Here is a 144,179-nt window from a genome sequence, read left to right as displayed (position 1 = left end):
ATAAAAGGAATATAGTAAAGTCTGGAAGGAGTATTAAAGAACACAGGTATGTTTCTTGCTTTGTGTGCAAGGGGCTTATGATTTGAAACAGCCTAAAGGTAATCTTTATCCACCACTGGCCAGATGCATTTTCTTTGGATGTGGTGTGGGTTTCAATGCTATTTCAATGAATGTGAGTTTCAATGGCAGAAAAGTTTTAATGCCAAGTCTGTTTTCATTGTGAGACAGTATTGCTTTGTTTATCAGATGTCTATTAGTGCTTGTGCATTGTGCTATAAAATGAAAAAATAAAATCCAAATAATCATTGTAAAAGTAAATCAGTATGCACACATTACTGTTTATGGTAAATGGGGTGAAATAGCCAGGTAATGGGACATTGGAATGTCTGCAGGGGGACTCTGGTGCCATATTTTGGTTGTCTTTCCTTCAGTTTGCGTTTGAAAGTTGTTATCCCACAATTCCACTGGAGTGGGTGAGGTTACATAATTATGTATGCAGATTTTATGTTAATCAGCATACAGATTTGTACCTATTTTTCATGGGCCTTGTCCAGATTTTTGATGTTTCCAGGTTGAGAGGTATGGGGGACAAATAGGAACAGATCATAAATATTGCCTGTAGAAACCTAGAAAGTTGATAGAGGAACAGGGTTTGTATTAAAATAGCAAACATGTATGGAAGGATTAGAAGTCTGAAACTCAAATATATGCCATTACGTAGTGACTTCAATCCTGATATGTCCCATACAGACTTAGACAGTTGATAGAATGACAGGTAGTACATTATGAAATACGACTTACAAGTAGTATTGATACATGTAATTAAAGTGCTTTTATTATTTTTTTTTCCATTCTAAGTTAAGTTTAAGTGTAGGATGTGGGTCTGCATGTTACGGCCCTCTGGTCAGCATTCCTTAAATATCTCATAGGAGCTAAATAAAAATATATAGCTAAAATCCTTACTGATGTGATAGCATAGTAGTTATAGTACCGGCTTTGTATGTAGGTGTTCATGGTTCTCGTACCAAAACATGCACTTTATTTTTTATGGAAAAGCATTGTTAAAATTCATTTGTTTTATGTTAAATTATGTAGTAATTGATATTTGTTACTCAGGGTAGTGTAGCTGGTCTAAAATGGAAATGTGTGTGCATATAACATGGATGTCACGTAAAGTAAATCATATACACTTAATAATATGTCGGTAATGATGAATTAATCTACAATCCTGATATTTTTTTAAAATGAAAACTGACCAATTCTAAGAAGTGCATAGCTATGCTTAGATGGTTTAAGCATTGCTTAGACATACATTCAAAGCAGAAGTTAGCTCAGCTAAGTGTATTTGCACACAGTTAAGCAGTGCTCAGCATTTACCCCTTTAAGCACTGTTTAACTCATCTTACCGGATCTGCGCACCGCTTAGCTGAGCTTAGCATTTTCAAAATGGTCCGATGACAGCAAAGGGCAGGAATATGGTTTTATTTAAACTTCACAGGTGGGAATACAGCTATAACCTGTTGTAGTCTGATCTCTGCAGGAACCATGTCTGGTGTTGGAGCTGGAGTGTGCTTTCGGGCGCAGCACTGGGGCATTCAGGAGTCCAGGGTCATGGTTAGGCTCCTTGTAGAAAACCATGATGACAGACTGCTGTAGGGTCAGTACAAGAACTGTCAGTACAAAGCAGAGGCCTAAACTGTCTGGTACGTGACCTCACCATGTCACAGGAATCCCCTGAACTGGTGACCAGGTATGGTATTACCATGCTGACCTAAAGCAGAGGAAGGGGGAGCTCTAGGTCCAGTGGATCCAAGATGCTCGGGCACAAAATGTTCCAGTAGTTAGTAAGTATCTCATACATAGCTGTACCAAATCCTAGCCTAAGTATGTGATAGATAGGTATGCATAATGTTTGTTTTCTCCCCTACATCTGCATTGGAGAGGGCAAGAAATGCCGAGGCCCATGCCGACAGACTGACAAGCTGCACCGACAGGCTGGTGAGTACAGATCTACCTTATAGTATATAGTGAAATAAATAAGAAGGAATAAATAATTTACTGCCAGTAGGTGTAGTGTGTTCTGTGTCTAATAATTAAATAAATGTTTGCCAGACTAATATTGATCTACAGGATGTGCAGTATGCACTGTGTCATATAAGTTACAATAAAGACCTAAACCACCAACTGTTGTGTTTACTCTGGTATGTTGTTGTACAGATAGAATGTGTACAGGTTCTTCACAGCAAATATGGCTTTCACAGCATGAATTTACTGAGGTTGTTCTGAGAACCATCTATTATGCAAAACAGTAGATTGTGGAGCTGTAAAATAAGATATGAATGAAATATGAAATATGTTATGCACTAAGATATGAACCCTGAATAGTAATGTGTAATGCATTATAGTGTGCCCCCTGCACCATTGCCTTGTGTTAATCTTTGCTTTCCAGATTGTATTATTTCAAAGTATTAATACACAGTACACTGTCTGTCATGCATGAATCTTAGGAATACAAGGTCAGACTATCTAACCCACAGAATAATATTCAGAAATCAGTCAAACAAAAGACAGCAGTTCCCCAGTAGCTCAGTGTGATGAGAAATAGCATTGTTGTTCATTTTAGCATACCCAGACACAGTTCAAATCCACGGAGTGGTACTGACATTTGTGCATATATGCACTCAAGAAATCTTGAATATTTGTAGAAACAATCAGATAGTGGTAACAGATATTTTCTCCACAGGTCTTACAGGTAAAGAAACATTTGTAGTAGCAGTAGGAAGGGTATGCTAATTCACCATGTACAACTGTTCCACTGTCCAACCCCATGCTTGCAAATGGCAACAGGATAGGTACATACACCATGCACTCTTCCCGATACATGCCTCTCAAGTGTCATGCTGTTTCAGCTAGTGGTCACTGTTGCCAGTCACCTTGGACACAGACAGGAACCCAGGTGAAGTATACCAGTAGCAAACACACACATCTTCAGTGCAGGGTACCCCTTCTTTGTCAGATATGTAACCCTGACATGTACAAGCTCCCCTAGTAATGTAGCCATAGTTGTCCCAGTCTGCCCCATACCATTACAGGTTGACAATTTGACAGGTATCTATCTGCTAGAGAAGCTATGGACCATAGGTGGATGTAAAGTGAGGGCAGACCTGTAGAGTAGCAAACAAAATAGTCCCAAAATAAGGGCACTAGCAGATAACAATTGAAAACCACGGCCACTGCACAATGAAAGCTGAAAACTCCAGCACTGTCCAAGATAAAATGATCCAGAGGCAGGACAACAAAATAATCCACAGCCACAAGAGTTTATTACAGACTTAGCGCTTTCACCTTACAAGGCATCATCAGAGTCAAAAAGCTGTTACAACTACCCTCATTTAAATACTAAAGTCTGTGAACAATTGAAACCATTAAACAATTAATTAATTAATTAATTAATTAATTAATTAAACAATTAAACCATCAAACATTTAAAACATTTAAACATACACACATCCATCCTAAGAACCTTTGCACAAGAATTAAATAACACTATCAATGAAATTCATATAATAGATTCAAAACATATCCTACTAAAATGTATCAGTGAATACATTTGTTTGTCAAACTCATCATATTCTATATATACATTTACAAATATATGTGATAATTCTAATATTACATTACCAACTTGTTAAATCCAAAATTGTAACCAAAAGTTTGTTTTTGTATGTTATGTTATGAATACCTATACTTATTTATTAAATTTTCAATTGATAATTACAACAATAAATACTCATATTAAAAAAAGAAAGAAAAAAAATAACTCATTTTAAAAGTACTGAATACAAATACCAATGCAAATATTATATGTAAAAAAATGTAATGGAATAATGTTCATGTTTTCATGTTTGTAGTGCAATTAAATGTATATAGATCCACTCCTACAAAACCTGGGATCTATGCACCAAGAGGGGTTTAATGGAAATGTAATCATTAAGTCCAGGGTGAGACATGGCATTTAACCTAAGCTGCCATTCCATCTCCTTTAACGCTACCTTGTTCTTAATGTCACCACCACTATCCAAAAACACCCTATCAATAACAAAAAACATAAATTTCTTGAAATTGTTGCATTTAGTACTATGGAGGTACAAAGCATTATGGGAATCCTTGTTTTTGATGGATCTGATGTGTTCAGAAATCCTATCTCTTAGTCTGCGGGTAGTCATCCCGACATAAAATGCCTCACAGGATGAACAATTGGCCACGTATACTAAATTTCTAGAGTTACAATTACAAATTCCTGGACAGGACAAGGTGTATTTATATCCTGAAACAACTACATATGGGCCATCCGCTATATACCTGCAGCATCTACAACCTCCACATTTACTCATCCTCGACCTACAATATTGTTTGTTCCTTTCAAGCATATCTTTTAAATTCTTGCCCCTACTGTAAACTATCACAGGCTCATTACCCACCACCTTCTTCAAATCAATATTCAAACAATGGTCCCACACATTTCTCAATACTGCACATAATTCCTTGGATTTGTCATTGTACTTCATGATAAAACATGGACCCTTAACATTATTGTTATTGTTGTTATTGTTATTCCCACATGTCAAATCCACAAAATTTGAGGTCCCCATCTCAACTACACCATCACCCCTCAAGATGGGAGCATAAATACTACGTCTTTTTTTATAAATTTCTTTCTTCACACTTCGCAGTAAACTAATCGGATAACCTCGCTCCAATAGCATTCCAATTAATTTGTAGATTTCTAGTCTAAAGGTCACATTGTCACTCACTAACCTAGAGATACGTACCATCTGCCCTTTTATTACCCCCTTCCGTTGATGAAAGGGGTGGCAACTGGTAAAATGCAATAACGAATTTGAGTAGTTATCCTTCCTGTAAATTGTACTTGACAATTCATTACCTATCCTTGAAATGTTAATGTCTAAATAATTGATACTCTCTGCTCCCCAAGAGAAAGTAAACTTGAAATAGCCAGTGGTGCCATTTAGGTACTCAACAAATTCCTTGGCAAGTGCTTCACCCCCTTTCCATATGATCAAAAGATCATCCAAAAATCTGTTGTACAATATTATATTGTTCCTATATTCTGATGAAAACACATAAGCCCTTTCCCAAGCCAATAACACCAAATTGGCGTATACCGGGGCGCATTTAGCCCCCATTGCCACGCCTGAACATTGTTTATAAATTTCTCCTTCAAATTTGATGAAGTTGTTATTCAAAACACATTCCATCAAATCACAATATAAATTTACTCTAGATTTATCAATGGCATTGCTAAAATTAAGGCTTGCAGCAAACATGTCCAAGCCTTCATTATGAGGTATTACCGAAAAAAGATTAATAACATCTATTGTCAAAAAACTATAATCATCCGTTATATTCTTGATGTCTCTCAATCTCTCTAAGCAATGCCAGGAATCTCTTAGAATACGGGACACTTCAGTTTGAACTATCTTAGTCCCATAGTCAACAAATGCCGCAAGAGGCTCGGTCTTTGAACCCCTTGCGGCAACAATTGGTCTGAATTGCAAATTCTGAATACCCTTGTGTACCTTGGGTATCCCGAAAATACACGGCAACACAGGATTTTTAACCAACAAGTAATCATATTCCATTTCACTAATCATAGCCTGGAAAAGTGCATCGTGCAAAAACATGTCAATTTTGGTGTATGCACGGTTTACTTCATTAATGGATGCCAAAGAATACGTGCTTTGATCACCCAAAACTCTAGACATGCAACTAAAATAGTCAATCTTGTTCATAAGTACCATCCCACCCCCCTTGTCCGGCTTCATGCACCTCACATTGTTCGAATTAATAAATTCATTGAGCAATAATCTTTCACCCCTGGATACATTATCCATAACTGTACTGGGTGATGCGCAAATTCTCCTAAACTCGAACTCTAACAATTTTTCAAAGAACACAAATTCCGGACAAGTGGGTGGGTTAAATGTACTTTTTCTTTTTAACAAAGAACCTGGGGTGTTGTTTACACCCTTATCAAAATTCTGATTATCATAAAAATACTTCTGCAGGTTCAACCTCCTCACAAACAATTTCAAACTAGATAAAATATGTGCTATGTCTAGCTTAAAACTAGGAACAAAGCTCAAACCCTTCGTAAATAATTCGAAGTGTGTGCCCCCTATCTCAACTTCAGTATAGTTATAAATGGTAAAACCTTTTTGCTTTGTTACAATACACTTTAAACTTTCATCAACAACAGCGCCTATATTGTCATGCGGCAACATTACATCAGCTCTCAAAATATTGTTGCCAACAACATTCCCAGTATCATAGGCACCGTTGTTCATTTCTTCATTCATTAATAATACATTGCTGGTTAAAGACAATTCATGACCTACATTAATGAGGCTCACACCATCCACACCATCTGTAGTATCACTGTTACAATTGTTTCTAGATTCAACCATCTCATTAAAACATACATGCAAAGGCCCATCAGGAATTTTAACCAAAAAATCATCATTAGAACAAATTAAAACACCGTTGCCTTGCAATTTATCCCTTCCCCCCACCAGGGATCCTTGCTGACAATTCAATTCACTAACACAAACATCTAATAAATTGTCATCGACAGTATTAAATCCTTGCACATTAAAAACAGGTGAAGACGTGTAAGAACAATCATTCATACCAACAGTAGAAACAGTAGAAACATCACTCAGTTCACCTAATAATAACCCCCCCTCCCCTCCCCCTGTAATGCTCCCCCCGAGGATAATAAGTAGTCCTTGTTCCTTGGTTCAACAGTCTCTTGGACCTCCGGGGACCTTGATAACCATCCAAAAAAACTTCATCATCTTCACCAGGAACTTGGTCATCACACTCGTCACAATTTTCTCCATTGACTATGTTGTGTGACATACTGCCTTTACCAAAATCAACATTAAAAGTCTGCTTGGGCCACTTTTTTCCGGGGGGATAAACACTATTAGTAGCATAATCAGTAGTGTCTCTAATTAATTTTTTGTTTTTAACCAATTTACTTTGCTGCACATAGCTGTCTAAATCCCTGATAACTTTTTCAAAACTTGCTTTATGCTGGAAAAAAAGCAAGTCAGTGGTAATACTCATGTGCAGTTTAGTGATGTCATCCCTTAAGGAGCACATCTTAGTATTGTTGTTATCAATAATGATGTCAAGAAGCTCCATACCTGTTCGATCAAAGAGTTTAGTCAATTCTTCAAAAGCCTTGGATTCACCATCTATTCCCATAGGTAGCTTCCACACTCTCAGTCCCTTAGGTACTTGCTTCCGTTCCTTGGACTGGGCCAAAAACCAATTGTCCAATTGCATAGCCCTGTATTTGGTACATAACTTGTTAAACCTAAATATCTGCTCCTTTAGCGAGGGTTTGTCAGCCCCCACTCTCTCCGAATCAAATTTATTTTCACCGAAAGAAGGAGTCTGAAACCATGACTCCACTCGAAAAACACTTTCTGATCTCGCCGGAGGCATCGGGGGTGCAACCAAACCTGCTCCCTTCCCATTTGGTTGACGCAAAACGCCCGACGCTGTTTTTGAAACTGCTCCACTGTATGAAGTAGACGCATTGGATACATTATGCACTTGCCCAGGCACTATAGAACTCACCGGTGGCGAGTGCAATGTAAACAATTCAACCTGCATGTCCGAGAGACTCCCCTCATCAGCGTCTACGTTAACGTCATCATTTTGAACTTCATTACTGTTGGCATAAACTTTGATAAGTTTGTCCACTACACCTGCCAACTCCTTGAGTATAGCTTCCATCTCCACCAGAATTCACCAACTTCCGAAGGCACAGCCAACACAAAATGAGAAGCAAACAAAATAGTCCCAAAATAAGGGCACTAGCAGATAACAATTGAAAACCACGGCCACTGCACAACGAAAGCTGAAAACTCCAGCACTGTCCAAGATAAAATGATCCAGAGTCAGGACAACAAAATAATCCACAGCCACAAGAGTTTATTACAGACTTAGCGCTTTCACCTTACAAGGCATCATCAGAGTCAAAAAGCTGTTACAACTACCCTCATTTAAATACTAAAGTCTGTGAACAATTGAAACCATTAAACAATTAATTAATTAATTAATTAATTAAACAATTAAACCATCAAACATTTAAAACATTTAAACATACACACATCCATCCTTAGAACCTTTGCACAAGAATTAAATAACACTATCAATGAAATTCATATAATAGATTCAAAACATATCCTACTAAAATGTATCAGTGAATACATTTGTTTGTCAAACTCATCATATTCTATATATACATTTACAAATATATGTGATAATTCTAATATTACATTACCAACTTGTTAAATCCAAAATTGTAACCAAACGTTTATTTTTGTATGTTATGTTATGAATACCTATACTTATTTATTAAATTTTCAATTGATAATTACAACAATAAATACTCATATTAAAAAAAGAAAGAAAAAAAATAACTCATTTTAAAAGTACTGAATACAAATACCAATGCAAATATTATATGTAAAAAAAAGTAATGGAATAATGTTCATGTTTTCATGTTTGTAGTGCAATTAAATGTATATAGATCCACTCCTACAAAACCTGGGATCTATGCACCAAGAGGGGTTTAATGGAAATGTAATCATTAAGTCCAGGGTGAGACATGGCATTTAACCTAAGCTGCCATTCCATCTCCTTTAATGCTACCTTGTTCTTAATGTCACCACCACTATCCAAAAACACCCTATCAATAACAAAAAACATAAATTTCTTGAAATTGCTGCATTTAGTACTATGGAGGTACAAAGCATTATGGGAATCCTTGTTTTTGATGGATCTGAGGTGTTCAGGAATCCTATCTCTTAGTCTGCGGGTAGTCATCCCGACATAAAATGCCTCACAGGATGAACAATTGGCCACGTATACTAAATTTCTAGAGTTACAATTACAAATTCCTGGACAGGACAAGGTGTATTTATATCCTGAAACAACTACATATGGGCCATCCGCTATATACCTGCAGCATCTACAACCTCCACATTTACTCATCCTCGACCTACAATATTGTTTGTTCCTTTCAAGCATATCTTTTAAATTCTTGCCCCTACTGTAAACTATCACAGGCTCATTACCCACCACCTTTACCTGTAGAGTATTGAGCAGTACTGTTGGAAAAAATAGAAGTCTATATAGTTGTTATGGATGTTTTCTCTCCCCCCCACCCCTCATCTGCATCACTAATTATTATTCATATACTACAGATATGTTTTTCTCAAAACTTAATGTTGGGACTTCTTTCTGTTCTATTATTGTTCATATATTTAATTGGTTGCATATTGACATACCTTACCGAAAGAAGAAGAAGAAGAATTGACATACCTTGTCCAAATACCATTGTTGGTGGCCTGTTGCCATCAATGTAACTAGCATGCTGTTACAACGCTTACTGTTGTTCCATTTATGTATGTGTTCTGTTTGCTATGCAACTGCTTCAAATCTGTTGGTTTTCGTTAATTGGAACACTCACACAAGCTGTTATAACTAATTTTAAAATGTTTTGTTCATGACTAACCAATATATCTTGGATAACATCAACACCATAGCACATTTGGGAAGGCAGATCCCAGCAGATCTGCCTATACCACCTCATCTTGCCATGGCACTAGGCCTGAGCATGTCTGGGACCCAAACTGGAACTTCCTCATCTGCTGGTCCTGCACCAACTTCGGGTGGAACTGCCTAAGGGGATGGGGCCCACCCACCCCCCTGGCCATGGGCGTGGACAGTAGCCTGTCACCCATGCAAGTTCTGGGGTATGGTGCACAGTGTCATCCACTCTGAGTTGGATGGACGGCTGTGCCAGATGGAGGGCCACCTGGCACACTTGGATGGGAGGGTACCCCTGTTTTCCATCCCTCAGCACAGCTACCTTCAGGGCTGTGAAGGTGCAGTGGTGACTGCCCATGGGTAGAGACCTCAGTCCCACTGTATCTATTTGGGGGCTCATGGGCCTCTGATTCCCAACCACCCTCCCCGCCCCAAGGTGTTTACCTCCCCATGTGTCATATACTGTCCCTGTCTGCTGTCTTGTGTGTCTTGTCTGTCAACCTATCCTACCCAAGCTACCTCCACAAACATACCTACAACCCTACCCCAACATCCCACCCTCACCTTAATTAAAAAGGGCATCCATTTTGACCCACAAAAAAAATTCATTGCCCCATACATAGCTCTACATTTTGCCTCCATGTCCAGTGACATAAATAAGTCAACACTCAAATTACTTTACAAATGTTATTTGCCAACACCCCTCCCTGTGGGCTGTGAGGCTGTAAACTCCACATTTTCCACATCAGTCACAGCTGTTGCTGCAGTAGAAATGTTGAGGTATGGTCCTTTCCTACACCCATCCTGCACATCCCTAGCTGGTTTTCCTAATGTTTTACCCCTGCTTGCCCCCATTTCACCACTTTCATATCACCTTTTTTCTTTTCTTTATTTAAAATTAGCGTGGGTGTAAGCAGGAATAAGTGCTGATAACCGAAGCTAAGAGAACTTAATGGTCTGTTGGCATCGCTTAGCTTTGCGCAAAACCACACAAACCTGTTTACAACTGCTTAAAAGTGTTTTAATCACTCTGTCTCCATCAGCTCTTGTTCTATCCAGCAACAAAATAATTAGCGCTACCAAGTCTCGAACCCAGGATGCTGTGTACTACAATTACAGCAACGTACCACTACCCCGGCTGAGGTGGGAAGACTTGTAATGATTTTACAAACATATCATGCATTATGATCATTTAACATTAATGAAAAATAAGTCATTACTACCAAGACTTGACCCCAGGACCCTTGCACTACAATCACAGCAACATACCTTTACACCATCTGAGCTGTGGGAATTTGTAATGCTTTTACAAACATATCATGCACTACAGTCATTTAACATAAAGGAAAAATATACATCCTTAGTAGTCTTTTATATATATATATATATATATATATATATATATATATATATATATATATATATATATATATATATATATATGCTCAACCTCTTACTGCAAATTATCTGAAAAATGCCTAACAAAGTGGAGGGATAAAGAGCAAACAATAGTGACATATGTGAAATATGGCTGTTATAAGTGTAGAAGTCTGCTAGAGTAGTATGGTTTGTTTTAACATATGTTTTCTGATAGATTTTAGGTCTGAAACACAAATGATTACCATAATTTACTGATGTCAATGCTCACATCATCCCACTGATTGGTCAGAAACCCACAACTGTTATGGGGAACAGGCCTAACACATGAAGCACTCATCTGGACAGTGTATAGAAATCTGGACAGTGGAGAGGTATGACTCCAGTCATGTAACAGAAGGGAAAAAAACATTGAGAGCTGCCAACTATTTCAACTAGCCCCTTCTGAACTACAGTCAGACAAACATGACACTACCCGAAATCAGCTCTGGGGAATTACTTGTGCATTTGCAAATATATCATACACTACAGGGATGTAACTGTGGGGAAAAGCAGACGTTGGTGAAAAATTGTCCACCCACAGCCATTTGCACCACAGTCACAGCAACATACCAGTACCCCAACTGAACTCTAGTGTATAACTACTATTTGAACAAACATATCCCGATTGCCAATTGCACACTACATGGACATATACTGCCCCAAGTCACAGTCTACTGGGAATCCTGAGGTGTTACAGGGCATTTTTCAGTCTGCCCCTACAAACATATACACCCGATAGACCACCAGCAAATGTAGCAGCATGCACAGTCAGATAGAAAAGGATCTATGACACTCACATCTGCCACTCTCCCTACTCAGCCCAACAAACATTTATACACTACACTGCTACACATTCTTGACAGTCTGTTAACAATAGCCAGACATACATAACACTCAACTGTACAGATTTCTACAGACTGTCCAGGGTGTGGGACCATATTTATGGCCACTGCCGCATACCACTTCCGGGAGTCTGCTAAGTCACTGGGATGATATCAGGAGTGAAGTCACCAAATAATGATATAACATACCTCTGAACCTCTTACTGCAAGACATCTGGACAAAGCCTGATATACTTGGGGGACAGGGGGCTGAAAAGAGGGACATACCTCACATAATGGTGTTACAAACTGAAACAGTTGCTGATGTTACAGGGTTTGTTATAACATAACATCCCTGAAGGATATGATGTCTGAAACACAAATGGATGTCAACATTTACTGACTTCAGTCCTCACATTATCCTACTGATTTCTCAAAAACAAAGATTGAGGAACAGACCAAATATAAGAGACAAACCTGTGAGCAATCTGCAGACATCTGGACAATTGAGAGGTATGTCAGAGACGTATCACTGTCAGACATCAAGTCACGCAGAAAATGCATGTCCAAGCAAACCCTGTTAATCTAGCAATCTTCTATGTGTATAACAGCAATACTTACTTACAATCTGTAGCTAATTCTGGAATATTGTCCCTCATTTTGTTGGGATGTCTCCATATTTCTTGTTCTGAGAGGTATTTCCACCTACCTTCTGCGAAGCTGTAGCCCCCACACCTCCATAATGTCCTCCTCACAGGCAAGGAAAAGGGCCAAGGCCCACATGAAGGACTTAATGATAGCACTGTGTTGCTATGGCATTGGCTAATTTATTTATTACTTATTTATTTTACATTTGTTGACCGGGAATGTCTGACTGAGTTAAAGCCCTTTTTCAGCAGAGGCCCGGGGAGAAAAGCTCCGGTACATACAAATATACACTAAGTACTTAATACACATTTTATACAAGTAGAATACAGCAAAAGCTTATACCAAATAACAATAGGTTGTACATATATTAGGTAAGCAGAAAGGAATATAAAGTACAAAAATCAGGTGTGTGATTTTTTTTTTTTTTTTTTTTTATCAAATCTGACCAGAAGTTATATGAATATTACAGAGATTGGAAAAAGTTGAGAATAGAAAGTTTTCAAGGAACTTTCAATGGAAAGACAACACAGCTGCTCTGGATGCAAGTAGCAAGTGGGAGACACCAAATGGTGCACAGGCCATCACCTGCTCATGAGCATTACCTACAAAAGGCAAGCTGCTTCCTATGCAAAACAAGTCTGAACCCATCTACACAAAGACAAACTGTGACTTCGCAAACCTAAACATTTGCATTATTCTGAGGAAACTCTTCAGCACTATAACAGGTATGTCAATCAATTAAGCATGTAATGGAATGCAGAAGGAGGGATGCAATAATGTGAAAAAGGAAGTTCAACACTAGGTAACAACAAGACTTGCTGGACTCACATGTTGCTGTCCAGCACCTATGGCCATTCCTGCTGGCCCTGTCTGCAGTGACATAGATCACAGTTCTGGCCCCTGAGTCACCCCAGCAAAGGCCAGCTCATGTGTGGCTACTACTGGAGTGTCTATTGTCCAATACTGACTGTGACACTGTTAGGCCAGCTATCTGGGGTGTTGTAAATATTCATATGTCACCTGTGAATGCTACTATGGTACTTATGCTTGTTTTATAAATGTAAAAGACTTATATAGGGCATGTGCATAGGAAACAACTGGCACAGAAGTGTGTGTTGAACTATATGTTATATACAGAGCTCATACCTTTCAGCTGTCCAGAGCTACAATTTTGGAATACAATTTTTATTCAGTGGACTTGAGTTTTGGAGCTGCCTGTTTTAAACTAAGGATTGGCTTTTTGTAGTAACTGTCCAGAGCTTTGCAGACTGATATGTTTGTCTCATGTTTGTAGTCAGTGCCTCATACAGTTGTGTATTGTCTGGCAAATCATTGGCAACCTAGTAAAGACTGAAGTCTTAACATAATAGCATACATTTGAATGTCAGATGTCATATCCTGCGGAGTATTCCTGTGAATGCAAAACCGTCTTTCCTAGAAACTAAGTGTGTTACAGCTAGATTTATAAAGTGTTACTATTTTCCAGCCTTTGCCCACCATTGATGTGTGCCTTTGTGTGGATGTCTTGCTCTAGCAGGAGCTAGGAGTCTTAGTATGAAACTCATGTCATTGCAATGTTACCTTGTCCTGGAGGATGCTGACATTTGTGCAGTCACTGACACCTGGTTTGCAGCTGTGGTGAACACACTAACCTTGCCAGGGTTACTCATCCCACCATACATTTAGACCCCAAATGGAGGGGTGCAAATCCATAGGAGATGGAGTTTTAAACATTATCATATATGTACACACCTCCAGACAGTCCAAACAGTGTGGCACATGGAAGACATCCCAAGTGCAGTTAACTGTTGATGAAACACCTATTCAGATCATAGCTAGCTACAGACCTCCAACCATGACTATGGACACCCACTACACCTATCTGGACTTGCTTGAATCTGCCAAGATTCAACTATCTACCTTGCTCCTGGTTGACCTTAACTACCAAACCATAGCATGCATGACCTATTCTACCTGAACATGAATGCACAGAGATTCCTTGGCTTTGTCAATGGCAATGCATTGGATCAGCTGGTCAACACTCCTACAACAGGTGGAAATATCCTGTACCTGGTCCTACCCAGCATGGGTAGCCATTGTAGTACTCCTACAGTGTCATCCTCCTTGGTAAGATCTGACCACATAGCCATCAGTTATGAGGACACCTACTCCCCTACCCCCCCCTGTCAGAGTCAAACAAAAAACACTTTCCAGAAATGACTATATATCTCCTCAGAGCAGGTATAAATAGCTTACAGCCACCCTCCTGTTAGTTGGAACTAACAATAATGTCCAAACCTACACCACAATACTATGTGAGCACCTACATAGCTGTATGGACTCAGCAATACCTGACAGGACAACATTATCTCTCTTAATGTAGAGTAAACCTCTGTGGTGGACAGCAGCAATACACAAATACCATAATAGGTGGAAATAATTGCTGTACAGGGCCAAGAAGGAGCAGGTGCCTAACTGGAAGCAATGTCACCTTGGTCTGAACAAGCAGATAAGGTCACAGGTGAATTACCCTAAGGCTAACATTTGAGTGCAAATTGGACACATCCACCAAGGCCAATCACAAGGCCTTCCACACATATGTCTGCAATCCCAAAGGCATCACCCACATCTGCTCTGTAGTGGTGGTCAATAACACCACATACACATATGGCATAGGCATAGACAACCTGCTTCAGACAGGTTAAGTGAAAACATCAGCCCCCCGTCCCCCATCGACACACATGGAAATGCACAGCACCTGCCCCCCCCCCCATCATCAGGAAGCAGGTCCATAATGCCATATCAAAGGCAACACACAGAAGTCTTCATAGGCCTAATACCATCACTGGCTGCATCCTACATGAACTTAGGCATGAGCTCCATTACACACTGTAGTCAACCCAAAGCCTGAGCACCAGTGTCATCCCATCTGCACAGAGGAAAGCCACTGTCATCACTATACACAAAGACAGATCAATCCACTGACCCAGCCAATCATTTTCACATCAGCCTAACTAGCCTGATCTGCAGGGGCATGGAAGGCAATATCAAGGACCTTATAAACAGGGACATCAGCAACTTCAAAATGCTTGAGCCCACAAAGTGTGGTATTGTCAAAGGGAGATCAGGCCTGTTAAACCTGGTCAACTTCTCTGAAGTTGTCAACAAACACAAGGATGAGGGGAAGATGGTGCACACTGCCTACCTTCACCTAGCCTAAATCTCTCACAATAATCCCCAGGCAGCCTGATACATAAGCCTATACAGCTAGGCATCAACCTGTATGTTACCAGATGGGTAGCTAACTGGCTCAATGATAGTACCCACTCAGTCAAAGTAGTGGAAGCCACCTCTAGTAGTAGACTCTTACAGAGTAGTGTACCCCAAGGATCAATCTGGGGGTCTCTGCTGTTTAAGATATACGTTTCTGAGGTACAAGACAAAACCAGTGGTCTGTGGCTGACCAGGTTTACAGATGATTGCAAGCTGGCCTCTGCTTTACATTCCCCTACTGATGTGAGCATTCTCCAAGAGGTCCTTACCCAAACTAATGACTGGTGAGAGAAATATTGCCTCAGACTGAATGCCAGGAAATACATCATTATCCAGTTGTGGTTGATGTCATCCACACTAATTATGACAGTAATAACAATGTACTGAGCATGCAATCAGATGTGAGGCGACTTGTGCACCAAGGTTGGTAGCAACCTGACAGTTTCCCACCATGTGGGCACCATTGTATGGAATGCTGTCTACATGACCCACCTCACAAATATGGGTATGTCATCCAGGAACCAGGATGCCACAACATCCCTGTACTCCACCCTTATCAGAATAATTGCTGAGTACACTGGCTCCTTTAGCATGTACGTTGCCAAGCAAATGCAGCAGTTGCAGAGACCACAGAGGATCCTGACCAAGCAAATCCAGGGTCTGCAACACCTATCCTATACAGATAGGCTGAAAGCCCTGTTCCTGTACTCAGACTCATATAGACTGATCATAGGTGACCTGTGTCTGGCATACAAGGCCATTTCCAAATCAGCCTTGATGGCATTTCTGCATATCCATAAGACAAACCCCACTCATGCAACATGCATGCAAGGCCCTCACCTTGTCTTTGACATGTATAGTATTTGTTGGTGGAATAGTGTAGTGTAGTGTCCCACACAATGTGCTCCCTCCCCATGTCTAGCAGAGTACATGTATAGCCCTCTTGAAGAAGAAGCTGGATGACTGCATGGGAAATAGAAAAGACACCCCTGGGATCCTGCGTGTGTCCCAGCTCAACAGGGGGAAACAGCTGCTGGCTTTGAAGGGACATGGGAGAAAGTCTGGGCTAGGCTTATGAGGGCATCTAGGCCAATAGCCTGGTATCATTTTATGAACCTATGCACTTAGTACTTTACAAGTTTCCTGTATGCATTGCAGACTGTCCTGCAATGTTGTCTGAAATGAATCCATGTGAGTCTAAACTGTGTAGGTACTGCAGTGATAGAGTATTCTTTTGTTCCTTCATTAGTTATTATCACATATTGTTAAACCTTGTCATTGTGTCTGGTCTGTATAGCAGTAAGTCAACTCTTACAGTACTTGCATATGCACTTGGTGACACTGTATATCTCACTCCAATAGCCTTGGTATTGGTCACACTTACTATTCTGCTATAGGACCATCACACAGTAGGATTTGTCACCCTTTCTTGAGGGCCTTACAGTAGCTGTTAAAGAGATGGATTGTGGCAGTCAGAACTACTGTAAGGTCTGGCCTGAAGGGCCCATAGGTGGCAAAGCTGTGCCAAACATTACCAGGAGTGTGAGTGTGTGTGTGTGTGTGTGTGTGTGTGTGTGTGTGTGTGTGTGTGTGTGTGTGTGTGTGTGTGTGTGTGTGTGTGTGTGTGTGTGTGTGTGTGTGTGTGTGTGTGTGTGTGTGTGTGTGTGTGTGTATGTGTGTGTCAGCAAACAATACTACAGGATATTAATTTACATATGTTGCCTTCCCCTTGCAGGTGAACATGGGAGTTGGTGTCTCTCCCCCTCACAACCTGATGTCAGTGTCTTAGCAGACTCTCATGATGATGGTGGTCATAGTGAGGCACAGGTGGGGTTGTCAGGGCCTGAATCTGTGCCATTGGTTGGCATCCCACTTTCACCCATAATGTCTCCACACACAGTCAGTATGCCCACACATACCAATTCCCCAGCAGCCACAGATAATGGACAGTTAGAGGGTGGTGGCATGGAATAGACTAGTGTGTGTTGACTATGGCAAGTGTGAGTGTAGACACTAGCCATAGCCAGGGAGCAGGTGAGGTCACACACAGGCAGATGGACCGGGCAGCTCGATGGAGGACTGCTGCCCATCAAGCCCTGTTGCAAGTTTCACACCAGGTGCCACCAGATGCATGTTATGGCCCGTCATGGAGGCACAGGTGCATAGTGATATCAACACCAGACAGTTGCTCAGGGTCATGAATGCGGCACTTTCTGCCATGTGTGAAGGCCTCTACGGCATTTGTGATGCCATACATCATTTTGCTGATGTTGTGGATAAACGGCAGGGTGAGACATTGACACTGTTCAACTGTGCAATGTCTGTGCTTGAGCATATGGTGGGAGTAGGGCATCATCCAGGCGGATGTAGGTCAGCAACATGATCAGCTGAGATCCCACATGGCCATGCACATTCACAGTCCCGTAGTGACAGTACCACCAGCACTACCAAAGGGAAGGTGCTGTCCACACCACACCGGAGCAGACCATAGGCACATGGTTCTGGCAAGTTCCATCAGGGATGTGGATCCATCAGACAGCAGTCACCATTGTGGAGTAGTACTGCATTTGTATTTGGGCCTGGTGGTGCCACTGAGACTCCTGGCAGAACCAGTTCCCACAACCCTGCCAGGAGATGGTGAACTGTATATCCTGCCATGTACAGTCCACGGCTGTCCAACATAGCCTTGTATCAGGCCTCCACATGGCTTGATTATGAGCAAACACTCACAAATCTCTATCACAGGCTGGTCACCACCAGACATGCACCGCTCCTCTGCATGGCCCAGTTGAACACGACCCCTACACACACACACACACACACACACACACACACACACACACACACACACACACACACACACACACACACACACGATGTCAACCATATGGCCCAGCCTAGGAATCCAGCCATCCCACACCACACCCTGTGCATGTGATGATACTCATGCCACAACCCTGTTAGCCATAGCATTGATGCAGGGATGTGCTCATATGGGTAAGATGCACAGTGAGAATATAGTACAGTGTAGTAATGTAATGCTGTGTAAGGTGCTGTCTGCTGCCAATACTTATAGGTACACATTGAGGTGTAAGTACCTTGTTAGCTATGATGCATTATTGCTGCTAGTACTGCTGACTGACTGTAGTGTCACGTACTGTATTTTGTTTGTGTTCCAGGTGTCTGTGTGTCTGGAGGCTGTGGGGCTGTTGACAGTAGCAATGATGAGTATGATGGAGTGGAAATGCAGTGACCTTTTCATAGCCAAAGTACAGCTGTATATGTACATGTTTGCCAGGTGTGTTTACATGCAACAGTGTGTGAGGGGCAATTGTGGCAGACAGTGTGATCTTGTATACACACCCTTAACACAGCCAGCCAGCCTTCATGCATGTCACCTGGGTGTTCTGTAGGACTGCGAGCTCACACATACAGAGGGGGTTACTTGAGTACTGGACCTAGATCCCTTACAAGCTTAACCATTACTCTAACTGCAACAGATTCACCTATCAGCACCTGATGCCCCTGCCATTTCTGTCCCAGCCACTCAATCATCATGCAGTTGATGAGGGTATGCCTGGTACTGTGTATACCAGATTTGGGGTATGTATTCCTGACACTGGTCAGCCTGTGTTAGTCTAACCTGACAATCACCAGCATATGTGTTTGTGAACTCATATGCCTGTCTGGCCTCTCATGTTGGCAGTGCACACAGAGTCATAGTCCTGTACATGGGACAGCTGTCAAAGGGGTGAGCACAGCCCCTACCTGCACTGTCTTAGGAATGATAGCGCTAGATACATAACACAAATAGCACAGAGGTAATGTAGTGTTGCAGTGTCTGCCACTACTATTCAAGTGGATGACAATTGCAGGGGCTGTCAGGATTGCCAATGGTGAGTTCAGAGACCCTTAACATGGTAGAGCCATCTGACACACACACACGCACACACACACACACACACACACACACACACACACACACACACACACACACACACACACACACACACACACTGATGCATGGGGCATGCATTGAAACACACATGCACATGGAGTTGACACTTCTCAGAGTAAAAGATCTACCCATCTATTTATGTACAATATACAGTGATACAACCATTTCATGCACCATCATGGCTTGGTATTAGAAACTGTGTAACTGTGCTTGTATGGTGGATGACATCTGTATGGGATGAAACTAGGTTGGCAATGGGGGAGTTCACAGGGTGGAAAAGGCACACAGAATGATATAGCCATCACATACAAACAGTAAAGACAGTGACAGGGGCTGTGCATACAGAAACACATACACAGTTGCCAATAGACATATTAGTAACCCTACGTATCCATGTGTATGTACTATAGTGCTACGTACACATGACATGCTCCATATAGATTATATTCCTGGGACATAAACAACCTCATACAAGTAATCTTACGAATGCCATCATGGATGGTGGGATAACTCACCAGAAATAGTGACTGGTCTCATCTACTGCTCCTACAAACCTGCACAAGTGATAGAGTGACAGACTTTGTTTGTATCAGCATAATGTGTTAGTCAGGTATGATGTCTGATGCCAGCATGTGTGTCACTACGGTAACTGTGACATATCAGGCACTGATATCACAGGAATGCTCATTGCTAGGGGACACAGACCATGTATAGGTTGCAAACATGTGGATATTCCATGTTCATCTATACAGATGACTAGCATGGGCTGTATAGTGTTACATTGTGCACATGAGGCAGATGTCATTAACAGGCTCTTTAAAGTAATGTCATGGGCAGGGGGGGTCAACAGGCCTTAAAATGGTATAACCTACATACACAACAGCCACAGGGGATATGCTTCACACACACTACTATAGTTATCAGTATTGAGATTAGAACCCCTACTGTCTAATTATTTGTAATATAGTATTACCCAGTTATTGCACATGCCACAGAGCTTAGAAGGCTGACAAGTGTATACAGGGACATCTAAGGTGAATGACATCAGCAAGCCTTGTAAAGTAGTGACAATGGGAAATGTACTGGGTGGTACACGCCTCAAAATGGTATAACCCACACCCCCAGAGGATATGATTCTCACCCAAACAAACACACATGGAGGATTTGATTCACATACACACACATGCACACACAGACACACACACACACACACACACACACACACACACACACACACACACACACACACACACACACACACAGAGTTTCACAGTTGCCAGTACTGAATTTAGAACCTGTAGCTATCTAGTTATGTGTACTACAGTGTTATGCAGTTATCACACTCACCACAGAGCTTATAAGCTTTAACAGTGTCCCAAGGTATGTCTATGGTGAATTACAGCAAGAGCCCTTATAAAGTATGGCAATGGGAAATGTACTGGGTGGAAAGGGCACCAAAATACATTACCCTACAAGCATACACACTTGCAAACACCTTCACACACACACATTTACAAGAACTGAGAGTGGAATCCCTGACTATCTAGTTATTTGTACTATACTGTTACTTAGTTATTACATGCACCACAGAGCTTATAGGGCTGAGGGCTGTTCAAAGGTACTTCTAAGGGCAATGACATCAGCAGGACTGCTAAAGTAGGGCACTGGGAAGTGTTGAGAGTGGGAAAGTCCTCAAAATACTTCATCCTACAAACATACACCCTTACAAACACTTGTACACACACTTATATGCACACATTTTTGCCAGAACTGAAAATCAACCCCCTGCCTATCTTGTTATTTGTACTATACCATAATGTAGTTATTGCACATGCCACTGAGCTTATAAGGCTGACAGCTCTCCAAAGGTACTTTTGAGGGGGATGACTTCAGCAGGACTGCAAAAATAGGGCACTAGGGGGTGTAGTGGTTGGGAATGGCGTAAAACTGTTTCATCTGCACACACATTTACATTTGCTAGGACTGGGATTAGAAGCCCTCCTTATCTAGTTATTTGTACTATAGTTTTATGCAGTTATCGTATGTGCTACAGAGCTTATAGGGTGGGAAGTGTTGTTGGTGGGAAAGTCCTCAAAATACTTCATCCTACAAACATACACACAAACACTTGTGCACACAGTTATACCCCCACACACACATTTGCCAGAACTGAAAATAGAACCCCTGCCTATCTAGTTATTTGTACTATAATGTCACACAGTTATTGCATGCACTACAGAGCTTATAGGGCTGACAATTGTCCAAAGGTACTTCAAAGGTGAATGACATCAGCAGGACTGCTAATGTAGGGCACTGAGAAGTGTTGTGGGTGGGAAAGTCCTCTAAATCCTTCATCCTACAAACACTTACAAACACTTGTACACACACATTGGTCGGAACAGAGAATAGAACCACTGCCTATCTAGTCATTTGTACTATACTGTTACAAAGTTATTGCAAGCATCACCGAACTTATATGGCTGGGGCTGTCCAAAGGTACTTCTAAGGGGAATGACAGCAGGACTGCTAAAGTGGGGCACTGGGAAGTGTACTGGGTGGGAATGGCCTAAAACTGTTTCACCTACAAACAAATGCACACACATTTGCTAGGACTGAGATTAGAACCCCTACCTATCTAGTTATTTGTACTATAGTGTTACACAGTTATCACATGCACTACAGAGCTTATAGGGCTGGCAAGTATCTAATGGTACTTCTAAGGAAGTGTACTGATTGGGAACGGCCTCTTAATACTTAAACCTACAGATGCACACACACACACACACACACACACACACACACACACACACACACACACACACACACACACACCCACACACACACACTCACACACACACACACACACACACACACACACACACACACACACACACACACACACACACACACACACACACACACACACACACACACACACACACAGGGAGGTGATGTGATATTATAACCCCCACCTCAGTACTATTAAACAATGGAGCTCACCTTCATGCTGGCACGTGTGAATGGTTACGACCAGTATGCCACTGTCTGCAACAGGACATCACTCTATGCCATTCAAGGTATCCCTGTATATGACTCACTTTGTGTGTGTGTGTGTGTGTGTGTGTGTGTGTGTGTGTGTGTGTGTCTGTCTCCCTGTGTCTCTGTCTCTCTATCACTGTCTATCTCTCTCTTCCCCACATCTATGTGTATGTATGCTTGACATATTGTTATATGTTGCCCATATATATGTCTGTGTATCACACGCAACAGATGGAGATATATCACATATGGGCCACCTACAGCTAGCTGAGGCTAATCCTGTCTAATGGGTGTGTGTAGAGACAGTTAAGGTGTACATAGCTGTTTGTATGCAAAGACATATATGCACAATACAGTTATATAGTCCGATGTGGGTTCTGACATGGGCTGTGATTCTCTAAGTGTAGGAGCATGCCCAGTATGACCTTCTATAGTAAGAGTGGGACTCCATTACAGAGATAGTTGTACTCTGGTCCAGGGTTTTGTGTGCTACAGCCATACCTCTCAAAAGTAAACAGGATGTTGCTAGAGGCACAGGGTTTGTTTTAGCACACATTTTCTGACATATCTGAAGTCTGACATTGTAATGTATTGTGTCATTACCTAGTGACAGACGTCCTCAGATCATCACTGTGCTTTACCAGAGGAATACAAGATGTTTGATGCACAGACCAATATTATGAGCCCAACTATAGACATTCTTGCCCAAAAAGGCCAGTTGAGAGGTGTGGCTACAGTCGGTTGACTGATGAAGCTGTATAAACATTCCAGCAACTTGGTGATATACTGGCTGGGGATCTCCTGCGTGTATGGTATTCTCCTTACCTGAAAAGTCATATCCTGGTGTGCGCATACCTCTCAACTGTATAATTTTTCGCAGATTTTCCAGGTGTTTGTCTAGAAGTTTCATCCAGTCTACACAAACTTGTGTTTTTATGGCAAGTTAGTAGCAAATAATTAAAAACTTACATTACAAAATAATGACAGACATTAGTGTTTCAGACTTTATAACCTTCAGACAATTCCTGCTAATGCAAAACCTGTTATTCTACCAACTTTCTCAGTTTGTAAGAGCAATATTTACAACACATGCATATCATTGGGCCTTTGTCCCACTTTTATTTATGACCTTGTCCAGATGTCTTGCTGTCAGAGGTTGAGAGGTATGGGTGTGGGTACAGAGTGCATTTTACACATAAATGTCCATTATATGTGTAGTATATTCCAGATAGCATTGTGACTTCCAGGTATGTCATTGGCAGAGCAGTACAGAGTAATGTGGTGAACCACTGACAGACAGTTGTGTAAAGGTTGATAGGTTGATATGACATTCGCAGGGTATTGGCCCTGAAGCAGTTATAACCCACTCAGACAGGAGTGTAGCCCATGTTAAGACATGTCAGCACACAGAGCCCCTGTCCAGCAAGGAAACAGGTGGAATCACCAGGACTGTATTTTGTGTTTCTCATGTTCTTATACAGGGAGCACATCACTAGGGGTATTGAGGCACTTGGCTTGATGTGGACAGGGAGTGTATTCCACAGATGTGGGAGTGTGTGGGACACATATCTGTCACACAAACAAGCTGTACTGATATCACAGACCAGGTTGTTGCTGCACCTATGGGTAGATCGAGTGGGACTTGACTTCCAGATGTGCAACAGTCCCATCAAGGCAGGGTCTGGATTGCTTTATATGCCAGACAGGGGTCACATCAACAGAGTCTGTATGGACTGGGGTAGAGGGACAGTGCTGTTAGCCTATCTGTGTTGGGCAGGGGTTTGGGGTTTGGGGTAAGACCTTAGTGTTTGCAAGGCCCTGGTGTGAGGAGAATGCATGGTCTGTGGTGTGTACTTTCGTGGAGTTCTCATGTATCTTTTCCTCTGAGGTGTCCTTTTTTTTGGGTTTTTGTTTTGTTGCGGATCTCCACTTATATGGGTGTGTGTTGTGTATATGCAGATGATGTTTACTGACTCTATACACTGCATGGCACCTATGTTACTGCAAAATTTGTTCTGGTGTGAAGATTCTCCATTTGTCTGGCCAGTGGTTCCCCTTCCCCTTATGTGTGTTTCTTTGGCCTTTTGTAGGCCAGTCACAGGCTTTGCCCACAGAGGCTGCAGTTATGTATTTGTAATTCTGATGTGAGCAGGGTAAATGCCCTAACATCACACACAAGGTTGTGGACTTCACACCTCTGAGTGTACCTATTTAGCAGGTTGTCCATCATTGCACCACTATATTTGCTATGGTTCTCAGACAGTTTGTGTTGCTATATGTTATTATGAGGCTACATGTTGGCCTAGCTGTCAAACCATCACAGACTGACATTTAGACAGGCCCATATATGACAGTCAGACAAAGGCACACACATGGGGACAGGGTGTTAATACTGGTCTGCTAAACACAGACAGTTGGGAGACCAGTTTGGTATTTGCTTGCTTTCTCTTATGGGTATGACATCTGCTTCCCCATTGTCTGCCATTGATGTTTTGACAAGACCTTTCTTGTTTTGCAAATAGTTGGCAGGCAAATGCAATGTTAGGAGAAGCAGAACAGATATGCTAAGTATACTTGTGTTCCTTCTGTGACAACCTCTCTTTCCAGGGGTATGGATGTTAGCCAGTGACATGTTGTCAGTGCTGACACAGTAAGATGGCAGCCTTTCATGACTTGGCAGTACACTGACCTTCAGGTACCTGTTGTCCTACTAGGCATTATACCTCCCAACTATTTAGAACCAGACATATGGACAAAGCCATAAGTAATTTGGGGACAAAGGCCTACAAATAAGGAAAATTGTTAACTATTGGCCTTACAAACCTAGAAAGGTGATACAATAACAGGTTTTGCATTAGCATGCATTTTCCTAAAGGGTATGAAGTCTGAAACTGCAATCTGTCATTATTTTATGACTTTAGTATTTTGTGATTTGCCAATGATTTACCAGACAGCATCGATTTCATGATAAAGAGGCCATAAATATGATGCAAATTTCTGAATATTCTGTAAAATGTCTGTACAGTTGAGGGTATGCTAGGCACTGTGTAGGTTACTCTGAGTTGTGTACTGTCTGTATGTGAGGCCCCCCTGTCCCTGACCTGTCCAGCTTTCCTGCAGTAACAGATATTGATGTCTTGACAGTGTGTACAACTTTTACCGTAGCTGTATTTGACATGCAGAATAGTTGGCACTGCAGCTCTTGGAATATGGACCCTGTCAACCAAAATACTGTACCTAGGCCACTAAGACACGACAGCCAGAAGTAAGTGCAGGTCACATACTGACAGTATTGACCACACATATACATAGCTCATTCACCCCTGCATATTGTGGACATGCAATGAGTTATCAAGTTGATTGGGACAGCCCTGGGAATGTGTGCTCTGCTGCTTATACCCTAAAACATTACTGTTAATGCATTTCTATGAGAACATGGGTGTGTGGAGGGGTGCACCTGTCAACTGTCCACATTTGCACAGGCTGTGCTGATGTTCCTTTTATATTTTGGTTCCATTTAGCATAGTATTATGCCTGTCTTGGAGACTACAGGCATATCACTAAAGACCACAGGTTAGATTGTAATGGCAGACATTTGTGTTTCAGACTTCTTACCCTTCAGAGCCTTACTGCAACTGCAAGACACTCTGTGATATCACTGTGTAGGTCTGTATGGGCATATGTCATCATTGTCCCCATTTTGTGGGCTTTTGCCAGACATTTCCTTATGGTTTTCTACAGCTGACTTCCGGGGTGAGGCTGAGGGGGGAGTATAGGATCCCCACATTGACATCCATGCATGTGACCTATGACCCCCCCCCCCCCAGTTTGTTAGCCCCACACATATACTGCAGTGAGATTTGTCACCTGGGGACTACAGCATTCTCTGGGAAAGGCAGTATTGGGCAGAGATTTCTTCTTGTCCCGCATAGCTGTCAGTTGTCTGCTGCTATCCTGGTAGGCCATCCCATTCCCTTGCATGCATGCAGCAATACCATAGCTATGCTACCATAATGTATTACATTATTCATCTATTGTTAAGAAGACTGACTTACCTTGTGCTTGCACCAGTTGTGAGGATGGTGCTTGAGGGCTGGCTCTGTCAGATGCATGCAGTACACAGCCTATACATGTAAGATACATGAAGTGTGATGTGTGTGGCATCCACTTTACTGTGTGTGTGAGTCAGAGAGAGGTGTCAGTCCCTGGGTCCCTACACTGTCAGTAGGTGTGCTATACATTGCCTCTTTGCCAAGGCCTAGGCATACTTTGCATGCCTCTATCTGCCTACAGGAGCAGGCTCAATGGGTTCCTCCTCCAGGTCACCCTGTGCCTGTGGGAGCCTTGACAATGTTGGGGGGCTGTGTGGGCCTTCTCTGTGATGTTCCTGCCGCAGCTGTTTCCACAGGATCATATTGTATAGCATGGCACATACTATGAACATGTGTGCACATGTGGCTGGAGAGTACTGAAGGGCTCCAGCAGATATGTCAAGGCAGTGAAACCGTGACTTGAGCATCCCAAACACATGCTCTATAATGTTCCCGGTTTGTGCATGTGCCTCATTATGGCATTCTTCATTGTGTGTGTGTGTGTGTGTGTGTGTGTGTGTGTGTGTGTGTGTGCATGCGTGTGTGCGTGTGTGTGTGTGCGTGCATGTGTGTGTGTGTGTGTGTGTGTGTGTGTGTGTGTGTGTGTGTGTGTTTCTGATGAGTCCATCATCCATGGCTCCAGTGCATAGCTAGCATCCCCCACCAGATGGCCATACAGGATGTGCCCCCTGGCAAATGCCTGGTACAGCTATGAGGCATGCCAGATATGGGTGTTGTGATAACTACCAGGGCCACCAGCACACACTTGCACATGAACTGGCAGTTGATGGAGTGATAGTTCTTGCAGTTGACATAGACTCTACCCTCTTCACTGGGTGGTGCCTTGATGTGGATGTGCATGCAGTCTGTGGTACCTAGTACCTCTGGGTAGTCTGCTACATGGTGGAAGAGATGCATATTGCTGGCTTTCTCCTCACTGGTGCTGGGGAAATATATGTACTCACAAGCATGTGTTCGCATGACATCCAGGAACTGGTGGAGTGCCCTGGATACAGATGCCTGTGAGATTCCCATGATATCCCCATTAGGTCTTTGGAAGGTACCTTCAGCTAGTATTCTTAAGACTACACATACCTTGGTTTCAACTGGGATGGGTTCCCCCTCTATGTTGGCTCTGGGTTCGAGGTGAGGCCAGCACAGCTCAATGAGTTGCTGAAGTAAGTCCCTGTCCACCCTGTAGAGCTCTAGTATTTCCAGATCATGTAGCCCCTGGTAGGTCACCCTGGATCTGAACACTCTTCTCCTCCTCCTCAGTCTGGGATGGTTGTCAGCATTATCCTCCTCACCGCCCTCAGCCTCTAGGACATACTGATGTATCAAAGCAACAGCAGCCCCTAACATTTTGTCAGTTAAAATCTATGGGAAAAAACAGAATGAAAGGTGTTTGCATAGTTTATACTGGTGTGCTGCAGATGCTGCCTGTGTGATTGGCTGACTATGATACATTCCACCTGCCAGCTATATTATTTGTACTTGAGTGTCTTTATTTTGCTATTTCCCATTTTTTTCTTCCCATTTCCACCCCTTCTAAGCCCAGCAGCACACCGTGCAAACCCGCTGCTCAAATATAAACACTTCTGCTGGCTCCTGTTGTTTTTTTGTTTTTTTTTATTTCCATTGTGTTTAAGCCCTGCAGTATGCCACACAAACACCTGCAGCTATAATAAACAGTATTGAGCAGAAAGGACCCTTCCAGGGACACAAACATGCTCAGCATTTATTAAACTAGTTCAGACACACCCCTTTGCTTAGCTGTGTTTAGTTGAGTGCAAATAGAGGCAGTGAAGCTCCAATGTGGTTACACCAAGCATGACACAGCCCCTTTTCATGTCAGCTGCTTCTCCTGCTTACACTACAGCATTATAGCTCCTACGCATTTAGGTGCAGGCAGACACAGTCTCCTATTTTACTATTCAATAAATTTAGCTCATTTGCATACCCCACTGCCTTAGTCCCTTGTTACACCACTACACTGGAGCCTATTTCCTTAACTACCAGTGTTACCTGTTATTGTTTTGATTCTGCATGTTACCCACTATAATGGCAAAATTCATATTTCACATAAAATTGAAATTGCCTTTTTACATTTTTTTTTATTTTCTGCATGATCTCGTTTGCGCACCACTGCGCTTTGCTTAAACAGCCAAAAATGGCCAAAAAAAACTTTGATTTTCATAATTTTGAAACTATTTTCAATGTCATTGGCCATACATTTGGTCACTGGCATGCCTAATAGTCATAATACATGCTTTACTTTGAGCTATCATGCCCCTGTTTTGATTTTTGAAGAAATATACACAGTTAGTAACCAAATACATTTCTGCAATGAACACTGCTCTGACACGGATGCCTGGCTGTTTACTGAGTCACTAATTCATGTCTTTTGCATGGTTTTCACCAGCAAATTAGGTAATTAGAATTATTCAGTAGTGTCCATGTCAGAATATTGCTGGCAGGCTTGTGCACGTCCCCAACCTTGTTTACTGGATCACACGGCAAGCATATTCCATGCAGAAGCTGCTACACTATTCTGACATGGTGATTTGGCTTTAAAGAATAACAACTTATGCCATTCCCTTACATAAAGGAGGTAACTCAACTGACCCTCTAATTTCAGACCAATTGCCATCTTATCTCAAAATTCTAGAAAAATGCATTCACAAACAGCTTCTTGAACACTTTCTGCAAGAAGATTTTCTCACATCCACACAGCATGGTTTTCAACCAAAACACAGTACTGCTACTGCTCTAACATCCTTCATAAATGTTATTGCAAATTCTTGTGACAACAGTAAGTTTCCTGCTTGTTTCCTGACCTCTCCAAAGCCTTTGATACTGTTTCCCATAGATTTCTTCTATACAGACTAACTACATGTAATCTCTCTAACTCTGCTTTATATTGATTTTCCAGCTACCTCTCCAATAGATTCCAGAAAGTGAAATGGCAATCCAATATCTCTCCCTTCCTACCTGTTCAAACAGGGGTACCCCAAGGTTCCATCCTGGGAACCTTACTTTTTAAAGTCTTTATCAATTACCTCCATACTTCTTTCCACTCTCTACCACTATTCAGTATGCTGATGACTACTATCATCTCCGACTCAGAAAACATCACTCATCTTCACACCTTCACCGAGTCCCTTCATGCAGTTCAAAGATGGCTCACTTCCAACCAAGTGATACTTAACTCAAATAAAACCAAACCTCTCTTATTCCTACCTACAACTCTCAAGCATCACAAAACTACCTTTACTGTCTCCTCCCTGAACAACACACTCATCTCTACTGAACCTCGCACTATCATCGACAACCAACTGAAGATCGAGCTCCATACTCAACATTGCATTTAAAAGGCACAACAAAAGCTGGGCTTGCTATACAGACATAAAAAATTCCTTTCAAATGCTTTGAGACTCTCTCTAGCACAAGCTTTTCTACTTCCCACACTACTCTATGCAGCCCCTATACTCACACATCTCCAATCCATTCTTTTGTCTACACTAGAACTTACGTATAATAAAATTGCAAGATTTATCTCCAGACTACCTTATCATACCCACCACTGCATTGCTCTAAAAGACTACAGTGGCTGGAATTTCATCACCAAATTCTACTACCCCAGTTTCTCTTATATGAACCCTCCTCCTGTCCCACTCCCTCTACTCTAATCCAGCATTAAACCCCTAACCATGCTCTATGTAGCTCTCAACAGCATCTACTTCAGGTCTATAAGCCCAGAAAAAATATTGATAAACTCATCTACAGCTACCCTGTGGCAAATGCCTGGAATAAGGTTCCTTTAAGTGTCACATCTATCACTAACCCTAAGTCCTTTAAAATAACTCTGAAAGAAAGCCTCTACAAATCTTGGTAAAAAGAAGAACATTAGGGTACTTAATGATTTTTCAGAAGTTTTCAATATCATGGGTGTGCACAGCTCTCAACCTCCTGGCACAAAAAATCTGGACAAAGCCAAAAATAATTGGGGAAACAAAGCCCTAAAAATAGTGACAAATTTTAAATTTTGCTCTTATAAACTTAGAAAGTTGCTAGAATAAAAGCTATTGTGTTACTATGCATTTTCTGAAGGATATGAAGCCTGAAATGTAAATGGCTGGCATTAAGAATTCGGTCATCACTGATTTGCCACAAAAATCCAGAAAATCTAAATTTTATGAGGAACAAACCAAAAATATGAGGTTAAATTCTGGGAATTCATTGTATGTGGATGGGCAAGCTACCTAGTCATAATGGGGGATATTAATGTAATTTTTTTCTTTTTCTTTACTCATAATTCTCAGAAGGAGACCAAGACTGCTGCATCAGAGTTAAAATATTTAAAGAGCAAAAATGTTACATTTGATAGACCTGTGTCATGTAAATAACTCAGATCTTAAAGACTTCACTCATTTTACCTCTATAGCAGATATTGCAATTCATACTGTACATCTTAGTGTAGACTTTTCAAATCAAGTGAGGGGGCTACTTTTTTACTTTCTTTTGTATATTCAGATAATTGTATGTTTTTTCTGCAAATGAATGGACTTACCTGGGTTAAAGAGCAATAAAATGTGTGGATAGACACTTTCTTTTAAATGGAGAAGCTAGAGAATGATTAAACATTGCTGGCTAGACAATAGAAATATTGTGGAATGTATGACCACCAAGTGGGAGGCATTCTTGTGAAGGATGAAACAAAACCTATTGTCAGGTCTGGGATCTTGAACATACAAGGTAGAGAAGATAGGCTCTTGCAGTTAAAGTCAAAGATTATCTCACTGGGATGTAGATTTGAAAGGTAATCCTGCAAGAATACTATTCTACAGGTTACATTTTTCAGTCTCAAGCAATAATGGAAGTTCCTCCTTCAAGATCTCATTCAGTCACAGTAGACAAAATCAAAATACTTTTTCGGCAAGGTACTAAAATCTACTGAGCTCTTCACATAGAATCAATGACAGTAGATGTCAACAAACTATTAATTGTCAAGCTACACTCTGGGTATGTTGTATTACTTACACTTAGACATCAAACAATTAGATGAATTTTCATAACTGTCTAAACGAATAGTCCTGATATTGTGTGATCTCAGATTAAGAATATTTAAGTAGCAGAGCATGTGGGTGCACCTCCCACAGCCCTGATAATTATATATACAAATTCCAAGATCACATTACCTTGAGGAAAGGAGCAAACCCCCAATCTCTTCTGTACCATGATCCTGCACAGTCAAGGTCTTTGATGTTGAAACATTTTTCCGATCATCCACAAACTACATATCCTTAGGTAAACTCACTGGATTTGGAAGACTACATCTATCATCAAAGAGGAAATGTATCAGATAAATGAAGTATTTAAAGCATGGTAGGGCAGTGGTCTGGGTGGGCTTCTTATTGATTTCTATAAAAGTTTCCAAGAATGAAAGGGAAGGATAGTTGATGACCTTATTTAAGCAAGTAGCATGAGTGGCATCTTTGCCTTACTCTGTGTAGATCAATATGTATGCATACCTTTAAGAAGCTTTCTAGGGGCTTGCACAAGTGTATAAATACTCAGCACTTGTGAGCCTGACTGCCATTTTGCAGTTAGCTGTTAAGATGTAAGCATGTATGTCTGTGTTGTCTGTCAGTTAATCAGTTTGTTTATATTTTGTACTACTGCTATCCATCCTGATGTGTTTATATTTAATAAAACATACAAACGAACTACCCTGTCTGTTTGTCATTAATGAAGAAGCAAGACGAGCGATATGGTGTCAGAATGGGATTTAGAAATCCAGATTCCGGACTGAGAAGACACTCAGTTAATGGTGGAGGAATAGAGTGGAGTGGATTATCCCCTCTGCATGTTTAATTCGCAAAAAAACAGTTCAGGAACAAATTTCTGGTATCAAAGCTTACATAAATGATTTCTTATTCACAAAATACAAAACAAAGCAGTAAAAATGCTTTAAACAAATTTCTAAGTAAACGAGATGTCCGAAACTGCAACATATTGATAAAATATTTGAATAACTATGGAAAATATTTAAAATAATTCCAAATTGCATAAAATGAATAAAATAAGGAAAACAACTGCATTTTTAAGTCACTCATAGCACTTACTTTTTTCAGATTAATTAAAGCTATTCAAGATATCTGAAGTATATGGAGAGTTTGCATGATTATGCAGTATTACAGTACAGTTATTTTGCAAATATTTCAAAGCATATTTTGCATAGTGCAGTATTTCGAAGAGTTTATTGTGCATTTGAGTATTATTAGAAGTACTGCCTGTGTTTGCATGTTTGTATATAATTACAAGAGTAATTTTCAATGTGTTTGAGCATAATTTGTTGGCATGGCTGAAGGATTTTGAAAACCAGCTCCAATTGTCTTTGATAATAATATTGCAGAGAATTGGAGAGTGTTTGAGCAAGAGTACGATATTTTCATGCAAGCTGCATTTTCTAATAAAGATGACCATAGAAAGGCATTTATTCTGCTTAATTTAGCTGGGCCAGAAGCCATAGAAAGAGAGTGTTTATTTGTGTATGCACCTGCTCTATTTGCAGGAGACGGGGAAAACTGCCATATAGTGGTACTGGCTGAGTCAAGGGAAGACCCCAAGTGCTCAAACCTAAATTTAGAGAAATGTGCAACCCCCAAATGAATACTACAATGGAAAGGCAGTTATTTTACACAAGAGATCAAAAGCATGGTGAAACATTTGCAGCATATATAACTGATTTGATAAAAAAGCTAAAATGCACAGATTTGGTGATTTAAGGGATGGGTTGATGAAAGACAGACAATTATGTGGTATTAAAGATGATGCTGTGAGAAAGATTTTGCTTCATGACAGTGATTTAACTTTGACTAAGGCTATTGAGATTTGTCAGATATATGAACTCACAGAAAAGTGCACAAGTATGCTTACAAATGAGAAATGCATGCTTGCAGTATCTTCTAGCACCCATATTGATAGTATGCAGCACTTGGTTAAAAGAAACAGGCCCAAGCACATGGTATCAACTGTAAGTCCTGTAACACTCACTGGGAAACCCTGTAGCTTTATATCAAGTTCCAAGGTGCACTCTGGAAATCATACAGTCTCAGTGAAGCACAAGAGTGAGATAGCAAACTCAAAGCATGTACCCAGTTTCATAGTCAACTGTCGTAAATGGGGTGCAAATCATGAACCCAAAAGTGAAAAATGCTTAGCTTTTGGTTAATAATGCCACCAATGCAATAAGTGGAATCATTTCAAAATGTTTTGTAAATCAAATTAGGGACGTTCTTTTATTAAAAGAAAACCTTCAAAGAGACAAGTTGATCATTTAGAAAGCTGTGACCCTAATTTTTATGTTGATGGTGTGTCTGTGCTTAATGAAACAGCCAGTGCAGTAGATTTATGGGCAAAGAATGAAGTATTTTGTACTGTTCAGATAAATGGAAGAGCCATAGAGCTCAAAGTTGACCCAGGTTCAAACTGCAATGTTATGTCACCAGAAACATTTGCTAGAGTATGTGCTAGTGAGAAGCTAGATTTGGCAAAGTGTGTGAAGCTTGTTGCTTATGGTGGTGAAGAAATTCAAACCGAAGGCTCAGTAGTGCTTTCATGTTACTGTGTTGGGAACAGCCACAACTTGCAATTTTATGAGGTCAAAAGTCACTTCCAGTCATTATTAGGCCTCAGAGATGCTTTGAAAATTGGACTATTTTCATTTAATAAAAAAGTGCACCATGTAAGCTTGAAAAACCAATGTTCTAATTTTGCCCAGTCTAATTATTTTAACTATGCTGATCTTTTCAAAGGCAAACTCCCAGTTGTGTACTCCATGAAGTTAAACCCTGAAGTCAGTCCAGTTGTCAGACCAACCCAAAAAGTTCCAGTAGCTATGCAGGACAGATTTAAAGCTGAACTGGATAAAATGATGCAGCATGGTATGATTTGTCCAGTTGAAGAACCAACTGAATGGATATCTTCCATGGTAGTAACTCATAAAGAAAGTTCAGATTATATAAGATTATGTATTTATCCATGAGATTTCAACAAAGCACTGAAAAGACCTCATCATCCATTGCATACAGTCGAAGAAGTCACTGCTCGTATGCAAAATGCCACTGTTTTCTCTGTCTTGGATGCAAGGAGTTCATTTTGGCAAATTTTGCTTGATCCAAAATCTTCATTGCTAACCACTTTAAGTACTCCACTTGGCAGGTGCAGAATTTTGAGAATTCCATGTGGGATAAATTCTGCCAGTGAAGTCTTTCAGCATGCAATGGAACAATTTTTTCTGGGTATCCGTGTGCTATTATACTGGATGATATTCTAGTAGGAGGTAATGATGAAGTTGAGCATGACAGAAACCTCAAGAAAGTTCTGGAAAGAGCATATAAAGTGAATCTTAAGCTGAATCCTCAGAAGTGCAAGTTTAGGCTATGAGAAGTTATTTATGTTGGTTATTTATTTACCAGTTTAGGCTTATGACCAGATTCTTCCAAGCAAACAGCAATTTTCGAGATATCAGCTCCAGACAATGTTCAAGCTCTACAATGTTTTCTTGGCATGGTTAATTACCTAGGTAAGTTCAATCCAGACTTGAGCCAACTTTCAGCACCACTTAGAGAGCTTACATGCAAAGCTGTATCTTTGTCATGGTTAGAACAACACCAAAAAAAGAGCATTTGATGTCCTGAAACAGAGAATTGCCAGTCCACCAGCTCTCAGATACTATGATGTTCACAAACCAGCTACTCTTTCTCGGGGTGCTTCGAAGTTTGGTCTTGGTGTAGTCATTCTTCAAGAGGGTATACCAGTAGCATATGCATCCAGACTCTTACCCAAACTGAAATGCACTATACGCAGATAGAGAAAGAACTTTTGGAAATTGTATTTGCATGTTCAATGTTCCATCATTATATTTATAGTAGACCTATCCATATTGAAACAGATCACCAAACTCTAGTCACTATTTTGAGAAAGCCTATGCATACAGCTCCAGCCAGATTGCAACGCATGGTGCTCAAATTGCAAAAGTATAATTTCATTCTTGTCTACACAAATGGCAATCTTCTTTATCTTGCTGATACATTATTCAGATCACCCAGAAATGCCACTGAACAGCATGAAAATGAGAATCTTAATTTTGATGTCATGGAGGTGAGAAATTTTTCTTCCACACACCTTGATGAGCTTAGAAGTCATACAGCCTCAGATCCAGTTCTTCAGAAACTCAACCACTTTATCAAATCAAGGATGGCTGCCAAAGCAATTTTGTTTACCAGTGGATCTGCAACCTTATTTTCTTTACAGAGATGAGATTTTTTTTGACAATGGTATCATCATGAAATGTCCAAAAGTGATTGTTCCAAAATCCTTGCAAAAAGAGTCTGTTACTATTTTCCATCGTGGCCACTCAGGAACTGATTCTACCAAAACAAGGGTGAGAGGACTAGTATTTTGGCCTGTATGTCACAGGATATTGAGAGAGTACTTTAATTTTGTTCTGTATGTAATAGTACTAAGCCACATCAAGAGAAAGAACCACTTCAGCTAAACCAGATTCCTGAACTACCTGGGTCGACACTAGCTACAGGCATTTTGAAATGGAATGGTCAACATTACTTGCTGTTATTAGACTCTTATTGTAATCGGTTTGAGAGTGACCTACTTCCTAATCTAGCATTCAGTACTGTCATTACTAAGATGAAGCATAATTTTGCAGTCCATGGTATCCCACACAATGTTATTTCTGACAATGGTACTCAGTTTACAAGCCAGCAGTTCAAAAGATTTGCTGAAGAGTGGGACTTTACTCATGTTATGAGCAGCCCTGAGCACTCATAGTCAAATGGTTTGGCAGAGCGTATAGTTTAAAGTGCAAAATAGTTATTAGAGAAGTTGAAATGAGACAATAGTGATGTTTTCTTGAATCTTTTGAATCTCAGAAGTGTTCCTTGTGATAAATATCTTGGTTCACCTGCACAGAGACTTCTGTCGAGACAAACCAGAGCCACACTACCAATTAGTAGTTCATTATTGGTTCCAAGTGTCAAGAACAACAGATCAGTGAAACCCATCTGTCAAAGAAGCACTTATCCCAGAAGTCCTATTTTGATAAGACCAGCAAACTGTTCAATCAATTATGAGAAGGGAAGATAGTGAGGATGCAGATGTCCAAAGGGTTTGATCGGATTGGTGTCATGAAAAGTGTATGTCCAGAGCCGAGATTGTACATTGTGGAATTGCAAGGAGCAGAATTTAGGTTGAATCGGAAAAATTTGATCCCGGTGTCTGAGCCTGTATTGCAGTATCATACCTGCGAGAAAGAGTCTATATTTCAGAGTGAGTTATCTAATGTTCTAGTTCCAGAAGATGTTCCAGTAAATATCCCTGTTCCTGAGAAGAATCCCAAAACTCCTGAAGCAAGTTGTTCACCACTGACTGTCCCTGTTGCTAAACCCAGTTATGATTGCTATATCACCAGATCAGGTCACATTTCCAGACCATGTTCCAGATACACGGCAACTTGGATATGAACATTGTGTTTATTTCTTATTCTTATTGTCTGTACATTTGTGTGTTTCTTTTCAAATGTCATTATATTGCAGGCAATTCATTAAAAAGGGAGGATGCAGATCAATATGTATGTATACCTTTACGAAGCTTTCTAGGGGCTTACACAATTGTATAAATACTGAGCACATGTGATCCTGACTGCCATTTTGTAGTTAGCTGTTGAGATGTAAGCATGTATATCTGCCTGTCAGTTAATCAGTTTGTTTATATTTTGTAATGCTGCTATCCAGCCTGATGTGTTTGTGTGTAATAAAGCATATAAACAAACTATCTCACCTGTTTGTCTTTAAAGGGAATCAAGACGAGTGACACTCTGCATACTTAGTCATTATAGTAGCTTTTCTGAAAGTGGCTTGGTACCCCAGTTTTCCAGCAAATTATAAGCCAACTTTCCTTCTACCTTCTAAAACCAAACTTTTGGCTAGAGTATTTACAGGGCATTTGTAGAAACCTGTCCCTATTCTAGTCCAGCTAACTCAGTGAGATTGCTTTAAGGGAACCAAGCTATTATTTGTTGCATCTGTTTTATAACAAGCAGTGGCTGTGTAGCGCACCCATCATGCCTTTGGCTGCCTTAGTCTTTGATTTTAACAAAGCTTAATTTGAAAAATCCTGAGGGATAGAGTATTAGATTTGTGACTGAAAGGTCTTTTTTATCTGGAGTAACATTTTGTATTTTTATTTCCTTGCCCAGGTAGTGAGTAGTGATAAATGCTACTTTTCCTTCACGCTGGACAAAGAGGAGGCATCACGTGTGCCATCTACCCCCCCCTCCTTTTCGTCTTCACAGTGAAGACCCTAAGCATGCAGAAAGGGTTCATTTCTTGGTGCCAAAATCATGTCAGACTCTTGGTTTGCAGTTAACTCTACACTGTGGTTAATAGACCCTGAAAAAATCCTTCCTGGCTGTCCTTGAGTTGTTTACTTTATGTGGTAAAATGTTGTGTTCATGTGTAAAAATAGACAAAACTGTTCACCCCTAAATAAAGTATCCTGCATGATGCACTGGTAGGGATGAGTATCATAATTATTAGTGAATAAAACCAGGACCTTCTTTTGATTGTTCCATGTTATCTGAATTTAAAAATGAAAGCTGGACAGGTTGAAATCACTGCTTTTGCCATTTTAGCAAAAATGTTGCAAGAATATAGATATTTAGGCACATTCCTAGTTGGAGGGGAATACATTTATCAATAAACTTTAAGAGGTGCTATATCACTGTCTTTGAAAATCATGTTCCTGGACTGTTGTATGATGAACTGATAAGATCTGTCCTACAGGGGTGTTGGGATACCCTGATATTATTTTCTGTGCTAAAACAATCATTACCTTTCAATTTCTGCAGGCTAGATAAGCCTTCTTCTATTTCGATTCCGCTGAAATTTTTAATGATACTCATAACCACCTTCCCTATCTATTTTGAGGAGATGCAAAAAACATAAAACAATGACTGGTCAAGTGCATAGCCTGGGAAGGTTGAGATTATCTTTGGGATTTTATTTTAAGTAGCCCAGTATATCAAGTGACTCAAGTCGGTTTTGCCCAGGTTGGCTAGAGAAGGAGATCATTTTTTTTATCAGAATTTTGCAGAGGCCAAGACTATTCTGCTATTCCCTTCCTTGAATGAAAACTACATGTACTTATGGTTGCTAGAGGTGTTTTAGGCAGTATTCTTGCAGAAGGACAGTATGTAAAGAAATGTAATATCCCGAGCAACTTAAGGTTTTAGGCTTAGTTTCAATCACTTACAGGTACATCAGGTGTAGATTATCCTTGGAGTAGAAATCTTTGAGTGATCCATTGTTTAGGACAGCAATTGGAGTGGGGTGGTATAAAAAAATGAGACAATGCTTAACAACAATAGCTATTTTTAGAGACTTCCTGTATTCAGAACTATAAAGAGTTGTTTCTTTATGGTCCTTCACTGCTGCCTGTTGGAATAAGTTTATATTGTTTATTAGATGATCAAAGTACATAACATTGTTAAAAAGAGGCTAGATGTGTGGGCTAGTGTCAATGTCTTTCTCCAAGAGTCTTGGGGTCTGTGTTCAAATACGGCCTTTCAAACTGAGCACAGTTGCTCCTGAAACTATGAAACTAAGGAAAGGAGACAACACAAGGTGGAGGCAATACTTGTGGTTGAGGGGGCTGTTATCTTGTTCATCCTTTTCGGAACTGATAAGAATGACATTTGGATCTGACTCCTCCTTTGTAAGCTTTTCTTCCTTATTATTTAGCCATGGACCCAGTGGATCGGTATATGATGAATACAGAGTTAAATGGGAGGAATTCCTTCTACAAGACTTATAGGAGGGGAAGCCCATTATACTGTGGAATGCAAATTAATATTTTCTAGTAGTGATCTTTATGTGATACAAGATATTGCATTTCTGACAATTTCCCCCACCATAAACTAGCTAGTAAGGGGTGGGTGAATCATTGACTTCTGAGGATGTTTTAGTTTGGAAATAAATTATTTACATATGGTGCAGGACTTTCCGAGCAGCAAGTAAATATGGAGAAAGACTCACTCACTAGTCTCTTACATGATGAATAGCTATATCTTCCAAACAGATTCTGCATATTGTATGTTACATATTAGCAAGTCATTAAGCAGACTCAGTAAGTGCTTAATTTATTGTCTAAAACTTTTTTAGCTGAAACTGTATTTTTTCACTTCTAAAAAACACTTTGGTTAGTTTCTCTTGAGATTGCATTGTTATGTCACTAAACTGAAGGGGGACACAAGACTTTGATAAGTAGCAAATACTGATTATGTATTTTGTATCTAATTTCTATTTTGTTGGGGCAAAAACTGTGAGGTTTTGTGTAAAATTCATAGACATGCTGCAAAGTTCAAAACAAGGCTTATTGTGCTGGTCGGAATCAATGCAAGTCACAGCCATGCTTATTTTGCATGGCACAGTCACATTAAGACACAAGTTGCATATCTAAGAAACACTAACCCAAGTAAGCAACTGGTCTAATGAGTACTCAGTATGGAAGTGCAACCCTCACATTCTCTTACACACACATACACGCACACACACACACACACACACACACACACACACACACACACACACACACACACACACACACACACACACACACACACACACACGCATACATGATAACTGCTACTTTTGTCAAACAGTGCTGTGGTCAACTTCTGTTTAGTCAACACAATTTGTTCGACTCAACAAATGGATGACACCTGTCAACAGAAGAAGCAGATCAGACAATTCCCGGGGGTTGGGAAATTTGTCCTTTCCCCAAGGCCTGTGCAATCACAGAGTTAGAACAAATATGTAGCAGTGGGTGCAGAGGGGGCTTGCCCCCCTGCAAAATTTTTTTTTTTTTTTGCTTTTTGCCTTTTGTTTAAAATGTTTTGCATGTGCTGAGATTGTTGCTTGGTGCATGCATAGCAGCATGTCAATATGCATAACCTCGATCATCTGCTGTTGTCATTATGTACATTGACATCAGTGCTATTTGACAAAGGTAAGTATATATATATATATATATATATATATATATATCTATATATATATTTATTTATAGAGAGAGAGAGAGAGAGATCGATATAGTAATATGGATCTACTGAAGTTAATCTAAATTTCAGTAGATTGACATTAAAAACTTGAAGCAAAAAAGGTTGAAAAAAAGATTGACATCATAATGCATATGCTCTGAGGTACAACCCCAGATCATGCAAAAGAAATCTACTGTTTTTTGCAGGAAAGTAGGCCTCCTGCACCCCACATACCCCCTATTAATTATATATACAAATGTTGAAATTGCACAATCCTGGGTAAGGGGCATACTCTGCAGCCTAAGAGATTGTTGATCTTGCACACCTGTTGACTATCTGTTTTGTCAACAAAAGTGTGTTGACAACACAGATGTTGATGTTTGGAAGTTTTGATTAATAAAAGTTCATATTTTATGTGTGTGTGTGTGTGTGTGTGTGTGTGTGTGTGTGTGTGTGTGTGTGTGGATATATATATATATATATATATATATATATATATATATATATATATATATATATATATATTTGTATGTATATTCAACACAGACATATGGCAGAAATATTAATGTTGGGTAAAGAAGCTAAACATTTGGATGTTCTGCTCAACTTTTTCAAGCTTTTCTTTCCACTGGGTTCAAAACTGTTTACTGATTTACAAGAAGTTTTGAATTATGTGTGGGTATATAAGACCTATTAGGCAAATTGCAAACCAATGATTCAGAGTAAGGAAAGGCTTATAAATGATGAAGAGCAGAAAAAAAATACACTTAGATGGTTGGCTTGGCAAGAACAGTTATCTATGTTGACGATAGTGAACATTTTGCAAGTGAAATTCATGTAACACAGAAGCATATATATGTTTCCTGCATACTGCACTGTTTCAATGATTTATTAATTCAAGGAGGTATACAGATTTAACATTAGGTGAGAAGGGAGACTAACTCAAGCAAACTTAGGTATGACAGTTTAAAAGTCATGGGCAATCAGTGTTAGAATGGACAATGAAGATTCAGACAATTACTGAAGCCTGTACTTCAATACTAAGATTAAAGGGGAGGTCAAATAAGGTAGAAGAGGAGGAGAATACCCGGCGACATTTGTTATCCGAGGGAAACTCTACAGTATTCTATGTGCTGAGTAAAGGGGACTAAGCCTGGCGGGAGGTGTTAGTCATGGGTTTGAAAGGGTGGAATAACACTAAAAATAGTACTGTATATAAGCAGGTTGGGTTTTACTTCTACATAGTTAGCACAGTACGCAATTTACAAATAAGGGTTCAGTTGTCTGTTCTCTCATCTTATTTAAATTAAAAGTTATACATGAAGATATTTATCTTGGCAAGGCAAAAATTACTATCAGTTGAAAGACAATAAAATTATGAGTATTCATAACAGGAAGGCAGAGAGAGAGGTAGCTGTTTTCTTATGCATTATATGAACCTGTTTACATGGGACACTGGGCTGATACAACCAACAAATGAAAAACAGAATAATGATATATTTGTCCCTGGAATGTGGCACTGCAGGAGACATATTTTGATGAAACTGAGCATAAAATGATACTTAGGTGCAAATGGACAAGGGTGGTGGTGCACTAACTCTCAAATGTACAGATGTTCGCAGAATGTCCAGATTTTTGGCTCATGTATTTGGTGTGTTCCTCCTAAAATCTGTACTTTTCTGGCAAATAGCTGAGGATTGAAGTCATTAAATAATGACAAACATTTGCGTTTAAGACTCCAAATCCTTCAAAAATTCATAGTAATGCAAAACCTATTATTCTGTCAATTTTCTAGGTTTGTAAGAGCAATATTTAAAATCTGTCCCTGTTTGTCCCCCCATCATTTTAGGCTTTGTCTAGATTTTTCCTCTAAGAGGTTGAGAGGTATTGTGGTGCATTCCTTTCATAGAGCCAGGCATACAGGTGTAATTGTCCTATCAAAAATGTGCCTCTGAACTAAAGAATTTCCTAGGAAGAACTAGGTTTACAAATTCCAGTGTGCCCTTTCTACTAAGATCACCACAGAGATAGTTTCCAAAGTCGATAAATACGTTACTTGCCTTTCCAGAAGGGAAAAACTATCTACATGGGAAACTGTAATGCAGTGGTAAATGTCAGGCATGTTAGAGTGGCCCAAGAGTCTTTCAAATTGTCACATTACAGAGATATGTGGAGGATCATGGGTCTGATATTTTGTCAACAGCACATAGGGTCTGTCATCCAGTTATTCAAAAAAGTATAGCTCAAGTTGTGGGAGTGTGTAAATATGCATTATGTTCAAAGCTGCAGAGAGACTGGCCTACTGTCCTGCTGTGATATTGGAAAAAGATAAGTGTTTATTTTCAATTGTCTTCTGCACTTCTGTTTTAATTCATATGTCTGTAATCCGTACAATTGTTTTTGCAATCGGTGCAACTGTTTTTAGTCTCCTTTTCGTTGTGTGATAGAGCTGAATATTTGTTACTGTTGTGACCCTTTCAGCTTGCAGTGAAATCTTTGTCTAGGGAGGCCTAGCTGTTTTCTTTATGGCAGGAAGTAAATCAGACTGGTTTAATCTAGCTAAGGGCATTCCTGCAACACTGTTTCTTGATTGGATAATTGGGCTGGTTTCTGTTTCTCTGCCTTTAATAGCCAGTGTTTTAAATCAGATATACTTGTTTTCTCAAGCTGTTCAAAGCTGCAGAGACTGGCCTACTGCCCTGCTGTGATATTGGAAAAAGATAAGTGTTTATTTTCAGTTGTCTTCTGCACTTTTGTTTTAATACATATCTCTGTAATCTGTACAACTGTTTTTGCAATTGGTGCAACTGTTTTTAGTCTCCTTTTTGTTGGTTGATAGAGCTGAATATCTGTTATTGTTGTGACCCTTTAGGCTTGCAGTGAAGTCTTTGTCTGGAGAGGCCTAGCTGTTTTCTTTGTGGCAGGAAGTAAATCAGACTGGTTTAATCTAGCTAAGGGCATTCCTGCAAAACAGTTTTTTTATTGGATAATTGGGCTGGTTTCTGTTGCTCTGCCTTTAATAGCCAATGTTTTAAATCAAATATACTTGTTTGCTCAAGCTGTTCAAAACTGCAGAGAGACTGGCTTACTGCCCTGCTGTGATACTGGAAAAAGATAAGTGTTTTTTTTTCAGTTGTCTTCTGCATTTCTGTTTTAATACATATGTCTGTAATCTGTACAACTGTTTCTTTCCCACCCACCTGCCCAGTTGTTGTGGTGATCTTAAGTCTTGGTGGCTTTGAGTTTCCCACCTCTGGTATAAAGTTGATACTGGACACTCCCCCCAGTCACATTACATCAGCTCATTCTACTGTTTTTAGTGAGAATTTAGCAAAGGTCCACCCCTTTAGCTTCTGAACTTTGAATTATCTCATTATCTTCTGTTTCTTCACTTTCTAATATAAAAAATACTGTACCTCTTTCTACTTCATTTTGCTGTTTGCCCTATTTATTACTGCTTGTTGGTAGCCTCACTAAATTGATGACAGTATTCTACTGAATCGTTGCTTTATTAGTGCTGTCTGATACTGTTGGGATTTGTGAGCTATTGTTTCAAATCAATCTACTGATTAACTGTATTTCATTGCTATCTACTGCAATCCATTACTGTTTAACTGCATTTTACTGCATTTCATTGCTGTTTAACTATATTTTTTTCATACTGCAAGTGCTATTCTTTTGACTATAAGTGATTAATTTGTGTTTCATTGTGAGTTTTGTCTTACTGAGTTCTTAACCTTAAAATTGAGTATTGAGTCTAAATACAAGTCTGCAGCATCCAGAGCTTTAGCTGCATGGTTTTAAACCCCTTTTTGAGGTATTCCAGCTATAAGCTAACTGTTTTTTCTGAAAAAAGTTATATGCTGCCTTTCCTGTTACTAGAGTAGTCCAGATACATATTTGCTATATTCAGGACTGTTTTGTAAGTTTCTGAGTTCCCCAGAACTTTCTGTGTTAGAGGGAAGCCTTCCAGCTTATCAGTGGGAGTGGTAAGCACTAGGTAGCCTATCTATTACAAGAGGAGTGGTTTCTGGCTCATAAATTGTGGTTTATTGGCTGTTTGGGCAGTTTTTTCTATCTCTTTCAACTTTCTTTTCTCTCTTGCACTTTAATTAGCTTATTCGCCTAGCACTTCATCAGGGTTTTTGTAGCAAATATTGTAGCACACATAAGTGCTATCAACACTAGATATCCTATAAGGAAACAGCTCTAGTACTTAGTAATGATGACCATCCCACCTGGCATGTCTAAAGGTCAGTTTCCTATGCTTTCTCCTATTAACCTGGTGAACTTGTGCATTCTGAGGCAGTGCAGCAACTGCCTCATATACACAGACAACCCTCTCCTCTTACCTCCCAACACTCTGACTTGTGAGAGATGTGCTTATATTTCCGAATTGAAAGCCAAGCGCTCTCCAGCCAAGACAGGAATAGCTGGTCAACAGGAGAAGGTCAATACCTGCACCACACCATATGGAACACATAGCCCTCCAGAACACCCACCATCACAGCCCTCACATAAAAACCCAAACCACACACCCACCTTCACAGATGATCTCAATAGAAATCTACCAAACAGCAGAGACCTCCAAGCTAGAAACACACTCAACCACCACAACACACCACAAACCACAAGACACATAGCTCACCAACACAGTGTGCCCCCTCAATATAAGCCCCTAAGGCAAAACAGCTTGCCCAATACAATAATCATAGGTGACTCAATAGTGAGGCACACTGATGTCCCACTCACTAGGTTGAATAAGGAGAAGGTAACAGTCAGCTGTCTATTAGGTGCCAGAATATGACACATAACGCTCACACTCAGGTCACTCCACAAGTACAAGTATGACTCTGCCACTGTCCATGTGGGTATGATGACCTGAGATGCACCTCCCTGGACTACATGAAAAGAGACATGGTGGAGCTCTCGGATTATGTGGCCGTGGCAGGTATGACCCTAGCCCTGAGCAGCATCCTATCATCACCCAGAATGATACCACAGTACAAACAGAAAATGATTGACTTCAACAATTGGCTAAGTTTCTGGTGGCATTCTAAGGGGGATCCAATATCTGTCTGCTTGGGATGACATGATTGACAGACCTCAATGCTTTGCCAGAGATGGCCTGAATCTTTCACCCCTGGTTTCCAGGTACTGGCTAAGGTTCTTCCCACCCCTATAGTGCCTTTTTTAGGTGGTGTTCCAAAGACCAAATTACCACCATAGCAGCTATAAGTAAATGCAATCTAAGAGTCATGCTGCTCAATGCAAGAAGTCTAAATCTCAAGATGCAGTCACTCGAAGCACTCCTCAAAATGCAGAACATTGTCATCTGTGCTGTAACGGAGACCTAATTTAAAGCAGCAGAAAGCACCCCTGCACTACCAGGCTATAAGTCATTCCACACCTTTCGGCCCTAGAACATGGACTGAAGCTCCAAAGGCAGTGGTGTCTCCATATTCATAAAGGATATGCACACCTCCAGACTAGTAGCTCAACATAACGCACCTGAAATACTCCAGGTACAACTAACATTGGGTAAGGCAGGCGATTCAGGTCATAGCCTGCTATAGGTCCCCAACCATGTCCCAAGACTCTCACTCCACATTCCTAATCACCCTGGAAACTATTAAGATCCAACCCAACACTCTCATACTAGGTGACTTTAACTACCCATCCATCAGCTGGGAAAACTACTCATACACCAATGCACTGGCCCAACACTTCCTGGAATTTATCAGTTCCAATGCCCTGGATCAGCTCATTCTTACCCCCACTAGAGGAAGCAACATTCTTGACCTAGTTATTACTAACATGGGCAACTGTTGCTCTACACCAGTAGTAAATTCCTCCCTGGTTAGATCCGACCAGACTAATCACCATGGAAATCCACATCTCACCCACACCCCCCTGCAAAGGTATCCACCATGAAAAACTTCACAAGTACAGCTCTCCCCTCCCCTCCCGAGTCTGCTTTTTCAACCAACACAAACTGCATTCATTAAGAAAGTAAATAAAACTGGGGTAACTTGACAAGCCCTGTTTCACACCAGTATGTATACCTATCAATTACCCAATAAAGAATAGTCTTTTATCTACAATGCAGGATTTGAGGAATATCTATTATAGCTACAGTTTGGGTACATATACACATACTCTACACACACTCTACACACACTCTTAATTTTAAGCTTAATAGTCATATGTCATTTTAGGTGCTCCGGTTTCCTCCCACATCCCAAAGACATGCTGTAGGTGAATTGGACACAATAAATTGGCCCTAGGTGTGAGTGTGTGCATGTGTGTGCCTTCTGTGGAAGGTTGGGTGCCGGGCTGGCAACTCGACACTGTAAAATTCCACTGCCAATCATGAGCGGACAGGTGATCCACTGTGGCGACCCCAAACCGGGAAAAGCCGAAAGAAGAAGGTGTCATATGTTATTTTATCTATCTGCACACACACACACACACACACACACACACACACACACACACACACACACACACACACACACACACACACACACACACTTTTGTTTTTAAATTATGTACTTTTTGTAATTCTATGCTTCAATTTACTGGGTGCCAGCAATTTCAGCATGCTTCATAATAATGTCACTTTTTACCCAAAGACTTACTGCTGTGAAGAAAATATAAGTTCAGCTAAGAAAGATGTGTAATAGCTATCAGGAAGAAAAATAAAAGTTAAGCTGACCTTTCAAGTCCCATTATCATCTCTTCATTTCTTCCTGTTAATTCTTGCTCTTTCAAATTTGCTTCCTCGGTTAATCACAATTCCTGTATTCCTAAAGAAACCTTTCAAAAATAAGTGCACTACAGAACACTAGTTATTATCCTCTAGTCACAATGCAACCACCAGATTTATACTGAACCCAAGAGAAGTACTCTGAAACTGCTGAAAAAAAGAAAGCAGTATATAAATGTATGAAGTATCTAAGCAGACACAGAGAGAGGATTTTCCAACTGTTAAGTAATCTTGTCGTCATTATCACAACACAACAGAACATGAGCATAGTATAATAAAAAGAACACCAGGCATAAAAAAACTCTATGAAGCAAAGGCAGAACAATTTATATAGTTATATCAGATCATAACAAACTAAATGAAAAACAAATAATCCGGACTTTGTAGGGGTACTGCAAAATAGTATCACATCAGTCTACCCAGAAACATTTATCTTTTCTGTATATTTCCTAATTAACAGTAACAGAAAGCTAATACATATTTGATGCAAAGAGTTTCAATAGCTAAAATAGTTCTCTGAACAATAAGCTGTAAAGCAATGGTAGTCCAGTACAATGAGATATAACACAATGGTAGTATATTGCAATGAGCAGTAACTTAATGGTAGCCCAGTACAATGAGATATAACACAATGGTAGTCCTTTACAATGAGTTGTAACTTAATGGTAGTCCATTACAATGAGCTGTAACTCAATGGTAGTACATTACAAGGGTCTATATCAGAACATCAAAGTATTAAAACTTCGAACGTTCTGATATAGAACACTATTCAGCGAACACTAAGAATAGCAAAGCTGCAGAACAGTGAATTCTTTCCTTGGGAAAGAATTCGGTTGGCGGTTTCTGTGGCTTCGCTATTCTTAGCGCTGTGGTGGAAAGTTACGTGTTGGGTTCAGGTAAGTGTGTGATTATTTGTATGTTAGGGTTAGGGGCGGGTTAAGTGAGTTAGGGTTAGGGCGCAGGTTAGGTGTGTGTGCGATAGTGACAGACTTTAGGTTTGGGGTGGTTTAAGTGAGTTAGGGTTAGGGCGCGGGTTAGGTGAGTGCGCGATAGTGACGGATCTTAGGGTTAGGGTTAAGGTAAGTGGGTAGATAGTAGTGTATGTTTAGTTTAGTGTAGCGTTAGATGTAGGAATTTAAGTGTATGTGTGTGTGGTTGCTGTTTGTTTGACGTACTTGTGTTGTGTGTATGTGTTTTGGAGCAGCAAATCTTTTCCTTGGGAAAAAATTTGCTGTTCTGAATGTTCAATATTTTCATGTTTAGATGTTTTAGGGCCGATGAAATAGCATTCGCTATTTTCATCTTTCGATAACGTGATATAAACGCCATTACAATGAGGTGTAACTCAATGGTAGAACATTACAATGAGATGTAGTCCAATGGTAGTCCAGTACAATGAGGTGTAACTCAATGACAGCCCAGTACAATGAGATATAACACAATGGTAGTCCAGTACAATGAGATGTAACTCAATGACAGCCCAGTACAATGAGATATAACACAATGGTAGTCCATTACAATGAGTTGTAACTCAATGATACTCCATTACAATGAGCTGTAACTCAATGGCATTACATTACAATGAGATGCAACTTTGGTAGTCCAGTACAATAAGATGGGTCTACTTCTAAATCTCAAAATTTGGAAACTCAAATTTCTTATGGTCGAGACATTAGATCAAAGTTTTGAAACTTCAAAATTTAAATTAAAACAAAACATGAAAATCTTTTTTTTATGTTTTTGCAGAGGGGCAAGCCCCCCTGCACCCGCACACCTCCTGCTACTTAAATATACCAACTCCGAGATTGCACTACAGAGAGGAAAATGGTTAAGTATACCATTCTGTGCTGTACGGCAATCTCCATTTAAACAGTTCAAAGTTTAAAAACGTTGATGTTATGGTCCTGACCATAAGAAATTTGAGGTTTTGAAACTTCAACATTTTGAAGTAGACCCCAATAAAATATAATTCAGTGGTAGTTCATTACAATGATGTAACTCAATGGTAGTCCATTACAATGAGATGTAATTCAATGGTTGTACATTACAATGAAATGTAACTCAGTGGTAGTCCAGTATATTAAGATGTAACTCAGTGGTAGTCCAGTGGTACTTCAGATGACCAGTTCCTTTTATTAAAATACATATAAAGGAAAACATAGAAAAGAAAGAAAACAGTACTATAAACTGATACTGCAAAGTAAAATACAGATGCTGCTACAGATATCCAAAGATATTAACAGTTTGTGAAAACTTTCACAAATGCACAAACGTCAGAAATTTTAAGCAAATATATATTAAAATAAAATTGTTGCTGCAGTTAATCTCTAAAAAATGCAAGTATTTGTTACAGCAAATACCTGTCAGTGTTCAACTTTCTCCTTCAGGTGGCACATTTAAAAGTCTGCAAAGATCTCAGATCTTTTCAATGGCATCTAAATAGATAGATTCAATATATTATGCAAAACCCTGGGGTAAAGTCAGCATTAACTAATTTACAGTACATCTCTAGACATAGCATAAGATTAAAGACCACTATTAGACTTGCTGCTGTTTAAATGTATCCACATCAATGTCTCTTAAGCTAAGTTGAACCTTTATGAACTTCTTTTTTCCTTTCTCAAAGAAACAGGAGTTCAAGGATTCCAGTTTTCTCAGAGCAATCAGCTTACCCTTGAAAACTAACATAAAATGCACAGAGGTGAGACAATATAAAAAGGAACAGTAAAGCCACCTTCTCAGGGAGAAATTACACAGTCTGCCAGATCCCCAAATATGGTAAGTAGTAACAGAAAATATTGATACCACCTAAGAAATAATACCAGTACCCCACCATCTCAAAACAAGATAATGGCCCTCTTTATCATAAAACAGGCTACACCGCTGCAACATGACTGCATCAGAGAGCTAACAGGATCTGATTCAAATGTCTCATTGCATTTTAGCAGTATCCTAATATCAACACTCACCACAAATTCAGCAGCTGACATTTCCACAATCTTATAACACTACTTAAATATATAAAGCAGTACCACCAAATGTTTGTAATATACAGAAATATATAAGGTAAGATTTAACATAGAATTCAAAGCAGTTTACTTCACAATGCACATCTACACATACACTCACACACTCTCACACACACACACACACACACACACACACACACACACACACACACACACACACACACACACACACACACATACACATGCCCACCCACATGCATATGCAATCTTACATGCACAATAGATTGTTTGAAATCCAACAAAATACAAAAGATTACTTTTTGTTTGAAGAATTTCTATGTTGTGGTGCTTTAAATGCATGTTTTTAAATTTGAGTGCAGTTCAAGTATGTATTGACTAGAAGAGGGGGCTTAGTAACTGTCCACAAAAAATGTTGTGAATTGTATGTCTTATTATTTATCATGGCTCTGTCATAGCTTTTATGTTTGAAGTGGTACATTTTCTATGGGACTGTGACTTAACATATAAATCAGAGATATTATACAATGCTATATAAAAGTGAGAATACATGGCTTAGTGCCTCTGTGTCACCCTCTTAGACAGCTTACAGTTTATGAGCTGGGTTGACAGGAGGGTAGGGAGCTCATGTATGTTCAAGGAGGTGGGGGCAGGAATAGTACAATCAAATGTTATAATAAAAATAAAAAAAAATTTCCGCCATTGGTACCCACTGAAATATGGCACCCAAAGCAGCAGCCCCATCCACTCTGCACTTCCTATAGGTTCATAGGTTCATAGGTTCATACTAGGCTATCTGCCCTAGGGCATTTATAAGCCTAGCCAGAGTGTGTGTGGCTTTCACCACCCCTTAGGATGAGAATACTATACCCATTAGTTTGCTGTGCCTCTGTCCAGCAGTGACACAGAGATGATTCCCGGGCTAAACCTACGATCTCCCATCCACTCGTCAAGATTTATCTTGAACAGAGTCAGTGAGGGGCTCTGCCTCACATGGACTGGGATTCTGTTCCATAGTGTAGGGAGTCTCTGGGTGATGAATCTGTCCCTCCAGCATGTCCTATTTATATCCGTGTTGAGGTTTAAGTCTCTTGCTCTCGTGGCTCTGGTGGATTTGGATTTTTTGAGCTGGAGCATGTCCATTAATTCCGGGTTGGACATGGCCTTGCATGTCAGGCACAGATCACCTCTGAGCAGACGGTATGCGACTGAATAGAGCTGGAGTTTCTTCAGTCGGGCATCGTATGACATATGTTTGAGCCTTTATCCTTTTGGTGAGGAACTTTTGGGGTCTTTCCAACTGCTGCAGGTGTCGGGTAAGGTACATTCCGAATGGGGCGTTGTACTCAATCATTGGTCTGATAAGTGAAGAGTACAGGGGTACAATGACCTCTCCTGATCTGGATGTGAATCCCTTCATGATCAGGTGGGCAATGTAGAAGGTCTTCCTAACCACTTTGGCAATGTGAGTGTCAAAAGAGAGGTTACTGTCAACTTGGGTCCCCAGGTCCCTGATAACTTCTTCCGTGTTTAATGGATTACCACCTATGTGGTAATTAGGGGTTACCTTGTTTTTCCCAAAGGGTATGACTATACATTTTTTGGCATTTAGCTTAAGGCCATGGCTCTGGCACCAGTTATCCATTTCTATGAGACCTCTCTGGAGGATGTCTGTGTCTGATGGAGTGTCAATTATGGTGCCCAGTTTGCAGTCATCAATTTTGTCAGCCACAATCCCCCTATGTTTGCCTGCACTTCAGAAAAATAAATGCCGAACAAGAGGGGGCCAAGAACTGAGCCCTGTGGGACACCGCTCATGACCGGCTTAGAGTCTGACATGGCACCAGCAACTCTAACCCTGTGTGTTCTGTCCTTGAGCCAGTTTGCAACCCATCTTGTGACATATGGGTTTACATCTAAGCTGGTGAGCTTTTCTATGATGCCCGAGTGGGGTATTGTGTCGAACGCTTTTTCTAGGTCAAGGTAGGCTGTGTGAACTGCCTTACCCTCATCAATGGCCTTAGTGACTGTTTCGAAAAAGTCGACCAAGTTCAAGAGGCAAGATCTGCCCTTGACAAAGCCAAATTGGGTATGATCCAGTGTCTGTAGGTCCCCAATGTCTTTATTTATGAGTTCCATTATGATCCTCTCCATAGCTTTGCAGACAAAGCTCGTCAAGCTTATGGGGCGGTAATTTCTGGGGTCCGTAGAAGCACCGCCTTTGTGGAGTGGGAACACAGTTGCCGTACGCCATTCTTTGGGTACGTATCCTGTAGTAAGGCTAAGATTAAACAGCAGCCTTATGTGTGGGTTTAGTTCCTCATTGAGTTTGTGTAGCACACAGCCGGGGACACCGTCCGGTCCCACTGATGCTGTGTTTTTTGCTTTAGAGAGAGCAGCTCTCACCTGGGCATCTGAGATGTTTGGGAGGCTAGACTCTGGTGGGATAGATATTTCTCCTTTGGGGAGGGAGAAATTTGCACCGAACCTGTCTGCCAGTATGTTGGCAATGTCTGTGGGTTCAGTGATTTTTTATCATTTTGGACTAATTCTGAGCATATCTGGGAGTTTCCACCCAGGTTTCTAACATAGCTAAAGAAGGCCTTATGATTGTCTTTTGTGTCATTAGCGATTTTTCTCTCAAAGTTGGCCTTGGATGATTTTATGAGTGATCGTAGTTTTTTGCTAGTATTGATCAGAGATGCCTTCCCTTTTGGGGATTTTGCTCTGTCATGTAGTAGCTTTCTCCTCTTGTTGTAGAGTTTGTTTATGGCTGGGGTCCACCAGACCGGGCGCCTGCCTTTGGTGGAAAGGGTCTTGATTTCATTAGGGATTGCTTGATCCATACATTCCTGGAGGTGCTCGTAGAAGGCATTTGTAAGGGTTTCAGCAGCGTGGGTTGTGGTTTCCACTGGCTCAGGGGCCTTGAAGGATACCACTCCAGTCTTAAGAAGTGTGAAGTTTGCTTTTGAGAAGTTCTTCACTGTGGTCTTTTTTGCTGGGGGTGGGGGCGGGATGTGGATCTCCAGTGAGATTAATTTATGGTCTGATCTCAACAATGAGGGATATACTTCCGGTGTGGAGCATTTTATCTCCATGTTTGTGATGATCAGGTCTAGTATATTTTCTCCTCTTGTGGGAATGGCTATATAGCTATAGCCATTATATATATAATGGCTATAGCTCCAATCAACCTGTTCCCAGTACAATATTCCAGCAAAGTATCCCATAGCACTGAAAAACACAAATTACTGAAAACCTTGGATATATCACAGACACCAACACTGCCATTTCCTTAACCACACACATTTGTAGCAACTGCTTCCTAATTAAGCTGCAGCAAAGTTTAAATATCCCTGCAATAAGCTTAAGTTCCATAATCTTCTGCAAAATCACCTTAAGTCACAGCTGATTAATACTTATAAGAAGCTATGTTGTTGTTTTTCTTTTGGCTTTTCCCAGTTAGTGGTCACCACAGCGAAACTCCGGTCCGCTAATGATTGTCAGTCAATTTTTACGGTGCCGAGGTGCCAGCCCAACGTCCAACCTTCAATGAAGGCACGCCCATTCACGCATGTCTTTTGAATGCCACTCGACCATGGGGAAGACATGCAGACTCCACACAGAAGGCGCTCCAGCTGAGAATTGAACGGGAGAACCTCTTGCTGTGAGGCGGCAATGCTACCGCTGCACCACCGCGGCTTATTTATAAGAAACTATAATTTGTATTATACACCACCAAAGGTCGCCAGTTATGCAACTCTGTCTTACTAGCATTTTTCGACACAAATCTTACATAACATGTACATCTCCTCACACTAAATTCATCTTTGTGAACCAGTCATTAAGAACCTGCAAGGAAACAACTTTTAGAGCATTCAACATCACAACAGAAATCATAAGGCAGATCCTCCTTCCTAGGGCACTGTTCCTAGAAACCAACTTCATAGCATCTGCAGTTCAGCCAGTGTTACTTCCCTATCCAAAATCCTATTGTACTGTACCAGTAATGACTTTGTAGACCATTCCAGTTCCTCAACAAGGTCTACACATGCTGCAAAACCTCCAGACAGCTACTTAAGCCTTACATCAGTAAGAATGGCACTCATAGAATACTACTCCTGTTTTATGAAACAAAATAAAAATGCCCTCCTTCCACTACCTTGCTCTACATAGTTCTACACATACCAGTACCTCATCTTCCTCTCATTCAACAGAAATAGCTAAACCACAAAGTGAAAAAAAAGAAGCATTATGCTCCAAAGGAAGTTGTAAATAATCCATAAGCTGTCTGTATACACTTCCATTAATCTGAAGCTTGACCATAATTTAATTCTACTTATCAAAAAACTATTTTCCCCTTATAAGTAAATCACTGCTAATGCCAGCATCCATAAGGATATATCTACAATGGGGCTGTCCACTAATCCACCAGACAGAAATTCATGTCTGCTTCCCATAGCACTACAGTCAATAACTTAAATGTGCCCTACCCTCTTTGTGGCAAACCACCAACAGACAAAGGATAAAATAGTATAGCCAGCAAAAGCCAGTATAAAATCTCCTTGTAATAGCTGGGTCAGCAACTGACTATAACACCTGAAATACATCGGAGGACCCTAAGGGAACTCAATCGAAACTTAACACAACATTTCAGAACAGCTAAAAATATCCTCAAGTCTCTGAACATTAGTATTACCGTTCCTTTTTTGCTACAAAGAATGTTGCAATTAAAAGATCCCAGCTAAAGTATTTGAGTAGAGATGAATAAAATGGTGCAACCTGATGGCAATTGTTATCCACCAAAGGACCTTGTACAATGCAGAAATTAACAAGTTACTATGATACCAATAAGATACAATAAAACCCTCTTAATAACTGAAATGTCCATCATCTGAACTGAACAGCCCTTAGGGAGCAAAGACAACCCCTTGAACAATGGTCTGCCCCAAAACTTCTGATCACACGTTTGCTTAAAGGAACTCAAACTGCTGCATCCTGAAAGTACTCAAGAAAATGAATGTCCAAAAAACAAAAAAAAATCAAAATATTTCTGTAAACCAATATAAAATAGGTACATGTATGAGACGCCACTATCTTTTTAGTATTAGGGTTTTTCTTCCTTTTGTGTGCACTGGTTTTGGCTCCTCATTAGATTTGTGCACTCACTGTCAGATGTCTTATCATCCTCCCTGGATTCTAAAACAGCAGAAATATTTCCCACAGATGCACTTCTTCTTGTGGCAAAGGTTTGTGACATGTTTAGGATTCACAAAAAGATGTGTGTCTGCAAGATTACCCATTCATCCTCCTGCTCATCTTACAAATGCACACACACACACACACACACACACACACACACACACACACACACACACACACACACACACACACACACACACACACACACACACACACACACAAAACAGACAGGGAGATACAGAGAAGCAGTCCACCCAAAAATACCCTATGGTTTAGTGTGACCAAAATCCCCACAAACCCATGACAACACCTAAAAGAAAGTGTAGATAAATTGCCAGCCTCCACACAGAAATATTTTTTTCTTGGCTGACCTAAGTAATACAATACCTCCTTATGACCTTGAAGGAATACTACATTAGAAAATGCATATGTTCAAGATTATTAACTTTTAACAACAAGCCCTTCCAATCCACTTTCCAGAATCTATCAAGATCAATAGTCTCTTAAGAACAGCAACTTTCTCATCCAAAGAAGATAATGCAGGTTGACTGGTGGTACAGGGAAAGTCATACGGAAGTGTGAAGACTTTTCTAGTGGGCATAGTTACATAAAAAATATCATTCCAGAAATGCGCTATAACTTGACTCTAGAAACATCAATAAAACAGATAGCATGCCCAGCCTTTCAAAGGTTACATCAAAAAAGATTCTTACCTAAATTACTCAATAAATGGATTTCCTGTGCAGCACCACTCAAGGATGTGATCACGATGTTCCAGAAGCAGGCTGCATCTAGCACAGGCTCCACAGAAAAAACTTGTTTGAAATAGATGACACTCCATGTAATGAGAGTCCACTGAACATTCCACAGAAGCAACTACTTTGAATATGTTCATAAAGGAACAAGGGCACAGAAAACAGAACTGAATTCCTGCAATCCACTAGAAGCACTGTTATCAAGGTTATGGCATCAGCAGTATTCTCAAAAGCTGGCAAATGCCACAAAGAAACAGTCTCTTGGCTCATCTGAAAGGGAATCCTGCGCAGAAAACTCTGTGGTGACCTTCCTTCCTACGGATCATTTTTTTTCTGACTTGGACTCAGAGTACTCAAGAATAGTCACTCAAATATAACAAAACCTTAGCAGATAAACCCTCAAAGTCTAGTGTGAGCACTTCCACCTTCTTACCTAGACAGGTACCATACAATGTAGTGTTTTCATCCGAACAGACAGCAGCATCCTCCTGCACCCATCTCCATCTTCTATGCTCTGCCCTGGTCTAATGAAGCTAGGAAAAGTACAACAATATTGCAGAGGATTATGCTCAGGTCTCTAATTATATCTGATTTAATATGTGTTTTGAGACATGGGTGCCAAGAAATTCTCCTTGAGAGCAAAGCCTAACAGCTGAATCTTGGCATCCATTTCAAGAACACATAATATAGGGTTATGATCCATGAGACCTAATGACAATTCTTTGCTGTGCATGGAGCTTTTTCTGCCCCATGTACTACCAGTTACAGAATATGTATAGGAGCGTGAACTATTTTACTAACTTTCAAACCTTTCTCTGTTCATCAGTAGAAGCATACATTTTTATTACAATGATGGTTTATCCTGAACAGTTGACACAGAGGATTAAGGAGCGTTAGAGAATGGACAACTTGTAGATCGCACCCTGACTGGAGAAGGAATGTTCTCCAGCAGGGTGTGTGTTAATTTACAGGTAATGCACACTGAAAAACAAGTCCATTGCTTCATGGCAGCATAATCAAGCTGCTGAGGAGCTCAGACTGAAAAAACTAATGGCTGCCATTAATTTGCACTCGTTAACCAGTGCCTTTGCTGTTTAGCGAGTGTAAAATAAAAAAAAAAAGAAAATTAAAATAAAAAATGTTTGTGCGTGTGTTTATGTCTGTGTATAAGAGTGCATGCTTGTATGAGAATGAGAGAGAGAGATCAATTGACCTACTATTTTACATTCACTAAGCAGCACTTTTCCTATTTAGCGACTGTAAAAAAATAAATGAAACTCTGTGTGTGTTTATGTTTCTGTCTATGTGTATGAGTGAATGCATGCATTAAAGAAGAGATGTGTGTGTGTGTTTGAGCAGCAGTAATAGACAGGTTTGCATACTTCTTGACCTTTCAGCAGAAGAAATCTGGATAAAGCCTAAAATAAAATCGATAGGAACAGATTTTAATTATTGATCTTATAAAATTACAAAGTTGCTTAAATAAAAGGATTTGTGTTAGCATGCATTTTCTGAAGAGCACAGTGTGTACGTTAAAGAAAGACTAAGATCGATCAATCACTGGCAGCAGCAGTAAAGAGGTTTGCACACCTCTTGACCTCTTAGCTCAAGAAATGTGGAAAAAGCCTAAATAAAGGTGGAACAAAGGCTCAAAAATAGAAACAGATTTTAATTAATGCTCTTATAAAATTACAGAGTTGCTTCAATAACAAGATTTGTGTTAGCATGAGTTTTTTGAAGGAAATAAAAGTCTGAAAATCAAATCTATGTCATTATTTAGTGACTTCAATCCCAGTGATAGGCAGCAAACCACATATCTTAGGAGTAAAGGACCAAAAAATAAAGTAAATATCTGGATATTTTTTTATTGTTATATTTTGGATGTAAAATGCTTCTTCCAACACCATTTACATATACTACAGCAACTTTGAAACATTAAGCGGAGGAACTATTTTACATCAAAAATATATAAAAAAAAATAGTAATAAAAAATAAGTAAAACACAACAATGTTACAAACAGCCCATTCTCTAAACACAATAATACCCTCCTTGGTGTGTGTTATTGTGGAAATGATGCCCATCCAGGGATGTAGAGGTCCTCCACCTATGGTTATGAGCCTCAGAATGCCCCTGGAAGGGCATCATTTCCACAATAACACACACACACACACACACACCCTGTTGGGCATTATTGCTTGCATAAACAAGCTGTTTCCTGTGGTCCAGTGGTCCAGGGTTTGAGTCCCTCAGCTTCCATTAATTGTTTGACTCTGAATAAGTCAGTTAATCAGACAGCACTCCAAGGCTGAGACTGAAAAGGGACGATGGAGATCAGTCCTCCACTGCAGTTAACAAAAACAAATAAATAAATAAATGTCTAACACAACTCCCCTGTCAGAAGAGAACACAATACTAGCTGGCAAATCTATGCCCATGTCTCCGGCTGTCAAGCACTTGATACCAGATCAGGAAAGCTCATATCTAGAGACTACAAATCTTGCCCCCATCCATAATTTTTGAAATTGTGTCCTACAAGAAAGGGAACCAAATGGGTAGCCAGTCCCTCAGAGCTGCTCTTGGTTTGGCTACTTCCCCTGAGAGTTACGGAGAATCTGCTACATCTAAAGCCTTCCACTGCTAAAAGAATGACAGTAAGTATCACTTTGCACTTCTGATGATTATTTTTACAGCATTTATTTCATAAGAATCCGGTATTAATTGTTACATTTTTCGCACTTTAGTAGTGTTTCAAAGCTGAACTGTTTTCACTGCTGCTGCTATAGTACTTAATTACATTGTGTCTACTAGTTTTACAGGACAGTAGTATCTAGATTGTTTGGTTTCCCTGCACTTGAGCTCTTAAAGCTGCATTTTTACATTAAGAGGGTTTTCTGGCAGCACTTGTTTGGCAGAAATGTGCTGCAGCAAACCTGTATGAGTTGGGGGGATGCTGGCTGAAAGATTATTGTGTTTTCCTGCTTGGTCTGTAGTTCTTGCTATTGTAAAACTTGTTTTTCTGATTCTATATAAGCCCAGCGTTTATTCTAAGCTGCTCTCCATGCAGCAGCAGTTAGCAGTGCCCTGTATAGAGGCTAACACTATCAAGTTAAAATTTCCCTTGGAATAGCTATCTCTGCAACCTTTCCCAGCCCCGTTGCTACTCTAGGAGCATCTGAGCTGCTCGCAGAGAAGCATCACCTTGTTGGATAGCTGCAGTTCACACTGCATATAGCACACATTCTTCATATGTGTGCAATCATCCCAGTCCAGTTAAATCTCCCACTCTTCTTAAATCCATAGTAAAAAAACTGAAACCATGGATAGGTACTTTCCTTCTATCTATGTGGCCAGCCTGGTGGATATGTACATCCTGAGACAATGTAAACAAGCACAATATGTGAAAAATGTAGCTACACTATGAACATTTATACACAGCTCTCACTTACTGACACATCAAATGACAAACAGGTTGTCAGCACATGCACATCATACCCTCACTAAATAAGGTCTCAACACATAACTTCACATATGCAGAGGTGGGTTCACTTTATAACATCGAAATACTGAAATGTCGAATTTCAGTATCTCGAAGCTATAAAGTCAAATGTTAAAAATAGCGAACGTTCATAATCGCAAATTTGACGTATGTCGAAAATATGTCGAATTCGCGGTTATGAAGTTGCGCTATGTAATGTCCGGGTTTGTGTTTTGTTGGTGCGCGGTGCCGTGTTTGGATGTAGGTGTTATGTCAGGTAAGTGAGTGTTTTGTAAGGGTTTTGAGTGGGAGTTAGAGTGTGTGAGGGATTGGAGAATGTGCGTGTGTGAGTGAGCTTTTGTGTTGTGTTTGTGCGATCTCGGAGTTAGTATATATAAGTAGGGGGGGTGTGGGGGGCGCAGCACGCACATGTGTGTGTGAGTTGTGTATGTGTGTTGTTTTTTGTTTATGTTGTGATGTGGGTGTTGTGTTGTATGTTTAGTGTAGTGTGTGCGGTGTTTTCGGTTATGTGGTTTCGCGGTTTTTGTTTGTCGGTGTTTTGTGGATTCGGTTTTATAGTCTCGAGATACTGAAATTCGATATTTCAGCATTTCGAGGTTATAAAGTGAATCCGCAGAGGTACACACAGGTAACTTACCAAAACCTCAGTGGCCTCCTGTATGCTTTCCTCAGAATCCACATGCAAACAAAACCAAGTCAACACCAGCGAAGACACACAACAATACACATCACAATTTCTCCACCAGCAAGCCCTAAGGCAAAGCACCACACATTCAAACATCTTGGTAATAGGAGACTCCATCTTGAGACACATGGACGCCCCTCTCACTGGTTTGGATAAACAGAGAGTTACAGTCATTTGTCTGTCAGGGATCAGGATTCACCAGACAATGCAGGCATTCAGGTCACTCAACCACAAGTACCAGTGCGACTTAATCAGAGTCATAGTCCATGTGGGTGTGAATCACCTGAGATGTACCTCCCTGGACTATATGAAGAAAGACATGATAAACCTCCCTGAGTACATGTGTAAACTGGAATAAGCCTAATACTGAGCAGCATTCTACCATCACCAAGAATGATATGCCAATACAAACAGAAAATTGTCTTCAATAATTGGCTTAGGTACTGGTGTCATTCCAAGGGGATCCAGTATTTGTCAGCTTGGGATGACATGATTGACAGACCATGCTGCTTTGCCCAAGATGGTCTGCCCCTGTTGTAGCTAGGCTTTTGAATTCTGTCCAGGGCATTAGCCACCCCCATAGTGCCTTTTTTAGGCAGTGCCAAACCAACAGATCTACCAACGTAACAAAATCTTCTAATGTCAAACCGAAGGTACTACTGCTCAGTGCTAGTAGTCTTAACAAGAAACTGCATTCCTTGAAAGCTGAACTCACCCTAGAGAATGCTGACAACTGTGCAGTTACAGAGACATGGTTCAAGGATGGGGCAAGCATTCCAGCAGTGCAAGGCTACAATGCCTATCACACATTCAGACCACCCTCTGAAAAGGAAAAAATGAAAGAAGGAGGTGTTTCCATTTACATAAAAAAAAAACCACACCTCTAGATTGGTCAGACAAGATGACTCGCTTGAGCTACTTCATGTCAAGCTGGCCATAAACAAATTCCCCCATCATACCATCGCTAGCTATAGGTCCCCAACCATGAACCATGAAAATCACTTTGCATACCTGAGGTTACTAGAATCACTTACCATTCAGCCCAACATACTACTCGTGGGCAATTTAAACTACCCCTCTATAAACTAGAAAATATACATGACCAGTAACATGCAGGCTCAGAGATTCCTGGACTTTGTTACTGCAAATGCTGTGGAACAGCTGTTCTGCACTCCAACTACAGGCTCAGATATCCTTGACATAGTACTCACAAACATGAGGGGTTGGCCCCTCCAGTGTAATGCCCACATTGGTAAGACTGGATCATAAATCGGTCTCCTTGGAATAAATGCAATGGTAGAATTCCCATCAAATCCTAAAACCCTAAAGAATTTTTCCAAGGCAAATTGCCTTTTATTAAGTGATAGCATATGTAATTTTAAAGCTCTCCCTAACCCTGAAAACATTGAGGGCTATGCAGAAGTAAACATAAATGCCCTGTACAACCACTTAAACAACTGCATAGAAATGGCAGTACCTGACCAAACTAAATCCAGGTCTAGCCTGAAAAACAAGCCACCCTGGTGGACCCCTGGCATAAATAGACTATACAACAGAAGGAAGAAATTCCTGCTAGAAGTAAGTGGGAGGGTGCACAACAGAGAAACAGAATCCCTCATTAGTCTCAACAGGCAAATCAGGGAACTAGTCATGTCTTCAAAAGCTAAATATGAGACTGAAATAGCCTCCCAAGCTAAGGATAACCACAAAGCATGTTTTATTATGTCTGAAATCTTAAGGGAAGCACTCAACAATGTTCTGAGTTGGCTGAAGATGGCACCATCTATACTCAGCCAGAAGAAATAGCAAACCTGCTGGCCGATAAATTCTTCTCAAATTTCACTTCCTCATCACATCCAGTCACTCCCCATGAAATACCCACTATCATTCCTTTGCCTGTTTTTTTTTCTTGTAAAAACAAGAAACATCTTTATTAAATTAGCATGTATGACATAGGCTATGTTACATTTATATAAATGGCAATAAACCATAGTGAGACAGTCTCAGTTGCAAACATTATACATTCCAAACCATGCAACACAAGTGTAGCTGCAAACATTATACATCACTTTTAACATAGTCAGTCATTGTTAGTCAACCATTACATAGCTAACATTATACATTCCAAACCATGCAACACAAGTGTAGCTGCAAACATTATACATCATTTTTAACATAGTCAGTCATTGTTAGTCAACCATTACATAGCATATTCAAATCCTGCCTTTTTTTCAACCTCATTCCTTCTCTGCATGCATTGATCCCACAGTTCCCATTTTTTTCCTGTGTAATTTGCTCCTACCCTTTTCTAAACATCCCAGTTTTAGTTGTTTTAACTCTGTTACTGTCTTCACTACTTCAAGTAAAGTTGGTTTAGACTTTGATTTCCATTTTCTAGGAACTGCTTTTTGGCAGCCATCATAATTAGACTCAGCAAGACCTTACTAAGTGTAGGCTATTCCGTGTTTGTATTATAGCTCAAAAAATCATTTCCCTAGTCACTCCAATTTGCTCACCCAGCATCTCTGACAGACCAGTCTGCAGGGAATCTTTAAAGTCTACCAACTCATTATACTCCCAGAAAATATGTTCCCAATTACCTCTTGCTGCCCTATCACACCTCCAACATTTGCTTGTCTACCTGAGGAAAAATTCTTTGAAGTCTGCTTTGGGTATAAAAATACATATGGAAGCACTTCCAAAAATCTTCTAGATTTTGTTGCATATTTGGGAGATATACATATATCCCACCATTGTTTCTTTGTGAATTGCTTATCTAATCTTTCTTCCCAGTCCTTCCTAACCTCCTCTGATTGTTACTTATAGGTATTATGCAGTGTTTTATATGCTCTACTAATTATTCCTTTCTTAATGGCAAGTTCTGGTCTGGATTCTACAAAAACTCTAGCAGTGCTGGTCTTTCATTTAGGACCCCCCCCCCTATTTCTTTCTCTCTGCCTATAGTCTGATATCAATCCTTGATATGAAAGGCAATCTTTAGCCTGCAGTCCAAATAAGTTCTTGGCATTTTCCCTTCCTATTGTCTTTCCCTCTCTATTTATTTTCTCCCAGTACCTTGGTTCCTTGGTTCCTTTACCGGTTTTCTTCAATATATTCCTGTCTCCTCTTACCTATTGTCTGTATCCTTAACTGCAGTCATCCCTATCAGCAGAATCTCCTTTCTCCTTTCCTGTGTTGGCTTATTTCTTATAAGACCTTCTGTAACTTTATGAATATAATATTCTGTTTGATTATTATTGTTCTCCTGAAAAGTCTGCATCCAAAATCCCAGTCTATCCCTGTTACTTAAGCTTCATCCCTCTTTCATCATCATCATCTCTTTCTACTTTGAATTATAGTTTTCTGCTTGTGCTATGTATAGAAGCCTTAACTGTGTTGCCTTGAAATACCCCTTCAACTCAGGTAATCACAATCTGGCCTATCCTAATGGAAGAATAATCTTATCCCACTTGACCCTTGCTGTTTTCTTTTCTTTCAGCTCTTTTTTTTAATTGCTATTCACACCTTCTCCTCTGGTTGATAAAAAATCTGCTCAACCAGTGTATAAGACTAAAAGGAAGTTTTAACTGCTTGTATCTTACTATCAGTATCCATATAACAGAGCTTCCATTTTCTCATTATTTATATTATGTTTTGTTTTGTCTTTTCTCGCATATCATTAGCTACTACAACTATATAATTTTTAATCCACGTTCCTAAATATTTTATTTTATCATGTCCCCATAAATATGGATATTGCAGAACCAATTCATATTTGGGTGCATCATTTACCACTATTGCTTTTGTTTCTGATTCATTAGTTGTGTATCCCAAAAAGGTTTGAAACTGTCTCAATATGTTCCACAGTACTGTAATGCCCCTTTCTGGTTTTGTCAGGCATAAAATAATGTCATCTGAAAATAGAGCCAGCTTTTCTTGATTACCGTACCAATTATATCCTTGAATTTCTGAGTCCCTTATCAATGGTTCTAAATATAATGCAAAAATAAAAGGGTATATAGGACACCCATGCCTGGTTCCTCTGCTCAAGCAGAGATTATCAGAGAGGACCACACCCACTTTAATATTTGCCTCCGATCTTTCATATATCCTCCTAATCAACCTTATAATTTTATCAGGGAATGCAAATGCTTCCATTGCTCTGCTCATAAAATCCCAGCTTACTCTGTCAAATGCTTACCCTGCACTAAGATCCACCAGCAACAGTGATATTTTCTTACATTCTGCTTTCCTCTGGAGCATCACTGTTCTGTTTATGTTGTCAAATGTTTGCCTCCCATCCACAAAACTATATTGTTCCATATCTATCAATTTTGGCATCAATTTTGCCATTCTTTTAGCCATTATAGACATAAACACTTTATAATCATGATTTACTATTGAAATGTTCTGTATGAAACTGGATCTGATGGATCTTTACCCTCTATAGGTCTTACAGCTACTACTGCTTTCTTCCAGGATGTTGGTACTTCTCACTTCTCATCCTCTTAAAATACTGTTAAACAAAACCTTCCAGATCATCATCAGTTTTTTTCCCCTTGTAGCCTCCAAACTTCCACAGGGATACCATCTAATCCTGGGGACTTTTATGTACATCGGTTATACATCGCCATTTTTATCTCATCTTCTCCTATCCTAGCTGTTAGTAATTGAGCCTCTTCACCCTCTAGCATTGGCATATCTAATTCTTTCATAAACCTTTCCATTTGTACCTTTTCTTGTTTCCATATTTTTCTGCTTTATACAGACTTTCATAGAATGTCTGAAATATTTCTACAGGATCCCTAGTTATCTTCATTGTGATAGGCTCCCTAAGATTGATGACAACCCTTTCTACTTTCTGTTATCTAGGTTGTTGTGCTAAAAGTTTTTGTGCTCTAGAATTATTATCAAAAAACAGCAATCATTCTAAACTGTTGCATATTATCAAGCTAGTCCCATATTTTCAGTTTAGCATTCTGTAGTTGCTCCTCTTGTTCTGTGAGATTCCCCCATTTTGTAATACTTTAATATTTGTCAGTCCCTCTAAATAATTATTTTTACTTCTTAACCATATCTCCCTTTGTTTTGTTTCCACACTATTTTTAAATTCCATTTTAATTTTATCCCATTCTCTAGCTATATTTTCAGAAGAAGTTTTTATCTTCTCTAATAGCACCTGAATAATTTCCACTACCCATTCCTTAACTTCCTCTCTTTTCAATAGATAGGTGGGAAAGTGCCAGTGTCTCATTTTTATTTCATTACACTGTGTTATTTTAGTTATTATTGGCACATGATCTGAAATAGTTATTGGGTGCATAACAAGACCTTCAGTTAAAATCACATGTTCCTATGAAATGTAATGTCTACCCTAGCCCAGTTTTTGTATTTTGGGAACTAATATGTAAATTCAGTCCAAATTCCTAGTACTGAAGTCACATCTTCTATGTCAAATATTTTCATAAATTTCTTTAAAAATCTACCCTCTTTTGTTATATTTACCTTTCTGGGTCTCCAAGACATATCTTCACTGTTGCAAATCGAATTCCAGCCTCCAACTATAAGTAATATTCCTTGATGAAAGCTGGTTATTTCTCCCAGAATTTTCTTTAGCTCTATTATAACAGTTTATGGCAGAATATAAATACATGCCAGTGTAATCCTCCTCCCTTGTCAGTAACCCCTTAGTACTGCAAATCTACCATTATTGTCTTTTTTTCTGCTTCTATTACTATTGGAGCTCCTGTTGCAATTAATATAAGTACATCTCTCTTCCTTTGACACAAGTTTTCTGCTAAATAGCCATACTGAAAATTTTTCTTTATCAAATTCACATGTTCAAGTTCACATGTTCAGTTCTTTCCAAGTGTGTGTCCTGTAGCATAGCTATTTGCACTCTACATTTTTTAATATAATTCACTACTGTTTCTTTTTTAAACTTATCTATCTGTGAGACAATTAACATTTAAAGACATTATAGAAAGAATCATATTCTTGAGGGATTATTATTCCCACCTTTTATGTATATCAGCTTTTTTGTTAAGTGTCTAGTTGCAATTTATGTGTTACATGCATGCACTGTTCGGCAGGTTAATGTTTTACACAACTGTTTCTTGTCATCTCCATTTAGGCCTATGACACATCTTGCAGAACTTTTTGTTTTACTGAAACCCTTAAATAAAAATACACACACACACACACACACACACACACACGCATACGCACACACACACACACGCACACACGCACACAAACACACATACACACACACACACACACACACACACACACACACACACACACACACACACACACACACACACACACACACACACACACACATGCCTTATCTTTATAGCTCTCCCAGCTGGGAAAACACTTGAAAGCTTTCAGAAAACATTTTCTCCCAGCCATTTCTCTTTATTAGATTGTCTACTAGTGACATGAGAACCAGATACAGGATTGTTAACTAGAAAAAAGATCTTATAATATTCAATATTCTTTTTTATTTACTTGCTTTCTGTCAATAAGCAGATCCCCCCTCCTTTTTTTTTTTTTTTTTTTGTTTTACACTGCAGTGCCTACATTTAAAACTAAGCAAGGAGAAAGAGAGAAGGAAGAGAAACAAAAAGAATAAACAGAAGCACCTATTTACATTAGTATCTCCATTAAAAAGTCTTTCGACTTCTCCAGTTAGGGGTCGCCACAGCAGATTACCGGTCCGCAGATTGATTGGCAGTTGAGTTTGTACTGTGTTGAGTTGCCAACCTGGAGCCAAATATTCACAAAAGGCACACACACACTCACTTGACTGCAGGGAGAACATGCAGACTTCACACAGAAGGCACTCCAGTCAGGAATTGAACCGGAAAACCTCTTGCTGTGAGGCGACAACACTGATTTACATTAGTATCCCCATGGGATTACATTAGTATCTCCATTACACTTAAAATAACTGAAAAAAAACTTTACTTTATAACATGCAGAGAATATTATGCACCACTTAAGGAATACTGTTAAGAAAAAAAGTTGTTTTACTTACAGTTAACTCTCTCCCCCCTCTTCCCCTCTCCTGAGTATTTTTCTGAACATTAAGGACATGAAGTAGGGCATATGCTTTAGAGTCCCCTACAAGTTGTACAAAGTCCAAACAAGTTCAATATTTCCAGATTTTCTTGTTCTGTCCTGTTTCACAAATATAGTTATTGCTTTGTAATCCCACATTTGTCAGTTTCCAGGTTACTGATTTTAGTTTCCAAATATTAATGATATGAAGACGGGCATATGCTTTAAAGTACCCTACAAATTTAACAAAATCCAAGGAAGTCCAATATTAACAGATTTTTTGTTCTATTCCTGTTCATCTCCATCTCCCAAACCCTATCTTTGCTTCATCGCCAATGCACTCTTGATTCTTCTAGTCAACTCCTGTGTTTTTCCCTCTCCCAAGCATTTTCCATTAAAACACTGGGAAAGGTTTCACTGGCATAGTCTCTCTGTGGTCTTTATTACCAGAAGAACAAGAAGCAGAATCTCCTTCTGTTTCACAGCTTAAGTTTTGTTGACAAACTTTTGTATTTCTTCTTTAGCATATACTTCATCAAAAATGTTTTTGTTCCTCCAGGGAAAACTGTTTTGAGGATAGCTGGGTACAGCAGTTTGAATCTCACACCTGCTTCTCAGCATTCCCTATATAATGGAATAAATGTATTCCTCTTCTGCCTGGTGTGCAATGAGGAGTCATTCTCCCACAAACACTCTGCTGTCTCCCACTTTTAGTACTTTGTCCATCTGTCACAGTTTTGTCAGAATCAACTCTTTCTGCTGGTAAAATTGCATTTTTACTATTAAACATCTAGGTTGTTTTTTCATAGCCAGTTTGGAGCGTACACACAATGTGCCCTTTTAATTAACAATTCCTGTTGTAAAATACTAGTCCAGTTGCTTATTTGTACTTTCATAAAATTAATATAGTCTGTTCCTTCCAGCTTCACTGGTACAGCAGAAAATCTCAGGTTTTCCGTACATGCTCTGTCCTCTAATTCTATTATTTTTTTAAACATCTCTTCTTGTGCAGTCTCAAATTCAGCCAGACATTTCTTCATTTCAACCTTTGAGTTTTGTAGTTCTGTCACCTTATATGAATATCTGTTCAAAGCTTCTTCCATTTTTCCAGCTTTTTGTTTGTGTTGATATACCCCATCAGTGCTTCATTTATTTTAACCAGGTCTGTATGCAGCTGCTTTTTACTTTCCTCAGAGTTACTAGAAGTCATGTCTGGAACTTTTAATGCTTCTTTCTGAACAACTGCAGCACTTTTTCCAGTCATTTTTTCCTCAACTTTTATACCTGATTTTTCTCCAGGTCCTTTATATGTCTTTTTTCCTGGCATCTAATCAGTACACTTACAAGTCAGTTACTGAATTTTACCCATAAATCTAGGTCCACCGGATTTCTCTGCTAAGTACCTGTTTTCAGACTGGAAGAGCCAGCATTAAGCTGTTACTCAATGTGCAGCCATCTTGGAAGTCCCATTCTTTTCCTATTATCACAAAAGAACAGGTTGTCACCACACTCTTTAAAGCTACAGACACAGCATCAATGGACCCTGATGGAATTCCAGGGAACCTATTAAATAGATTGAAACATGACCTTGCAAACCCACTAAGATCTCTGTTTAACCACAGTGTCCAGCCAGGCTGTGTCCCAGTAGACTGGAAGACAGCAACGGTCATCCCTATGCACAAGGAGGGACCATCAACTGACCCAGAAAACAACTGACCCATAGGTCTGACAAACCTCATATGCAAGGCTATGGAAAGGATAATCGTGAGCCTGATTAACAACAGCATAGCTAATCACTCGACTGTAGACCCAACCCAGTTCAGCTTCATCAGTCTGGTGGACTTCTTTGAGAAGGTCACCAAGGCCAAGGATGAGGATAAGACAGTGCATACCACCTACCTTCACCTGACCAAGACAACACAATACCCCACTTGGGTATTATAGATAAACTCACAAAATTGGACATAAACTTCTTTGTCATCAGATGGCTAACCAAACAGCTTATGTATAGGACATATTTTGTTAGAATGGGGGAATTAACATCAAGTGAGAGGCCAGTCACCAATAGAATACTACAGGGTTCAGTGTTGGGCCCCTTCCTGTTTGGGATATACTTCCCAGAAGTCAAGGCAAATGTAGATGGCCTTTGGCTGACCAAGTTTGCTGATGATTGCAAGTTGGGGGTAATCATTGACTCTCCAAACTATGTTGATTAGTTATGGTGCACTAAAGTTCCAGTTCTAGTTCCAATTCTTTGCTGATTATCACTGAGTGGTATTTTTTCTTGGTTGTTGGTATTGGTTTAGCCACGTTCAGATTCTGTATTATTTTGTTATGTTGATATCCTACAGAAAGATCTGAATCAGACTAATGAATGGTGTCAGAGAACATGCCTTCAAACTAAATGCAAAGAGGTGCATAATAATATCCTTTAGGAAATCAAATACCTCTACCAATTACAACATTGATAGCAGCCCCCTTAGAGTGGACCCAGTGGTGAGAGATCTGGGTACTCAGATAGATGGTAATCTGAACTTTGACCACCATGTGTCCATGGTTGCTGAGGAAATCCTACTTTGTGGCTCAGATTATAAGTAAGGGCATGGCATCCAGATCTAAGGATGTCATAGTACCACTGTACTTGTCCCTCATCAGATCAGTAATCAAGTACAGTGCATCCTTTGGCATGTAACTCAGCAGGCACCTGCAACAGTTGGAATGTCCTCTGAGGCTTCTCAAAAAAATACAGGGTATAACCAACATGTCATATGGAGACCAATTAAAAGCCCTGTCACTTTATTCGGTTTCCTACCGATTACTGAGAGGTGATCTGTGCCTAACCTACAAGCCAATCTCTGATCCAGCCCTGATAGAAATGTAGTATATTTGCAGAACTAAGTGCATGAGGGTTACCTGCTCCAAAGATTAAACCTGACCTCTGACATGAGTAGATCATGCTGGAGATATGTGTCCCAGAGACTGCCCCTTCTCTGGAATAGACTTCCTATTCATGTGAAACAGAGACCTTCCCTTATCATCTTCAACTACCGTCTGAACCAACGTATGGGAAATCACAAATTCCCTCCTGAGGTGGTACCCATATTCCTTATGTACAGAGGCAGTCTGTAAATATTGTCAAATTCCCAGTTGCTGAGCCTTGTTATCTTCTCCAGGGGATAGAAAATTGGGTAAAAGCAGGATAAAACTGGTTCGGCTTATAAGGGCTCTTGAGCTCTTAGCCTGGTAATCTCCTATGAACCTATAAACAAATAATATAATATTTATAGTTTCATAGGTTCAGAGGTGTATACTAGGATAATGACCACTAGGGCACTTATAAACCTCGCCGTGCAACCCAAATGTGATTCACAAATTTGATTTATATAGGTGGTGTTTTACTGACTGCCTCTGTAAATCAGAGACACAGGAGCCAGACCAGAGGTGAATTTCTGATTACCCATCCATTGGTCCAAGTTGCAATTAAAAAGGGATAGAGAGGTCTACAGCAGCAGAGAGACAAAAGAGACTTTGGAGTGATTAAGTATCATTTTCTGCATTTTCTTGCTGTCTTTAACTCATTCCACCTAAAACGCAATTTTTTTAGCGTTTCTGTGATTTAAAAAGCTTGTTTTTGCTACATATTGTACTTATTTGCTGCCTGCACTTGAACTAAGTTGTTTTTGTGTTTAAATAATCTGTTTAACTATTGTAGGCTACACACTAAAGTGTGATAGCCATTTCCGTGTATTTAAAGTGTTTTTTTGCTTGTATCTGCTTTCTTTTCTGAAAAAAAAAACAAAAAAAAATATACTTGTTTCCCACCTTTCTGAACTAGTATAGTCCAGTTTCCAGATTATTCCTGAATTCAGGGCTGTGTTACAAGTTTCTGTGTTGCCCATACCTTACTTGGATAGAAGGAAGTTTCTCTGTTCACCTGTGAGAGAGGGAAGCTTTGAGCAGCCTATCTGTCTCTAGAGGAGTGGTTTCAGCCCAGAAGTTAGTAGATTATTTGCCATTTTGGTCTAATTTCTATCTCTTTCATTTCCCTGCTATAAAAACTGCATTTGCGTGGTTTTGCACATTAGGCAGCACTGGTTAACTAGGGTTAAACTATTCCCGGCTCCACGAAGCCTACTCTTCAATTTTTCCCTTGGAACTAGACAAACTTTCAACTTAAGCACTCAAACCATTCATTTCACAGCCCAGGACTTGCTCAAAACTCATAGCAAGCACTAATTAGCCCTAGCACTAGACCCCCCTATACTGTCCAGAAGGACAAGGCTCTCTATTCGTCCCTACCAGACAATCAGTAAAACAGCTCACTTTACCTATTCAGGCATGTCCAAATGGCAGTTTCAGGTGTACTCTCCAGTCCATCTGGTGAATCTGGACATGTTGAGGCAATGTTACAACTGCCTCATGTACACAGACAACCCTCTCCTCCTACCACCAAACACTAATATATGCGAGAGATGCAATTATTCAGCCAAACTTGAGGCAAAGCTCTCTCAACCCAAGACTGGAACTGACAGTCGAGGAGAAGGGAAATACTTGCAACACACCACCAGTCTTACATAGACCTATTAAACTAACACTGGCAAATAACACACATAAATACATGAAAAAATACTCGGAGGCTCTAAATAAAAATCTGCAAAAGCAACAGAGACCTCCAAAGCAGACATCCAAACAACCTCCACACCCCATCATAAACCATGAAACACATACTTCACATAATCAGTGTGCCACGCAATCACAGCTCTTAAGGCAAAATAACATACCCAGCACACTAGTAAAAGGCAACTCTATAGTCAGGCACACTGATGTTCCACTAACTAGGCTGGATAAGGAGAAGGTTACAATTGCCAGGTGCCAGAATCCGCCACATAACACAAGCACTCACGTCGCTCCAGAACAAGTACAAATATGATTCTGTCATTGTCTATGATGGTGTGAATGACCTGAAATGTACCTCCCTGGACTACATGAAAAGAGACATGGAAGAGTCTCTGATCACACAGCCCAGGCCGGTATGACCCTTAGTAGCATCCTGCCCTAACCAAGAATGATGCCACAGTATAAAGAAAAAATGATCAATTTCAATAACTGGCGAAGTTTCTGGTGTCATTCAAAGGGGATCCAGTATCTGTCCCCTGGGATGACATGCTCGACAAGCCACGTTGCTTTGCAAGAGATGGCTTGCACCTGTCACCCTTAGGCTTTTAAATACTGGCCAAGGCTTTTTGCATCCCCATAGTGCCTTTTTTAGGCAAGGCTCAAAAGACAAACCCACCACCGTAAATAGCACAAGTAACCAAAAACTGAGGGTAATGCTACTCAACGCCGGAAGTCTAAACCTCAAAATGCATGCACTCGAGGCACTCCTCAGTATGGAGAACACTGATATCTGTGCAGTAACAAAAACCTGGTTTAAGGCTCCAGAGAGCACCCCAGCAATACCATGCTATAACTCATACTATACTTTTCAGCCACAGAACCCGGACCGAAACACAAAAGGCGGGGGTGTATCCATATTCATCAAGGATGCCCACACCTCCAGGTTAGTGGCGCAACATGATGCCTCAGAGATCATCCATGTGCAACTAACAATGGGAAAAACTGCAATTCAAATTGTAGTTTGCTACAGATCACCCACCATGACCCAAGACCCCCATTCCATGCTCTGGAAACACTGGAAAATTTGAAGGTCCTACCAAACACCCAATATTGGGTAATTTCAATTACCCAAACATTAACTGGGAGAACTACTCAAGTACTAACTCCCTTGCCCAAAGCTTCCTAGAATTTATAAACTCGAACGCTCTGGATCAACTGGTCAACACCCCCACCGGAGGTGACAACATATTGGACCTAGTCATCACCAACATGGGCGACCGGTGTTCCACACCGGAGGTCAACCCCTCACTGGTTAGATCAGACCATAGACTAATCACTCTGGATATCCACATTCCGCCCCCACTCCCAATCAAGGAAACCACCATGAAAAACTTTTCAAAAACAAACTTTTCATTACTCAAGACTGAGGTAGAAAGGTTCACACCCCCCATGCTAAAGGACAACGCTGTCCAAGCTGCTGAATCCCTTACAAAGGCACTCTATGAGTACCTGCAAGAATGCATGAATCGTGCTATCCCAAGCAAAACCAAGACTCACTCCTCCAAGAAAAGGAAACCAGTCTGGTGGACCCCTGCCATAAACATGCTATGCAATAGAAGAAGGAAACTAGTACAGAAAAGAGTAAAATTCCAAGAAGGAAAGACATCCCTGATCAGTATCAGCAAGAAACTACGATCCCTCATAAAGTCATCCAAGGCTAGCTTTGAAAGAAAAATTGCTAAGGACTCCAAAGATAACTACAAAGCGTTCTTCAGCTATGTCAAGAACTTAAGTGGAAACTCTCAGATCTGCTCTGAGTTAGTCCAGAATGGCACAAAATACACTGAACCGACTGATATTGCCAACATTCTGGCAGACAGGTTTAGTGCAAACTTCTCCCCCCTCTCAACCCTAGCGGGCCCATAACCATACCAGAAGAATGTAGAGCCCTGGCAATCACTGACACACAGGTTAAAACAGCCCTATCTAAAGGCAAAAACACAGCTTCAATGGGACTGGACGATGTCCCAGGCTGTGTCTTACATGAGCTCCAAAATGAACTAACCCCTCACCTAAACACACTATTCAAACTCAGCCTCTCTACAGGCTATGTACCCATAGAGTGGTGCACAGCAACAGTTATCCCGCTCCACAAAGGTGGAGCCACAACAGACCCCGGGAACTATCACCCTATAAGCCTGACTAGCCTGGTGTGCAAGGCTATGGAGCCATCATCATGGAACTCATTAACAGAGGCATTGGGAACCTCCAAACATTGGACCCTACCCAGTTTGGCTTTGTTAAGGGCAGATCATGTCTCCTAAACCTGGTAGACTTCTTTGAGACAGTTCCCAAGGCTTTAGATGAAGGAAAGGAGGTCCACACAGCTTACCTAGACCTCGCAAAGGCTTTCAACACCATTCCCCACTCTGGTATTATAGACAAGCTCACCAGCCTGAACATAAACTCCTACGTCATTAGATGGGTTGCCAACTGGCTTACTGATAGAACCCACATGGTGAAAGTTGCATGCTCTAGGTCAGACCCTAAACCGGTTATAAGTGGCGTCTCCCAGGGCTCAGTCCTGGGACCCCTCCTGTTTGGTATATGCTTCTCAGAGGTACAGGCAAGCACAGGAGGACTATGGCTGACCAAGTTCGCAGATGACTGAAAACTGGGGGCCATAATTGACTCTCGGCTGATACAGACATCCTCCAGAAGGGTCTCACTGACACGGATACCTGGTGTCAAAATCATGGCCTCAAGCTAAATGCCAAAAAGTGTATAGTCATCCCCTTTGGAAAAAATGAAGTACCCACGAACTACCACATACGTGGTAGTCCCCTAAATACAGAAAATGTAATAAGGGATCTGGGGACCCAAGTAGACAGTAATCTCTCCTTTGATAATCATATTGCTAAAGTGGTTAGAAAATCCTTCTATGTGGCCCACCTAATCACAAAAGGGTTTGCATCTAGAACAAAAGAGGTTATTGTGCCCCTCTACTCATCACTTATCAGACCCATCATAGAGTACAACGCCTCAATTGGGATGTACCTTATAAGACACCTGCAACAGCTGGAAAGACCACAGAAGTACTTCACCAAGAGGATTACTGGCCTCAAACAGATGCCCTATGCAGCCCGACTGAAGAAACTCCAGCTGTACTCGGTTGCATACCGCTTACTCAGAGGTGATCTCTGCCTGACATACAAGGCCATGTCCAACCCAGCATTGATGGACATGCTCCCCCTAAAAAAAAAAAAAAAATCCCCGAGAGCCACATGCTCTAGGGATCTAAATCTCACCACAACGATATATAGGACATGCTGGAGGGATAGATTCCTTTCCCAGAGACTCCCCATGCTTTGGAACAGGATTCCAATCTACATTAGGCAGAGCCCCTCACTATCACTCTTCAAGAGAAACCTTGACAAATGGATGGGAAACAGAAAATTTACCCAGGGGATCACTGCAGTGGCTCTGCTGGACAGAGGCACAGGGAACTAATGGCTTTGCTGGACAGAGGAACAGGGAACTAATCTAAGGGGGCAACGAAATCCAACACATTCTGGCTAGGCTTACAGATGCCCTCAAGCAGATAGCCTAGTACTTACCTATGAACCTATGAACTCTGCTTTACATGTTCCAGAGAATGGTAATTCTGTGAGAAACATAGCTGTCTCTCTAACATGTCCTATTTATGTTGCAAGCAAAGTTTCATTCTTTTAATCTAGTAGTTCTGTCACTGTTTGTTTTGCAGAAGTGCTAAAGGTTCATCAAAACAGGGTCCAGGGATGCCTTGCATGTCAGGCAAAGATCACTTCTCAGAAGTCTGTAAGATACTGAGCAAAGAGACAGGGCTTTGAGGTGATCAATGTAGGACATTGTGTTTACTCTCTGTATTATTTTTATGAGACCTTTGTGGATGTTGCAGTCGCTGCATGTGTCTGGTCAGGTGCAGACAGAAGGAGGCATTATAGTTTATGATGGGTCTGATGAGGGCTGAGTACAGTGGTATGATGTCTTCTCTGGACCTAGATGCCATGCCCTTGCTTATAAGTTGAGCAACATAGAAGGATTTTATTACTATCTTGGACACATGCTGGTCAAAGGTTGGGTTACTATCTACATGAGTTTCAAGATCCCTGACTAGTGAATCCAGCTCCAGACAAGTGACAAGTGGATTACCTCAGGGTTCAGTCCTGGGACCTCTCTTGTTTGGCATCTACTTCTCTGAAGTACAGGCCAGCACTAAGGGACTCTGGCTAACAAAGTTCGCAGATGACTGCAAACTGGGAGCCATTACTGAATCCCCAAATGATGTGGATACTCTACAAAGGGCCTTACAGAAAGAGATGCTTGGTGCCAGAGCCATGGGCTCAAGCTCAATGCCAAGAAATGCACAGTTATCTCCTTTGGGAAAAAACATGTACCCATGAATTATCACATAGGTGGCAGTACACTAAACACTGAAAGTGTGTTAAGAGACTTAGGGACACAGGTGGACAATGTTCTCACCTTCAATAACCACATCGCCACAACAGTCAGGAAATCCTTCTATGTGGCACACCTCATCACTAAGGGCTTTTCATCCAGAAAAAAGGAGGTCATTGTCCCACTGTACTCATCCCTCATTAGACCCATTATAGAATACAACGCCCCATTTGGTATGTACCTCTCAAGACATCTGCAACAACTGGAAAGGCCGCAGAAATACCTCACTAAAGGAATCACAGGCCTAAAGCAGATGCCCTATGCTGAACACCTTAAAAAACTCCAGCTATACTCTGTGGCATATTGTCTACTCTGAGGTGATCTCTGCTTAACATACAAGGCCATGTCAAACCCAGAGCTGTTTGACATGCTACACTTAAAGAAATCCCAACCTCTCAGAGCCACACGCTCCAGGGATCTAAATCTTGTCATCACAATAAACAAAACATGCTGGAGGGATAGGTTCCTGACCCAGAGACTCCCCAGACTTTGGAATAGACTCCCCATACATGTCAAGCAGAGCACCTCTTTGGCCCCCTTCAAAAGGAACCTTGATGATTGGATAGGAGAAAGGAAATTCAACCCGGGGATCACATCAGTCACCCTGCTAGACAAGGGTCCAGGGAAATAAATAGTGTGGGAAGAAATAGCCAGGGAATTGTTATGGCTAGGCTTGTATAGGCCCTAGAGCCGATAGCCTAGTACCAACCTATGAACCTATGAATCACCTTTTAAGAATGTTTTATTGATGACATATTTACCTGGGATGGCAGACTTCTCAAAAGATACTATAATGCATTTCTTAGTGTTGAGTTTTAAGCCATGGCTTTGGCACCATTCGTTTGCCTATATTAGACCTTCTTGAAGGGTGTTCTCATCTTGGGGAGATTCAATGACTGCTCCCACTTTGCAATCCTCTGCAAACCCGGTCAGCCAAAGGTCTTTGAAATTGTTTTTAACATCTGAGAGGTAGATGCCAAAGAGGAGTGGGCCTATTACAGAGCCCTAGGGGACTCCACTGGTTACCATCTTCTTTGTGGAGGTCGCCTCACTGATGCTAACCTTCTGGATCCTATCAGTGAGCCAGCTTATACCTAGGTCCATAAGTTTGTTGACAATGCCTTAGTAGGGTATTGTATCAAATACTTTTGCCAGATCTAGGTAGGCAGTATGTACCGTTTTCCTCTTATCTATTACCTTAGTGACCTTTTCAAAGAAGTCCACCAGATTCAGTAAGCATGACCTTCCTTTGACAAAGCCAAATTGGGATGGATCCAATGTCTGGAGGTCTCTTATGCCTTTGTTGATAATTTCCATGATAATTCTTTCCATAAGTTTGCAAGTAAGTCTAGTCAACTAATGAGCCTGTAGTTTCCAGGATCTGTTGAAGGTCCTCCTTTAATAAAGTGGAAAGGAGATGAGTGTTGCAGTCCTTCATTCATGTGGCACAAAGCCTGTGTTGAGTATAGTTAAATAATGACTCCAGGGGTGCTGATAAGTCATATTTTACGCAATTCAGGAGGCATCCTGGGATGTTATCAAGGCCCATTGAGACCGTGTTCTTGGCTTTAGTGAGTGCATCTAGTACATGCTCTCTAGATTGAGCTGGAGGAGCTATGATTGAGGGTATTTTGGGGGGATGGCTGGAGGTGGAGGTGCTACAGTTGGAACTGAATTTGTCCACTAACAGGTTTGCTATATCACCAGGCTTAGTTTATGTGACTCCTTTCTCCACCAGTTCAGCACACTGCTGTGTGTGGCCCTTGAGGTTTCTGACATAGCTGTAAAAGGCCTTATGGTTATCTTTCACCTGGGAAGCTATCTTAACCTCAAAGTTGGATTTGCTTGACCTAATTAATCCTCTTAGTTGCCTATTTACTTTGATGAAACAGTTTCTATCTTTATGGGAATTACTCTTCCTGATTATTGCCATTTTTTTTCCTTTTGTTGTATGTCCTGTTTAATCTGGGATGCCACCAAGATGGTTTGTTTCTAGGGCTAGTCCTGGGCTTACTTCTGGTAGGTATAGCAGTCTCTATGCAGTCTTTGACATGAATGTACAGAGTTACTTAGAGCATTCCAGTGTAGGGTCCTGTGCTCTCTGGGTTTGTGGGGCACTGAATTTTGATAATCCATCACTTAATAAAAGGTAAGGTGCCTTAGAATAATTCCTAACTGTTATTGGTTTTAATGTGATTATGGAGTTGATTTTGATTTCAAAGGAGATAGCTTTATGATCGGACCTTACCAGGGAGGATAAGATATTGGTGTGGGGTGGAGGGTGCAGCATTCTCCCACATTTGTAAACATGAGGTCCAGTATGTTGGAGCCCCTAGTGGCCATATTCACTTTTTGGTGAAGGGTGTTTATATTTATGAAGTCCAGGAATCTCTGTGCCTTTAGACTTGAGGCTGTGTAGGATTCCAAGTTTATAGAGGGGTAATTAAAGTCTCCATTGACTAGCGTGTTATGTTGGATAGTAAGCATGCATTCTAAGCTTCTTGGAACATAAAGGTTGACCTACAGCTGACTAGGATATGTTACAGGAATTTGTCTATGGTGATCTGCACATGGAGGAACTTGACAACCCTAGAGATATGCTTCTTATTGTTGTATATTGAGACACCTCCTCCTTTATTCTTTTTCTGTGTGGCTACTGGTCAAAAGTGTGGAATGTACTGAAACCTTGCACTGCCAGGGTACTCTCTGCCACTTTAAATCATGTCTCAGTATATGCACAGATGTCTATATTCTGAAGTGTGAGAGGGGCTTGGAAGGAGTGTAGTGTTTTGTTTAGGCTCCTAGCATTCAGCAATAACACCTTGAGGTTCAGTTGAGTTGGTTTTGCTATATCTGTAGGTTTGTCAATTTAGCATTGCCTAAAAATGGCACTGTGGGGGTGGATAAAGTTTTAGCCAGTATTCAAAAGCCTAGACAGAAGAGATACAAACTATCCTTAACAAGCAATGTGTTCTGTTAACTATGTCCTCCCAAGCTGACAAATCTTGGTTCCCCTTAGAATGACACTAGAAAGACAGCCATTTGTTGAAATCAGTCATTTTGTGTTCATACTGTGGCATCATCCTCTGTGTTGGTAATGTGCTGCTTAATGCTAGGCTATTGCCAACCTGAGACACATTGTCTGAAAGCTCCATGATGTCTCTCTTCATATAGTCCATACAGTCCAAGGAGGTACATCTTAGCTTATTTATACCTACATGGACTATGATGGACTCATACTGGTACCTGTGGCATAATGACTTGAGTTCATGCACGATTTGGTGGATCCTGAATCCAGATAAACAACTAACAGTTATCTTCTTCTTGTTCAGCCTGGTTTGAGGAGCATCAGTACATCTTACAATGGAGTCCCCTGTGACAGGAGTCCTGGGAAGTGTGGTTGCTTGCCTTAGGGGGTTAGTGTTTAGGGCTCCACTGAGAGTGACAGTATGTGTGGTATTAGTTGTTGTTTATTCTGAGTACCTTTGGGCTGGAAGAGATATAGCTTTAATAACAGGCAATCTAGGTAATCTTTGTTGTTTAGGAAGATTGCTTTTAAGAGCCTTAGCATATGGTAGTTTATGTGTTTGTTGTTCTCTATGTGAGGTGAGTGTTATGTCTGTGGTTTCAACAACCTGTTGTGCACTTGTATGCAAGTGTTTAGCCTCTAGTGTATAACTACACATCTTGCATACTGTGTCTGCTTCTGTAAGGATTAAGTTATGGTCAGTAAACATGAGACAATTACTACATTGTCTCAAGATGCCCATATCCACCAAGCTGGTTACAGAGAAGTTAGGAAATTGCATATCCATACTGTCCAGTCCTTTGATTTGTCAGCTACAAGGAGGTTGTGTATTGGGGTTAGAAGGCTATTAAGGGAGCAGATTATGCTAAACAGTACTAAATTCTACTATATTTACACAATATTGAATTCAACTAAATCTGTAAGTATTGCCACTTGACTCACAATTAGCTGCTCTAAGCTTGTTGGCACACTAGGTATTTTTGCTATATTGCTGCTTTACAGGGTATAGTTTTATGAAGTGTTCAGTGCACTCATAGTGCACTGCTAACCCATGCAAACGTACAAAATTAATAGCAGCACAAAAAAAGAACAGAGTATTAACTAATGAGCCCTCTGGTCAATAAAATGACTATATTATGAGTCCTTTTCTGTATTTCTCATCTCAAATAGACCAGGCAAACTCATCCTGCCCCAATATGAATAAACTCAGTCCTTTTAATGTAAAACCACAGTAGAAGAGACCCACAAACGCAATGCTACCGGACGCCACTTAAACTAGCTGGAAATCCCTTGCCAAAGGGAAATTCAAGACAGTCTTATGACAGAAATAGTGATTGAAATGCACACATAAAAGCAGGAAACAGCAGCGATCACTCAAAATAACTTAAGTGCGATTTACCAATCAAAGGTAATTAACTTTGCCTGAATAGCACTGGATTAAGGTAAAACACTTGTTTAATGCAGGCTAGGACTCTAAGCTTTGCTGGGCTTCTGGAGAATGAGCAAGAGTCAATATGCAGTAAAGGAGGTTTACTGAAGAGCAATACTGGTTTTCTGGGTGGGTACTCAGTATCATGGATCTATGGAAAACAATGGGTGGGAAGAGTACATAAATAGTTTATACAGCAGTCTATAGCAATGAAAGAAGGAAAGATGTAACTTTGAAAATCAGATTATTGTAAGGGATGGAGGCCAGAGACACAGCCTTATTATAAAACAACAGCAGCAATAAGTGTGGGAGAACTGGGAAAAAACAACCAGGCTAGCTAGAGAGCAATATAATCAAATGTAATGTGTTAATGGGGAAATGGAGCAGACACAGAATGTAGCTTTAAGCAGATAAAAGATAAGCAGAGCATAACAACACTAAAGCACAAACTGAAGCAGAGACAATTCTCTCACTATTGACCTTCTGCTACAGTTTAAGGCACCAGGCTATGTATAAAGTTACCAGTAACACTGTTTATGGAAAAATGCAATAATACATTACTAGGGCTCAAAACCAAGCAGGAGTACACAGATCTGCCTCAACTGTAGATAACCTACAAGACTATGGGCCAGCAGGGTTTAAAATACAAACAGATTTTACAAGTTTTATTTATTATTTGTTTACTGGTAAAGTCTGACTTGGATTAAGGCCAATTTTCAACAGAGGCCCATAGACAAACTCTCCAAACACATGTCTTTGTAACATGGGAGGAAATCGGAGCACCTGGAGGAAACCCACACAAATACAGGGAGGACATGCAGACTCCACACAGATGGCACCCTAGCCGAGAATCAAACTGGAAAACCTCTTGCTATGAGGCAACAATGCTACCACTACACCACTGCGCAATCCAAGTTATTGTATTTGTGGAAATAGAAGTGCAGAATAATGCAGAAACAGAATCTTCCCAAAATAAAAATAGAAGTCTGGGGTTCCAGAACAAACTTAAAAATGCAAACAGATGGAACAGAGCAGAAAAGTTCAAAGTATTATTACCACACAAGTCACTAAGTGCAACTCAAATATTTAAGCAGAATTGAAATACTTAAAATAATTTAATTCTTTCTCTTACCTTTTTTTGAAAAGCTAGTAACAGTTCCACAACTCTCAGAGTCTGGATAAAAGATGCGGAAGCGATTGACATCACTCTAAAATGATGAGCCTTCAATTCAAGTTTATCAAACTTAAAATTAGCAGACAGGATGTAAACATTATCCCTTTCTACCTTTCACAGCTTTATTAGCAAGCTTAAGACATTTTTTCACAGTCCCATATTTGTCTACATATAGAAACACATTTACCAGCTCCTAAACTTTCCAAATCAGAGGCATAGAAAGGGTAGGGTGAGAGAAGCAGCTGCCCTGGGTGCCACCTTGTAAAGGATGAAAATAATCACAAATTCAGAACTGCACTGAAGACAGAAGCACTGTGGCTAGTTTCACCAGTGTCCAGCTGTTCTCCATCTTCAAACAACAGTGGTAGTACTAGTAAACCAGAGACACACAACCAACAATTTTAAAATGGTACATAAATTTATTTCAGTTGAGAGCTTTCGTTCCTGAAATGTCAGTACTTCATCAGAACTAAAATCACAATTCTAAAACACAATTAAATACGAAAAGCTAAGATCACATGACTAAAACCAACCATTTAAATGTTACATTTAATTAACAACAGCATTGTAATACTTTAATTTTCAAAGTGAGTTAATTGAACAAGCTAGATTTAACCGTGGAATGCACACAGCGTCAAGTCTCAGTTGCCATTTCAATTCACATGCCTCAAGATGTTCTTTCATCACACATCCCTGAGGGTCATTATATTTATTTATTTTTTATTATTTATTTATTTTACATTTGTTGACCGGGCTAGTCTAACTGGACATATATCCGTTTACAGCAGAGGCCCGGGGAGAAAAGCTCCAGTACAGATAAAATCACAGTGATTTTTAACAATAAAAAAAAAATTTTTCTTCATAGAATTATACAAGGTACAAGAGAGAATAGCAATAACATTTAAATACTTGTAAGTCAAGTTCTACAAAAAAATAAAAACTAAATACTAAAGTTAAAATAATAGAAGGCATACCTTAAGATTCAACTCTCAATGCTAGAAGGTGTCAGGTAGGAGCTCAGTAAGGAGACAGGAAGAAAAATTAGGCGTATTGAGACATACTTTCAGTCGGGATTGGTACAAGGACATAGCCATTGAGATGTAAGATGTTCTTTGACTTGTCTTTTGAACAGAGAGGTGGACTCTAGAGTAGCTATTTCTTGAGGAAGTAGATTCCAGTGTTTACCTATGGAATTTGAAAATAATGCATCCCCAGCTTTATTGTATGATTTAGTTATGGATACTAGGAACTTATTGGCAGAACGAAGTGTGGCTAGGTTCTTATATGGAGAAATAAGTTTAGCCAGGCTCGAAGTATTATCAGGGAAATGAAGGGTCTTATGAATGATAAGTAATTGTTGGTAGAGTAGGTGGTTATTTAGTTCTAGCCAATTTAGTTGTTTGAGGTTGTGACAGTGGTGAGTTCTAAGGGGAGTAGCATTAATGAATCTAGCTATACTGTTATAGCAGGTAGAGAGTTTGTTGATGTTATTTTTAGATAGTGTGGTATATATAGCTAAAGCATAAAAAAGGGTGGAAAGCAGGTGGGTCTGTGCAATGGTTTTTCTAGCTGCTGGGTTAAGGAAGGGTTTAATTCTGTAGAGTGTCCCAATTTTTTTATTAACAGCTTTAATAGTAGTGTTAATTTGGTCATCGAAGTTAAGATGGTTGTCAATGGTTACACCTAATAGTCGAGTGGTATTGTCGGGGTTAATACAGGTAGAATTATTTGAGGAGATAGTAAAGAAAGGTGTAGGAGATTTATTAGTAGGAGTAAAGAGAAGAAGCTTTGTTTTTTGGGGGTTAAGGAGGAGGCAGTGCTGCATAAACCATTTTTCAAAGTTATGAAAGGTTGTTTGGGTGATGGACTGGAGAGAGGGAACATTTGTAGCAGAGCAGATCAATGTCGAGTCATCTGCATATTGGATGCAGGTCGCAGGCACATTCAAATAAAGGTCATTAATAAATACTGAGAAAAGAAGGGGTCCAAGGATAGATCCTTGTGGAACACCAACATTTACTGGGAGTAAGGATGATAGGTTGTTCTCCCAAAGCACTGCTTGTTGCCTGTTTTCGAGATAGCTTCTAAACCACTGTAAAGAATGTGAGCTTAGAGAGAGGAGGTTAAGTTTTTCAAGAAGTATGTTATGGTTAACCATATCAAAAGCTTTTGATAGGTCTATGAATAGTGTAGAAGAGAAACTATTATTATTTTGATTATTATTGATGGAGTCAGCAAAGGAAAGAAGGGCAGTTGTAGTGCTGTGGTGAGGCCTGAAACCATGTTGACAGTCAGCTAGAAGGTTGTTTTGAAGAAGGTAGTTAAGAAATTGTTTGTGTATGCACCTTTCCATTATCTTAGCTAATGGGGACAGTAAGGCAATAGGACGATAGTTGGATAGTTCAGAAGAAGGGCCCCCTTTATGAAGGGGAATTATGTGAGATATTTTCCAAATTGTAGGGATTTTCCTTTCAGAGATGGTCCTATTTATCAGAATAGATATTGGGTGATAAATAGTTTTTGCAGCAATTTGTAAGTATTTGGATGGGAGTTGGTCAGCAGATGGGGTGCAAGGTTTTAGTTTTAAGAGAAGCTTATATATAATAGATGATGAGACAGGTTGGATTTGAAAGGCATTAGTAGAGGCTGGAGAGATATTTTGTGAAGATGCAGTTGGTGTCGGTAATGAGTTGGCTAGGGTTAGAATGGCTTCTGTAAAGTAGTTATTAAAGGCATCTGGGATCTGAGTAGAGCTGTTAAGGTTAAATCCTAAAGGGATAGGAGTAGGAGAATATCCTGGTTTAAGAAGTTTATTAACACCTGACCAAAATTTTGAGGGGTATTTTGAGTAGTTTTTTGAAGATGAAGATAAAATTCCTTTTTGTCTCTAAGAGTATCTTTCTTGGTAGTATTTCTTAACTGTTTATAGAGGAGATGATCAGATGGAGATTTGGTAGCTCTCCATTTAGCCCAGATTTTATTTCTAAGGATCATTTTTTCTTTTGTTTGCTTTGTTAGCCAAGGGGCAGTTTTGGCTCTTATCCTGGTAGAGTGGAATGGAGCATGATAATCAAGGATTTGCAGAAACTTAGTGTTAAAATAGGTAACTGCTTCATTAAGTTCAAGGTGTGATAAAGGTGACCAGTCACATGCCTGTAATTCAGCAAGGAAGTTATCAGGGTTGAAAAATCTTTTTGAGCGGCATCTTCTTAGTTTATGCATATTAGGAATATTCAATTTTTGTCTGATAACATATGTAAGTATGTGATCACTAATACTGTCAGGAAGTGTCCCTGGAGTATAGTTGCTGGGGGCGTTATTAATTAGAATCCAGTCCAGAATTGTTTCTTTCTTATTTGGTTTATGGATTCTAGTTGTAGTTGTTATTAATTGAGAGTAACCATGGAGATTAATATGGTTAGTAGGTTGCTGGGCTGCACAGGTTTTCCAATCCATGTTGAAATCACCAAGTATTATGGTTTCTTGGGGTAGTTGGTTAGAAAGAGAACTGAGTAGGTTTTCTAGAGTCTGGGTATTATTACCAGGGGGAAGGTACATACAAATTAGATAGATTGCTTTATTGTTGTTAATCTGTAGCTTGATTGATAAAATTTCAGTTTTGGGGCCTGTTAATGGAAGTTCCTTAAAATGGGTAATTTGTAGGTTAGATTTATAGATAATGGCTATACCGCCACCTTTCTTCTTTATTCGGTCATTTCTAAGTATGTTATAGCCAGGAGGGGTGATTTCCTGGTCTTGAGTAGAGGGTTTTAGCATTGTTTCTGTTATACATAATATATCGAATGAATGCAAGTGAAGGAGAGCATGAAGATGGTGAATTTTGTTATTAATACTTCTAATGTTAACATGAGCTATTAGAAGGGAGTTGGCTGCTCTAGTACCTGATGCAAGAAGAGGAGAAGAATTAATATTTTGGTTATAATCGCATAGGGCAGAGGGACCGGGATTAGGATGAATGTCACCATGTAAGAGGAGTTGATGATGGGAAAAAGATAGTAATTTAAGAAGTTTGAGGCAAATATTAAGAATTCTTTTGTTAAAATAGAAGGTTATGTGAGATACCCTATGGTATTTTGGCAGTAGATAGTTGGAAGAACAGGTAATGTTACTATGATTAAGGGAGCTGAAGAAAGAGGAAGGTAAAGTTTGCTTTAGATGAAGGTTTTGTTCATATAAAGTGTTAATTTGCAAAGAGGTGATATAGTAAGATAAAGAAAGAGAGGCTATAGCAGTAATAAAGAGAAGGGCATAGATGAGAAAGGCTTTTACAATTGGTGACATAGTAGTGAAGAGTTGAAGAACTAGAGTAACTTGTTAAAAATAATTAGTTAAGAACAAGCAGATCAGCAACAATGTATAAAGAAGGGATAAATGGAGGATAAGTATATGGAAGTTGAGATAGGGGATAGTCAGAGCTAGACAGATAAGAAGTAAGTATTAGATAGATAGTAGATTGAATGTAAAATAAGGCAGGGTATGAAAGAGTTATGTAAGAGGAGGATGGTAGAGATAAGGTTAAATAGTGGTTGAAGCAGCTTTGAAAAAATAGTGTTAGAGTTGGAAGTCAAAAAGATAGGAGGATACGAAGGAGTGGAGGGGAAAGAAAAAAGAGGTAAAGGTTGGGGGAGAGGTTTAGTATGGAGGATGGAGATAGGTTAGGAGGATAGGGGGGAGTGTCTAGTGAGGTATAAGTTAAGGACCCCTGGGGGTGGGTGGGAATTGGGGGTAGGGAGGGGAGTGGAGCGGGGCAGAAACACTTTGGGCAAGAGCAGAGGAGGAGAGAACAATCAGAAAGTAAATATCCAAGGGGAGTAGGCTGGATACAAGAAGTTAGCTAGGTTAACTAGAGGCAAGGGGAAAAGGAATAAATGAAGTTCAGGAGAAACAGTTTCAGAATAGTTACAAGGGAGGCTAAGAAGTAGTGAAAATGGTAACGGAGAACACAGGGACAGATTGAACTAACACTAGGAGGTAGATATAGGCAAGAAGAATTGCAAGGAAAAGAAACAGTCAGGAGAGACACTTTAAACATACAGCGTGGGAAGTAGGAAGAGAAACTAGAATATTGTCAGGATAGAAAGAGAGTACTTTAGGTAGGATAAGGAGAATGGAAGTAAGTACTGGAGTCACAAATAGTTTTAGGGGTAATGCAGTATATGTAGTAATCAGCAGAAGTGAGGAGACAGAGTAAGGGGTCAAGCAGTATAGCAGACGGGGGGGTATGGCTGCTGGCGGAGACTGGCAGAAGTCTAGTATTTGTATCAGGAGAGGATAATCAGAAATAACAAAAATAGCACTTTTGAAAGAAAAAAATAACATAGAAACATACAGTATAACTTTAGTTTGGTTTTGTCCAGGGTATAATTGTCCAGGGTATAAAGGTAACCCAGGGGAGAATGACCCAGGCAGGTATTGGTGGGTGGAAATTGCAGTCTTAGGAGTCCAAACTGAGCACTTTCAGGAGTTGAGAGAGGAAAAAGTACCCTAAACCAGCTAGAAAAAGATAAATAAAAAGACAAAAGATCAGTCTGATTACAAATTGCAATTAGGACAATCAGGCTAATCTATACAAAAGAAATTGCATTTCATTACAAAACATCTAGGCAGGAAAAAAGGTACAGACAAATAGGCAGCTTAAATACAGATAAGATATATGTCCTTAGGATGCACAAATAAGCAGCTTAGGAACTGGTTGTAGTCTCTATCTCTAAACTGTAATCATCAGCAACAGTCTATGACAACATATCAGTATATTCAGTGGGCAAAAACAACAGACTCAGTACATGAAAGTGGTTGCATTTAAATTACAATATACAGTACCACACAGGCAGATACCCTCATTATCAAACAGTAAATACGGTGGGCAATTAAAGTATTCATTCAGATTACAGCACAGTCCAAGCAAAAACGCTAAAAAGGCAGCAGAAACCCGTACTATTGAGTCCAAGGGTAAAAAACGACGTTGCCAATACTTTAAAAAATCAAAAAGTTCATCGAACTATAAGAAAAATAGTAGCAATGACAGAGACAGAGGCAAAGTAAGACAAACTATACCCCTAACCACTGATTAAACAAACAAAACACTAAAATTAGTCTAGCATTCATAGGGTAGCAAAAAACTATAGTAGGTAGACATACAGTAAACGCGCGGGGTTTTAGGATGGTACGCGGTACTGAATTGCAGATCCCCCAAGCACGTGGAACTAAGTTTACAAACACAATATTATCAGAAAGTAAAATCAAAAGGCATAAAACAAAGCCCTCAAAAAGATATCACCAACAACAAGTAAAAGGCTGAGGGTTACAAGTGACAGTAAGTAATAGTGAGAAAACATGTGAATGCAGATAAAAACTAGCTACACAAATCCCCAAGCACTAGCGACAACAAGGATGAGATGCATGTCCAATTTAAATGCTAGTCCCAAAGACACTAAAAGCTAGCACAACAGCCAGTCCTATTACTATCAAGATGAGATGCCTATAATGGCTAGTGAAATAAGTAGGTTTTCCGACACTAAAATACCCAACAAGAATAAAATTTGCTATTATCTAATTCAATGAAAGCAGCGTTGCGTGGGCGACAGCTTTGGCAGTAACCATAATATCATAGATAGTGAATAAATACTATGTAAACACAAACAGATTTCCAACCTTAATCTAGTCTAGTGGAAGCAGCGTTGGATGTATGACAATTCAGCAGGTAACGAGTAAGCTACAAATAGGATATTAGTGCAACAAAAATAGAATGAACTGAAGCGATGTAATGCAGCACCACAAGGAAAATGATTTAAACATGAGGCTACACTCAGTACAATGTAGACAACTAACCAGATAAATCTAAAATACAAACAATTACCAAAAGTATGTGAGGCACAACAGACTCAACCTACTCACCACCGTTCCAACAGCAGCCACGCGCAAAGGGGGAGAAACAAGATGGCACCCTAAGGGAACTACTCCTTATAACAGTTTCTGGAACGGAAGTAGTAAGCCAGGGGGTGGGCAGAATGTTCCATTAACACTAAGGTATACAGCTAGTTGTAGAAAAAGATGGGAGGAGTCCTATGATAATGTCAAAAATGGGAACACAGGACATATAGTAAGGGCAACAGGGGAAAAATAAAATAATAGAATAGAAGAGGGTCCACTAATACGTGCGTTAATAAGGCTATTAGATTAAACTAAGAGAAGGGTAGCCCTATTAGTAGTATTACTAGATGGAGCTAGAAGAGGGTAACCTAATATAGTGTGAGGATAAGCCTGGAAGTATTGTTCAGAGAATAGGAAAGTGATGATAGCGTCAAAAAGGGGACAAAAACAGGGAGGAAGAGAGGAAGCAGTAATAGGAGAGGGGAGGATGTGAAGTAGTTCGAATGAGTTAGTTAGGAAAAAGAAGCAGAGCAGAATAGCTTCAGGTACATACTTTGGGCGAGAGCAGAGGAGGAGAGAACAATCAGAAAGTAAATATCCAAGGGGAGTAGGCTGGATACAAGAAGTTAGCTAGGTTAACTAGAGGCAAGGGGAAAAGGAATAAATGAAGTTCAGGAGAAACAGTTTCAGAATAGTTACAAGGGAGGCTAAGAAGTAGTGAAAATGGTAACCGAGAACACAGGGACAGACTGAACTAACACTAGGAGGTAGATATAGGCAAGAAGAACTGCAAGGAAAAGAAACAGTCAGGAGAGACACTTTAAACATACGGCGTGGGAAGTAGGAAGAGAAACTAGAATATTGTCAGGAGAGAAAGAGAGTACTTTAGGTAGGAGAAGGGGAATGGAAGTAAGTACTGGAGTCACAAATAGTTTTAGGGGTAATGCAGTATATGTAGTAATCAGCAGAAGTGAGGAGACAGAGTAAGGGGTCAAGCAGTATAGCAGACAGGGGGGGTATGGCTGCTGGCGGAGACTGGCAGAAGTCTAGTATTTGTATCAGGAGAGGATAATCAGAAATAAGAAAAACTATACAATATAATTATAACTATATAATTGTTCTATAATAATAAAAAAAAAATGAGTACTAAAAATCTCTATATGCTTGTACAAAGCGTTGGTTATTTTCTTGTTTCTTATATCTAGAAGGTGCTCATAAATTTGATCTTTAAATTTCCTAGAGTTTTTCCCTTTATAAAATGCTGGATAGAGCTTGCATTTAGCCATATATACACCTTGTTTTGTTTGGCAGGAAAATGGCCATATAGCTTATATATAATGACCCCCAATGCTGAAATTGTCATCACTAATAATATTGGTACACTGGGAGCATCCACCATATTTAATTGTTCCATATTTACGTTTACCTGAATCGGCTGTTATTTTCCTACTAGGCTCTAGTTATGTCTTAAAAGCTTTATTTCTTCTATAAATAATATATGATCGTGCCCCTAATTTGTCCACTAGATCTGAATCAGATAAAAAGGTTGCCCATTTTTGCTAGGCACTTAGCTATTGCATTACTATCTAAAGTGAATGTGGAAATTAAAAGTTTGTTCTTGTCATATGTTGAGGGGATTTTTTGATTATACTGTCCTCCTAACATTTGTATTTCATGTGAACTAAAAATGGGTGAATAAATGCCTTTCTCCCTTTTATTTGTTACTTCAATCCTGATTTCTTGTAAAAAAAAGCTATCAGGATAACCTCTCTTAGAGAACACCTTTCATCTTTTGGCTTAACTTCACCTCTTCTTAACCATGCCTGTTTTTGGTCCTGATTGACATGAGGTTGTTCCGAGAGTTTTATCTACTTAGAGCTATATTTATGCATTTTCCACATTTCTTGCCTTCTCATCTGATCCTTAGCCTTATATTTTTTCTTTAGTTTTTGGCGCATACAATTGCTACCTGATTTTTATCTACTTCTAGTTTTATTTCCATGCCCACTTGACTCCAATATGCTTCTGTTAAACTAAGCAAAACAGTCATACTTATTTTCCTCATATTTTAAAACTTTCACTATGGTTGGATCTTGTGAGATCAATAGATATGTCTGCAGTCCTACGATTATGGATCTAAGCATGTAATCAGTTTTGAGGCCCATACCTTCTTCAGAATAAGGAATATATAATCTTGGTATACATTGACTTTTATAAATCATTTAATAAGCATGAAGTATTTTTCTTGTTTTCCTGTCCAACTGATCCAATACCTTTTGGGGGCAGTCAGTCACTCCAGAATGGTAAGTTAGGACAAGAAGAGCAAACTGGTTTATAGCCTGGACTTTGTTCCTAGATGTAAGACCTGTTTTCAATATTAATTTCAGTCTTCTAAAATATTCCTTACTAAGTTTTACTCACATTTGTTCATGTTTTATTGCTCATCCGTCATCAATTTCCACATATGTATACACTCCCTCTTGCTTAAGTTCTTTTATATCACATTTCTGTCCCAGACTATCTTCTTGGTGCTGCAGCTTTCCTGCTTTAAAGGTTGTTATTGCACATTTATGAAAACCAAATGACATTCTTGTATCATCTGAGAAAATTTTCACCACTTATAGTTGTGCTTTCAGTTCCTCATCTGATGAACTGTATTGTTTTAAATCATCCACAAAAAGAAGATGAGAGGTCTTTACACTTTTTTTTTTATGGGAGCCGATTTATAGCCATGACCTAATCTGTTAAGTAGACAGCTTAATGGGTTAAGGGCAAGACAAGACAGAAGTGGTCACAGAGTCACCCTGAAATATTCCCCATTTGAATTTTTATCCCTGGAATAACAATTTGTCCTTTATCATGGTTTATCTGCAAAGTGGTTTATCACTGTTTCATGGTTGCTGTAATGTAATCAGTCAATGTAGGCTGTATCTTATTAATTTGTAAGCACACCTTTATCCATGAATGTAGGATGCTGTCAAATGCTTTTTTTGTAGTCTATCTATGTCATATTTAGATTCTTCCCCTTTTTACAGTTCTCCATTATGATTTTATTTAACAACAAATGATCCTTTGTTCCATGTGACTTTTTTGCTGCCCTTTTGTTCTATTGTCATGATTGAGTTTTCTTCTAAATGACTATAAACTCTATCAGCATCAATTCCAGTGTATAATTTCTACATCATAGGAAGGCAAGTTATCGGTCTATAGTTTTTAGGATAGCTTGCAGGTTTGCTCTTAAGGAGGAGTAATGTTTTTTCCTATTGTTAACCTGGTTGAAGTCTTTTCAGGGTGCACATATAAATAAACCTTACTCATGGCTAACTCTTCATGTAAAGATGTTAATACTTTTAGCCAGAAGATAGGTACTGCATCCAGGCCTGGGATTTTCCATTTAGGAGCTTCTCTTAATTTTTTTTCAATTTCTCTGTCCGTTACTTCATCAAATTTCATATCCTATACATTTAAACTTTTTATTCCTTCTATTACTTCTTCTAAGTCAAAGTAAACTTTATTGTCATTCAGAAATCACACAAGCGCAAAAACTGAATGAAATTCCATGTCTCCGGACTCAATGTGCAGACACTATCATAGATGTCTCTCAAAAATGTGTGTATTTATCCTTTTTGGGTGGTGTTTCAATTTGTTTTGCCTTGTTTCCCAATTCTCTATAAAGCTTTTTTGGGTCATCAATAAATTGCTTATTTTGTACTTTTCCTTTATACTTATCTATGCATCTTCTCAGCTTTTCTGTCTGTACTGATATCTTTAGTTTATTTGCAATAGTGTTCTGTTCTGATATTGTGCATTGCTTTTCTCGCATCTATATTACTGAGTACTTTTGTTGATCTGTTGCCTCTTCTATACTCTTCTAACAGTGACACTTCCTGTCTTGTTTTATATTTTCTCTATTCAGTACTTCCATGATGGCATTTGATTTCTCCCCTTCCTTTCCTTTACTGTCCTGTGTTTTTGTGCTAAGACTTTATCTATTATTAATTTAGCTGCACAGTAATATATCTTATTTACTTCTATTATGTTGCATTAATTTCCATGCACATTCCTGCTTACTGTGTTCATTTGTTTTATAAATCTTCTAACATTTTGGGTCTTATTGACTTTCCATGGTCTATTTCTTTCATTAATCTTAATATGTCTATTCATCTCTATTAGATCAAACAACTCTTCCTTTAGATCATTTTCTTCTAAACTGAAGTGACATTCTTTGTTCTGTATTTCTTATGGGCATTCTGAAAAAAGTTCTAGAGCATCTTCCTGTCCCGTATTCTCTTTGGTTTCATTCTATGTCATCCTTTGCTCTTTCATATGGGAACTCACTGGCCTGTCACTTCACTACATTGACTGTATCAGAGTTGCCACAGTTTTCTGTTCTTTCCCTTGCTGTGCAACTCCAACTAACCTTTTATACTGGTTTCCCACTGAAGGCTACAAAGCATCTTCATATGGCAACTGATCAGATGTTTCACACTCCATTGTTTTTTTCTGTAATTTAGGGATTCATTATGCTATCCAGTTGTGATGTTATCAGACTACACTAAATCCTTCACTTTGCAGGTAATCCATGACCTCAGTTTCTATCTCTTTAACTTCTTCATTATTTATCCTCCTTTCTACGTTCTCTTTTTGTTTTCTTATTTTTGTATGGTTGTTTTCTTATTTTTGTATTGTTAAATTTTCCATATCTGGATGCCTTTGCCTGGAATTACCTTCATATATATTTGGTGCTGCTTTTTCTATTGATTAGTTATGCTTTCACCTTTGCATAAATATTGCATCATATTAAATCTCTTTTTATTTCCCATGTCCATATTTCTTCTTCAGCTGTCTCCTGCTCCTCCTGTTTTTCCTTACTTGGAAGAATCGTTGTTCCATCCTGCTGTGATATAAACTGTGTTAGACTTTCTACACTAAATCCTTCACTTTGCAGGTATTCAATGACTTCTTCTATTTTTTAACTTTCACTTTACTAATCTTCTATATTGCCCCTTTGTGACCTTATTTTTTGCATTGTGAATTTTTTCATATCTGAGGAAGCTTTGCCTGTATTTCATTTTGAATATATTTGGGGCTGTTTTTTTGTATTGATTAATTTGGCTTTCTCCTTTGCATAAATATTGCACCATGTCAGATATCCTTTGCTTTCCCATGTCTGTGTTTCTTTTTTATACCTTTCAAAAGTCTCTAGATTTGGTTCTTTATGTTATTGTACTTCCTCAGTTTCTTTTTTTTACAAATTGCCCAAGGTTTGTTGGTTAATATAAAGTTTTTCACGAGTCTGTTGTATTAATGAACACAAATTTGCATTTTAAGCTTTTGACAGTTTTTCTTGTGCTAATATTTGTTTCTTCCCTGCAATTTCTCTCTTAATCTTTTTGTATGTCATCTGTCCAGACATTCTGGGCTTCTTGCATAATAGTAACAATATTTAATTTCTTTTTTTCTTATCCTCAGTATTCCACTCTATCATCTTTATGGCTGTCTTTTTGGGGAATCAGTTTTTATCATTTTTGTGGATTACTGCTTCCTTCTACAACAGGGGGGGGGGCAGTTTATGTGGAAAGGAAGGAGTTTGTAAAGGTAAAGAGCAAATCAGTTGTTTGCAGACTGGTTAGAAAAGGGTAGCAAGATTCAGAGTAAATGGAGAAGCAGATGTAGTTTTGCACCCTAAGAAATCATGGAGATTACTAATCTGTCTGTGCACAGACAGAGGCCGAGGCCAATGAGTTAGAAACACTGTGGAGTAGGGATGGGCAGAGTATCTGGGGTTTTAATGAGTTCTGAAGAGGCTGTAGTCAGGACTGGGTTACCTGTGAATGATTGGCTGTTGTTCCATCCTGCTGTGATATAAACTGTGTTAAACTTTCTACACTAAATCATTCACTTTACAGGTATTCAATGACTTCTATTTTTTAACTTTCACTTTACTAAACTTCTATATTGCCCCTTTGCAACCTTATTTTTTGCATTGTAATTTTTTTCATATCTGAGGAAGCTTTGCCTGTATTTCATTTTGTATATATTTGGGGCTGTTTTTTTGTATTGATTAATTTGGCTTTCTCCTTTGCATAAATATTGCACCATGTCAGATATCCCTTGCTTTCCCATGTCCGTGTTTCATTTTTATACCTTTCAAAAGTCTCTTGATTTGGTTCTTTATGTTATTGTACTTCCTCAGTTTCTTTTTTTTTACAAATTGCCCAAGGTTTGTTGGTTAATATAATGTTTTTCACGAGTCTGTTGTATTAATGAACACAAATTTGCATTTGAAGCTTTTGACAGTTTTTCTTGTGCTAATATTTGTTTCTTCCCTGCAATTTCTCTCTTAATCTTTTTGTATGTCGTCCGTCCAGAACTTCTGGGCTTCTTGCATAATAGTAACAATATGTAATTTCTTTTTTTCTTATCCTCAGTATTCCACTCTATCATCTTTATGGCTGTCTTTTTGGGGAATCAGTTTTTATCATTTTTGTGGATTACTGCTTCCTTCTACAACAGGGGGGGGGACCAGTTTATGTGGAAAGGAAGGAGTTTGTAAAGGTAAAGAGCAAATCAGTTGTTTGCAGACTGGTTAGAAAAGGGTAGCAAGATTCAGAGTAAATGGAGAAGCAGATGTAGTTTTGCAGAGGCCGAGGCCAATGAGTTAGAAAGACTGTGGAGTAGGGATGGGCAGAGTATCTGGGGAGTTAATGAGTTCTGAAGAGGCTGTAGTCAGGACTGGGTTACCTGTGAATGATTGGCTGTGGTACCAAAGATTCAGATGCTGATGAAGAAGTGGTTGCATAATAGGAAGTGTATGTAAAGGGAAGGAAGTTTAAGGTTAGGCTGCTTCACTTGCAAAGTCTGTAAAAGAGAAGAACATGATATACTTACAGAGAAGTGAATGAAAAGGAGAGGAAATGGGAAGTGAATGAAAAGGGGAAGAAATGAAAGCAGGCAAGTTGCATAAGAGTTGTCAGAGGGACATTTAAATTATGGAGGATTTTTGAAAGGATTTTGATTTTTGTCCATGTAAGCTGTGGACCATGTGGGGTAAGCCCAATAAGTGACATGTATAGCCATATTTTTCAAGGATGAAGTATTTTGTCAGAATCATAGGGGGTGAATTTGGCAGATTTTGGAGGTGTGGATGGAAGAGAGCTGATTAGCTGCATATGTGAGAGTATTTTGAGGAAGTGAAGGACTTGTGAAGATGATTGCAGGGGAGTTAGAAATTTACAGGTGTGCACTGGAAAGTTGGAGGATGGGAGATATTCAAAAAAGAGAACATGTAATTGTTGTTTATAAAGATTAGGAGGAGTCTGCTGAGAGTTAAGAGAAGTAAGGGCTGAGGGATGGTGAATAAAGTGAAAAACATGACAAAGCTCTTAGACTGAAAGTGTGAGAATGGTCAGCTGTTGTAATATGAAGCTGTTGGTTGACAGTGAGTAAAGGTTGTTGTTGTTTTCTTTCGGCTTTTCCCAGTTAGGGGTCGCCACAGCGGAACTCCGGTCCACTAATGATTGGCAGTCGATTTTTATGGTGCCGAGGTGCCAACCCAATGTCCAACCTTCAGCAAAGGCACGCCCATTCACACATGTTTTTCAAATGCCACTCGACTGCGGGGAAGACATGCGGACTCCACACAGATGGTGCTCCAGCCAAGAATCGAACGGGAGAACCTCTTGCTGTGAGGCGACAGTGAGTAAAGGTAATAATGTTTTTTTTTCTTCTTTTTTAGTCATAAGACAGTGTAATACAATACATACAAAAAACAGTGCCAGAGGGACATGCCCAATTTTAGTGTGTATGACTGAGTGGGTCAAAAGGAAGAGTTTTTTAGGTTAGTGAGGTGTCCCTGTTAAAGTTCACGTGGTACAGTAGGGTGGGAAGATGACCACTGTTACTTTTGAAGAGATTTAGGGGATTATTCCAAAGCCAATTACTTACTTTTTACTGATAATATTGACAATCACAGATGGTATCACAAATGGTATAGCTCCCCACTAACCTTGCACCTAAGACTGCTGTCAGCTCTTCTGAAGTTTATTTCCTCTGCAGTAAATGCATTGAGGTATCTTTATCAGTCCAATGTAAGCATGATAGTAAGTTTATAACTAAAACTGTTAAGTCCCGCAAAAAGAAATGTAGCTGGCTCAATGTGTCCCACCTCCTCAGCTCTTTAAGTGAAGAGCAAAAAGAAAATCATGTGCTCTTTCATCTGGCACACACAAACCAGGTGGCCAGATACACAGCATGTCCCCCTCCCTCCTGCCATAGCCAATCGGGTTCCATTTCCTTCACTCTACCCTGACCCCCCTTCATCTCATTTAAGCAAATAGAAAAAATAGAAAAAGATATTTTTTGTTTTAAGCTGCAGCAAACTGAATAGCAAGCCATTGCTACTGTTCATACCTCACATGGAGAGCTACAATGTAACAAGCAGTTGCTACAGTTTTGACCATGCACGGAGTGCTACAGTGGTTAGGTTTGACTGCAACAACAATACTGCCTTTTAAAAGATGGTATGCATTAAAGAGTGATCAGGATTAGCCAATCAAGCCCCTGACACTTTCTACCCATGGCATTTTCCCCTTCACCCTACCCTAGCTAGGCTACTGCCATCAAACTTAACTCTATGAAGAGAAAGGACACGTATGAATTTAGAGTTGCAACTATTTCAAAAGACAGATATAAGATCTTCAGCTATGTTAGGAAGCATAGAAACAGTCAACAATTCTGTAATGAACTTATTTGTAATAGTATCTCCTTCCCTGACTTCGAAGACATTCCTGTAAACCAGTTTTCTGCCCATCTTACCCCACTCACTCTCCTGTCTGTCTCTCCATTACTCCCCCCGCTCACCCTTTCATCCGTCTCCTCATTCATCCTCACAACTCCCTTCCTGAAATCAATTTGGACAACTTTTTTAGCGCTTTTCAAAGTTAAATATAGCAGCTCTATGGACCCAGACAATATCTCTGTATGTCAGCTGAGATGTGACGAGTCTCATCTAGCAAAACTCCTCCACCATCTCTTCAGGAGTCTCTCTACTGGTTACATTCCTAAAATGTGTTGAACTGTTATTGTTGTACTGTTGCATAAAAGCATCCCTTCTACTGACCCTGGGAATGTTGAGTCTATTCATCTCACTAGTATTATTTGCAAGGCTAAGGAATGCATTATAGCTGAACTGGAAAAAAAACATTGTATGTGAGCATACATTCCTGGATATGCAACAGTATGGCTTTGTAAAAGACAGAGAATGTGTACCTAGCCTGGCTGAGTTCTTTGAAAGAGTTACTGAGGCCCTGAGTAACAGGAATAGAGTTTATGTTGCCTATCTGTACCTTGTCAAGGCTTTTAGCACTATTTCTCATGCTGGAATTGTTGGCAAACTCTCCCAGCTCAACACTAGCCTAAATATATTTTGCTGTATAGGTAATTGTATAGCTGACAAAACCCACATCATTAAGGTTAGAGGTGTTTACTCCAGACAGAAAAGCATCACCAGCAGTGTCTCAGAGGGCTGTGTCCTGGTCCTTCTTCTCAATTACTTATACTTTTCTGGCATGAAAGCTAATACCAGTGGACTCTGGCTAATGAAGTTTGCTGGTGATGGCAAACTGGTGATGTTTATCATATTCCTTTCTGATACTCAAAATTCCCAGCAAGGGCTTGACCAAACAAATGCTTGGTATGTTAATCATGGGCCTACCCTTAAGAGCTAGAAATTCAGTACAGTTTCTTTTAGTAAATCTAACATTATTATTATTTACCATATAGATAATGTCCCACTTAAATCTGGCACAATGATCAAGGATGTGGGCACCAGTGTTGATAATAGCCTCTCCTTTCACCACCATGTTACTGTGATGTTTAGAAAATACTTCTACCTTGCACATAATCCCTTGTGGCATCTCCTTAATGCCCATTGAAGTTATAGTCCAACTTTATTCCTCCATTATTAGGCCCATCTTTGAATATTAAAGTCCCATTTTACATTTTTTTTGCAAAGTACCTAAACAAACATGAGGGACCTCAGTGTTGCCTCACCAATAAAAATCTCATGTCTCAGTATCCTTAACTACTCTGATTGGTAAATCTTTGCCTCTCTACTCAGAGTTGTAGAGACTCTTGAGGGGTAATCTTCACTTAGTCTTCTGTGCTATGGATGACCCTGCACTCTTTGAACTCCATCAGCTAAACAGAACCAGGGTAAAGAAAACACCCTCACTAGAGACTTAAACCTATACTACCATATGAACAGCACCACATGGCAGAACAGGCCCCTAACCGTTTTCTGGAATAGGCTTATATCTATAAAACAGAGTACTTTCACACCAGCCTTTAAAACTGATGAGTATTCACAAAAGTATACCTGTACTATGTGAGAAAAAACAGCTTAATGGAAGAAACTGTTAGTCTCCCATCAGTACTGGTTGATGTAGCTGAACTTGTAAGCAGTCTCCTTGGCTATAAGCTTAGCAAGCACCTGTGACCCTATAATTAGTTCTGCCCTCTGTGATAAATATTGTTCTTAGCTTATGTCATGACTTGTATGCTATGGGAGTGACAGTTTGACTGCTGGATTAAACTGAATTATATTCATGAACAGAAAATCATAACTTATCATTGACTGATGTATGGCAGCTGATTAAAACATCTGTTGTAAAATTTTATTGTATAGGCAGAGGCAGCTTGTGACTTCAAATCAAAGTGGGGCTGCAGGAGACAGCTAAATGGGTGGGGCCAATGGGAGGGGTGGGGCCAACTAGAAATGGGCAGAGCTATGCTCAAAACCACAAAACATGGGACTTTAATTAAATACGCTGCCCTGGGTGCCAAACTGTCATTATGAGAGTCCAAACAAGAGAAAATGAAGTGTAGAAGAAAACAAAATATTTCAATGCATTGGCTACATGACAGCTTACTTAATATCTAGACGGAAACAAAAGATAAATTACTTTTTAAATACATTACTGGAATGCCAGTCAAAATCAAGTATAAAAAAGCAAGCAGCACTCATCTCAAACCACTTCTCCTTGCACTGCAGTTCTAATTATAATTTATATTCAGCTTTGTAAAAGTACCAGGTAACATGCTGAAAGTAGCAATCTTTGTGATACCCCCACTTGTAAAAATGTGTCTTATCCATAAAAGACCTGCTGCCTGATAACAACTATCTACTTATTTCATGGGGAAAACATGATCAAAGTAAAAAATGAACAGCAAACAAGAAACAAGCTCAAGATAAATTGCTTAAAGGATTACTGCACAGGTTATGGACCACACATGATAGATTGGCATTCTGTTTAGTTTACGGGTAAAGTCTGCAAAGATGACTATAAGTCTCCAACAAATGTAATGAGCTTCTGAAAATACTGTAATCCTGTTCTTTATTACAATTACTGTCATATGCATTTCAATACCTAAGGCTTATACGTTATCTAGTTATGTAAATATTCTCTACATAGCAACAACAAAAAGGCTTTCAAAGTTGATAATTCTTTAACAGTATGCTTATTAAAGCTTATTTGCATCTTACAATCTTAGACAAGCTTACCTGATGGTCATTAAATCATTGCTACTTAAACACAGAGCAACAGGCACTGCAACAGCATGCATTTTTTTGAATAATAACAAGCATAAATCAACAGTAATAAAAATATCACAGAAAACCAGAACATTCTGCAAAATCAAGGACAGATGAAAAGCCATGACTATACTTGTGTCTACCTTCGATGGTAGGATACTCTGTCTGCACACTTGCACTGCATAACTGCTCCTTGCCTTATTTTGACACATCCAAAGTCACTACACGGGGGGAGTAGGGTACAATAAGTATGTCACAATTTGAAATGTCTCTGGCTGATGGTGATGACCCTGACACATTTGTCATACTCTCAACCTCAGAGCAAGAAATATGGATGAAGCCATAAATAAAAGTGGGACAAAGATGCAAAAATAAGGACAATTTTTAAATATTGCCCTTACAAACTTAGAAAGTTAATAAAATAGTAGGTCTTGCATTACTATGAATTTTCTAAAGGGTATGAAATCTGAAACTCAAATGCCTGTCTTTATTTTCTAACTTCAATCTTTAATGATTTGCCACTTATTTGCCAGAAAACCACAATTTTATGAAAAACAGACCAAACATGTGATGAGAAAATCTGTACACACTACACACACACACACACACAGACACAAAAAATAGATACAGATATGATTTAACCAAATTGTGAGCTTTCTAGCGGAAGTTGCAAGTACATATAAATAAAGTGCTCTACATTTTGTCCATTGGTTTCTTAGTGTGAGAAGTAGTAGGGGTTGCACATTTTTGGTGATGGAAGGTTGAGAGCTATATGCAACCTAAGAAGGTTGAAAAACCCACATTTAAGAATTAAGTTGTGTTTCAACTGCCTTATCTGTATGGTAGCACATTTCTGCTCCAGTGACTACTTTCCATGTCAGACTGCACCATTAAACAGAAAATCACTAGCAACTCTTGGATCATAGATTGCCTACTAGTAACATGGCTTGGAATGCTGCTTTGAGACCAAGGCAGAAGAGCTGATCTCAGTGACTGTCACTTAATTATAATTAATCTGTGCCAATGTGACCCAGTGAGGCAACTTTTCTGATATGAGCTGGCTTGTCAGATGTGGGTAAAAGCAGGAATATCAAGAAAATAGCATGGTACAAAGAAATAGACTACTACTGTACATGATTACTCCCAAACAATACACAGTACACTTGAAAAATGGCTGCTGATACTTAAAAAGTTAGAATTATTAATGTGCGCAGTCTAAGAAGTGAAAGAATCCTCACTCCCAGTGTCCTCCCTGCCAGCTTTCAGAACAAAACCAGAACATACTGAATAGTCATAGCTGTAAATGGTAGTGTAGTCCCAAATTCCAGCATTTATTTTTTTTACAAGAAACATTTATATGCATACAATATATATTGTGGCTGTACCCGAGTATAGTTCCACAAACTAACTATCAAGTCTTCAGTGCAGAGCAGAATGCATTTCATATTAATTTAGCAGACTAAGACTAACAAAGAATAATATACACATAACATGTTGCAGGTGTGTACTGTGTAGTGTACATTTACACTTAAATCCTTGTCAGAACTGCCGTCTAGCTTTCACAGTAAACCTGATGAACATTACAAGTAAGTACAAAGAAATGTTTTCATCGTACGGTAGTTCGTACTTTGTAGCAAAACTTAAAATAGAAAATGCCTCCAAATTAAACTAGCAGGAAATTAGAAATGGACAACTTCTACATCACAATTATTGTGTACTGTAACCATAAAACTACAAATCAGTTCATGTATCTGTCCATTTCGGTCACAAAGGCAGCATCTGCAGCCTTAAGCAAGGCCAGTCTGAAATTCTCCAGGTGCAACTAACACTAGGTAAGACTGCAATCCAAATTGTAGCTTGCTACAGATCCCCCACCATGCCCCAAGATTCTCACTACACCTTTCTAAACATACTGGAAAATATTATGATACAACCAAACACCCTAATACTGGGTGATTTCAACTACCCTGCCATTAACTGGGAAAACTACTCATGTACCAACACCTTTGCCCAACGGTTTTTGGAATTCATAAATTCCAACACCCTGGATCAACTAATCCATAGTCCCACCAGGGGCTCCAATATCCTAGACATGGTCATTACCAACATGGGAAATCAATGCTCCACACCTATGGTCACCCCCTCGTTGATCAGGTCTGACCATAAGCTAATCACCCTTAACATCCACATCCCACCCCGACCCCTCCAAAAAGGAAACCTCCATAAAAAACTTCTCCAAAGCCAACTTCATGCTACTCAAGTCAGAAGTGACAAACTTCATGACACCCATGCAGATGGGAACTGCGAGTTTGAGTGATGAATCCTACACTAAGGCATTGTATGAGCACATCCACTCATGCATGAATCATGCCATACCAAGTAGAACTAAGATGCTCCCCTCCAAAAAAAGGAAGCCAATCTGGTGGTCCCTTGCCATAAACAAACTTTACAACAAAAGGAAGAATCTGTTGCAGAAAAGAGGAAAATCCCAGGGTGCAAAAAACTCCCTTAAAAGCCTCAGTAAGAAGCTGAGATCTTTCATAAAATCTTCCAAAGTTAATTATGAAAATAAAATTGCCAAAGATTCCAAAGACAACCACAAGGCATTCTAGAATCTAAATGGCAATGCTCAGATCTACTTTGAGCTACAACAGAATGGCATTAAATATACTGATCCCAAGGATATTGCCAATATCCTGGGAGATCAATTCAGTGCCAACTTCACCCCCCCTCTCACCCCCTAAACGGCCCACTCAATACCGGAAGATTGCCAAATTCTGGTAATAATGGCCACACAGATAAAAAACGCACTCTCCAAAGCAAAGAATACAGCATCCATGGGACCAGATGACATCCTGGGCTGTGTATTACATGAACTACAAAATGAACTGGCACCTCACCTAAGTGTCATGTTTAATCATAGCCTCACCTCAGGCTTCGCACCCACTGAGTGGCACACAGCTACAGTTATCCCACTCCACAACGGAGGATCCACCTTGGATCCCGGGAACTACCGCCCCATCAGTCTGACGAGCCTGATCTGCAAGGCCATGGAACGTATTATCATGGAACTTATAAACAAAGACATTGGTAACCTTCAAACACTGGACCCCACCCAGTTTGGGTTCGTGAAGGGCCGATCTTGTCTTCTGAACCTGAATGACTTCTTCAAATCAATCTCCAGAGCCGTGGATGAGGGTAAGGCTGTCCACACAGCGTATCTGGACCTTGCCAAGGCCTTTGACACCATTCCCCACTCTAAAATCATAGATAGACTTACTAAGCTGGACATTAATCCCTACGTCACGCGATGGGTTGCCAACTGGCTTACTGACAGAACCCACACTGTAAAAGTAGCCGACTCCAAATCCAGCTCCAGACAAGTGACAAGTGGAGTACCTCAGGGTTCAGTCCTGGGATCGCTCTTGTTTGGCATCTACTTCTCTGAAGTACAGGCTAACACTAAGGGACTCTGGCTAACAAAGTTCACAGATGATTGCAAACTGGGAGCCATTATTGAATCCCCAAATGATGTGGATACTCTACAAAAGGGCCTCACAGAAATAGATGCTTGGTGCCAGAGCCATGGGGTCAAGCTCAATGCCAAGAAATGTATAGTTATCCCCTTTGGGAAAAAACATGTACCCATGAATTACCACATAGGTGGCAGTACACTAAACACCGAAAGTGTGATAAGAGACTTAGGGACACAGGTGGACAGTGGTCTCACCTTCGATAACCACATCACCACAACAGTCAGGAAATCCTTCTATGTGGCACACCTCATCACTAAGGGCTTTTCATCCAGAAAAAACAAGGTCATTGTCCCACTGTACTCATCTCTCATTAGACCCTTTACAGAGTACAATGCCACATTTAGTATGTACCTCAAAAGACATCTGCAACAGCTGGAAAGGACGCAGAAATACCTCACTAAAAGAATCACAGACCTAAAACAGATGCCCTACGCTGACCGCCTTAAAAAACTCCAGCTACACTCTGTCGCATATCGTCTACTCAGAAGTGATCTCTGCTTAACATACAAGGCCATGTCAAACCCAGAGCTTTTGGACATGCTACACTTAAAGAAATCCCAATCCCTCAGAGCCACATGCTCCAGGGATCTAAACTTTGTCATCACAATAAACAAAACATGCTGGAGGAATAGGTTCTTGACCCAGAGACTCCCCAGATTCTGGAATAGACTGCCCATACATGTCAAACAGAGTGCCTCTTTGGCCCTCTTCAAAAGAAACCTTGACGACTGGATGGGAGAAAGGAAATTCACCCCGAGGATCATGTCAGTTGCCCTGCTAGACAGGGGTCCAGGGAAATAAATAGTGTGGGAAGAAATAGCCAGGGAATTGTTATGGCTAGGCTTGTATAGGCCCCAGGGCCGATAGCCTAGTACCAACCTAAGAACCTATGAACCTATGAACCTTACTTTAACCCAGAAAAGCCTTTTCAAAGACAACACCACACGTCTAAAAAAAATAACCGGAACCATGCATCACAAAAGATTAAAAATGAGCCTAATTACAGTTGTTTTAGAACCAGGATTATAAATTACCTAACAGACTTTTACACATATAAGTGTTTTAGAGAAAAAGTTGATGGTAACATGCAATATACATAATAACTAATATTTTATATTGCAGTTAATGCAGAATGATATAATGCTGCTCAGAGACTTCTAGTTCTGTAAATATGTATGCAGTAATTACCAGCCTTATGCTACATATGGCTTTGTCAATTTGTATATAGTTATAGCATCAAATATGTAAATTATGTTCTCCTGCTGATGTCTTTCCTTGCTCTATAAATATTTATTTATAAATATTTGTTAACCAGGATGTACACCTGGGTAACGCTCATTGTTTGTACAGACCTAGAGTGAAAAAACTTCAATACAAAAGCATTTTAGTAACTAGAAACAGCTATAAGCCACCTAATACCATTTAGATAAAGATCATTGATTTAGAGAAGATTTAAATCAATTGGTTATGACACTGAAAACAGAATAAAAACATCAAAGGCAAAAAATTGCAGCATCTGCCAGAAATTAGAACAAGTTACTTTAATAATCTATAGGCATACACATCTTAACCATTGTACAAATTATTTAGAAAAGTAAAGAAAGCTTATGGTTTACGCTGATAAAAAATAAATCATTACCATATGACACGCAAAGTTATAAAAGTATATCATCTGACACATACATCACTAGCGACTTCACTGACTTACCATTAGTTGTAAGAAGGTGAAGACATAAGTTAGGAATGAAGGATTAGGCAAAGTTCAACCCTAAACTCTCTCAGCAAAGCAAACTAGTTGTTTTACCAATGGTAGCATAGCGTAGCAAAAGTACTGTGCCACTACACTGATTGTTTCTCACTCTCTTTTTTGGGAAGAGAGTGAGAACCAATCAGTAGCCTTTCAGCTGTCCACATCACGTACATGACTGTGGACATGGCAGTCTGATCCCCTTCCACTTTACTGTGTGGTTAAAACCCCATAGACTTCTGGGCATCACACTGATGCCTTCTCTCTTTAATCTGGACTGCTTTTACAGCAGTCTAGATTTACACAGTCAGAAACTATTTAAAAAAAAAAAAAAAAAACGGAACTCGCCGAGCATGCTTAGTTCGAATTTCGGGACTTTACGAGTCAGTCGGACTTGCTTAGAGCACTGCAACCAGCCAGGAAATGTTAAATAACTAATTTTATTTGTAAATATTTTATTTTAAAACATTTTATTTTATTTTCTTCACAGCTGGCGGTGCTGCAGTCCTGCAGTCCGATGGCACGAGCCGCCACTGTCATTTGATCATATTCAAAGAATTTTCTCTGATCTGGTTATTTGGGGGAAACTTTTTATGTGAAAAGAGCTGAGGCACATCACTGGAAAATACGTTTTGGCAGGTTTCATTTTAGTTAGTATCCATCAACTGATCATATGTATATTTTTATGAAAGACTGTTTTAGATTAATCTTTTTTGTACTGAATCTTGTTATTAAGATTTTCAGTACATAAAAGAATATCACTTGACAGCAGCACAAATCTCATATTGCACATACATTTGAATACATTGTCAACTCTTCTTCTCAAGTTATAAAAGACAGTCTTCATTCATTGAGCTATTATTAACTCCACAAGTGATGTTGACATCTTACAGAATGGCCTCACTGAGATCAATGACTGGTGTCTGAATCATGGCCTTAAGCTCAATGCCAAAAAATGTGTCATTATCCCCTTTGGGAAAAACCCGGTTCCCATGAATTACCACATTGATGGTAGTCCACTGAACGCAGAAGGCGTTATAAGAGATCTTTTGATCACCACATTACCACTGTGGTCAGAAAGTCCTTCTATGTGGCACATCTCATTATTAAGGGTTTTGCATCCAGGAAGAAACAGATCATTGTCTCCCTCTACGCTTCCCTCATTAGGCCAATCACCGAGTACAATGCCCCATTTGGCGTGTACCTCACAAAACACCTGCAACAACTAGAGAGGCCGCAAAAGTATCTCACAAAGAGGATCTTAGGCCTTAAACACTTGTCCTATATGGACAGACTCAAAAAACTCCAACTATTCTCTGTCTCATATCGCCTACTTAGAGGCGATCTCTGCTTGACTTACAAAGCCATGTCTGACTCAGCCCTGTTAGAACTGCTACATCTAAAGAAATCCCAGTCCCTCCACACCACATGCTCTAGAGACCTCAACCTTATTACCACAATCAACAGAACATACTGGAGGGACAAGTTCATAACCCAGAGACTGCCCATGCTGTGGAATAGACTTCCCATACATGTCGCTGACCCTCTTCAAGAGAAATCTTGATGAGTGGATGGGAAATAGAAAATTCACCCCAGGGATATCTCCAGTGGCTCTACTCAACAAAGGCACTGGGAACTAAGGTTAGGTGGCATGATGCCAGGGTAATCCTATGGCTAGGCTTGTAAAGGCCCCAGGGCCATTAGCCTAGTACACACCTATGAACCTATGAACCTATAACAGAGAGTTGGTTTCAATGTAAAGACAGCCATTCCCTCTCTACATGGTCTAAGTGACTATCTCATATTCAGACCTGCTGTAAAATGCAGGAGTATCATCATTTATCAGACTCCCTAAACAGATTCACCATGCATCACAAACAGAGCTTATCCAAATTCAAAATTAGCCTAAACAAGAGAAATTATCAGTGCATAGCCTGCAAATGTCAATTTCCACATCCCCAGAGGATCACAAAAGATTTGTAAATGTGGCTACTGAACTACCAATAAATAAAAATAACTTTTTGGTGGGTGATAGGTACACCCAAATATTCCTTGACTTAGTAAATAAGAATGCCCTTGTACAGATAGTTAACTAACCCACTAGGGCCCAAATCTTCTTGACTTCATCCTCATTAATATCATACCTAATTGCATCTCTAATATATCCTGATCTGATCAGAAACCAGTAACCTTCTCCTTTAGGGAATTTAAGCCCTTCACAAAAGACATCACTGAATTCAAGGACTTTAAGCAAAGCATATCCTATGTGATGAACTCGCAGCATTCAACTGCAAGACATCTACCCCCCCAGGCAGCCTCAGCTGTCACTTATGCCAATGATTTTTTCTTCCATTTAACATCATTGAAAACATACTTTCCTTGGTGTCTCAAAACATAGCCTATGAAACTATCCTGCTAGGAGATGTAAACATTGATTGCAATACCCTTGATACTACCTCCCCTGCCCAAAGCATCACTTTGTTTGGCTTTACTCAGCCCTACAAGATTAAACAAAACCCCAACAGTGGCACAACATTCAGCTGGATCCTGTGTAGCAATGTCCAGCTCTACCATAAGTCTAGAACACTTCCAGATGCCCTGGGTGATCACTAACCCATCAGTATACAAAGATATACTCCCCAGCTAAATAATTCACATCTACATAAATTCTGCCATAAGCCCGCTGACTTCAACCTCAATGACTGTTAACTGGTCTAACCTACATTTGCTTCCTCTCAGTGATACTGAACTCAAATTCAATCACATCTTTCTTTGCATACTCGACTCACTAGCACTCCCTCACAAAATAAGAATAAAATCAAACTATCCCCCCTGGCTCAGTAAAGAAACTCATACACTAATGCACAAATGAGGCTCCACCTGGAAAACATGGCAAAAAAACAAATCCCTCACTCACCAGCAATTATTTAAAGAACTAAGAAACCGCACCAAAAAATATATGTATATAATGATAAGAAAACGTTCTACCTCAAGGCACAAACCACTTATCAATCCAACCCCAAACATTTCTGGAGAAATATCAACTCATTCCTTCACCCTGGTAAACCTCAAACTCCCAGACCTTACCCTAACATTTCAGATCAGGACACTGCCTCTCTCCTTAACCATTTTTTTATTGATACCATTAGCAACCTGACAAATGCCAACCACAACTTTCCCCATAAACACCACTTCAAACCACAGATAATGAAACATGTTTCTCCCTCAACCTTATCTCTACCTCCAAGATAAAGTCTCTCCTTCTAAAACTTAAACGTTATTATCCCTCGGCTGGCAATCTTCCCCCTCACTTTCTCAAGCTAGCAGCTAACAATATTGTCTATCTAGTCTCAGTACTTATTAATAGAGCTATTAAAGAAGCTACTGTACCTAAAATCTGGAAGTCTTTCTATGTGATCCCCTTCACAAAGGTGGCAGCTCTAAATACCCCTCAAATTATAGACCCATTGCTCTACTTTCCCCCTATCCAAAATTCTCAAAAAATACGTACATAACCAGATACTGAAATTCCTCATCCAAAATAACCTCCTGACTCCTACCCACCATGGATTTCTACAGTACCTCTACAGCCATTCTATCCTTACTCACATTATTGCTGAAGCTAGAGATAACAACAAACTTGATCTCATGTCTGTTCTTAGGCCTTTCTAAAGCATTTGACATAGTATCGCACTCTAAACTACTTAAGAAACTGGCTACCCTAAATCTTTCCAGCTCAACTCTCTCTTGGTTCTCTAGCTATCGCAACGATAGACTATAGTCAGTCAAATGGCAGTCTTCTTGTTTTACATTTCTACCCATACACACTGGCGTACACCAGGGCTCTGTCCTGGGACCCCTTCTTTTTAACATCTTTACCAACGACCTTCATTCTTCCACTACCCACTCTACCCTCATACAATACGCAGATGACTCTACTCTGATTACATCCTCTAACTCAATCTCACAACTACAGACACTTGCACAACAATCTTTCCTTTCAGATGAAAGCTGGCTAACTGAAAATCATCTTATTCTGAACCCTAAAAACACAAAACTCTTTCTCTTTCTCCCAACACCAGTGATCACCTTAAGCTCTCCTTCTCCATCTCATCACTAAATAAAACTCTCATTAACATTGAAACTCACACAAAATTACTAGGAATGACAATTGACAACCAGCTAAAATTTGACCTACACATCCAGCAATTGATTAAGAAAAATAATCAGAAATGTGGTCTTTTATATCACAACAAAAAATGTCTCTCCTCTGATTCTAGACTCTCCCTGGCCCAAGCCTATCTACTTCCTAGCCTCCTCTATGGAGCTCCAGTTCTTACCAACCTTCATAGGTTCATAGGTGTTTACTAGGCTAACAACCACAATGGCCTTTTTAAGCCTAGCCATAGGTTCATAGGTTCATAGGTTCATACTAGGCTATCTGCCCTGGGGCAATTATAAGCCTAGCCCGATTCTGTATGGCTTACGCCACCCCTTGATTTGAGTATACTGTGCCCTTTTTAAGGTTTAGTTTACTGTGCCTCTGTCTAATAGTAACACAGGAGTAATCCCTGGGACAAACCTACGATCCCCCATCCACTTATCGAGATTCTTCTTGAAGAGATTCAGTGAGGTGCTCTGCCTCACATGAACTGGAATTATATTCCAGAGCGAAGGGAACCTCTGGGTTATGAACCTGTCCCTCCAGCAAGTTCTATTTATTTCTGTGCTGAGGTTCAAGTCCCTCGAGCATGTGGGTCTAAGGGATTTAGATTTACTGAGGTGGAGCATGTCCATTAATTCTGGATTTGACATAGCTTTGTATGTCAGGCATAGATTGTCTCGAAGTAGGCGGTATGCAACTGAGTAGAGCTGGAGTTTTTTTAACCGAGCAGCATATGGCATCTGTTTGAGACCCTTGATCCTCTTGGTGAGATACTTTTGGGGTCTTTCTAATTGCTGCAGGTGTCGGGTAAGGTACATCCCAAAAGGGGCATTGTATTCTATGATGGGCCTGATGAGGGATGAATAAAGGGGCACGATTACCTCTCTTGATCTAGATGTGAAACCCTTCGTGATGAGGTGGGCTATGTAGAAGGTCTTTCTAACCACTTTGGCAATGTGGTTTTCAAAGGAGAGATTACTATCAACTTGGGTCCCCAGGTCCCTAATAACTTTCTCTGTACTTAATGGGTTTCCGCCTATGTGGTAATTTGTGGGCACATTGTTTTTGCCAAAGGGTATGACTATACATTTTTTGGCATTTAGCTTTAAACCATGTCGCTGGCACCAGTTATCTGTCTCTGTGAGACCTTTTTGAAGGATGTTTGTGTCAGCTGGAGAGTTGATTATGGTGCCCAGTTTGCAGTCGTCTGCGAACTTGGTGAGACATAGCCTCCCACGTTTGCCTGTACCACTGTATCACTGCACATATACCATGCATCCCAAATCTCTAACAAGTACTGACACCCTTGATAAGTGTGAGTATGGGCCTGGGAGATGAACCATTTTACAGGTTACCTGTTTGCATCAGAGACATAGGTGGCAAACCAGGGATGAATTTCCGGTTTCCCATCCAATTGTCCAAGTTGCACTTGAATTGGATTAGGGAGGAACTCTGCTTCACATGGATGGGGAGCTTGTTCCATAGACAGGGTAGTCTCTGGGATACATACCTATCTCTCCAGCAGGTCCTGTTTATATCACAGGCAAGGTTTAAGTCTTTAGAATGGGTAATTCTGGTACTGTTTTTTTTTTTGTGGATTTGCAGGAGGCCCATCAGAGAGGGGTCTGACAATGCCCTGTATGCCAGGCATGGATCTCCTCTCAAAAGCCTGCAGGAATACAGAATACATGGATCGGGCTTTGAGGTGGCCTGCATATGACATATTACTTATGGCCTGTATTCTTTTAGTGAGGAACCTCTGGTGACATTCCAGTTGTTGGATGTGTTAGGTTAGGTACATACCAAAGGGGGCATTGTACTTAATGATAGGTCTAATGAATGCCGAATACAGTGGAACAATGACTTCCTTGGCCCTAGATGCCATACATTTGGTTATAAGTTGTGCAACATAGAATTATTTCCTCCCCACTGTAGACATGTGATGATCAAAAGCTAGATTACTATCTATGTGGGTCCCTAAGTCCCTGACTACTGGGTCAGCTCTAAGGGGTGTGTTGTCAATATGATAGCTACCAGGGATGGATGACTTCCCAAAGGATACCATTATACATTTGTTGGCATTTAGTTTTAGTCCATGACTCTGTCATCAGTTGTTTGTCTGTGTCAGCCCCTCCTAGTTAACATTTGGTTCAGTTTGAGATTCAATTACAGCTCCTAATTTGCAATCATCTGCAAATTTAGTCAGCCAGAGACCACTGACAATTGCCTTTACTTATGAGAAGTAAATGCCAAAAATGAGTGGTCCAAGGACTGATCCATGACTCCACTTGGGACTGGCCTCTTTGCAGAGGTAGACTCCCCAGTTCTAACTTCCTGGGTCCTGTCTGTGAGCCAGTTGGCTATCCACTGCATGACATACAGGTTTGTACCTAACCTCTTGTGTTTGTCAACAATGCCCAAGTGGGGTATTATGTCAAATGCCTTGGCCAGATCAAGGTAGGCAGTGTGAACAATTTTTCCATCATCCATTGCTTTCTCAAAGAAGTCCACCAGGTTGAGTAGGCATGATCTGCCCTTTATGAAACCAAACTGGGTTGGGTCCAGTGTCTGAAGATTTACTATATCTTTTTTGATCATCTCCATGATAATTCTTTCCATGGCTTTACATATAAGACTAGTGAGACTTAAGGGTCTGCAGTTTCCAGGGTCTGTAGATGGCCCACCTTTGTGCAGAGGGATGACTGTTGCCTTTCTCCATTCATAAGGCATGAAGCCAGTTTGGAGGCTATTTTCTATCCTGCCTGCTCTCCAGACTTAAAGAAACTTACAATAAAATCACAAAATTTGCAGCTAACTTACCTAATCCTACCCACCATTGCCTTGCTCTCAATAAGCTACACTGGCTTGAACTTCCTTACTATCTCAGATTATCTCAACTCCATATAACCGACTTCCTTCTCAATAAACCCACTGCTTGATCCTCTCTCTCTCTAGTCTAGTCACTTACTATACCCTTTCCCATCCCTTATGCAGTACTGAAACATTCCTTCTTCAAATTTATAGGTCCAAAATGAACATTGGCAATCTCTTATATAAATCCTCCATTACAAAATTCTGGAACAGCCTTCCTGCCAATTTGTGAAGCATTACACAGACTAACAGTTTCAAAAAAGAACTAAAACACTTTCTCTAGAAAACTTGGTTATGCCCTTGCCAGGATCCTATCTAATCCTGATTCTAACATTTCTCTCTCCCACTTTTAAGCTGTAAGTTTTCTTCCTCTACCCTACTTAGGAAATGCTGTTGAACTATACAATCTGTATAAATGTATCATGCCTATTATTACTTGTATATTATTATGTCTTATTTTCTCTATCTCATACTTTTAATATTAAAATTACTTGATTATTATTAGGTTATTTTTTTCTTTACTTTTTTCGTAGTTATATGGGCCTCTGCTGAAAATGGACTTATATCCAGTCGGACTATCCTGGTTAACAAATGTAAAATAAAAAATTATACAAAATTGTGAAATCTTTCTATATATGTATACTGTGAATTTGTCTTTGTTACTTTTTGTGAAACCTATTATTGTAAAATTGTAATTAATTTTCTTAGAGCTTTTCTCCTTGAGTCTCCACTGAAAATGGGTCTGTGCTCAGTTGGACCAACCCAGTTAACAAATGTGAAAAAAATAAAATAAATAAATGCAGCATAAATCAAGTGGTTGCAAGCAGAGCCAAATATAATGTTGAACATAAAAAGTAAACCACCTTGGTATTCTTAAACCCTGCCAAATATATGGCTATTTAAATATGTTGATGACTGTAAGATATGGGTAAAGGTAAATGACTCAAAGGACATTGAAGAGTTAAATAAGTACTTGATTGGCTTGCAGTATTGGGCCAATCATTTAGGATTAAGGTTCAATACTTCCAAAAGTAAAGTAATAGTCTATGGTGTGAAATCTGCCACCAACTTTGATGCAAAATTAGGAGACAAATGTCTGGAGACTGTAAAACAAACTTGAAGACCTAGGTACTATAGTTTGTACAACAATAAATTGTAAACAGCAAGCATTAAGACAAATAGGTCTAATATATAACAGCATTGTACCGAGAGATGCAATTATTCTAAAACCTTATATAATGAACTGTAATCAGCTTGCATTAAGACAGATGAGTCTAATATGTAGCAACATTGTACTGAGAGATCCAGTTATTCTAAACCTTTATATATTTCAACAGTAAGACCTATCAGTGAGTACAACTTCTATGGAACAATCTTACACTCCTCATAAAGCAAAGTTTTTATCTTACCTTATTCAAATATAGTTTGGATGAACAGATGAGTAACTTCAAATTCACCACTGGTTTAGCACCCTTGTCCCTCATGAAATAGGGCAACAAGAAAATCTCTCAACAAATCCTTGTTCTGCCCATCTCTGTGTCATTTGTACACTAAATACAAGCACTGAAAACTACTATGGGAATGTAAATCTAGGCTTCTTGTCTAGTAAGTATCTATGAACATATGAACTTAACTGCATCCTATAAAACTAAAAGTGCTACCTCTATAGTCCCCAACAATATACATAGTTGCTTAATTAACTGTGCCAAACCCGTTCTTTCCTAAATCTTTTTAACTTAAGCATATCACAAGGTAAGTTCCTATGGTATGGAAGATGGCTGTTGCTATGCCACTCCATAAAAGAGGTCTCAGCTATAATGCCTGGATTTATCGATTAATCATCCTAGCAAACCTACTTTGCAAAACCAATGAGCATGTCATATCTCATTTTATAAGTACCAATATAAAAATGTTATTGCTTTAGACTTGCAGCATTATAATTTTTGTCAAAGGGAGGTCATATCTAATTAATTTAGTAAACTTCTTTGAGAAAGTCACTGAGGCTTTACTTAGGAATACCTTGATCTGGCCAAGGTCTTTGACCCTATTCCTAAGCGCGAATTGTACCCTTTATTTATTTATTTGGCATTTGTTTATTGGGGTGGTCTGACTAGGTCTACAGAACCCATTTTTAGCAGAGGCCCAAGTTCCACATACAGTACAATACAAATACAGTATAATACAATACAATACAAATGATATAAGAAATACTATACAAAAATCAGTTGAAAGAACAAACTATGTTACAAGTTGTTACAAGATATACTACACATCTAGACAATTCGATAGAGTTAAAACATTATGGACAGTAATAGTCACTCTCACCATATAAATAGCCTATGAGTAGATAGTGTCCAAAACTAGTATGTAGGTAGTGCAATGCATGACATTGACTGCTACAGTACATGATAAAATAGAATGTTGCTTTCAGTTAGGAAAATAATAGCCAGAAAGTTAGTGATGCAGAAAGATAGTAAGACAGTTGAATAGAGGCATTACAGACTGAGCAGTAGCTTAAGGGTATGGTATAGAAACAGAGAAGGAGTTAGGAGAGCCTTAGGATCTTGCAGACTATAAGGGAGTGAAATGAAACAGAAGATGAGAGTGAGGCTAACATGAAAGAAGAGGAAGAGCTGAGCATTAGGCAGGCTTTATGCAGGAGCAGAACCATATATTTTTGAGATGATTTTTTAAAGAGGCTTTGAAATGGGTTAGGCCAGGCATACACCTGGTAGCAAGAGGTAGTGAATTCCATAGTATAGAAACCAAGTATATATACAGAGAGTGACCTGGTTTTCTTGTAGATTTTGAGATAGCCAAGATATTTTTGTCTTCTGATCATAGGGATTGATTTGGTGTGTAAGGTGTGACTAGATTGGTTAGTGTAGGGCAGGCAGTAGGCTTGAAAATAAGGTTATGCAAGGTGGATAGCTGAATAAAGGCAAATTGATTGGGGAGTTGAATCCAGTTTAATTCTATTTGTGGTTTACAGTGGTGTGTGTGATATATAGAGTCTGTGGCAAACTTTGCAACATTGTTGTAGCACTGTTCCAACTTCCTTCGGGTAGACATTTGTAAGTTATTTTGGACAGGAGTACCATAAAGAAGGGAGGGAAGTAAAATTGTTTTGCAAGAGTAGTTTTGGTTGTTGCAGTAAAGAAATGTTTGTTTCTTTATGAGTCCCAGTTTTTGATAAATCTTCTTTACATTTTGTTGCATATGGGGGGTCGAATGAAAGTTTATTGTCAATGATAACTCCTAGAGGATTGGTTTTCTGCACTATTTCTATGACATGTTGTTAGATACAAGGATGTTGAAATGATCAGTGACAGGAGATGTGTTTTTGGGGAGAAAGAGTACTAGTTCAGTCTTCTTTGGATTAAGAAAGAGTTGGGCATTACTTAGCCAGGATTCTACTGCAGTAAAGGACTGTTGAGTTTTTGGAAGTATTTCTGGTAGTGATTGAGCAGTACAGATTATGGTGGAATCATCAGTGTATTGAATGAGGGTTTCAGGGTGAGAGGCAGCGTGAAGGTTGTTTGCGAAAATCTTGAAGAGTAGGGGTCCGAGGATGGACCCTTGAATGACTCCAGTAGGGTTATACAGAAAGGGTGAGAGTTCATTGGACCATTTCACTGCTTATTTATGATCCTTGTGGTAGCTCTGAAACCATTTTACTGTGTTATGTGAGAAGCCTAAGTTAGACAGTGTGTTCAGTAGTAAGGGGGTGAGAGACCATGTCGAAGGCATTGGAGAAATCAAGGAATACTGAGGCAGTATAGCATCCTGCATCTCTGGCCTTGTTCATGGTGTCTGTAAAGGATAATAGCTGTAGCTGTGCTGTGGCTGGGTCAGAAGCCCTGTTGGGTTTTGGTTAAAAGATTATTTTGCAATAGGTATTGCATTACCTGCTGATGGATACCTCTTTCAAGAATTTTGGATATGGGTGACAAGATGGATATAGGATGGAAATTGGATGGTTCAAAAGAGTTGTCTCCTTTATGGATGGGATGATGTGAGATTGTTTCCATATGGTAGGTACTTCTGATTCAGATAAAGACCTATCTATAAGGATACTGATTGCGTAGACGATTGAGTTGGCAGCCAGTATGAGGCAGTGTGGTGGAAGATTATCAGTGCAGGTGGAGCAGGGTTTTAGTTTTTGTAACAGTTTCTTAATTGTGTCAGTGGGTATGGCCTGAAATGAGAATGGGGTTCATATGACATTTTGTTGAGTGGGGCAGTTATTAATGACAAGGTTAGAGGTAGATGATAGTCTAGGGCTGGTGTCTGAATAGGTTGATGGGTAGAGGGTCCAGCATTAGGGGTGTTAGGAGGTCTGATATTGATTTTATGAAGTGCTTGTTAAAGTTTTTGGCTATTTGTGATGGAGGGGTATCAGTTGATAGGGTGTGCTCTCTCTTTGTTTCAGGGTTAAGTAGAAAAGATATGGAGTGCCAGAATTTACTGGGGTTGATTTTATGGTGGAGTTGAAGCTGGGAATAGTATGACGTCTTATCTCTGTTGATTAGTTTTGTCACTTTGTTATGTAGTGTTTTGGAACTGACTTGATTTTGTTCATTTTTGTTTAGTTTCCAGGTCATCCAGGCTAGGTTCCTTTACTTCATCAGGTGTTTACATTCCTTAGAGAGCCATGGTGCCGAGTTCTTTTTGATTCTTTTCAAATGAATGGGAGCTAATGTGTTAAGTATGTGAAGGAAGGTATTAATAAAGTATAGTACAGCACCATTAAGGGGTAGCTGTTTAAGGGGTGTCCGGTCTATTTCATATAAAAGACTGTTGAATTTATGCTGACAAAAATTAGTTAAGTTCCTAACTGATTTTACAGTGTGTGGTCTTAGTTGCTGGTATTTTGTTCTAAGGGAATAAGCTGGCAGATGATCACTCAGGGAGCTAGACAGTGTATGGGAAGAGGGGTAATTGGCAGGGTGGGATACCAGGATCCAGTCTAGGGTGGATTGGCAGGTATGATCTTTGCTGTATCTTGTTGAGTATTGATAAGCTGGGAAAAAACATACAGATTTATACTATTTGTGGGGGAGTTGGAAGTTATGGTTCGCCAATCTATATTAACATCGCCTAAGATTATTATTTTGAGGTAGATTTTTAGGATGTCCAGGATAAAATATTTTCTAACACGGGTATGTTGCGACCTGGTGGGGTATATATTACTATTATGCAAATCCTTTTTGACATGTTGAGGTTCAAAAAAGAGATTAGTACCACAGCATTAGAAAAGATGGGTATATTACTAGTGTAGGGTGTGATGCTGAAAGTAGAGAGATATAGGATGGCTATCTCTCCCCCCCTTTTTAGATCTATCTCTTCTGGTTATTGCAAAGTTTGGAAGTATTATTTCAGAGTCTTTACGTTGGGGTGTAGCCATGTTTTGGTAATGGCTAGTATGTCAGGTTTATTTTAATCAATCCACGCATGCAGTGGGGTTATTTTATTACATATACGTCTAAGGTTCAGTGTAAGTTGTTTAAATCTTTGGGGTTACTCTTGTGGTTAGAATTAGAGGATGGGCTTGGGCTAGGATGTATGTCTCCCCATTTGAGTAGATAGGTAATGAGGAATGAATACCATGGGAAGTGTTTTTTTATTAATAGGTGATGGCGTCAAGTGTGGTTTCATAGGAGGTGAGGAGGCCGATCTGTGGCATGAATAATATGGGAGGGTATAGGGGAAAAGCTTGGAGAAGATATTTGAAAAGCTGTGTTGTTTATTGGGAGAATGGTTAGAGGAGGTTGTTGATTTGTACTGGTGTGTGGCGGTATGCAAGGACATAGTTTTAGTGAGGTTGAGAATTACGAGTAATGAGGTTAGGCAGGTTAGAAGGAGCATGTCATGATGGTGGGTTTAAAATAGTAAAATTGGTATTTATGTGTTAGAATGTACTGTCAGATGTAAATAGTGATGTATACTATCTAGTGATATGTGAGCAGCTTAAGGTAACATTGTAAATGTACCCTTATAGTAAGACAAACAACAAACTTGCCGACAGATAGAACCCACATAGTTAAAGCAGCAGGTGCCACCTATGGTGGCTAGTCGTGTTTTTGGTGCCCTTTCTATTCAGCATCTCCTTCTTGGATCTCTAGACACTAATCCAGGCAAATAACTAGATACATGCACATACAGTCTCGAGAATAACTCTTACTGATTGGTTATACCTCATTTGAATGTGATCAGGTTACAGAAACTCTCTCAATATAAACTGAATGCAAAAGGATGAGATTATTTTTTTTCCATGGAATGCACATGCACACAGAGGTGCGCACATGAGCACAAGTGCATAAGCACATGCACACTCGCGCACACACACATGCTGTCTTTTTATAATAGCTTTCTTCTCACAGTGTATATTATTATTTGACCTAACATTTTTAAGTAACAAGTGAAATAATTATTTTTCCACCTAATACATAATTTTTTTAGACACACACATAAATATATGCATAGAGGTATTTACCACAAAATAACTATGTACTCAGCAGGTTTACACATTTAATTGTGACTAAATGACAAATTTTCAAAAAATAAAATTGTGCTAGAATTAGATTTCTGTAAAGTACACACACACACACACACACACACACACACACACACACATTGCACAAGAATAATCCTTTTCCAAGCAAATGTGAGATGACTATTAGTGATGTCACACAATGACATGTATATGCGGTTTCAGTAACAATCCTGCACATCTAAAATAATCTGAAGAAACTGTTGAAACATATATGAATATTGAAGCCATTCAATTTTTTGAATGCTCACAATATGGGACATTCACTGTTTGAATGTTCAGAGCATCGAACCAGCTTTTCTGCAGAATGGCGGAATTTCTGAGGATTGGCAGTTTGTCCTTTCCCTGATGTGGTGTACATAATATGTAGGGGGTGTGGGGAGAATCTCTGTTTCTATTTTAGGAATTCTGAAGTTTGATTTTTTTGAGTTTTTAACCTTTGTGATTCAATAATTTGGTATGTTGATCCCTCTGAACTAGTTCCATTAGTACACAGTTTCTCAGCTTTTTCTAGTACTAGTATTAAAAAAGCAATGCAAATATTTTAATTCTAAGCAACATTTTACTTAGCAAAGCATTTGTGTTTCAATGTATCTATCTTGTCTCAGTGATTGTAAACTGAGCTTTATGTTTACTTGCATAAGTTATCAGGAAAGTGAGTTCTAAAAGATAATGTGCTTTAAAAGCATATGGACAATGATGATCGAGAAAGGCTGCTAAATTAACAAGTGTTGCAGGTTAAACATTTTAATCTGCCTATTTCTGCTGGTTTTCAGGTTTGTTAACCTCGGTAGTTATGTCAGGTACCTTATAGTACTGCACTGTCTCTGGCAACTGCAGAGTGGAACCGAGACTGGGTTCACATCGCAAAAGTGATAATATCCATGAATGCAAATATTGTAGAAATGGCGATGAATAAACACATCAAATAACAGGAAAAAATTAACAATGTCAGGATATTCATTTGAACAGAATAATGATTTTCCATCATTATCCAGTCTTCATTTGTTCTTCTGAGAGCCTTTTTGATTCTGTCTCTCATGTCTGACTCTCAAGCTTCTAAACCTCACCATTCAGGATGTCAAGGAATAGCATGTTAGACAAGTGTAAGGAACTCACATCACCTTCTTTGCCACTGGATTTATGTTTTACTAAGAGACCTTGAACAAGGAAAGTCTGAAATGGCCTGCAGGGCCTAAGATGAAAGACATATGAAGGTATGTACATATACTACAGCATCACTGCCTGTACATTGAAATCTTACTCGGTGCCTGTTCACCTATAAGCATTAAGACATAGGTTTGGAAAATCTATAGAGGAGAGATGCTATGTCTGAGAAAGGCATTATTCGCACATTTGTTTCGTTTCCTGGGTAAAGTATCAGTATAGCAATGAGCATTCATTAAGAATGTATCTATAATCAGAGTAGCAGATTATGCCGATAAACATTGTTAATGCAGCAGTTGTGGCTGAAGTGGCAAAAGTATTGAAATCTGACATCAGGTTATCCAACTGTACCAGTTCTCTCCACTCCTAAAAAAAGGAACCACTGACCATAAAAGTCATGCTGTTTCATATCAAAAGCTAAAATTTGTAAATTACATGGCAGTCTTTTGAAAACACAAAAAACTGACAGATGCAAACCATGCTCTTCTTGCACACATCCACACAGATTATGTAAATGTGCTGATGGCCTCTCTGAAATACTTCAGTCTGAATTAAAAATATACCATGCTTAACTGGCTGAATTTGAAAATAGCAATGTTTTGTACATATCCTGTAGTTTTGTTATACCCAATTACTTTCTTCCCTTGTGAACAGCTTTGTTTCTCATGTTTGACTTCTGATTTAGCTAAGCTTCCAATTATGTCATTCATCATCCTCCTGTTCATTTTCTGTTATATAAAGGATCATACCCATAATTGCCAGGTACACAATTTATACTCTCTGTTAATTTTGTTTTTGACCTATTTTCATGACATTCTGTGTTAGGAAAAAAACACAACCTTATTCTACATATTCTGTGGTCTAATAAAAGGTGTTTTTGATTTTATTTGTATATATATATATATATATATATATATATATATATATATATATATATATATATATATATATATATATATATATATATATATATATAAAAACACATGCATATATATATGTGTGTGTGTGTGTGTGTGTGTGTGTACACACACACACACACACACACACACACACACACACACACACACACACAGGATATAAAATGTTTACACACCCGTGTTAAAATGCCAGGTTTTTGTAATATAAAAAATGAGACCACAATAAATCATTTCAAAACTTTACCCACCTTTAAGTGACCTATAAACTAATTGAAAAACAAACAAATCGGTTAGGGGAAAAATATAAAAAATAAAAAAAACGTACAATACGCTGGTTGCATAAGTGTGCACACCCTTAAACTAATACTTTGTTTTATGTGCACACCCTCAAACTAATACTTTGTTGAAGCAACTTTTGATTTAATTACAGCATTCAGTCTTCTTGGGTAGGAGTCTATCAGCATGGCACATCTTGTCTTGGCAGTATTTGACCACTCTTCCTTGCAAAAGCACTCCAAATCTGTCAGACCGAGAGGGCATTTCTTGTGCACAGCCCTCTTCAGGTCACCTCACAGATTTTCTATTGGATTTAGGTCTGGGCTCTGGCTGGGCCATTTCAAAACTTAAATTTTCTTCTGGCAAAGCCATTCCTTTGTCGATTTGGATGTATGCTTGGGATCATTGTCGTGTTGAAAGGTGAAATTACTCTTCATCTTCATCTTTCTAGCAGACGCCTGAAGGTTTTGGATCAAAAGTGACTGGTATTTGGAACTGTTCATAATTTCCTCCACCTTGAGTAAAGCCCCAGTTCCAGCTGAAGAAAAGCAGCCCCAAAGCACGATACTGCCACCACCATGCTTCACCGTGGGGATGGTGTTCTTTTGGTGATGTAAAGATGAGAGATTATTGTCACATGTACCACACAACCAGTACTTGCCAGAAATTCTTGCAGCTCCTTCAGTGTTCCTGTAGGTCTCTTGACAACCTCCCTGTCCAGTTTTTGTCTTGTCTTGTCATCAATTTTGGAGGGACGTCCAGTTCTTTGCAACATCACTGCTGTCCCATATTTTCTCCACTTTTTGATGACTGTCTTCACTGTGTTCTGTGGTATATCCAATGCTGTGGAATTTTTTTTGTACCCTTCTCCTGACTGATACCTTTCAAAAATGAGATCCCTTTGATGCTTTGTAAGCTCTATGCGAACCATGGCTTTTGCTGTAGCAGGCAACTGAGTAAATGTCAGGAAAATCCTACTAGGACAGCTGAACTTTATTTGGGGTTAATCAGAGTCTCTTTAATTGATAGCAGGTGTGTACCCAAGAAGACTGAATGCTGTAATTAAATCAAAAGGTGATTCAACAAAGTATTAGTTTAAGGGTGTGCACACTTATGCAACCAGCATATTGTAAGTTTTTTATTTTTTATATTTTTCCCCTAACAGATTTGTTTGTTTTTCAATTGAATTGTTCAGGTTATGGGTCACATAAAGGTTGGAAAAGTTTTGAAATGATTTATTGTGGTCTCATTTTGTTATATCACAAAAACCTTTCATTTTAACAGGGGTGTGTAAACTTTTTGTATCCACTGTACACACACACATATATATATATATATATACATATATATATATATATATATATATATATATATATATATATATATATATATATATATATATATATATATATATATACACACACACACATACATGTATATATATGTATATATATATATATATATATATATATATATATATATATATATATATATATATATATATATATATATATGGGTGTGTGTGTGTTTGTATGTGTGTGCATACATACACATATATTCACAAATAGTCAAGCATGTGCTTGGAAAAAAAAGCTTCCTAAACCCCTTACAGTAACAATTTATTGAAATTAAAATGATTCCTGTGAAAAATGATCACATTTTGATATTATGGAAATATCACATTGTTAAATTTATTTTCATTTAATGAATGAGTAAACTACCTGGCAAGCTGATTTTCCACTACACTGTAGAGCTTCACACAGTATACAGGTAAAAACTGAAGGAAGGAGGAATAGGACTACAGAGTGGTAATTTGTAGTGCAAGTAGTTTACTCTTAGTCAGTGTGTACCACAGATACAAGTCTGCGTCTCCCAAATAATATCCTACTGAATTAAAAAACAAAGCCAATAAACTCTTTAATAAATCTCCACACTGTCTGCAGGTCTCAGCAACATACTGAAAAAGAATATTATGATAGTTGCATGAATTCAAAGTTGAATAAGTATGCTGATCACAGGATAAAGAACGTGTGGTGTTCCTAAACTAGGTACACAAATTCATAGTCCTGGCATGTGATATAACCCAAGTACTATGTTATATGCAGTTTATAAAAGTCTGGCCCCTTACCATTGCCGATGATTGCAAAGTGTGTGAATCATATAGTACATTGTCCAGCAGGTGCAGAACGTTAGATAACGGCAACTGAGGAAGTACCACAGTAAAAACCTAAAGTGACCCTAAACTGACCCTGACTAAGTGGTATTGTATTCAGCAGAATAAGCAAGCAGTAATGCCCAACAGGTTGTGCGCTATTGTAGAAATAAATCCTTTTTTCTCTGTTTATTTTAGGCTTTATCCAGATTTATATAGTTGAAAGGTGCAGAGGTATGCAAACCTCTTTACTGCTGCCAGTGGTCAGTCTCACTCATTCTTTTTCACTCACATACCCCTCTGTGCTTCAGAAATGCATGCTAACACAAATCATTTAAAATATGTTCCTATTCTGAGTCTTCACCCCCTGTTTATTTTAGGCTTATCCAGATACCATGATCTAAGAGCATACATCTAAACTATACAGATTTTTGCAGAATGTCCAGATTTTTGCCTCATATTTTTGGTCTATTCCTCATAAAAAGTTTTTTTTTTTTTTTGATAAATCAGTGATCTAAAGATTAAAGTCACTAAATAATGGCATGCATTTGTTTCAGACTTCATATCCTTCAGAAAATGCATGCTAACACAAATCCTGTTATTCTAGCAACTTTTTAAGTTTATAAGAGCAATATTTAAACTGCGCCCCTATTTCTGTGCATTTTCCCCCCATTATGTCAGGCTTTGTCCAGATTTCTTGTGCTAAGAGGTTGAGTATGTCTAACAGTTCATAAGGTACACAAATCTCTTAACTATTGCTGCTGCCAGGGGATCGCTCAATCGCTCTAACTCTTCACTCTCTCTGTCTCACTCACACACAGTCTCTACTGCTTTCCTGTACACATTCACTCACACACAAAGACAGAAACATAAACCTACACACACACACACACACACACACACACACACACACACTTTTTATTTTTCACTCGAATGATCACTCAGTCTTACTCTCATACACACATACACTCTAACACACAAGCTTTATTTTTTTTCCTTTTTATTTTACACTCACTAAACAGCAAAAGCACTGCTTAGCATGCACAACATCATGGTGGTTATTAATTTCAGTCCAAGCTCCATGGCAGCTTAATATGCTGTGTGAAGCGATGGACTCGTTTTTCAGTGAGCATTACCTATAGATTTATACCCTGCTGGAGAACTGTCCCTTACCAGTGGGAGCAGGTACATGGCCATATCCCTTAATCTACATAAAATGCAAATGAAACCCACTCCACTGTCATGATGAAGAAGCCTGAAATTTATAGGAACTGCTCTTTTCAATGACAGAGCAGCAGTGAATATGTACTGTGCATGACCACAATGCCCCACTGCCTACAAATACAAGGCAGAGAGTTAGCAGTGTGCATAGGAGAAACAGTTTATCTGCTGAATTAATTTAGTGCAAATGCCATTCGCATGAAATTAATTTGCTGAAAATTAATTTCAGTATTACTTGAGAATATACTTTTTATCACTACTAAGGAACTTTGGATTTGATGTTTGTGTGTGTGTGTGTGTGTGTGTGTGTGTGTGTGTGTGTGTATATATATATATATATATATATATATATATATATATATATATATATATATATATATATATATATATATAAGTGGGGGATATATGGGGTTCTTCCCCCAGATGTGAAACAGGGGGCTTATCTCCATGCAAAAAAAAAATAGCTTATATTTCACCAAAAATGTTTTTGTCATTTTAATTTGTGTGAATGGCATTCACACCAATTCCTTTTGGCAGATTGGTGTGATTCCCATATGTAGCACTGCATGCTTTTAAGAAAAATATGGTCTCCCTACATTTATGAGAGAATATTCTACTGGCTACTGCTAAAAGCTATTCTTTATGCACATCTCTAGTGCATAATTATTCCTGGCATAGATTTCAGATGTATCTTCTTTTGGCTTTTCCTAGTTAGGGGTCTCCACAGCAGATCACTTGTCTGCTCATGATTGATAGTAGAGTTTTATGGTGTCAAGTTGCCAGCCTGGCACCAAACCTTCCACAGAAGGCACACACACTCAGGCCAATTTAGAGTGTCCATTCCACCTACAGCATGTCTTTGGGAGGAAACTGGAGCACCCAGAGGAAATCCACACAACCACAGGGAGGACATGCAGACTCTGCACAGAAGGCACCTCAGCTGAGAATCGAACCAGAGAATCTCTTGCTGTGAGGTGACAACACTAACCGCTGCACCACTGTGACCATCCATATTTCAGATGTATATGATCAGCATATCTTTAAACATTGCCCCTATGTTCCTATGGTGATGTTGCTGATACAACATAATATATTACCATAGCAGAGTGACCTGCCTTGACATCCCTGTTTGATGTAACAGATTATTGTCATTATATCATAATCTTAATAAATGAGTAATATAGCAATCTTATTACTGGGATAATACTCCAACATTGACATTGACTGTATCCGAAGTAGGAAGCTTCAGGGGGCACATTATCTGTATCATATGCACTTACACCAGTGCTGGATAATGTTTCTTATTTTACATATTTAATATGCATGCGACTTATACACCTCCCTGTAGCAATCTGTTTAAACATTTAAAATAGCACTAATCTACTTACTTTGCATTTGTCTGATGTCTTTTTTTTAGTTTTTAATCTTTTTTGTAGACTGGAAAAATCACTCTTTGCTACTTCAAATAATGATACAAACATTGGCTGTCTTTAATGAATAAAGCCTGTTTACTTTACTAACAACTAGTTTGCTGTCAGGTCTAGGAACTACAAGTTGACCAGATATGTGCCTTTTCTGCCAAATGTGTTGTGTTTTTCATAAATTCCCCATTCAGGGAAAGTCATATCATAGAATTCTATGACTGTATGCATGGGGAAGAGAGTTAAGCAGCCAAATGTGGCTTTTTGCTTTTTCTGTAGCAATAAGGATTGCTTTTAGGCTAGGAAAGATTTAAACAGCTATGCTTACATTATTAGATAAGCAATGCATGTCAAATGCACCTGTAACTATGTAAAATAATAACATATTTGTAAATGTATTTTACAGTATGTGTTTTTTTTTTCAGAATGGCTTAGAATTCAACTAAGAAGCATACAATCAAGTTGAACCAGTAGTCAGAAGTTATTTAATCATACATATTAACAAAGCCTTTACTTCACAGATTTTCTTCTGAATGCATAATTACCAATGTCTGTCTAAGTTCAAGCTCTGAGCCAGTCAGAGGTTTTAAACATTTTTCTAGGGAGGAAATTACTCCCAGGGTTATAGCAAGCCACACCGGCAAAAACATCTGCAGAAGAATGCTTGATCACTGGATCTTGAGCCATGAAAGTCTTATTCATAGGTTTAGGCTACTAGATGACCATTAAATACAAAATGTGACAGATATATTTTACATGGATTTACTAGCCAGTTGTGAAGTACATTGGTCAGCATTTTACAGCACCTAATTCAGCACCATGTGTCACATGCAGGGTTCTGTGGAAATGAAAGGCATGCAGTGTTCCTGTAAGCTACTCATATCTTTATACAGCACCATGAGTGTAGCTACAAATAAATGTGTATGAACACTACATAAGATAGAAGAAAGGAAAAGGACAGAACAAATTATAGGAAAAGATACAAGAAAACCAATAGAAAACAAGAAGTAAACAGAAACTGTTTTAAAAGCAAAGTGTCTACAAAGCAGAAAGCTAAAACATACCATTAATAAAGTAAAAAATATAATAACAAAAATAACCATCAAAACATCAAATTAATAATTTTCCTATCAAAAATTACAATACACATTACCAGACAGATGATCAAAAAAGCATATGCCCTCGGATTCAGAAAAATTTTTGTGTCACAGCAGCCAATTTTTCAAGAATAGTGGTCACACGTTGTTAATGAGCTGCTTCCTGTAGACCAGGGTTTGATTCTGTCAGCCTACATTTCCCTACAGTGTGACTTTTAGCAATTGTTCTTCATTTACCTACTGTGTGACTTTGAGCAATTGTTCTATATTTACCTACTGTGTGACTTTGAGCAATTTACTTAGCCAAACTGTCTGCTATGAGGCAATTGGAAACTGGACATGGCTCTTCAGTGGTGTCCCTGACCACATGCCTATTAACTTTCTGTGTGTCGCTCTCATTTGCAGACTCAGTATAAGCATGGAGTACCTAACCCTATGGATATAAAGCTACCTGTGGCTTTGAGAATACTAGCTACAGGGACCTTTCTCAACCTCCAGTCACTTCAGTAATATGCCGGACACATCAACAATAACTGCAATGCATGCGGATTGATGAGGGAAGTGGAATGTGTAAGGACACAGCCTGTAAACTTTGATAGCCTACACGGCTGCTGGACAAAGTGTCACAGTGTATGTCTACTTTTCAGTGGCTATCTGTTCACCCCCCCCAAGCAAAAACACCTTTGAATACTATAGCAACTTAGACAAATCCCATAGCATAATAGCACATAGCAAGTGTAAGTTTCCTACGGAATAATATGCACATCACACATCCCGCCCACAACAACATAATACAAGCAGTACTGTAGCAGCTTCTGTTGTGTTGATGGTCATTTACCCCTGCATGAACATGTGAACATGTATTTTACTTCCGTAGCCAACAGAGGCACTAAGGAGGAAAACTGCTAACACAGTTAGGAGCCCACAATACTAGTACACTCATTCATTTCCATTGTTTATGTCCTAGCACCATCATGCCATGGTGATTATTTCTGTGTTAAGTGATAGTGTCACTGCAAATGGTTATCCTTACTCACTGCCTGATGTGGTGCATCATATGCTGACAACATCAATGTACTCTCATAGTTCTGTGGAATGTGGCCTGGTGAATGGCCATGGCTTCCATGGACACTAATGTTGGCAAGGCTCCCAGGTAATGTAGCAAGGAAGGCAAATCTTTCTTATCTTGCTCTATAAGGAACATTAGGAATATGTGATTGGAGACTACTATGAGTGACCACTGTATGAAGTGGATGCCTGGCACTGTCATTCCAGGGAGGTGTCTCTTGCCACTGGCATGCTCCTGCTGTGGTGGGCAAAGCTGACATCACTACAGCAACTTGGGAAGGTACCATCCTGACCTTCTAAACTGTTGGGAAGAAGAGATCAGAGCAAAGGCCCCTGAAATGTATTATAGATATTGTAATATTTTCAATGCACTGTTAGTGTTCTCACAAGTGTTTCTGAATTTATTGGAGGTGTAATTAAGGAATGCTACATTATTTTTCCTTGTTTTGCACTTCAGGCAGGAGATCATGAAAAACTCTCTCCTATTACTGAAGAGAATGGAGTGGCTCTTTAGATAAAAGGTGAGTATGTGTTCTTGACATGTTATATAGTGCTCTGTAATATTACTGCCGCATATGTGCAAATAATGACAGAGTGTGCAACTGCAGAAGTTCTATTACTTTGTTATAGTGCTACGTATTACTCATTACCATGGAAACAGCTTTTATGATTATCAGTGCAGCTTGTTTGGATATGCTATGTAGACTAAGAACTGACAGATGCTATACATTCTATAGGTACACGTGCATCATGATAACCCATTTCATAGGACAAAACTTGGTAGTTATAGGCATTCTGCTTTTCACACTTACTAGGAGAACTTATGATATTATCATAGGTTACACAGAGCCATGTGCTCTTACTGAGATGACTATGTCTGCCAACTGCAGTACATCTCTCGGTTAGTGACTTGGTAGGTGATTCTGACATCTATGACCTGTGCAAACTGCCCAACTCAGGCTATACATGTTGGAGGTTATTGGTTGTGTTATGGAGAAAATATCATACACCTCTTTGTCTTGCTACAGCCATATTATGCAGGCTGTTGCATACCACTTCAATGTACTGTCCTTGCTTGGTTTCCATAGTGCCAGTAGTCCACACATGTCCTGTGTGTATTAGTACTTCCCTTTTAAGTTTTGTCTGTGTTTTTTGTTTGTTTGTGTCCCCCATCTGTGTTATGGTTCTTTGTTTGTTTGTGTTGCCCTGCTTTCTAACTTCTATCCTCTTTCCACCTTCTGCATTGCCTTTAGATCCTACTCAATCTTTCCTCCTCAAAAAAAATAATAGGCACCTGTCCCATGTACCCTTCCTCCCACTCCTCACTCACGTTCTTACCCGCCATTATGTCTGTGGTCCCGTACCACCACTGTATCATCCATACCTCCAGATGTAATCATGGCATATCTGTCTGCATATTCTCCTACAGGGACTTGGGTAATTCATGTAGGCAGAACAATCTGAAATATTCTAGAGCATTTATGCTGCTTTTATACTAGAAATTCGCATAGCCTTCAATAGGTCATATGACACACAAATAATACTAATGTCTTCTTTTTTGTTTTTCTCACTCTCTTTGCTACTATCCTACGTTTTTATACTTAATTTGGTGTTTATTTTTTTTTCTATCTAATCGTTTATGTTTCCATTTTCTTCAGCATCTGCCACAGCTATGCCAGTGGAGTGGCACAAGTCCCCAGCCCCCATCAGGCCCAGCCTTCTCCCTTCAGTACTTCAGCTGGTTACAGGCTGGCCTCCTCATCAGGTGTGGTGGAGGGGGTACCCTGGTGGCATTACCTGTGGGCTCTGGCAGGTGCTTACCTGAGAAGAGTGCTATTGTTCCCTCCGGTGACACTGTTAGGCATCTCACTGTGGTAAAGGGAAGGTAGGATTTTCCACTGTTTTGCATGTGTGATCCACCTCGAACAGCATTGTTTGTATTTGTATCCCTGTACAGAGGCAAATACATGTAGCTACCTGAAAATACTTTTGCAACTAGATAAGCTGAGAAACTGCAATGAAAAATAAAGCAACAAAAAGTAACATATACCAGCTCGTCTGAGAATGAATAAAATGTTAGTTTGCTCTCGCATTCATAGTCTGAACATTTGTGAAATTCAATCATTCATTAATTTTCTGATATTTACTTTAACCTATTCAAAGTCACAGGGAACAACATTATATCCTGGCAATTAGTTTGGATAGACCCAATTTTGGATGGAATAGCAGTGCATCACACAATACACACACATACAGACACTCCACCCACACCAGTTCACAATTAGGAGGTCCACAAGTCCAACCCATCTGTGTATTTGGGATGTGGGAGAAAACTGGAGCTTTCAAAAAAAAAAAAAAACAACAACATGGCACAGAGAGAACATGCAGATTCCATACCAAAGACACCCCAGATGGAAAAAAAAAAGATTAGGCAATAAAGCACTCTGAGGCAGCAATGTTTGCACCATTATGCAAACAATTTCTAATGAAAAACTACACGCAACACATTTATTACATCGGCTGATGGACTTTCAGTAAAAGCATCTATAAACTAGGTCATCTCTGAGCAGAAGGCATAGCAGCAAATTAAAGCCTGCTTTTAACTTTGTTTTGATGCCTGTAACAGGAATGGTGACAAACGTACCAAGAAAAGCTTCAAAGAATTTCATATTTTGACGTACAGTTTCATATTCTGCCAAGTTTATCTTAGTGCAGAAGATTTTTTCTTCTATAATAAGAGTAAATGGAATTACAGGCATTTATTTCAGGTTTTTTTTAACATGCAGGGCTTACACACGTTTAACACCTTTATGATGTAAATCCTGTTATCTACAACTTTGTACTAAATAAATAAATGGTATATATAATATATGTCGGTATCTTGTATGAGCCCATACACAATAACAAGAGGCATTTTTCTGAAATGCCAGTTCTAGAATAAACACATTATGGAGAAATTAACTGAATTGTTGGAACATTATTAGAGGCATGCTTTTTTTTCAGGATGTCATGACTTCCTGAACTAGCCAAATTTTGCTGCTTTAAAATTTTGAAATAATGATAATGCACTCAGATGGCTAAGCATACTAATGTTTGTGGTACAACATGTTATTATGCTTGGTTTTATAATGATGTTTACATACTGATGTTTGTGGTACAGCATGTTATTATGATGTTTAATGTGCTCTGTAATGGGGAGCCTGGGAATGAGTCATCAATATGTGGTAGGCGAGAATTAGATGTTCTCATATTATAAAATGCTACATGAAAATATGCAGTACATACCGTGTGAATGGCTCTTAAATAATTTGCTCTTCATTAGTGGCCATTGGCCCTTTTTAGTATTATAGGTAATTGAGTCATTAGTGAGGTGCAAGGGTGAAACAGCAACAAGAGGTAACTTTTCAGTGCAAAACATTACTTGCATTTTATTTTCTGCAGTACTGCTATGCACTAGGACAGGGAAAGGCTATGTCCACTTACAGAAATTCAGATACCTAACAGTTTTGCATAACAATGCATGTCAGTAGTTTAAAAATTACTTTATAGACTGCAGAGGTGCAGTCATTTTCAGCTTTGGTCTGTTATTTGTGGTTGTAGTTAAAGGCACTTGCAGGATGCATTGATTGGTATATGTGGAAATCAGGAGGAAAGAGAACACATGGAGATTTGCCTAATTGGTGTCTGTTTACTGTAAAATTGCCAAACCTGCATACCATTCTTCTTCGTGTCTTTGATTCTCTGCCTGCAAGGTCACATTATATTACCTTCAGTTCGCAGTCACTGCATTAACTGAGACACATCTCACATATACTACTTATAGAGATTGGAATTCATTAAACAAGTATAAGTTTGGGTCAAAGCCTGCTTTGCTCATTGTTTTATAAAGACCTTGGGCCGGATTCACGAAGGCTTGCACGGAGTCTAAGAGTAGAGTAAGACTCCATGCAGCCAACATGTCTGCCAAGCGATCCAGGAACAGCCGGCAGGGGGCGTGCAAGAGAGCTCCTAAAACGACTCTTATATGGACAGGGCTAGGTTATGCAAATTACCTCATTTGCTGCTGAAAGCTATGCAAATGAGGTCAATTTGTGATCCAGGAAACCCTAACCTGTCCGAGTAAGAGTAGTGTTATTTGTAGAAATGTACTCCGTTGTCAACTGAGTACCGTTCTGCAAATAGCAAAACGGAGCAGTGACAGCTCCAAATAAAGGATGCATCCAGTTGAGGAAGCATGCCAATGGCCAAATATACGGCCATTGGCAATTCTTCCCATTGCAAAATAAAAAATATATATATATTTTTTTTACCTCGATCTCCGAAGTTTAAGCATAGCGCAGCATCGCACAAAAGTGCTGTGCTGTAAAAACCATGAGAAGAAAAAATAAAAGCCACAAATAGGGATTTTATTCAAAATAGTCAACTGCCATGCAAGTGAATGGCAGGCTGAAGACAAAATGGCTACTGAGTAGAGGTTGCTAAGGGGGGAAGCCAGTCTAAGAGATGTAACCAAGCATTAGTAGGCAATCCTATGCAAATGAAGGTAAGGATAGTGAATCCCAAGTTTACATGGCATATGAGCAAAGTCCGTGGAGTGTAAGAGTAGGATAAGGGGAGTATCAGAGTAGAAGATAGGTGACATCATGAGGGGGGTATGTATGAAAGAATGTAAGCTCATTGGAGCAGAGTGGCATGTGTTTGCTGTCAGTTACCCATCACTGGAACAGGGGTGTCAACAGTTATCCTAGCTAAAGGCAAGAAATTGAAGGTGTATGCCGTGGATAACACCAAAGCTTCTTGTAGAAGTGCCTGCAACGTGTTTGCACGCGGGTGCGTGCCTGTAAATCCGAGTAAGACTATGTGTGTGCGTTTAAGCCAGAGTAAGCATGTATAAGGTTGTTGAAATCTGTGTAAGTGCGTTTACGCCTGTGTGTGTGCGTTCAGCAAGTGTTAGGCTGTGTAAGCATGTGGGCTCGCGTGTGAGCTGGTGTGCTTGTGTTTGCGCTTGTTTGCACGGTGCTGCCCCCTGTGGAAACAGAAAGGGAAAAGGAAGCACAATAAATAGTAGGAAGTTAACCAAGGAGAACTAGCAGAGCTAGCAGGTGAAAACAATTAGAATCAGGCAATTACACAGGCAGTACACTAGCCCAGCCCAGCACTTAAAACTCTGCAAACAACTTTCCACCATGTTTTTCTCAGAGACACTGCAACACTGCAGTAAACTAAGAGAAGTGAAAACTTAAAAAGCTTTACTGAGACAAAGAAATGTTAGGGGCTGTCATTGCTCTTATAAGGCGACATATGCAACATGCTGAGTGTGGTGACAATGCTTATGCTGCTGAGCAAACCACAGTGAGGAGATGGAGAAGAGTGTACAGGCCCAGGGTAACCTACCAGGGGCTACATGAGCTGGAGATAGTGGAGCGCTATAGAGTGGACAGAGACCCCATGCAGCAAATTGTTGCACTGTGCAGGCCACGCCTCACACACAGAACCAACAGAAGGGAACCTATCCCAGTGGAAACCAAGGTATGTGTTGGCCTAAGAATACTAACAACAGGTACCTTCCAGAGACCAACTGATGATATGATGGGGATTTCACAGGCATCAGCATCCAGGGTACTGCACCAGTTCCTGAATGCCATGTCAGCACATGTCGATGATCATGTATATTTCCCCAATTCCCGTGAGGTATTGGCCAGCAATATGCATCTTTTCCAGCAAATAGCGGAATACCCTGAGGTAGTGGGTGCAATAGACTGCACACACATAAGCATCAAAGCACTAGCTGGAGAGCGGGGTAGGGCCTACTTTAACTGCAAGGGCTTCCCCTCCATCAACTGCCAGGTCATGTGTGATGCCCAGGGCATAATACTGAATGTGTGTGCTGGCTGCCCTGGAAGCTACCATGATTCCCATATCTGGCATCTGACACAGCTGTACCAGACATTTGCCAATGGGGACATCCCTCATGGTCACCTAGTGGGGGATGCTGGATACGCACTGGAGCATTGGCTGATGACACCCATCAGAAATGCACACACACACCTGAACAGGAACGCCATAATGAGGCACACGCACAAACACAAAATGTAATTGAGTGTATGTGTTTGGGCTGCTCAAGTCACGGTTCCAGTGCCTGGACACATCTGGTGGAGCCTTGCAGTACTCACCAACTACATGTACCCAAATTGTCATGGTATGTGCTATGCTACATAATATGATCCTGAGAAAACAGGTGCAGCAGGAGCAGCATAGGGCCGGGCCAAACAGTCCCCCACCATTGCCAAGGCCATCACAGGCAGAGTGTGACTCGGAGGAGGAACAACCTGAGCCCCAGTAGGCAGAAGGAGGCGTGCACAGTATGCTTTGGCCTTGGCAAAGAGGCAACGCATAGCACATACACTAGCTCAGTAGGAACCCTGGAAATGATACCTCTCTCTGACTCGCACATATAGTAAAAGGGATGCCTAACTTGACACTACCTGTTTTCAAACATGTATAGCTAGTGTACTATGTGCATCCAACATAGGCAGCCCTGCAGCACCACCTGAGGCATGATTGCCATGTTTTAAGCAATATAAAGCAGTGCTAAACAGCTTTTACCACTATTTAGTATATGTAAACAAAATTGCACACACCAACTAGCGCAACTTTGGGCAATGTTGAGCAATAATGAGCAACATTCAGCAATGTTGGTTAATGCTGAGCAATGTTGGGCAAGTTTGGTCAAAGTTGTGCAAAAGCAGGTAAACATGCTTATATTTGCTTTACTGGTCCTTAAGCAGTCTGGTCTGCCCAGTATGAAAATATAAAGCAGTGACAGTCCTCGAACCCAGGATTCTGTGCACTATAGTCACAGTACTGAACCACTAAACCATGACAGTATTTCACTGGGCAGCCTGTATGAAGAAATGTTGATGAGTCTATGCAAAGTGTCACATGGAAACCCTGCAGGCACAGCATAATCCCTGTAGAGTTATGACACAAAGGTGAGCCCTGCAGTAAAAATACAACTTGATTTTCAACACACATATAGTATAAATGTTAATATTGGGCGTGTTCACACACGACAACAAATGTAGTGTACTTCAGATGGCAACATACTGAAAGGTCACACTGGGCATGCTCACACACTTGAATAAATGAGGCAAATATCAGGCAACAATATACTGAAAGGCCAAACTGGGCATGCTCACACACTTAGGCCATGTCTGAGTACAGCAGTGGGCCACACATATCTGGCAGTTGCATGTGTTAACCCAGGAACCTGACACTATTCACCAATCATGCCTTGTGCACACAGTTATATGACAACAGACACATATATAATATATTGGAACCCTGTCATAATCAAATATGTACTACAGATACTTAGGTTGTTCATAGAAAGAGGAAAAGCAAAGAAGATAAAAAACCTGCAATCAGTATCATCAGTAAAACAATGTGCACTCCAAACATTATCCAATCCAGGTTATGGAAAGATTATCTGCGAAGGAGTCCATACAGAACCATGACTTCCTTCAGCTATGTCATAAATAGCAATGTACATTCATATATGTCTTGAGTCAGGGCCAACTGTAAATGACTGACAATGCCAACATCCTGTCAGACAGGCCCATACATACATACCCACCTCCGCACTGACAAAATGCCCTATCATCATACCAGGAGATATCACATGTAGAATGGGTAAACAGCTCCTTCCAAAGCTGAAAACATGGCATCAATTGAATTACATTGTTTCCCTATATGTGTCATAAGTGAACTGCAGAACAAAGTGACCCTGCACCTGAACAGTCTGTTGAGCCTCACCCTCTCTACAGGATATGAAACTGTTGAATGGGTTACAGCAACATATGGCACACTCCACAAGTGTTGGTGCACAACAGACCATGGGAACTATAGTCTTATAAGCCTATGAAGTCTGATCTGCAAGGCCATGGAGTCCATCATGATTGAAGTCATAAACAGAGCTATTGGAAGCCTACAAACACACAACCCTATCAACTTTGGTTTGGTCATGGGCAGATCATGGTTCCCAAACCTGCTAGACTGTTTGCAAGGCAGCCACCCATGACATACATCAATGAAATGAGCTACCCATGTCCCACATACACTTTGAATAGCCCTTTTCCAACATCCCAGACACATGTTGTATCCACAAAATCAACAACCTGTGCATAGATATGTATTGTCATCTGATGGATTGGCAACTGGGCCACAGATATATCACACAAGGTAAGAATTGTGGAGTCCTGTTCAAGCTGGTAACACCTGCTGTCCCCCATGGCTCAGTCCTGGGATTGCATAAAACAAAGTGCACACACATTACCATGTCTAGTCTGATGATGTCAGCATCCTACAAATATAGCATTGGAAATGAAAACTCCCAGTAAAGCATGTAGCACGTCATGTTAATGCATATCTCTCTAGTATCATAACATAGATAGGTAGGGGTTTGAATCCTGCAATTGCTGAGTGTGTGGGGGGGTATGTTTCTATGTGATTTCCTTTGAGAGGAGTGCCCTTTTTGGAGACCAGGAAAACACCTTAAAAGTGCTATATTCCTCTTTGGCAAGTCTGATGATGTCAGCATCCTACAAATATAGCATTGGAAATGAAAACTCCCAGTAAAGCATATAATGTATCATAACATAGTTAGGTAGGGGTTTGAATCCTGCAATTGCTGAGTGTGTGTGTGTGTGTGTGTGTGTGTGTGTGTGTGTGTGTGTGTGTGTGTGTGTGTGTGTGTGTGTGTGACACTGTTGGTCAATGTGTTGTGGGTTTTGCTTTTACTACTGTATGACATATCAGTATAACAACAGTATGTGCATTGCACACTTCAGGTATCTGTGTGGCAAATACATATATGTACAATTAGTTCATAGGTGTGAAGCCTGCTTTCTACATGAATACATCTGTTACCTTTGACAGATTGTGCTGCTGCTTCTCAGGCCTTAGGTCACATATGTATGTTTGTGACAAGGCCAGCCACTGTAGTGATCTGTGACCTAGGTCATCTGTGTCACACACACGCATGACAGTTTCTATAGAATAGTGTGAGTGAGGGTTCATGCCTGGGGTATATGTCAGACATGTTCAAACACAACAAAATCTGTCAATAATGGACATTCATTATAGGTGTACAACAACTTTGTGGATATGCATATAGACCCCTTATTGCTTATGTGATACACCGAGGGACATCAGAATACCTTTGGAAATGTGAATACCAAAGGACAGATGACATAACACTTGGCTGTATGTACACATCGGTACCTGTTCTACATGTTGGGGACTACTACCTATGTGGTACTGTCGGGATACTATGTCTAGTAAATGTGGATGACTATGCTATAGTTGGCTTATAGCTTTACAGCATGGGTTGGACAACAGGTATCTGTCTGTATGATACCTTTGTGGAGGATAAGTGTCTCATAGGTTCATAGGTTCATACTAGGCTATCTGCCCAAGGGCATTTATAAGCCTAGCCCATAGTTATGTGGCTTTCGCCACCCCTTTAGTTTGAAGAAAACTATGCCTTATTATTTTGTTGTGCCTCTGTCAAGCAGTGACACTGAAGTAATCCCTGGGGTATATCTGCGATCTCCCATCCATTGGTCAAGATTCCTCTTGAACAAGGCCAGCGAGGTGCTCTGCCTCACATGTACCGGGATTTTGTTCCACAGCATAGGGAGTCTCTGGGTGATGAATCTGTCCCTCCAGCACATTCTATTAATAACCATGTCAAGGTTTAAGTCTCCCACCCTTGTGGTTCTGAGGGATCTAGATTTTTTGAGGTGAAGCATATTCATCAAATCTGGGTTTGACATGGCCTTATATGTCAGGCACAGGTCACCTCTGAGCAAGCGGTATGTGACTGAATAGAGCTGGAGTTCTTTCAGTCTGGCAGCATAAGACATATTTTTGAGACCCTTTATCCTTTTGGTGAGGAACTTTTGGGGCCTTTCCAGCTGCTGCAGGTGTCGGGTCAGATACATTCGAATGGGGCATTGTACTCAATCATAGGTCTAATGAGTGATGAGTACAGGGGCGATGACCTCCCTAGATCTAGATGTGAATCCTTTCATGCTCAGGTGGGCAATGTAGCAGGTTTTCCTAACTACTTTGGCACCATGAGTGTCAAACGAAGGTTACTGTCAACCTGGGTCCCTAGATCCCTGATGACTTCTTCTGTGCTCAGTGGATTGCCACCTATATGGTAGCTAGGGCAACCTTGTTTTCCCGAAGGTATGACTATGCATTTCTTGGCGTTTAACTTTAGGCCATGGCTCTGGCACCAGTTATCCGTTTCTGTGAGGCCCTTCTGAAGGATATCTGTGTCAGATGTGTTTTCGACTATGGCGCCCAGTTTGCAGTCATCTGCAAACTTTGTCAGCCATAACCCTCCTGTGTTTGCTTGTACTTCAGAAAAGTAGATGCCGAACAAGAGTGGTCCCAGGACTGAGCCCTGTGGGACACCACTTGTGACAGGCTTTGAGTCTGACATGGCGCCAGCAACTCTGACCCTGTGGGTTCTGTCACTTAGCCAGTTTGCAACCCATCTTGTGATGTATGGGTTTACATTTAAGCCGATGAGTTTTTCAATGATACCCGAGTGGGGTATTGTGTCGAAGGCCTTTGCCAGGTCGAGGTAGGCTGTATGGACTGCCTTGCCCTCATCAATGGCCTTGGTGACTGTTTCAAAAAAAAAAGTCAACCAAGTTTAAGAGGCATGATCTGCCTTTGACAAAGCCAAACTGGGATGGATCCAAAGTCTGCAAGTTCCCTATGTCTTTATTTATGAGTTCCATTATGATCCTCTCCATGGCATTGCAGATAAGGCTTGTCAAGCTAATGGGATGGTAATTTCCAGGGTCGGTGGAGGCACCGCCCTTATGAAGTGGGACCACAGTCGCCGTGCGCCACTCTTTGGGTCCGTATCCTGAGGTGAGGCTAAGATTAAACAGCTGTCCTAACTGCGGGTATAATTCCTCATTGAGTTCGTGGAGCACACAGTCGGGGACACCATCCGGTCCCATGGATGCTGTGTTTTTTGCCTTGGAGAGAGCAGTTCTCACCTGGGCGTTGGAGATGTTTGGGGGGCTACAATCCTCTGGTATAGATATCTCTCCTTTTGGGGGGAGAAGTTTGCACTGAACCTGTCAGCCAGTATGTTGGCAATGTGTGTAGGTTCAGTAATCTTCACATCATTTTGAACTAATTCCGAGTATATCTGGGAGTTTCCTCCTAGGTTTCTAACATAGCTAAAGAAGGCCTTATGATTGTCTTTTTGAGTCCTTGGCGATTTTTCTCTCAAAATTTGCCTTGGATGATTTTATGAGAGCTCTTAGTTTTTTACTTATAATGATCAAAGGTGTCTTACCTTTCAAGGATTTTGCTCTATCTTGTAGTAGCTTCCTCCTTTTGTTGTAGAGCTTGTTTATGGCTGGGGTCCACCAGACTGGACACTTGCCTTTGGTACAAAGAGTCTTAGTTTTGTTTGGGATTGCCTGATCCATGCAGTCCTGTAGGTGCTGGTAGAAGGCATTTGTAAGTGATTCAGCAGTTTGAGTAATGTTTACCACTGGCTCAGGGAGAATGCATTGTAGGCCTGGCATCTGGAGAATGAATTGTAGGCCACTGTATGCATTTCCAGATGTGGATGGACATATCCCTAGTGTGTTTGCTTATACCTAAGAGGGCTATATGCCAAACAGGAGTGGTCCCAGGAATGGGTGGCAGTCAATACCACTGGTTACTGGTATAGTATAGTACCGGAAGGATTTAAATGCTACTGAGTTTCCTACATCTGTGTGTCAGTTGTCAAGACATCATCTAACGATTGGTTATAGTCAGGCTATTGAGGTTGTGTATACTACCAAAATGCAAACCAATAACAGATAGTAACAGTATCACCCACAGCATAGTGTCAAAGCATGTCATACACACATGTGTACCCAAGTTAAAATATATGTGTAGTAAAATGCATACTGGCCACCAAAAGAAACTATGAAGTGTTAACACTGTGTAATACAGGGCATGTCACCCTTCCCATGTGTTCACTATGCACATACATGCAGACAGTGCACCTCCACCATGTTCAGAAATGTACACCTGCAAATCTGTACTGCACACATCACACACATACTGTCCACTCACCAACACATGCTGCCAAAACTACACACATCAGCCAAGTGGCACATGGGCGGATAATACATGTTTGGAATTAACACTGGTGTAAACAATACTACATTGATAATCATAGCTTTAATGCATCATGCCTGCTCAGATATACCTACAAGGATATCATTACACTTTACTGTTGACAACATGCTAACATTGCTACACTGCTATAAAGTCACCCTGTGCATCAGCACCATGTTAGCCAGCTCCTGCGTCAATGTTACAGATGACAGAAGGTGGCACAGTTTCATCATATGCACAGGGTGTGTCATTGGTTTGCCAGAGCCCGACATTGACCCATCCAATCGACATGTATGTGTGTGTGTGTGTGTGTGTGTGTGTGTGTGTGTGTGTGTGTGTGTGTGTGTGTGTGTGTGTGTGTGTGAGGGACAACAGTACAGCATGGGTCAATGTTGATGTAATGTGTGTGTGTATGTGTTAGCCCTAGGTGTTTGGTTTATGTGTGTGCGTCTGCATGCACACAGTTCCATCATGTGGCTGCCATATATGGGAGGTTGTGGGACAGCCACAGACTGTACCTGCCAGGTTGTATCTGGCCATGGACACAGTACCTGTGCCTGGCAGGGGTGCCATGGACAGTATCGGGTACTAAGCCAGACTGGGTACTATCATCAGAGGCAGAGGGATGTCGACTGGACCCATGGCCCTGCTGGGACTGGCCAGAGCCACGTGCACGTGGTCTTCTATGACGGTCTATTGACAGCCCAGCCACAACATTGCTGGGGCTGGTACTGCCACTACGGGAGCAGCTGTGACTTGTGTGTCATCCGCGATGACTGCCAGCTGATGATGTTGCTGGCATACGTCCACGTCTCAGCCATCTTGCACTGTCCTAGCACATGGACATGACATTGCGGAGGACATCTAATGTCTCCCCCCAACGTCTGTCAATGACCTCGGTGTAATTACAGACGGCACCGGCAAGGTCACGGATACTGTCATTGATAGCGGTGTTATGGGCCCTCTGCACCCTTAGTCCCTGTCTGGTGTACCATTCCATACATGCCTGTGCCTGCATTACAGCCCTGAACATACCTGAGGTTGTAAGACCTGTGGGGGCACGTCTGCCAGGGGCATTATGACCAGCAGTGCTCCCACGAGAACCCCTGGACATCTGCCTATGTGGTACCATTCCAGGAATCTGGGTATAGCTGCTGTGAGGGGATGCATTTGCCATAGATACCACACTATCCTGGTCAATGTCTACTGTATGCTGTCCCTCAGCTAAGGCCATTGGTGATGAGGGATGTATTGGCAGTATGAATGTGCACATAGATGGGGTGGAAAGCTGTGTACTGTCGATTGGCGGCCCAACGACAGACCCTGTCAAACCTGTCTTTGCCACAACACATGTATCATCATTTCCACTATTTGTGGCAGTGTCTTCAGGTTCCCTGCTGCACTCAACCAACACAACCTCAGCACCTGTGAGAGGAAGACAGGAAACACACTTTACAATCTGTACATGATGTTAACACACATGCACACATGACCACATGCACACATGCACACATGAACACATGCACACATGAACACATGCACACATGAACACATGCACACATGAACACATGAACACATGCACACATGCACACATGAACACATGCACATGTGAACACATGCACGCATGCACACATGCACACATGCACACATGAACACATGCACACATGCACACATGAACACATGAACACAAATACACTACTCACTAAAGTAGACACACACACACACACACACACACACACACACACACACACACACACACACACACACCAACAGCAATCCAGAACATACTCATTAGTGGTTGATGGTGGAGTAAAGTATCACAAGCCAAAGAGTCCTATCACACGTGTCAGCATGCAAGATGTGTGTTGCTCAACAGCATGCAGTGCGAGTGTAGAGAGTCCTTGTTAATAACAGTATACATGTCTTTGATGCATGTGTGTTGTTCATTGATTGTCCTCACTCTGGAACACAATGTGTAGATGGACACAACATCACTGTGCAAGTATTAAATGCTTTTCAATGGCCTGTGCACCATCACTCACAGGTATACATACCATGGCTGGATGCACACAACTGTCAGGTGTATAACAATGAATGCTATGTGTAGTACTGTAGTTACTGTAACTGGATGTAGTGTAGTACCATGAGCCATCATCAGGCAGCATCATGTGGTCACTCAAGGCCACTAATGTGTGCCACACTGGCAACTATCTTGCTGTACCTGAACTGCAGCACTGTGGCTACATTAACCATTTCACAGGCAGTTGTTACATGGGTATGTAAGGTGTTCAATAGGGAGCATTGCCTAACATAAATGTGTTGTTTGTTGAAGAGTGTTGCACCACCCCATGATAGGCCTCTACCCCTCAGGTATAGTATGTGTGCTGTGTGGATGACATTTGAGGTACTGGAGTCTGACCTTACAGCAGGTGTCTAAATAAGCCATGTGTATCATATTAACACGTACTGCATATGACAAAGTGGTGTATGTTGTGTGCATGTGTATTGACTCTGCCTATACAATGTCCACTACAGTGTACTACAAATGTTTGGGATGCTCTGTGTAT

The sequence above is a fragment of the Protopterus annectens genome, chromosome 8.part0 (assembly GCF_019279795.1).
Source record: "Protopterus annectens isolate FY-2018-M chromosome 8.part0, PAN1.0, whole genome shotgun sequence".
NCBI lineage: Eukaryota > Metazoa > Chordata > Ceratodontiformes > Protopteridae > Protopterus > Protopterus annectens.
This window is presented reverse-complemented; position numbering follows the sequence as displayed.